Genomic DNA, 144,179 nt, shown 5'->3' with positions numbered 1-144,179 from the left:
TATTTTCAAAGTATGCTGAAACAGAGCACTTTGCTCGAGCGCAACATTGGTCGCTCGAGCGAATCACTTGGTTTGCAAAAGTACTGGATGGTCCAAATCTAGGCTCGATGTTTGCTCAAGCCAAGGTGTAAGGTAAAGGCAGTCACTCCAGCGGTGACTTGGTCACTTGAGCCAACTTCAATTGTATAGAGAAATGTTGGATGCATGAAATGTGCACTCCAGCAATGGATTGTTCGCTCGAGCGGTGAGGCAAAATTCTGGAGATTCCATAACAAAGTTGAGCTTCAAAGCTTGTAATTTCAAATCAATTTCTTGCATGTCTTGACAAAACTTTGGAAACACTTACAAAATCTTCCAAGAACATGAATACAAAGCCAATTTGCAAAAATTAAAGCTCAATATCCCAAGAATTCAAACTCAAATGTTCATGCATGTATCAACTGTTTCCATACTATTTTCCAAAGCTTCAAAAACATGCAATTCATTTTCAAAACTTTGTAATTCATGGAATTAAGCATGAATTATGCTCCAAAAATGGTGAAACTCAACAAAACTATGCATGCATGTATGAATTAACTCTAAAATCAACAATCTTAGCTCAATTCTTGTACTTAATCTTATAATCTTTAAGTAATCACTAAATACATAACTCAAATTCATGAATTAGGGTATAAAAGCTTACCTAAGGTTTGCAATTGAGCTCAATTTAGCAAATTCTTGAGTTGTGATTCACAATCCTTCAAACTCCTTACTTAATCTTCAAGTTTTTAGCTTCCCCTCTATAGCGATCTCGGGTTTTCCCTCCTTTGTTTATTGTATTCCAAACTCGGTTCCATGGATGATGGTTGTTGTCGATATTGTATTTCCGCCCTTTAGCTCTTTGAGTTTGAGTTTAGAAATGTCTTGGGCGTGTGCTGAACAGGTTGGTTGAGCTTTGGTTCCTATTCTTGTTGCCCAGATTTTTGGTGATCCACTCGAGTGGGCCTTTTTGCGCTCGAGCGGAGTTTGCACACTTTCAGCATTTTGTGCTTCTACAGATATACTACAGAGGTATTTTCCACGTTCGAGCGGCGTTCCTTACGCTCGAGCAGGTCGCGTTCGAGCGGGTAGCTTGTGCTCGAGCGGGTGTTCGAAGTCTGTAAAAATACTGGAGGAGTGTAATCTACGCTCAAACTGGTCCCTTTGGGCTCGAGCGGGTGGAGTTTTGTGTTGTGTCTCGGAGCTTGAGCGGGTATATTTGCGCTCGAGCGGGCCTAGTTCTTGTGTTTGACGCTCGAGCGCCCTATTCTCTGCTCGAGCGGGTCATACGTATATCAGGTCTGGACTGTGTTATTTTAAATCACTTTTTCAACTCTCTCTCTCTCTCTCTCTAACTTTCTAAAAACCTAATTTGAGAGCTTCTCTCACTACATTTCACCTTCTCTCTAAGAAATCATTTGGTTTGAGTGATCTTCTACCATAGTTCCTTTGCATAAAGTGTAGAGTTTGTCTTGGGCTACATTTCAATCTGAAAATCTTTGGTTTTGGAGCATTTCAAGTCTCATCATCTTCTCCATTTCGTCTCATCTCTTGAGGTAGGGATAACTACTCATATTTATGGTCTTTGACATAAACTTGTAGTCATTTTGATGTAATGTTAAAGTTGGATAATTTTGGGGGTTAGGGTTTCAAAATATATAAAGAGGGGTTTTGTTCTTTTGACTCATACATGTGTATTTTGGGTCTTAAAATGAGGCTATTGATGTTTAATGAAAATATTTGAGTCTTTGGGTCAATGTCGAGAAAAGGGGGAGGAAAGCCCTAATTTGTTGTTATGAATTAATTTGTACAATTAATTTGGAAAGTTATGAAAATATGAAATTGAGTTGGAAATAATGAAATTGAGGAGTTATGAGAATGAATGGTGGAGTTAGATAAGTTAATCACTCACCTTTGGAAATATTGATAATTTATCTGTTGATGCATTTATTATCTGTTTAGAAATAATTGCTTTGGGCTATCGGTGGAGGATAGTCTTGATTGTTGTAGACACTGTATATTGATTGGGGAAAACTGAAACTAATCACGTTGAATATGCCATAGAATATGACGGTTGGAATAATACATCGAATATACATTGTATTGTGTGGGAGGAGATAGGGGATGTACTCCACGGTTTGGGAGGAGATAGGGGATGGACTCCTAAACCAGATATTATTTGAGAGGAGATAGGGGATGGACTCCATTGATACAGCAAATATGCGTATCTATTGAAGTATGGAAGTGTTTTAATATGAGTTGTTATCTCATTTGACATGAATGTATTGTTGATATGAGTTGTTATCTCATTTGAAATGGAAGTATTGTTGATATGAGTTGTAATCTCATTAAATTGTTTGGCCAGGTTCTGAGCCATGTTTATGAATTGAAAATTGGTTAAGCAAAGGAAAGTAAAATGAACATGGACATATTTGTCATGGAATTGGATTGTGTTGTAAATTGGTTGATCACTGTTAACATTTATCGAATGCTCATGTTTTAGTTATTGCTCATATTATGTTTAGCATATCTCTACTAGGCGTTGGCTCACCCTATATGGGACATCATTTTCAGGTGCAGGTGATATGCCGCCTCCAAGGTCTTAGCTTGGGAGGTTATAGAAGCTGAAGGCTTATCTTTTTTGTGATTATCTTTCGCATTACATGTATATCAAGCCAATGGCTTATTTTGTGTAAAGAGTTCGTACTCTACTTTTGTTGAACCCAAGTGTTGACTTGGAAAGTTGTAAGCCTATGGAGCACTTACTTTTGTTGTCAACATGTAACATCTCTTGTAAGAATACTTTGATGAATGGGAATGTACTTTATTCTCCGAAGTTTATGGGTGTTATGTATGATTTATGTATTATTTTGAGGGCGTTACACCCTCTGTCCAGAATGGTCTCTCTCTCTCTCTTTGACTTGTAAATATCAAAATTTTGAGTTCAAGAAATGGACGAATCTCATCACTTAACATATATATGTATATATACATGGTTAACGTAATACACTAATTAGGGATTAAGTTAGTTAATTAGAGTTTAAGGTTTAATTAAATATAACCTAACTTAATTGATTTTATTCTAATTAATTTAGACTGGATTAAATTTTAATCAAACTTCTCATTAGGTTCTAAAAAATATGTTGATCACAATAAATTAACCAATTTCGATTTTTGGCGCCATTAAGGCCTTCGATTTTCAGATCAAAGCAGAAATCATAGCAGATTTTCCTACGAACAATAGATATAAAGTCAAAAACCACATTATTCGCATAATTAATATTCAAATTCACACCTAGCACATAAGAACATGCATAATTAAAGAATTAAAAACATAATACAAGACGAGGTGTCATAGATTTCCTTGAAATATTGCAAAAGACGCCATAGGCATTGATACATTCATTAATCCTAGATTATGAATCTATAGCATGAGACATATATGCATAGAAATAAAGAAATAAAGAGAAATTTATGCCCTAATGGCTACATATTTCCAAGACAATGCTTGGTTAAAACAAAAGTGGGTCAAGCCAATACAATTAAAGCCTTAGGCTTGTACAAAAGTTATTTACAAAACAAAAATAACAAGCCTTCAGCTCCACGATCCTCCCAAGCTAATTTCTTGGCAGAGACATATCATTAGTACCTGAAAATTGATTTCCACATTGGGTGAGCTAGAGCCCAATAGAGATTAATTTAACATTTTGTATGATACTTAACAAAATCATATGGTGAATGCATATGAATGCAATTTACCAAAACAATAAACGTTTTCTCTTTTAAATAATGCAATGCCATTTTTATATTTCAATTGATAAACCATAACTTCCAAAATAGAAAACAGAGCAGTGGATATACACACTAGGAATCTCTAGGTACATGTCTTCCAGTAGGCTATACAAGTACTACCAAAGCCATTTTACCAGTACCAATCGGAAGTATCAGCACCTAACCACACAGGTTTCTGGATTTTCACTAAGGACACACAAGCCAACATAAATAGTAACCACAGCCATACCCCCTAACCAGATTTACCACGATATTCACGCATTTTGCTCAAAACGATACATTTTCAATCTATAAGTGTGAAACAAATGTTCAAATGAGAGATGCATGAGTGAATGGTTTTAGTTTACCTAGTTCTTATACAATTGCTACAACACCCAATGCTATCCTCCACCAATAGCCAAAATAGATATCTCCATGCAGAAGATAAACTCAAGAGATAGATAATAATATAAAATTTCAATACTTGGAGTAATAATACATGTTCAACTCCACTTTCCAATTCAACACATATTTCCACAATACCATTTTCAAATCTCAACAATTCCCTTATCTTTTGTTCATATCATGAATACTTAATGATTTCCAAAATATCTCCAAACAGATACTCTTTTCAACATTTCACATTTTAAAAGCAATTTCTCCCAACCTCAAAGTAAAAAGAGATGGGAATGATGAACCCAAGATCAACGGAGGTGGATCTCAAATTTTTCCAAATCAAAATGACAGCCTCCTCGCGTTGTACCTTTTATCCCAAAGCACCACAGTAGCGAGATTCACAGATTTGGGTAGATCGGAGACTTAAAGGTAGAAAATATATATATATATATATATATAGAGAGAGAGAGAGAGAGAGAGAGAGAGAGAGAGAAAATGGGTCTAGACAACTTTTAGAGAAAGAGAGATGAACTAAAAAGTGAGAAAAAAGATATTTTTCCCGCAGCTTTATACAAACAGATCACTCGAGCGACCAAAACATCGCTCGAGTGTCAGACACAAAATATCACTCGAGACTAACACATGGCTCGAGCGAAGAAACCAAACTCCTAGAACATCAACCCTGCAGAACAGATTGCTCAAGCGACCAAAACACCGCTTGAGCGAAAAATAGAAACTTTCAGTATTTCAGACTGCAAACTGACCACTCGAGCGACCAAAACATGCTCGAGAGAAGAATTACCTGCTCCCAGAAATTTATCCTACAACATAGATTCTAGAAGAAATGAAAGACCACTCAAGTGAAGAAAAGGCCGCTTAAGCGAACCTAAGAACAAATAGACAAAATTTTCCCAAAATTACCAAGTGCCAACCTATTACAAACGTAACCAACAATCTAACTATCAACTCCCAATCAACAACAAGGACTAGAATAGATATAAACAACATCAATATATACAAAACTCAAAACCATAGAGTATAAATGGGTCAGGTCCTAACCCTAGCCGCTATAGAAATCAATTGATTTTGAAGATTTGCACAACATGGATGACATTGAGATTGATGATTTCAAACAATGCAACAACGAAAAGGTCAGTTTAATACTTAATTTTTTGGTTTTTTATTTATCTCATTTGTATAATCGTTGTGAAGATGACTTTGTTCGTCACGTGTTCGAATAACCACAATTGAACTTTTACACAATGTTCGATTATTTTTATTTGAACAAAACAAATTTTTTAAAATTATTAAGGTTGACCAATTTATAAATGTTCATACCTAAAAAATTGAATATTTTAATTCCTTAAGAACTTCATTTCTCAAATTTAATTCAATTCAATAACGTAAATTTTTTGAGTATATTTTCATTTCCTTTTCTTTTCTTTTTTTTATAACAAAAAGTGGATGTATTCAACATTTACAAAATAAATAAATAAATAAGATATAAAATTTAATATATGTTCAATATAATAAGTCTAAACGAGTTAAAATTGTTCAACATATTAAGTATGAACATATTTATTTTGTTCAATATAAATATTTTGGACATATTCAATTTGTTTAATCTTATTTTTTGGTATGATGATATTATGTTCAGAGAATCAAAGTTGAGCCAAGCTCGAAATAGAAATTGCTATGGAAATTAAATCGGTAACCAAATCAAAATAAGATAGGAAAAACATATCAAGGTGTAAATCAACGGTGAGAATGACAAATCTTCAACACCAAAAATGCACTAGCAAAACACCGGTGAAGATGGATATCTAAAATGATGACAATGCACCGGCAAGCCAACGGCGAAACGGTGGTGACTATGGAGATCTAAAACGATGAGAATGCATCGGCTGAACCAAACCCTCCCTCGGCGATGGAGATCTTCAACATCGATGATGGAGATATTCGGGTGTAGGTTGTAGTGTGCATTCAAATAGACAAGTGGTGTGTTATCTTAGGGCTAGTATTGCAAAGTTAAGATACGAACTAAGATATTTTTAAACCTTTAAAAATTATTATATGTATTCTAAGGTGGTGTTTGATAAAGTTGAAAACTGAAACCTGAAGATTGAAAATTAAATATTGAAAACTGAATGCTGAATTTTTTAAGTTGAAAAGTTGTTTGATAAAAATTAAGTGCTGAATTAAAAATAAGTTGTTTGATATGTGTGAGATAAAATTTAAAATTTATTATTTTTAAATTGTATGTTTGAATTTTTATATTGTGACGATGGTAGTGGTGGTGATGGTGGTGGAGCGGCATAATGGTGGTGGTGTTACTGGTGGCGGTGGCGTAGTGGTGGGGTAGCGATGATAGTAGTAGTAAAATGATAGTAATGTTCATGATAATAATGACAATGGTGATGAAGGTGATGGTAGTAGTGGTGGTGGTGGTAGTGGTGGCGACATCATGATGGTGGCGGTGGCATGGTGATAGTGGTAGCAGTGACATAGTGATAGCGGTAATGATGGCGATGGTAGTAGTGGTGGAGACATGATGGTGGTGGTTGTGGTGGTGGTAGTGGTGGTTGTGGTGGTGGTAGTGGTGGCAGTGGCGGTGGCAATGACGGTGGCAGTGGTGGTGGCATGGTGGTAGTGGTGGTGGTGGCATGACCTTGTCCTCCTCTCACGTGAGACGCATTAGGATTGTTTGCATCAGTTAAAAACATTTGGGTGCGCCCGATGTTCACACCACTCTTTTCTCCTTCTGTGTGTAACGCGTTAGGATCTCAATTGAGACCTCAGGTGTGCCCGATGGTTACGTCGTTCTTCGCCTTTCCCGCGCGTCACGTAGTTAAGCCTTAATTTTCTCACATCATTTCTGCATGAAATGTAGTTTGGGCTCGTGTTTCTCACGCGTGGTGTGTAGTTTTGTTTTCATGTTTGCAATTGTTGTGCCTTGTTTCAGTTTGTTTAGCTGTGACATTTTTCTTTGCATAGCATTTGCATTTAAATGTTTCATTGCACAGCCTCATTGCATGATCATAAGTTATATTCTTGTATCTTACATATCATTTGCATTTTGCCCCAGAACCACGCTGGTTTAATTCCTTGCAAAGGGATATGTAGGCAACCTACGGGCGTAACTATTTTGTTTTCTATCTTGATTGTTTGTCCAAGTCTCACGGCCTTGTCAAAATGGGTCATCTCGGGGCTTTGACATTCACTCACGTCATTTCACGACTTCGAGTTCGGTCAAAGAGGAACAATTGTAGACGCCTCATTTTTTATGGCCCTTCAAGATTTGGATGTTCTTGCAAGTACATCCGATGATGAGTCTATTTGCTTCCCAAGTGCTCGAAGTCCTCAAGGGAATGCCACAGCTTTGAGCCTTTCAGACCATGCATCTATTTTGTCTCATTTTTGGACCATGCCTTGGTCTTTCCATCCTGCAATCTCTGGTGACCTGCAGGCCATCCTTGGAGGCTGTTGGCCATCACTTAATGTCTGTCAGCCATTGATGTGCCTTGTTGGACATCAATGATGCCTTGATGGCCGGCCGGCCACCAGTGTTTTCTACAGATATTTTATGCTAGCTGTGCCAGCTGTTTGCACAGATGCTTGCATCTCTCCACACGTGGAGGGTTGGATCTCCTTTTATAGAATTCATGTTTTCTATATAGAGGGACCCCTCTCTGTCTCTCTTTCTCTCTCTCTTTACATTTCTCTCTCTCTTGAAATTTTGTGCTTCGTTGCTTAGATACACTATACTTTTGCATATCAACCCTTAACCAAAGTGGTTTGTCTTGGAGCTGAGGCTGCTTGAAGCTATCTTGGAGCTTCTTAAGTGGGTTTTGGCTTGGTTTGTTGTCTAGAATTACTCTTCGCTTCAAGAGGTATAGCACTTGTCTTGTATACTTTGTTTTGCATACTCATTTTGCTATATTTTTCCACTGTTTTTGGGCTGCTGTTGAACTATAAAAAAACGAATTTTGGTGGACTAAAAGTGATGGTTTGAGACCATTTTAAGTTAGGGGGTGCTTTACCCTTCTTTCTTTCTCGTTTGAAAGGCTTTTGTCCTTTTGTTTTCCACTTTCAAACCAACGTTTTTGGGCTTTTAACCATTGAATTTCAGAGTATTTTTAGTGGCAAAAAACATGTTTTGAAGTCCAAAATTAGAGGGTTTAGCCTTCCTTCCTTGTGTCTTGTTTGCTAGCCTAGTTAGTTCTATATGTTAGCATGATTTTCTAGCTTTTTGTAGCTATATTCGAGCATGTTTTTGCCTTTGTTTTAAACTGCTTTAGCTCTATTTTGGGCTGTTTGGGTCAGTTAAATCTTGTTTTGCATGGTTGTAGTGTAAATGTGATAACCCTGTCTTGTGTTAAGTTAATTAATCGTGATTATGTAATTAATTTGAATTTGGGTGCTAATTGCATGATTAAATGTGATTTTGACCTTATATCTATTCACTGTAGGAAAATCTATTCAACTTACTGTTGTAAACTGAAAATTGAAGGCCTTATCAGCCACAGAAACCGAAATTAACTACGCCATTGTGACTAGCGTAATTTTTAGAGCCTATGGTAAAATTTAATTAGAAATTGATTCGGATCAAAATAATTAGATTCAGAATGATTAAATTAGAGCTTCATTATTTAGCCTTAATCAATTTGATTAGCCAAGCCTATAAAAGGTCTATGTACACTCAATTCTTTCTCTTGAACTCATCTTGGTTGAAATCACATTCTAGAGAGAGAAGGCCGGTTTAGAGAGAGAGAGAGAAGCCATCCTTGTAGATTTTTGCAAGGGAATTCAAGATTTGAAAGGCTAGGCCCAAGAACTAGCTAGAATTGAAGATTTGAGCCTCTAGGTGAGTACCTAGGCATGAATTCATGAGTTTGAGTTGTAATTATGTGAACTTAAACATAAATTGTGATCAAGAACGTGAATTGAGTTGAATTTGATGATTTTGAAGTCATTTTAAACATGCATGTAAAAGATTGCCATGAATTTGTGTATTTGAGCATGAAACATATGATCCATGCTGAATTTTAATTAAGATTTATGCTTTTGATCATCTTTTGCATCATTTAAGTTGAGAATGGAAATTATATTCCACATGCAAGCACAATTCATGAAGGTACAAGCTTTAGTTGCATGAATTTGAAGTATTGAAGATGAGTTTGGTATGAATTGTATATGCATGTAATTGATTCATGGGAATTGAGCTTCATAATGTTGTAAATTTAGTATTTGTATCATGTTAGAAGATGTACGAGTGAATTATGGGTCATAATATGCAAGTTACTTCAACTTGAATGCAAATTTGAAGCTCAAACAGCTTGTTGGGAATTCCAGAATTCGTCGAGTCCACTCAAGCGGGAAATATGCCGCTCGAGCGTAAAATGTTAGCTCCCAAAAGTTTTGCAGACATTGATGTCTGTGGTGGTGGTAGTGGTGGTAGCGGTGGTGATAGTGAGTTTATAATAGTGCATATCGATATTTATATTTAATATTTATAAATCCAATCAAAATTAAATAAATTTTATATAACTTAAAATTTTCTTAAGTTTTAGTTTACATTTTAAGATGAACTTAAATTTTTAAGTGATATCAATTACGATTATCAAACGGCCTTAATTAATTATCACTTAATTAATTTAATTTTAAGTGCTAAATTATAATATCAAACACTCCCTAAATAATGGTATAGAAATAGTGGTGTGTAAATAGAATTACCCAATACTAATAACAACTAAAACATGTCGAAAAGACAAGGGACTCAACCCAAGGGTCTCTCAGAGAGTCAACTGGCTGAAGAAACCAAAAGTCATCTATCTATACTATTGTTAAGTAAAGGCCTAAAATGGTTTAGTGAAACCTTATTCTCCTCATGTCACGTGGCAACTTTATATATGCTAAAATATATATATATATATATATATTATACACAGCGTAAGCAAGTTTTGAGCCCAAAACCTTAAGTTTCATTAAGAACATACTTATCACTTAAGCAACATACATATTATGATATTAAATTTTTTATTATTTATTTTTATTATTAGTTATCTGAATTACACACGCATTGCGTGTGCTACCTACTAGTATGTATATATCTAAATGGTACAATTCGTTTCCAGTTAGAATCATGACTATAAAATCACGAATCGAACTGTAAAATATGTTTTACTTATTTTAAGAATTATGATCAAACCATGCATTAAGAAAATCAAACAAAATAGTATGGTTTGATTTGAATCAAATTAGTTTGCAATCTATTCAATTTTTTTCTAAACCCTAAATTTTTTATATGTATGAATAAACTTGTTCATTCCCACAGTGTGCAAATCGACAGATTTACACTTGAAACAAATTACAACTAAACACTATCTTTTTTTAGTATTTGTTTTTAAAATAATTTTTTTTAAAATACTAGAGATTGAAATGAAAATATCAAATATTCTTCGACTACACATTATTTTAAATGAATTATTAAATATTTTATATAATATGATTTTTTTTCCCAATATTAATAGTTTAATTAGTTAAATAATAATGAAATGGTTACCTCTATTAACTTAAACCAAAACATCCAATCTTCCTGAGTCTCAAAATACAATTTCGTAGAGCAATTGTGTAAAATTTTGTGTTTGGTCCGTGTGTAGTTGGACTTTCTCTCGTTTGGAACTAACACCATTGTATCTTTCTTAGCAAGCAGCACTTGTGTTAAATGCTTCTCGTCGATTTCGATACACCTTGGACTTGAAAAATGAAGAGGAGAAGCAGCAAATTAGGAAGAGGATTAGAGTACATGCTCAAGTTAGACGAGTAATGTTAAATTGAAATTTTTTTCCAAGTCACATTGATGCACTCTCTGATTATCTATTGATCTATTAGGCAGCCCGCCTTTTCAAAGAAGCTGGAGAAAAATGTTGGAAAAAAAATGGTTTTATGGTGAATTTAATGAGAAATTAAAGTAGGTCCCAACCGTTGGTTAAGGTGGGATTAAATGAGTTTAGATTCTTTGGAACAAGATTTTTACACCACAAAAAGAATGACCAAAAATCATTAAGAATTGAATGAGAAATTGTCTCATAAAGTTGGCATCATGAATAAGGTATTGGGAATTATGTATAACTACCAATCTCACATTGATTGTAGAGGAAAATTTTGATGGGTATTTAAACCTCAAGATTTTGATAAGGGCATGAGTCCTTTGGGGCATCCAAAGTTTCTGAAGGAAGAGAGTTACGGATGCTTCAAGGATGGGCTTGGGCCAAAACTATGGTCCAAGTTGGTTATGGAAAAATTGCCGCCCGCTTTCCAAGACTAGTCCGAGTCCGGGTTCGGGTTTGTGGAGCTTGGGCTTAAGGCTTGCTGGAATGGGTTTGGGCTGGGCCGGGTTGGTGGTTCACCAACCTAATCTTTTTGGGCCAGGTCTGCTGCAGATACACACACATGTGTATATAGAGTATATAATTTATATACTGATTGACCCATCAGTTTTGGGGCATTACTCTAGTAGTTTTGCAGGAGTAATGGCCTTCATTTGGTGCCAGCCTTGATGGCTGGAGGCTTCTCCTCTCTTCCACATTGTATATAAAAGGAGGCTCATCTTCCTTGGTTTGACACAGAATTTTTGCTCTAGAATATGCAGTCAGTTTGCTCCTATAAGTTTCTTCTTGTGTGAGAGAGTGTTGCCATTGTCGATTTGCCAAAGCTAATAGACGTTGTATCTTGGGAGACAGAAGACAACGTACCTCTAACACCCATGGTGAGGCGGCTAATCTATTTTAAGATTGTTGTACAAATAATGTAATTAACTAAAATAAATAGATTCATGATTAATCAAATTAACATTACAGAATAAGAAAAAATACACAATACAATAAAATGGTAAAGAATGCAAACCGGAGACTATGGTATCACATGGGCTTCTTCCAAAAAGGAGGGAATACCTCTACTATGAAAGCAAACGTGGTTGACCATGGCCTGTCCTCGGGGGTCAAGAAGAAGCCACTGATAGACAAAAGCTCAAAGCTGAGGGCAAGAGGTGACGTCTCCAAAAGGCCAGTTTACAAGTCGTAAGAACCTACTTTAGGTTTAATGGAAAGTGCTTTAACTGTGGAAGCGATGGACATCGGGCGGTTGACTGCCGTAAGAAGAAGTACCCTCCATAGAACAAGAGTCATGCCCATATGGCTAAAATGGAGGATCTGTCCCAAGATGTGGACGACATGCATCTATCAATTGTCGTGTTAGAGGTGAACATGGTGGGGTCTAACCCGAAGGAATGGTGGGTGGACACTGGGGCCACTTGCCACATCTGTGAGAAGAAGAAGATGTTCACAACTGTTGAACCGATTTCAAATAGTGAGAAGTTGTTTATGGGGAATTCTGCGACCTTAACTGTTGAGAGAAAGGGCAAGGTGGTCCTGAAGATGACTTCAGGGAAATAGCTGACTCTGAACGATGTCCTATATGTGCCAGACATTCGTAAGAACCTTATCTCAGGGTTGCTCTTAAGCAAACATGGCTTCCGCATGGTATTTGAGTACGATAAGGTCATGTTGACCAAAAGCGAGGTCTATATGGGGAAGGGATATATGTCGGGTGGTATGTTTAAGCTAAATGCAATGACTACTATCCCAAAACTTAATGAGAAAGCTTATTCTTCTATTTATATGCTTGAGTCCCCTAATTTATGGCATGGTAGACTAGATCATGTAAATTTTGACTCTTTGTGTAGATTAATCAAGTTAGATCACATTCCATTTTTTAAGATTAATCCAAATCGCAAGTGTGAAACTTGTGTAGAAACAAAATTGACAAGAATTTCTTTTCATTCTGTTGAAAGAAGTACCGAGCCTTTGGATTTAGTGCACAGTGATGTGTGTGACTTGAAAGTCATAAATCATGTGGTGGCAACAAATACTTTATCACTTTTGTTGACGATTACACTACATACTGTTATGTGTATTTGCTTAAAAGCAAAGACGAGGCGATTGATTAAATTTATTCTTTTTAAGAATGAATGAGAATCAATTAAGCCAAAAGATCAAGGGTTTAAGAAGTGATCGTGGTGGTGAGTATGAATCCTCGTTTACTAAGATTTGTGCTCGATTTGAGATTATTCACCAAACCACAATGCCTTTTCCCCTCAATCAAATGGTGTTTGTCACGACCCAAACCCGCCCCTATAGGTTTAGCGTCGTAACTGGCCAGTAATCCAAGATTACCTTCGGCCTCAAAAATAAAATTTCAAAATATTTATAATCATATCAGGGCCTAAAGCGGAAGCAAAATAAAAATACCAATGTCCATTGAGCTTGTGTGTACATGATGAATAAAATAATTAAAACATTGAAACACAATAATAATTTATATACAAATCTTATATATCTCACACACATATACATTTAAGACTTAGCAAGATTCAAACCTCTAACAAAGTTAACGGCTAATTTTCTTGGCTCTACTCGAGTCTAACTCGCTCCATTTCAGAAGCTCTTCGAAAGGCTGACACGGGTAGACTCCGAGGCTTCCTCTATCCTTGTTGCTTAGTTGGCTCACCTACATATACATATAAATAGTGAGCTAAAGCCCAGCAAGTAATAACAAAATAAAGAGGTTAAATGAATGAAGTTCAATGATAATACAAAAACATGTTTTACAATTTTGACACGATTCTTAAATCATTTTCGAAGGGAGGCATTTGCCATAATATATCAAATTTATAACGAAACATTTTCCATACCAAATCCCTTACCAAAACATATATTTCATTTTCCGAAACAATATATTTCAATAGGCAAAACAATTTGATTAGCCATCACATCAATCCCTTGCAATAATAAAAACCATTACACAAAAGCATTTTCATTAATTCATTAACTTCATCATTAAGATCTTTCAATGTCAAATTATGTGGTACATCCATGAAGTAATAACGAACCGTAGGTTAATCAATCCAAAAGTCATGGTATTGTTACCCCCAGGCAAGGGCCTAGCCATGGTATTGTTACCCCCAGGCAAAGGCCTCTAGCCATGGTACTATTACCCCAGGCAAGGGCCTATAGCAATGGTATTGTTACCCCCAGGCTAGGGCCTATAGCCATGGTACTATTACCCCCAGGCAAGGGCCTATAGCCATGGTATTGTTACTCCCATGCAAGGGCCTATATTCAATGGATGCCACAATATTGTTTCAAAACAGAACTTCATTCATTAAAGGTCATAACATTTCAACAAGCCATGCTATCAATCATCAAATCATTTTAAGAATTCATTCAATCAATCACATATCCATTTTGATAGCAATAACATTTTCGAAAGTAAAGATAATTTGAACATATCTTTATAAGGTTATTACTCACAGTGGGTTAAGTTGATATAAGGCCTCGGACGTCCACCTATACAAATCACACAACAAAGATACAGTAGAAGCACTATTCAATATTCAGTTCATATTATAGCATGATTTACAATATCCATAATAAAGGTTTAACTGCTAATTTCTACATAATTTTCAAACATTTCCAAAATTCAATTAAACTTGTATATATATAGTTCAACCCCTCAATTTCATGATTCTACTTTTAATTTGGGCAAAATCATTAATTATTATCATGAATCAACTTAGGGTTTTCAAGAAAGAATTAAGGTTTTCCAGAAAAATTAAAACTTCTCACACCACTACTTTTAATTCCAAATTCTCCCTTGATTATACACCTAAGGTTCATAATCCACAAGCTTAATCAAACAATTGAACCCCAATATTTCAAACCCTGAACCCCCAAATTCCATGATATAACTCTATATGCTCAAAAATGTGGATTTTGCGTTTATATAATCAAAATACCACAAATCTATCTATTAATGCAAGTATTGAAGAAGAACTAGGACCCTTACCTTGAGAATCAATCAAAAAAGCAAAGCTCCAAGAAGAATCCTTCGCAAATCCAAAATCCAATCGGTTGAAATGTTGAACTTCAAGCCTCTTCACTTTCTTGTAAGGGATCTTGCCCAAATCTTAGAAGAATGGAGAGTATTTGGGGTCAAAAACCTAGGGTGAGAGGAAGGAGGAAGGAAATGGAAAATGCAAAGAATGATCTAAAAATGTGCCTTTAAACTTGCTGAACTCGCACATTCTGCTCGAGCATCACTTTTTCCGCTCGAGTGTACCTGTTTACAGCACAGATTCCAAAACTTCAAATGGGTATAACTCTCTCATTCGGACTTCGTTCTACATCGTTCTTATGTCCAAATTGAAGCCCCAGAAACAAGCTTTCCAATGGTTCTAGCTTTACATCCAAATTCAAAGTGTAGAAAAAGAAAAGAGCAAAAAAGTGACGGCTGTTCGTAGGAAAAATTATCCGAATTAAATTCTTGGTTCACTCTTACTTGACTATTATGTTACCACTTCAATCAATACCCCAAAATAAAATAGGAAGGTTCCAAATACACTAAAAAAATTCCAGGGCAATCTCACTTTCCACGCTTGAGCGGGCAGACCAACAAAGCCATCCGCTCGAGCGACCACTCCTACGCTCAAGCAGGAATTTGCAACTCTTAGAATTTCAGACAGACTGCAAAAATGCTGGGAGCCTCTCAAGTCTGCTCGAGCGGGTCAACTCCCCCGCTCGAGCGGAGGTAAAAAAATTTGTATCGTTACAGTGTTGTTGAGCAGAAGAATAGAATATTAAAAGAAATGATGAATGCAATGTTAATAAGTTTTGGGTTGCCACAGAACTTGTGGGGGGAAGCAGTTCTATGTTACAAATTACATTCTAAATAGAATACCTCGGAAGAGAGTAGACAAGACTCCATATGAATTATGGAAAGGCCGCAAGGCTTCTTACAATTTCCTACGAATGTGGGGGTATCTTGCAAAAGTAACGGTACCTACACAAAAGCGGGTTAGGATAGGTTTGAAAAACATGGATTATATATTCATTGGTTATGTATAGAATAGTAGTGCATATAGGTTTCTTGTACACAAGTCTGATATTTCATATATATCCACAAGAATACCATAATGGAGTCAAGGAATACGTCCTTCTTTGAAAACGTATTTCCTTGCCGAAACCGAGGAGAGGATCAAAGTTCTGAGAAGGAACTTGAAGATGATCAAGTAGATGATCAAGATGAGGAAGTAGATGAGCCAAGAAGGAGTAAGAGGGCTAGGATTGCCAAGTCCTTTGGCCTAGACTTCTTGACTTTATATGTTAGAGAGAGAACCTCGAACTTTTCATGAAGCTGTGACTTCACCTGAAAGTCCCTCATGGAAAGAAGCAATTAAGAGTGAAATTGACTCTATCTTACAAAACCATACTTGGGAGTTTATTGATCTTCCCGCAGGCAGTAAGGCCTTGGGGAGTAAGTGGATCTTTAGAAGGAAGATGAAAGAAGATGGGTTAATTGAATAGTATAAAGCTAGGCTCGTTATCAAAAAATATAGGTAGCGAGAAGGCCTGGATCACTTTGATACGTATTCACCTGTGACAAGGATTACATCCATTTGCATGGTGATTGTGATAGTCACTTTATGTAGTCTGGAGATACATCAAATGGATGTAAAGACATCTTTCTTAAATGGAGATTTAGATGAAGAAATCTATATGGAGCAACTCGAGGTGTGATGACCGGGTACGTCATCTTACCTTCTTTTGTGCGTGTGGGTCCAACACTTTTGAAATCTATCTCTCGATTTTCGTCTATTTTAATTTCAATTTTGAGTCCCACTTGTTTCGGGAGGCTTGAAGTTGAATTCAGGGGTTTTACACTTAAGCTGGAATTTTTCTAGGCTGAGGGCTAAGCCGCACATGCAGCGCCTTGGGCCGCATGTGCAGGATAAGGGCCGCACATGTGGGAGATAAGGTTGCACGTGCGGGAATTTGGGAGTTTTCTGGGCTGCACATTACATTATATGCAGGTGCAGCTGGAGTTGCGGGGAAGGACCGTTGCACGTGCGGGGGTGATTGCCGCATGTACGGGAGGACGCTCTGCACGTGCGGGCATAGGTGCTGCACGTGCGGGACTTTGTTGAGTTCGAAAATTTTTTTTTCTTCTCTTTTGGGGCTGTGTAGATTTCACTTTTTACACCTCTCTCTCTCTCTCTAAAAGTAACATTTTCTCTCCCTTCTTTCTAAAAAAATCCACTAAACACATTAAACACTTGATCTCTTGCAATCTATTGGGGTTTTGATCAATCATCCTTCTCAAACTTTGGAGAGCTAAACGAGGGCTTCACTTTGTGCGGTGGAGATAGAGTTTCTACATCGTGGATTTTGGGGGTTTCTTCTCTCATTTTCTCCAACACTTGAGGTAAGGACTTCTTTGAGTTATATATACATGTTTATGCAAGGTTGATATTGATTTTGGAGTTTTCTTAAAGATATTATAAAAAGTTTTGGTTTTTGGCTCAAGAAATTAGTGGCTTACAAAAGAAATTCATCTTTTGTTTCTTTGAAAGATTTTCTTGAATAGTTGAAGCACATTGGCATAAAAATGATGTTTTTGGTGAGATTTTACCAAGAAATAAAGAAATGCATTGTTTGGGTGAAAAACCTAGAAATTTGGGGGGGTTTGGTGGATGTTGAGAAATTATGACTTTACTTGTATTAAATGAATGTTCAAATGGAAATTTCATGACATTGGATACAAAATGTCAAACTTCTTAGCATATGCGAAGTTAGTAAATTTTCTTGGAATCTATTTTTTATGTAGATATGTATATAAATCTTGAAATGACAATATGTTGAGACTATATAAGATATGGAAATGTTGCAACACTTAGATAGATGTAAAAGTTCATGTGTTATATATGTTAAATGTATTGGGAAAAGGAAGTAGAAATGGTGATCGCAAACGGAAAATTTGTGGGGAAATTCTGTAAATGGTAGGATGATACATCGCATGGGTAATCACCACATGGCATGGATAATTATTGCATTGCATGAATAACTGTGGCATTAACATTTCAATATATTGCTTGTTATAAGTATTGAATTGGGATTTGAAACTTGCATTGAGAAAGAATTATTGAGAAATGAGAACTATTGAAATGTTTTGGGGTAAATATGTTGGTAAGTCCGGATAGGAGGTGTAGATGGAATTGATTAAGTTGGACTAAGTGTCCGGGGTGAAAAACCGAAAACACGTGTGGAGGAGGTACCACTTCCCTTCCGATTAACAACCGGTAAAGTAGGGTTTTGGTAGTGTTAGTTATGCCTAATTGCAGACACTAACTTAGAGATTACCTGAGTCATATTTACCACCCCAATGAATTAAATTGTAAATTTCTGAATTGTAGAGAATTTCAAGTTATCATTTTGCATGGTGGTTTTCAAAGAAGATGTAAACGAAATCTTTTTCAAGGCATAGCATAGCATGTGCATTTCATATTGGGAAATCTCGCATAAATGTATATACTTTGTTAAGATTTCTCTACTGGGCTTTGTGCTCACCGCTATGGGATTTTGGTGCAGGAAAAGATGTAGTGAACTCGCCAAACTAGAGCGGAGAAGTTTGTATTGAGTGCACACGGCTCTTTTTGTTGTGATTACATTTTTACTAGCCAAGGGCTCTAACTGTTTGGGTCCGAGAGGCGATTTTTGTGTAACTCGATTTAAGCCTTGGAAATTATAAGCTCTTTAGGGCATTTTATTTACTTTTGAATTTGATGTTCTACATGCTGTAGGTTCATGTATTTGATATCGTTGAATGTATAATTGCATGTGGAGCTGTTTTGTACTAACCTTAATGATTCAATGAATGTAAGGGTTACAAATTCCAGCTTTCCTATAATGGATGCTAGTCGTTATACTTATGTAATGTTGTAAATTTTTGAGGCGTTACACGAGGGGTTTTCAATTCCAGGGCAAAATAAGAAAGTCTGTAAGCTTGTCAAATCATTATATGGTTTGAAGTAAGTTCCTAAGCAATGGCATGAGAAGTTTGACAGAAGCTATGTTGTCAAATGGGTTTAGAATTAATGAGTGTGACAAGTGCGTATATATTAAAGACACTGGCAAAGATTATGTCTTTTTGTGTCTATACGTAGATGACATACTCATTGTTAGTAGTCATGATGAAATGATTAGAACTACCAAGAGATTGTTAAACTCTAAGTTTGACATGAAAGATATGGGCCTTGTCGATGTCATTTTAGATATTAAGATTATCAGAACATCTAGTAGTATTGCACTTTCTCAGTCTCACTATGTTGAGAAGATACTTAAGAAATTTGGTAAATCAGATACAAGTGTGTCTAGGACACAGGTAGACGTGAGTCGACATTTGACCAAGAATAATGGTGAGAGTGTCTATCAGCTAGAATATGGTCAAGTCATTAAAAGTTTGATGTATGTAATGAGTTGTACAAGGCTAGATATAGCCTAGTCTATTAGCAGGCTTAGTAGATATACAAGTAATCCGAATGCAACTCATTAGAGGTGTGACAACCCTACTCTGTGTTATACTAATTAATCTTAATTATGCTTATAATTCTATGCTTGATATGATTTTGAGTGTTAATTATATGATTATATGTGTTTTTGAATTTTTATCTGTTCACCGTAGGAAAATCTTTTTGATTTTCTGTTATAAAATTTAAATTGAAGGCCCTAGAGGCGACAGAAACCAAAATTGATTATACCATTGTGATTAGCATAATTTTTAGAGGCTATGGTGAAATTTGATTACAATATGATTCAGATTCAAATAATTAGATTAAACTAATTAAATTAAGCCTAATCAATTAGCACTAAACCTTAATTAGCAATTTTGATTAGGCCAACATATAAATATGTTCTAATGTGCTTAAGCTCATGAAAGGAGCTCAAAAATTCTGAAATATACGCTCTAAGGAAAGTAAACTCTACACTTAGAGAGAGAGGGAAGAGAATTGTGAAGGAATTGAAGGAAATTAGAAGGATTGAACTAGAATACACTTGAATTAAAGCCTTAGGTATGGTTTTTAACCTTTATCCTTGTAAATGAAACATGTAGAAGTTGAATTCATCAAGTTCTTGAGCTCATTTGCATATGATTGTACAATGGAAGCATTAATTGGAAGAATTGAGTTGAATTATGTGCATGCATGCAAGAATCACCAATTGAGTTTGAATTTCATGGAATTTTCCATATGCATGAAGTTATATTTGACATTTTTGAAAATGTTTCATGGTTTTGCCACTTTTCATCTCATGCATGAGGGTTTTGAAAAGATTTGGAAAGAAAAGAGTGCAATTCATATCATGCATGGTTTTAACCTCATGATTTGAGCTTGGTTTTGGAATTTGGTCCATGATTTCTAGTAATTGATTTCAAATTAGAAGCGTTCCCATGTCATATAATGTTTTTCCACGTTTTTGTACCAAAAATACGAATTTTGAGCCTTTGGAATGAAGTTTTGAACTTCAAACACAGTTCTGGAAATTCCAGAATTCGACATGTTCACTTGAGCGAGGAAAGTGTTGCTCGAGCGTAAAAATCAAGCTCCTAGAAGTTTTGTAGAGAATTGCACGGTAGCTCGAGCGGCAAACCTTACGCTCGAGCAAACCTTGTTTTTGCATGGCTCGTCGCTCGAGCGATAGAAATCTTGCTTGAGCTTAAAATTCATGCAACCAGTACTTTTACAGAGTTTTACAGATCACTCAATCAACCAAAGTGGCGCTTGAGCGAGGTGCCCAGTTTCAGAAAATTTTACAAAATTGCATTATGTTCCAATTTCCGTTCTCTTACATTTCTTAGTATTCTTAGGCACACATTGAGCATCCTAAATGAATTAAAGGACACGAAAGAGGCCTAAAAATGTTAAGCAAACTAAAGAACGGATTGAACTGTATTATGACCCAATGTGTTATGAATTATGTAAGGTCAAGTGCAAGGACGAATCAAGCATCGGAACACTGTGAGTAATATCTTAGTAAAGATAATTTGTGTATATATTATTTTCTAAATGTTACTTGTGTGGTAAGTTTTTGAACTTCTGATTTGATAATGTGAATGAGTATTCTATCCGCTTAGTTCGCAATGAAATATGTGAAGTATTGATACATGATTATGAAATGGGCCCAAGGCCGTTCGGTTTACCTGAAGAGGATATAAAATGGGCCTAAGGCCGTTTTGTATAATTGTGAAATGGGCCAAGGGTCGAATAAAGAAATGATTGGACCTAAGGTCATTTTGAACGTAAAGGCGAATATGGACATGATTGTAAATTATGAGTGTGCACAAATGTGAATATGGATTGGATGGACCTAAGGTCATTTTGTACATAAATTAGATCCAAAGTTGTCTTATATATGATGGACCTAAGGTCGTTTCGCATATACTGGACCGAAGGTCGTTTTGCCTATGAATTGGACCCAAGGTCGTTCTACATATAAGCGACCAAAGGTTGTTTTGCAAATGCGAGTTAGACCCAAGGTCATTTGGTATATGGATACGATATATGATGTGTTGGACCTAAGGTCGTTTTGCATTGACATCAATCAACAAGTTTAGTTTATAACTTATGATTTAACGAATCTCATTCATGAACTCCTTTATTTTGGTATTATTCACTGGGCGTTAGCTTACCCCTTATTTATATGTATGTAGGTGAGCAACGAGATGTCCAACCCCAGCCCCAGTGAGCTGTGAGAAACCAAGATTTGAGGAGCCAACCAAGGTCGCCTCACGCAAGAGGCCTTGTTTTTATTTTGTTTTTCCTTTTGTTCTTTTGCGGTCTTATGTGGCTGAGTTGTGTATAACCTTAGTTTTTGTTAACACAGACTTTTGAATGATCCTGGACTTATGTTGTTCATAACATGAATGTGTGAGTTATTACACTTATGAGAAACTTTTTGGTTAAGCCACGTATGCACAGTTCATTGGACAAACTTTGTAAATTTTTGCTTCCGCTATTTGGCCCCTGTAATTAAATCTGTTTTGATTTCTGACTGAGGCCATAGGTAATCTCATGATTACTGGCTGGTTGTGACCCTAATCCATAGGGGCGGGTTCGGGCCATGACAGGAGGAGCATTATGTGGGTGTTAGGTTATATACGCTACACTCGGGATTGTGGGCTGCATTATAGCAGTACCAAGAGGTACTAGAAGGGTATAGTGACGCCAATTGGATATCTGATATAAAGGACTCCAAATCCACTAGTGGTTATATGTTTACCATCAGAAGGGCAGTTGTGTCTTGGAAATCTTCCAAGCAAACGTATATATTGAGATCAACAATGGAATCTGAGTTTATTGCTTTGGATAAAGTAATTGAAGAAGCTGAATGGTGTAGACCGCCTCGGAACAGCGCTCTCCGCGTGCAAGGGTGTGAATCGTTTTGTTCTTAGCTACTACAGTTCGGACTCGTGTCACGGTTCTGAATCTAATCTCGCAAAATGAAATGCAAGACTGATAAATCACCAAAGAGTCCAAATCCGGCAAGTCGTTTTGAAAAATTATTTTTTAATAAAGAAGTTCCAAACATGGACTGCTTTGCCAGATATAGAGTCGCCACCTAAATGTTTTGTTTTTGGGAAATTTAGGAAACCCTGACTCGTTCCTAAGGCCACGTGTCCGTCATCACCAAAGTTGCCTCAGCTTGGGAACTTGGGTACGAGAGGGGAAGGTCATGCAATGAGCACCCCTACTCGCCCGATCAAAGATCGGCCTTTACTAACATGATATGTTGCGTTCTTATTCTGGTTATTAATCTAACCTTACTACGTGATACGAACAACATACAAGTATAGACTAAATCGCCTAAGTTGGAACAAAACATTTCATGTTCGTTTGTTTGAAAATGGTTTAGAATTGCTACTCGCAAGTAGGCTAAGTCGCGGATTTGCCACACTCAAGTGGGCTTTAGAAAACATGGTTTTGCCACTCTCAAGTGGGCTTAAAACTAGCATTTGATGAATTGTTCGAATTCAAGCAATCCAACCTTCATCCACAGGCATTCATACAGTTATATCAATTAAGCAGTTAGCCTCATGGCAAGCATGCTATACATGGCAACATATACATCTCATGTAATATGCTAAAGCGTAAACACTCACAGTGTACTCCGAGCCAAAACAGAGAACTAGTTAGAAATCATGCATGATCCTAGTTCATGTTAAGATGGCTAATGCAACACATGCAAAAATGCAACTAAGATAGGCTCGGCTACTCTAAGATGACATATGAATGCAACTTGATAACATGTATTCAAATTGGAATTGAAATACAATGCAGTTTGTATGATGCACTGAGCCCGGTGCATGCAAAACAGATGAATGATGCACACATGCAAGCATAAAGGTATGCTAATTGAAATAGGCCCTAAAACTAACCACTGAAAGCAGATAAGTAAAACGGAGAAAGAAATTGGGGTTGGAAGACATGCATCACACACACGCACGCTTATTACAACAGTTGTGCCCTCTCGACAGAGGGTCCGAATAATAAGCTAACTAGCTAATCTAAGCTAGTTAAACTAATTATTACATCACAAAACTAATTAACTAACGAGTTAACTAATTATTGCAAAACAAGCTAATTAACTAACAAGCTAACTAACTAGTTATTACAAAACAAATTGAATAGTTAAGCGCATTAACTACTTAAGTACAAAAACAAATAGCATTAGCTAGCTGAGTAAAAAAGCTAAGTAAAGCAAATAGAAGGGGCCTCAGAGCGAGAAGCGCATGCATGCTCGGTCGCCTCGTTTGGAAATCCACTACGAAGCCCCAATTTGCCTCTATTTTCAATTGTTCTCAGAACACTGCACAATGCTCCAGATAGTTTCTACTCCACCATGGGAACCTGTAGGAAGGCTGCCGACCACTTGTTGGTGGTGCCAACCACTTGCCGACCACTTACCATTGCTGCAGACTAGAAAAAGTGGTCGGCCAGCCACTTTTATTGGTCTGCCGACCACTTTCTGCCGCACTTCTCTAGTTTGCTACAACAGAGAATAAGAAGGGGCATGGTAATGTATTTACAAGATATGTGTGCACAACCACCCCCTATCATTTCATAAGCTCAAGGGAGTGTAGTTCTCGACCCTCGGGCCACCAATCACGCATCTCGATACATGATGGCCAAAGAGGCAAGATTGCACATTTTAATGTAAATGAATGCACAAATAACACATAAAGCCTTAACCTCTATCATGCACGATCAAGAGGGTCGGCGACCGAGAAATGAGGCATGTTTCATTAACACAATGTAATGCATGCATACACAATGCAATGCAACATTATCAACCTATCAATCCTAATGGCATGCATACACAATGCAATGCAACATGATCAACCTATCAATGCTAATGGCATGCATACACAATGCAATGCAACATAAGCAACCTATGAATGCTAATGGCATGCATACACAATGTAAGGCAACATAAGCATGCAAAAAAACATGCTCAATGGACTTAAACCGAATATGGACAGACCTCAATCATGCCCAAAACAGTGGCCATACACTAAAACTAAGGCACCAAAAGGCAAGACATGCATGCACATGCATTGGCTCATCAAGTAAGCCTAAGAACACAACTCTCAAGCATGATGAAGAAGTGATAAACATGGAAGTGTGACAACACTATATGCTCTCAAATTAGGTATGAAATGATGCCAAATCACTCAAACAATACAAGCATAGCATGCTAGGATCCTTAAAGCATTAAAGCTAGCAAAGAGGACTACTCTAGAGACATGCAATACATGACACAAATGCATGAACCAACCATGGACAGAGCTCAAATAGGTCAAGACAATGACCAAAACATGCTAAGATGAGGGCTCAAAGGCCTAGGCATGCATGCATACAAGCTAACCCACAAACAAGGCAACAATGCACAACCCTTAGAGGCGCTCAAAGGGTGAAAGAAGTGGGAATATGGCAATGCCATATGCTCTGAAATAACATGTTAGATGATGCCAAATCATGCACATGACACAAAATGAAGTATGCTATGAGGTTCAAAACTCAAGGCTAGCAAGGCCAATTGCACTACAACTATGCAATACATGAAGCATATGGCAAATACAACCCAAAATAGTCCTACAGCATATCAAAATGATACTAAAAAATAAGTTAGCATGGTGAGCATGAAACATGAAATATGCAAGGCCAAAAGGGAGGATTACACTACACCTACTAAAACTAAGCATAAGATGGCTTTGCCAACAAAAATTAGAGTTATATCATGGCAAAATAACCCCAAAAACACACTGAAATGATAGCTCGCAAATTTAGGCATGAAGGCATACGCAACGACTCATGTTTAAGGCATAAAGCACAAACTCTTCAAAGCATTGAAAGAGTGAAAGATGTGAGTGTATGGCCACACTAAATGTACTGAAATAACATTTCAAACGATGCCAAATCATGAAAATAGTCCAAGCAATGCGTGCTAATGGACTCAATACACAAAGCTAATGAGCAAGATTGAACCATGGCTATACAAAGCAATGCATGCATGACCAAAACAACACAAATCAGACCTTAAGCATGGTAAAACATGGCCAAAAGTTTCTTAGAGTTGAGCCAAAAGCATGCTAGAATGATGATCAAAAGCATGATACACATTAGGCTAGGAAATGAAAATGTACTACAAGTGCAAGGAGCATGCATGGGACTATCAAACCAAGCCAAAATAGTGGTATGCCATGTCAAAATAACCCCAAAAACAAGTCAAGAATAAGCCAATACAAGCTTAACAAACATGCTCAAACATGAGGCATACAAAGCAAGTAAACAAGAAACAAGGAGAGGGGATGACCCTCTCCTATTTAAGACCTCAAAACACAAGTTTTACCATTGAAAATCCACTGGATTTCAGTGGTCAAAAGGCCAAGAGAAAGTGATCTCAAGGGCCTAAAGTGATGGTGTAAAACAAAGCCAAACAAGGCACAAGAGGGGGTAGACCACCCCTAACACAAAAGAGACCTTAAACAAACATTACAAGTATGCAAAATCAAAACTTTTTGTAGTAGAAAGTTAGGCCTAAAACAACATGCAAGTAGGGCCAAAAGCTTAATAAAAAACAAGGGATTAAGAGGTTAGAAGCTCACCCTTGTAGAACCACTTTAGAGCAACAGCTCCAGTAGCTTTTTTTGATCAAAACCAGTCCAAAAATACAAAAACCAACTTCAAAGTGCCTTAGCTCCAAGAGTATGGTGTTTCACTATGTGTTTGTGTGCAAAAGTGTGGAAAAACTACACTTTCAAACACAAAAATGAGACAAAGAGAGCGATATAGAGATAGATGCATATCTATAGCTCAGGCCAGATTTTCTAAACTTGGAGAATAGAGAGAGGGCCTCTCTCTTATAGAAAATCAAGCAAGAAGCTTGTTGAACACACTTAAGGCTCTAAGCCATGTATGGAGGATAATTTTCGTGCCGTCTAGCTGTTACAGCTGGCACCAAAAGATCTCCAAAAAGGTGCTGAAAAGCTGGGCCGACCACCACAAGTGGTCTGCCAGGAAAGAAAGTGGTTGGCAGGTGGGAGGAGGTGGTCTGCACAATGAAAGCAAGCCAATGGTGTGGTGGCCGACCACTTTTGGTGGTCCAAAGACCAAACTAGTTGGCCAACCATAAAACTGGCTGGCAGGCAAGAAAAGTGGTCTCCAAGGGGAAGAACTGGTTTCTAACCCTCATTCCACCCTCCAAGCAAGGAAAACAAGGTTTGTGCCAAAAACAAACCAAAAAGAAAGCAAGACAAGAGTCTGGGAGGCAAGGCGTGCAGCCGGAAACCTCGAAAACTAGTCTACGGGCACCAAAAGCGATCAACGAGGGAGAAGTAGTCTACGACTACAAAAAGTGGTCTACAAGACCACAGTGTCCCTCTAGGCAAGATTAACAAGGCATGGTTCAAAAACCAAGCCAAACGGAGAACGTTAAGCAGTCCTGAGACAAGGCGCGCGGCCGAAGGCTCCGAAAATCGAAAACTAGTCTCCAAGAAGAAAAAGTGGTCTACGACCACGAAAAGTGGTCTACAAGACCTCTCCCTTCCTCCAGGGAAGGGAAGCAAGGCTTAGTCCACAAACCGAGCCAAAGCACAAAGAGTTTAGAGGCTCGGAGGCAAGGCACAACATGCACAATCACCGAGCGCTCAATCGATGACGTCTGAGTCTTAAGGTCGGTCAAAAATGGGGTGTCTACAAATGGTTTCGCTAGTTCATTAAGGATATTCCATGTTGGCCTGTGCCAGCTATCTATATTCATTTTGATAGCCAATCGGCGATTGGATGAGCACCGAGTAATATGTATAACGGAAAGTCTAGACATATCCGTTGTAGACATAATTCCATATGACAATTACTCTCCAATGGAATTGTCTCTTTAGACTATGTAAAGTCTAAGGACAACATTGCAAAACTGCTAACCAAAGGGTTAACTCAAGAGTTAGCAGAAACGTCGTCAACAGGAATGGGGTTAAGACCTTTAGTAATGTTTACCGGAACGAAAAACCTAACCTAGTTGACTGGAGATCCTAAGATCCAGGTTCAAAAGGACAACTTAATTTCGTGTAACGAGGTGAGTCATTAAAGAGGTAAATCTTCTTGGCCATTTCTTTGTACAGTGATACCCTGCAGGGGTGGAAGGTTAAGCTAATGCTTTTAATGACCTAAGTGATATGAATAATCAACCGCGGTATAATGAGATACCTTATATAGGTCAGCAATGTGAGTGCGAAGTTGGGCCACTTCTTTAAGAATTGATAGGCCAAATTCTTTAAAAAACACTCATTGAACCAAGCTAGTGTTCCAGGGCCACATTGGACACACCAGTGAGAACAAGAACAATGGTTGGACTAACTCTTGTGCAAGGTCTATTGTCTTGGTTTACACAATCGGCAGAACAGTTCAAGACATCACATTCACTGGTTAGCCAGTAAATCCGATAGGCTTTCACTATGAAAGGTTCAAGGCTAACATCTACATTTTCTGATGCAGCGTTAGTCTGTTTGCACTCTTTCCAAGTCTTTGTTGTAAATGTTGTCCATTTTCTTTATTCGGTCAATTTTTATTCATGTGGGGGATTGTTGGAAAAAAATGGTTTTATGGTGATTTTAATGAGAAATTAAAGTATGTCCTAACTATTGGTTAAGGTAGGATTAAATGGATTTAGATTCTTTGGAATAAAATCTTTACACCACAAAAAGAATGACAAAAAACCATTAAGAATTAAATGAAAAATTGTCTCATAAAGTTGGCCTCATAAATGAGGTATTGGGAATTATGTATAACTACTAATCCCACATTGATTGTGGAGGAAAACTTTGATGGGTATTTAAACCTCAAGATTTTGATAAGGGCATAAGTCCTTTGGGGCATCCAAATTTTCCAAAGGAAGGGAGTTATGGATGCTTCAAGGATGAGCCTGGGCCAAAACTATAGTCCAAGTTAGTTATGGAAAATTTGCCACAATTGTGCGCTTGCGCTGCTCGCTCGCCAGGACTGGGCTAGGTCCGAGTCCGGGTCCGTGGTTTGTGGACCATGGATCTTAGGCTTGGGCTTGAGTTTGAGGCTTGCTGGAATGGGTTAGGTTTGGGCTGGGCCGGATTAGTGGTCCACCAACCTAATCTTTTTGAGCCAGGTTTGCTGCAGATACACACAAATGTGTATATAGAGTATATAACTTATACACTAATTGACCCATCAGTTTTGGTGCATTACTTCAACAGTTTTGCAGGAGTAATGGCCTGTATTTGGTGCCAGCCTTGACGGCTGGAGGCTCCTCCTCTCTCCCCCATTATATATAAAATGAGGCTCATCTTCCTTGGTTTGACACAAAATTTTTGCTGTAGAAGATACAGTCAGTTTGCTCCTATAATTTTCTTCTCGTGTGAGAGAGTGCTGCCATTGTCGGTTCGCCAAAGCCAACAGAAGGTACTTCTGTGTTAGCCAGTCTAAACCGTTGTATTTTGGGAGACAGAAGCCGACGTGCCGTCAGCACCCACGGTGAGGCGGCTAATTTGTTTTAAGATTATTGCACAAATGATGTAATTAACTAAAATATATAGATTCATGATTAATCAAATTAACATTACAGAATAAGAAAACATATTGAATATTACAATTATATTGCATAAAAATACACAATACAATAAAATGATAAAGAAGTCAATTTATTTCAGGTAATCATGAATCTATTTATTTTAGTTAATTGCATCATTTGTACAACAATAAACAAGAAGGTAATTTTATTTCTATATTTCATCATATTAAATTTACACTTTAATTGAAATAGAGTAATGTTAGAGACTCAAAAATTCTTCTAAAATTTTTATCAAATATTTCACATGGTATAAATATGGACCTATAATGTAAACTATGAGCCATAAAGCCATTTAATAAAATTTTTAATAGAATTTTTAAAATATCTACCGTTTTTCATTAAAATAATAATAAAAAAAGGAAAATTTCCTTATGTTCAATTTAAGACCCAAGGGTCTCTTAGCGGGTCGACTGGCTGAAGAAACCAAAAGTCATTTGTTATAAAATAACCTCTCCGATTCTCTCTCTCTCTCTCTCTCTCTCTCTCTCTATATATATATATGTATATATGTAGGTGGATTGATTTGCAGTAATGGAGTTACAGATGTATAATGCCGATAAGAACCTTCCGGCCATAGGAGAAGAGTCTCAAGGTGAACTCAAACCTTTAATGCGTGATAGTTTATACTTGTAAACCATGCTTTAAGCGAATTGTTTCTGAAAATTATCTAGTTCTTCTCATAATACCTTTGAATTGAATGTGTGAAATTCGAAACTAAGACAAAAAGTGAGTTGGGTATTACTCTATTACTCGTTTGATAACAAAATGAAACAACGGTTATTGATGGGAAGATAAAAATGTTGATTTGTTCGCTCGTAAAAAGCTTCATACCCAACCTTTCAAATTGTTCGATTTTGGCTTATTTGAATTTGGGGACCTTAACCTTGTTTGCTGACCTCATGGGATTAATTTCCAAGTTGGAGTTCAGAAATTATAATTTGTTTCTACTATGTAGGTTCAAGTTTATTTGTACTTCCATTTCAATTGCACTGTAGCCCCTTTTTTTTTTTTTTTGAGCCTAATAGTTCTGAGCAGTGAGCACATTGTTGCTCAAGCTTGGCTTTATGATACAAGTAAATATGTGCATGTCATTCGATTTGTATTATTTAGTTGATGTGTTAGTGGGTGGCAGAGTTGGTTGACTATAAATGGGAATGTGGGTGTCCAATAACCAACCTTCGATCATTTTGGAATAGATATTTTCAGAGATTCTCTCTAGATCTCAATTGAGACTTTCTCTCTCTATGATTTCTCCTCTCTTTGATTTTGATTCCATCATTTTTGTATCAGAGCTAGGGACTGATTCCTAACCTTTTCTGGATTTGGGTGTGATTCATCAATAGTAGAAAAAATTTCGTTTCAATTTACAATTGATTTCGAACTGATATGTGGCCAACCGTAATTGTTGCCTCCACTGTGTGACATAGCTTGACTTCAAGTTGTGATAGCTTTCGAAGAATGAGATTCAAGTTGCAGGAGTGTCAACTAGGTTGTTCGAATCTGGATGGCGTGGGGTTACACTAAGTGGGGATGGGGCGGGTGTCGGGGAGGGGTATAGGGGTGATGTTCATAAATGGGGGTGGGTAAGGGTCCCTTGACCTATCCCTGCCTTGTTGCCGTCATTAGTCAACGTCTTTGTGTTATATCGTGTACATGTGCTATGTATGTGCCTTTGCTACATAGCATATGGGTAATGAAGTTGATGATAGTGCTTGATTGTTGTGGATGGTGAAGAGATGGTGTGGTTGAGGGAGGCACTTTAGGAAGATGGTAGACATTGACATGGTTGGCGATCACCGGAGGCGGAGGACATGCAACCCTTGGAGAGAGAGAAGGTGGTAGCGGAGAGCTTGATGCTTTGCTTGAGAGATAGGAGAGGTTGAGACGCTAATTGCATGCATGGAGGAGGCTCCCTAATATAAGGTGGCCAAACCTTGGTTGCCAACATAGCTTAGGACAGATGGCTCCACACCTTAATTCAACAATATGGATGTTGTTACACGGTCTTGGGTAGAGCTCAACCTCAAAAGCTAGCCCAAGAGGTGAGGGTGCCCTCACGTTTATATGCTTAACATTGCTTTAGTACTTGGGCGATATGGGACTTCAACATGCTAACTCGGCAACACTTGCGTTGTGTAGGCCAAGGACACACATCCTACCCATCTTTGAATTCTCAGGCTTTGATACCATGCTACACGGTCTTGGGGTAGAACTCAACCCCAAAATCTAACTCAAGAGGTGAGGGTGCCCTCATGTGTATATGCTTAGCATTATTTTAATACCTGGGTGATGTTGGACTTCATTTCACACCCTTCCTCATGCCTAGTTTGCTCACTCGACAACACCTGTGAGGGTGCTCTGATACCATGTTGCATAGTCTTGTTTAGTTTTTAACCTCAAAAACTAGCTCAAGAGGTGAGGTTGCCCTCATGTTTATATGCTTAACATTACTTTAGTACTTGGGTAATGTGGAACTTTGCTTCACAGATGTATCTTGGTTACCTTTTCATTTGAGGCCAAACCTTGAGGAATGTATGATGGAGTTGACAATAGGTAAGTATGATATATCTTTCAAGATGTCATAGAAGCTTAGTGTTAGGTATGATGAAGGTTTTAAATAACTGTGGCGGATACTGTGACGGTAATTGTAGTGTTAATGCAGTTGCGCAATGTAACGGCTGTAGCGTAACAGTGGCGGCAACCAGAATCGTGAATTTTTTTTTATTTCTTCGCGCAACTTTAGAAAAACATACCGATATGCATGTTTTTATTTCAAAATCACATTTAGTGAAGTTCAAAATAATTTTGGTATGTTTTTCTTAGTTTTTAAACATGATCCAATATATGTACTAATTTTTATATTAGTTTTAAGTCATTGTGGAGATTTTTCCTATTGTTGGATGATTTAATTTTCTTTGCTATACTAATTATGTACTTGTGGATAACTTCCAACTTGTTAAGGAAAAAAACAAAATATGTTTAAAATTAAAAATAATAGTCTCATAAACATAAGTTCAAAATACAAAATATGAATATAATAAAGTAAAAGTACATAACATGAAATCTAAATTTTGTTCAATAAACTTAACGTAAGAGGAAATAGATCTAAGTTAATATCTAAAGAATTAAGTGAAAAAGTAATGAAAGCTTGTCAATAATAAAAATAAAAAAAAAAAATATAAAGTAATGAAAGTTTGAAAAGAGAAAGAGAGAAGTAAGCTCATTTAATTAATCTTGATAGCAACTCGAGTCTTGTAGAACTTGAAGATTGGACATTCAAAACATGTAGAGTTGAGATTTTTACTTAAGTTTTGTGCATTTTTGTGTGATTTTAACAACTAGAAAATAAAAAAGAGAAAATAACCTTACATAAAAAATAAGTGTAGTGGTGGTAACAACCGTAACAGTGCTGTAGCGGCAATGTAACGGCCATTATGGCCTTTATGTAACGGTGGTAGACATTACAGTTGTAAATTTTTGTCACACCGCTATAGCGGTCGTAACGGGTGGTGGTAACTACTACAACCTTGAGGCCGCTTTTTAAAACCATGGGTATAATTCAACCTTCGAGGTGTCACATGCCTTTGTAAATGCCTAGTGTCTTTGTAAGATTGGCCTAGACATGTTCTACCTTCAGGAAAGAGTTGGTGAGGCACTAAGACGAACCCTTAGACTCTAGCCTCTAGGCCACAAGTCCTCTATTGATCTCTAGCAAGATGCCTAGTCCTTGCTCCCAACCTATGTAGCCAAGGATGGAGCCATGGTATTTTTCCAAAGGAGGCAAAATCTGAACCATACGCGAAATGTTTTCCTATTTGATAGTAAATAAATTTTTTTTTAAAGGGCTAATGTTTTTTCTTATTTAAACCCTAAATCTATGCATATTATTGTCCTCAATGACAGTTATGGAATTTTTCATAACTATCTCAATTACTGCTTGAAAAGTAAAAATAAAAGATAAATTTACATTACTAGCAAGATTTTAATTTGTAAACAAATTTTCTTAAAAAGGGTGTTTGTTTGGTGGGATAGAGCCATGAGATTGGACTCCATGTCCATTAGAATAACTAGTCCAACATTTAGTTAGAAAAGTGAAAGTCAGACTAATAATCTGGTCAGACTAACAGGTTGTGTGGGACAGAAATGAGTGGATTGAGCCAACCTCTAGATTAGCTAGTTTAATGACGAAATTGAACCCCCAAGTACATAACATTTCTTTCTTTCATTTTTTTTAAGAGTGCTACTATCAGCCCCCACTTAATACTTTGGACCCCCCATTTGTTGGAATCCCCACCTACAAAATTCAAAACCCTAACAATTTCTAAGAACCTTCCGAATAATAAAAACCAAAATTATCCTTTTAAAAATATCACACCCACCAAAATACACACCCCTTAGCACACCACCTAAAAACTCCCATCTCCCAAAACCCTTATCAGTTGAACTCACCAATCTTCCTCTCACTGTCGAGAGCTGAGCCATTGATCTTTGTCGTAGCCAGTCCTTCACTGTCGACCTCTCTCTGCCGTCGATCTCTCCACCGCCATGTTTGGACCTATGTTGCCGAAGAAATTACCTATGTTCGGACTTGTGTTGTTGAGCATTATAAAAACGTAAAGTTATCAGTCTATGAACAAGTTTGACCCATCAAAGTTTAACAAACAAAGATAAGTATGCATAAACCAGTTTGATTAACAAATAAAACTAAAGTTTATCGCATAACCAAAACGTGAGTATGGATTAAGGTTACATTCAAAGTGCCGAACATATGAATAATGTTCGGTTAGACGTTGCTAAACTAATGCCTTTAATTTGGCCACGTGTTACTATTTTTTTGGCATTTGTTTGGGAGTTCAGTTTTGAAAAAAAGTAGGACCGCTTTCACCAAATTTTTGTTTTTTTTGAAAAAACTTATCATTACAAGGTCAACTTCCTCCGAGATGCGAACATCATCCAAGCTGTGAACCTCCTCTGAGCTTACATTGTGATGCTCTATTCGTCTCATGGTATTGGGGCTGCCGGAAAAACTCTCTCATTGCCATTACTGGAGAAGTGTATACTGTTGAATAGTTGTTGCCGTTGCCGTTGCCGCCAGAGGGTTTTGAAGGTTTTGAGGGTTTTGAAGTGTGTGGGTGGTGATTAAGGTGGATCCTCTCATAAACCCTGTGTTATGATTTAGTGGGTGGATAGATTTAATTATGAGATGGGGTGTCCCAAAATAATTCATGTCCTTTTTAGTAATTTTATTTGAGGTTATTATTGTAATAAAAGAAAAGAAAGACATGGGGGGTCCAAAGTATTAATTGGTGTGGTAATAACAACACTCTTTTTTAAGACATGTTAACCAAAACAAACCAAACCAAACCAAACCAAGCCTTAAGTCCTATCAAATGGGGTCGGCTATATGAATCCTTCTTCTTTACCCAACTCTATCAAAGGCCATTTGGTTAGTCAATTTAACGAGATTCATATCTCTATTTATTACACTAACTCACGCCAATCTAGGTCTACTCCTTCCCCTAACACTTCTATCTAATCGTCACTGTATCACATCTCTTCACTCTTTTTAAACATGCTGGATTTATTTATTTATTTTTTTAAACGTGTAAATTAATCTCGTTATAAATGATAGTCTTGTTTGTTTGTTTGTTTTTATTTATTTATTTGTTTGTTTGTTTGTTTTTTTTTTTTTGCCTTTTTTGTATTAGCAAAATCATAAATGAAAATATACTTCTAAACTCGTATTTAAATAAAATTAAAAAGTGGTTTTAGTAAAATAAAATCAAATATACTTCAAATTTAGCATTGCCATTGCTTAGTAAACAAAAGGACAAAATGGTCTTTTGAGAAGTTATCTTTCTTCATAATTTCCTAACCAAACATGAGATTCACTAGGATAGCTATTTCCAAACATCTAATCCCATGACCAAACAAATATGAGATACATATCATTTCCAATGAAATAGTCTAGGGACTATTTATTCCAGGACTAATAGTTCATTGCATTGCAATCCCTTTTTATTTAGTCCATTCAAACAAACATGGATTAGAGGAGCTACATAGGAGAGAGTTATGTAGAGAGGAATGGGATTGATATTTTTATTTTTTGGGATAAATGGGAGAGATTCTTATATTACTTCTTAAAAAGAGTGGGGGGACATAACATAGTGGAGGCAAAATCCAAATGTGAGTGAGGCCAAATTGTCTTGCATAGGCTATTTTTCAAAGTCAATACAAGTGATTATAGTAAATTTTTTTCCAAATCTTAGTGGGGGCATTTTCCTTCACGAGTCCTAACATCCCTCTCCCGTGGTAGGTAGCAATGATGAGACACTTCAGACTGGGGATTAAGAAAGCTTGGTTTGCTACACATTAGTTTGTCATGATCTTGGTGGCGAGGGTAATCTCAAGAGGAGAGTGCCTGGTTGTCCTCTTCTTGTTTTCTTCCTTTTTTATTAATAAAATTTCCTTGGCTGCTGATAAAAAAAGAAAAAGAAAAAAAAAGAGGAAGATATTTGAGCAGCCTTGATTAATGCCTAAGCCTGGCTAGCATGTCTTGAGTCTTGACTCTCTAGGGGAGGAATTGGGGATATGTGATTGACCTACGTGTCACCTCACGAGGCAAAAATATGACGCTCGAGCCTTATGGAGAAGTGAGTTTGGATTTGCTAAAGTTGAATATTTGAACTTCATACGTAAAGTTGGCGCATTGTGGGACTAATCTGTACCCATGTCAATGATCTAAACTGTTCATTTCATATGACAAGCTGAGAAGAACATGTATCCAAAAAATTAGATTGATCAGACATAAGTAATCACATGATCAAATCACATATACATTATAGCACATGGACAGTCTATTCTTTAAAACATGTAGGCCGTATAGATAAAAATGGTCTAATAGTATGACAATTGATGTTAGATCAATTTGATATTTTGCATGGATAATTTTCTTAGTTATTGTATAAGATGAATGGCTTAGATCACTGAAGTGAATCCAAGTTAGTCCAATAATTGATCAACTTCACCGTGAAGTTGAGATATTCAACTTCAGCAAATTCGGACTCGTGGAGAAGCCAGCCACATGATGACGTTGCAAAGTGTCACAAGCCGGCTCTTTTTAGAGGCACAACGGAACATATTTGCCTGTGAGGCACTTGAATTGGACCAAATGTCTAGCCTTGCTAAACTCTCCTTGACCATCGAGTGTTGAATCTTAATCCGTCTTATCAAATGCAAGCCCAATGCTATGTCTAGCAAAAATAACTCCCACAAAGAAGCTCCGGCTTCCATGCCACGAGTGGACTAGATGTCCGCAAGTGCATTACGCGCTGCTGATGTTGCTCCATGGCACCAAACTTGCCCTTGAGCAAGGCGCTTGCCCAACTGAGGTCCAACTCAATCAAGGCGTCCCATGTTAGTGTGACTCACAACTAACCCAACACAAAGTTGCCTAATTGTGCACTGATCTAGAACACTCAATCTGGTTGACAAGCTTTCCCTCTCTTGAATAGGGTCTCTTGTTGCGCCCATCTCAGACAACCACAGGTGACTATGGTCACATGCGTGGCCACAACTCAAATCCTCATGCACGCATTGATATGCTAAACCATCCACGAAGGGTCATTGTGCACCCAAGGCGTTGCACTAGCGTGTAGCATGAGCATGACAATGTGTGTTAGTAGTGCTCAATTAGCATTTTGTCTTCCCACAAGCTCCGCGCAATGCTTCTTGCATGATGGCAATGCTTCATGACATTCAATTGTTCCCACTAGTAGCGGTGTTGTCACTAAACTGCTAGCTAGGCTACACGACCCTCGCATTCACGGCTGAACCCAAGCCTATGTTCACAAGTTGGCACATGAGGCTTTAATGATGGCATGCCTCGATAGCCTAATCTGTTATATCGAAGATGACACCACAATATGCTACAACAAGCGGCATAGCAAGTGCGTGCTTGAACCTCCCGCTAGGAAGTAGCGTGCAATGTTGGCACTCATGCCTCTCAATGACACTGTCCATGGGGTTCCCAAAACACACATGAAGACCAAAGACAACTCTCAATAGAGTGTCAAAGGCCTGCCCTTTGGTTGCTCATTTGTAACCCCATCATAGGTTGGGGAGATAGGTTGAAGCACTCCATGCCCCCTTTTAATAGCATCTTAAGCCCTTTTCTGGCTGGCACAAAGAAACATCCCACATGTTTGAGGAGTCATAATGAAATAATCCAATAATTCTAAATATTACCCAAATATTAGAATTTACGGAAATGCCAACGCATGCTTGAAACCCTCTAGTGTGCAAGCATGGGCAGGCGTGCGCACATCGGCATTGGGTATGCGTTGGACTACTTGGGGCCAACACGCCATGTTGGGGCGCCACGCCACATGCAAGAGTTGCGAGCTGAAGTCAAACTGTTAGCTCATGACACAAAGCCATGTGGCGGAATTGGACCCATGTACCTACAATAGCAGAGTTGATGGTAACTGATGGTGGTATTAGCAACCTTTTTGGATTTTATTTAGTTGGAAGAGATAGTGGTGTTGATCAAAGTCGGGTCCAAGTAATCTTAGGTGGTTGAGGCGATGATTTTCACTATTGACAACAATTCACTGATGCTTTCTCCTTCTTTCCTTTTCTTCTTACTCTTGTATTTGTCTTAATAATTTGGTTCTGTTGATTTAGCATGTAAAGAGGGACTGAGCAAGGGTTGGGAAGTTTTTGTTGATGAGAAAGAGGCATAGAAATCATATGGATGATCTATTGGTGATCGGGCATATGCATTGGTGAAGATTCTGATAGGGTACTAATGTTATTTGCATAAGTAGGTTTAAGAGCTAAATTGTCCAAGGCTTTTCCTGGAGAGCCATGGTGCTACCCTCTTTTTTATTTCTTAAAATTTTCTTCTTATATTTTATTTGAAAACGGTTAGATGTGATTTTGGTTGTCTTTGGGAGAAGCAACTGAACTCTTAACTTCTGCACTCTTGGGTTTTATTATTTCACTAAGTATGCTAAATCTGCTTATTAATGGAACTTATTTCTTTTTAGTTGTTTGTCTTAACTCTTTACAAAGTGAGGTTAGCAACTTCCTTTCAAATTAACTAGGATATAATCTGTTGGCACTTTCCGACAGTTGGTTTTGATGAACAACTTCAGGAATTGATTCGTAGAGGCCTAGACTTTGATACTTGGACTTCAATTATTTCAAAGATTGAGAAAACATATCCAGTAAGTTTTCAATTCCATATGTATGTCTTAGAATTTTCATGTTTAAATCTCAAACATATGATTGCATTTTGCTGTTAATGGCACATAGTTATTGGCATTCTAGACATTATTGGGCTCCAGCTTAGATATTTCTCCTACTTTTCTTTTTCTTTCTTCCTTTCATGTGTTATTAATAATCAGTTAATGTGGGAGTGTCTACTTCTGCTCTGCATTAGCAAAGGGAAAGAGTTCAGCCAAATGGGAATTGACAAGGATCAAGAGAAGGTGCAAGTAACTCACTTAAAATAAAAATGAGAAAGGTGCAAGTTGAATAATTTGAGCATGTCACCCAATAGAAATGTAGCTTCTACTGTGGTTGAACCATTGGCTGTGGTACAACCTGCTATAACTTGACTAGTTGAGCTAGCAAGCATTTTCAAGAGGAGAGCTGCTCTACACAAACAAATTAGGTGATCCGTTGTAGATAATATGATGACGAACATGGAAAGAAGAAAAAGGAAAATCTAAAGTTCACAAGGATTGCACCTCGGACTTTATGTAATCATCTTTTGGGTTAGTTTGAGTTTTGTTTTATATATTTAGACATTAGAATGCTTCTGGACAAATTTAATGGCTTTTTATTCAGTTTTAGTTAGGGTATTTTGATAATTATTGGATATGAGCTGTAGGGGTAGCCCATGAGTGTTCTTATGGATTAAATTATGTTATTGGGTCTTCCATGGAGTTCAATTGTGTTATTAGTTCTAAAATTTTCTAGTTGGTCAAAGTTTCTTAACTTTCTAATCGTGAAATTGGGGTCCTTCTTGTAAAAGTCTAGTAACTTATAAATTTAGTTGTAAATCTTATTTTCAATAGGAGTTGAGTTATGAGAATTTAAGATTGTGTTTTGAGTAAATTTGTTAAATCATTACAAGGGTGAAACACCTTTTCACCTTTCCTCATATTTTTCTTCTTCTTTGCCCACGTACTCAAGTTACTACTCTCAGGTTATAATAAGCCAACATTAGGAACTCAAATAGCACATCATTGACATGAATATGGTGAGTGACACGACAAATTTCGAAAATTGTTGGACACAACATGCTTGGGACACATTAAATAATTATATTTTTATATATTTGTTACATATCAAATATATGAATAGTTTTTTTAAAGGTAATGAAAACAAAAAATATCAAGATTGCATTTTAAAAAATGCAAAACAATTGTAGAACATTGAGATACACAACACATGATATATTCATCTTATAAATGCTGCAAAACGTATTTAGACTACACAAGTTGCATTCCGAAAAAATGCAAAACATTGTTACTATGAAGAGATTCATCATATATGTTGTGTTCAGAGTGTTCAAGAAGTGTCGCTGAAGTGTGTGTAAAATGTCTGATGCTATGAATTTTACTTTTTAATTAAGACAAGTCAAAGAAGTGGTGGACCCTTAGAGCGTCCAAAGAGCGTCGTGTCCGATATGACAAATGTCCGTGCTTCGGAGTTAGGAGCTAGTATGGATTTTTTGTTCCTAATTGGTCATCTAAATCTCTATAAGGTTTTGTCTTCTTAGGCAAATAAACAAGTGCTTTCTCAGCATGCATATTTTTAGGTCATAAGCTTTTACAATTTTTGTCGTAACTAGATTGCTGAATAGTTGTAAACTAAAATTCTGTTGGAGAGTATAATAATCATGAGCTATTTAGACCTATAGTTAACTGGATCTTATGTTACGCTTGAAAAATTATTAGATGAAATTTATCTCTTCTTTTTTGGGGTAAACTTTAGAATGCTTCTTATCTTTTTCTGAAATTTTTCTATAATGACGAAAATGATGTTTGGGAGTGAAAGCAGGTGTATTTTTAAATATAGGAAGCACGGATATGGATACGAGATATGGATATGATACAATACGGATACGATACAATATAGATATGGAATAAGACAAAACCCCCTAAAAAAGATATGAGTACGGTTAGGATGTGCTTGTAAATTTTTTTTTTTTTTTAGAATTATTAGTAGTGAGTTAGAACATAAGCTCAAGAGAAATCACACTATAATGATACAAAATACTAATCTTTAAGCATTAAGTATTAATTTAAGCCAATAGCTAGTTTACTTTAAAATTTTTAATTTTTCAATATCAAGTTTAATATGTTTATATTACAAATTTACAATAATATAACAATCCACAACTTATCCCTATGCTTTTTCCTTTTGCACTAGTAAAAAATGTCGTATGTTTTGCTTGCTTATTTATTTATTATTTATATTTAATTTTACTATTGTTATATTCTCTTGGTAATTTGTACTTTCTATGTAGTTATAAGGGTGCATGATGCAATAAGGACACGTCAATTTGACAAACTTTATTACTTTAACTCACTATGTTCTTATTATCAAAGAACTGTGCAAAATATTGTAAAAATATTCTTACATTTATCCTTGCAATTATATTATATTATAATACTAAGAAATGCTACAATTCTTATTTTTTAAAAGAAGTAATATGTGACTTGGAGTATCTAATACTTCAAAAATTAATTAAGAAGTATTCGATAATTTCAATATTATTCGATACGTATCTGTGAGTATCCAAAGAGTATTGGTATCCAATATAGATACGATATGAATACGTCTCTCTTTTAAAAGTATCCATGCATAGCTGTATTAAGAAACGCGTTTGTCACCATCAAGTTTAACACAAGAGTCCATGGGAGAATCCAAAGAGTATCGGTATCCGATATAGATACGATATAGATACGTCTCTTTATTAGGAAACATGTCCTCGGTGTCACCATCAAGTTTAACACAGGAGTCCATGGGAGTATCACTCGGGTGAGTACCTAAGAGGCTAGCCTTAGAGAGAAGATCAAGCACATACTTACGTTGCGAGAGAAACAAATCCCGAGAAGACTGAGCAATCTCAATTCTAAGAAAATAGCGAAGATGAATCAAGTCCTTAGTGTGAAAGTGCTAACCTAAATATTGTTTTAAGTTAGCAATACCGGTGGTGTCAATGCCAGAAATGATGATGTCATCTATATAGACAATGAGAACAACAATATTTCCAGTAGATGAGTGGCGAACAAAAATAGAATGATCAGAAGGAGAATGGCAGAATCCATATGCAAGCACAACTGCATTGAAGCGATTAAACCAACCATGAGGAGAATGCTTGAGATTAGGCCTGTAAATGGATCGGATTTGGATTGGATCTGTCAAAATTTGAATCCGATCTGATTAAGACAAACCCGAATCCGATCCGAATCTGTTTAGCCCATATTTGATAATAGATCACCCGAATCTGAATTCGATAATTTCGGATATTTGATCCGATAATCCGATCTTATCCGATTAATTTATATATTTATTGAGCTACAATTTTAGATAATTTGATTTTTTTTTTATTTTTTTTTCATTTTGTGTTTTCTTTATTCAAATTGAGAATAATTGGATCAGATTATTGGATTATCTTATCGGACCGGATTGGATTTTTCATACTCGATCTGTTTAATAAACGAATTAAGCGCATTCGGATTATTGGATTGCCGGATCGGATTTTTTGTAAATGAATTCAGATTTTCGGATCGGATTCAGGTTAGATTAGGATCAAATCCGATCCATTGACAACCCTACTTGAGACCATACAAGGCCTTCCGCAACCGATAAACCAAATTCACAGTATCGAGAATAGCATAGCCAGGCGGCTGATCCATATAGACCTCCTCTTAGAGATCGCTATGAAGAAGCCATTCTTTATATCATGCTGATATAAAGGCCAAGACTAACTGACGACAACAGAGAGTAGAATTTGACCAAAGTTAAGGTGAGCCATAGGGGAGAAGGTTTCTAAATAATTAACTCTATAGGTTTATGTGTAGCCTTTGGCCACCACGCGGGCTTTAAGCCTCTTAACAGAACCATCAGGAAGATACTTGACAGTATAAATCCAACGACAACTGACAATAGGTTTTGTAGAAGGCAAAGGAGTAAGTTCCCAAGTCTGATTCTGATGAAGAGCACTCATTTCCTCATCCATAGCATGCTTCCAACCTAACATGGACATAACCTGCTCGTAAGATGGAATGGAAAGACAAGTTACAAGCAAATGAGTGAAGGCTAGTGGAAAGACGATCATACGAAACAAAACGGGCAATGGGATGTTGTGTGCAAGTGCATTTACCTCGACGCCAAGCAATAGGGGAGATCATCGGATGTCACTATGGTAGGAGGTGCAGGAGCCTCTGACAAAGATGGTGAACTATTCGGGCCATAAGAAATAATGTGACGAGCCTGAGATCATTGATTAACATGGAGAGAAGATGGAGGCAAATGAGAGGGATCTACATTGGTGTTGGGTGAGACAGAGGACGAGAGGACACAAGGCACGAGAAGAGGTGTGGGAAAGAATGGCTCCCCTTCACGACAAGATATAAGATTAGCGGACAACTGTTGCCCAGATAGAGAAAAATAAGGGGTGGACTCAAAAAAGGTAACATCAACATTGACAAAGAACTAACTCATGGTGATAACATCGATAACAATTTTGAGTACGGGAATTACCTAAAAACACACACTTGCAAGCGCGAGGAGATAGCTTATCTAGGTCCAGATCAAGGACATAGACAAAGGCCACACAACCGAAAATACGAGAAGAAAGAGGAAACGGGGAACAATCGAGGTATAACTGAGATGAAGAAAATTGGTTCTGTAACACAACTGAAGGCATGTAGTTAAAATAAGACGGTGGATAGTGAGCACAAAATCACCCCAAAAACTATTTAGGAACGTGCATGTTAAACAACAATGTGCGAGCAACATTTAACAAATGGCGGTGTTTCTTCTCAAGAATACTATTTTGGGGTGAGGTACGAGCACAACTAGTTTGATGAACAATACTATGACCATCACAAAAAATATTCACAGTAGGCTGCACATATTCTGAACTATTATGAGACAAAATATTTAAATACGTTTCTCAAACTGAGTAAAGATTTCATTATAAAACTTATAAATGACTTGGGGTAATTTAGATATTTGCTGTAGTAAAAATAACCAAGTCATCCGAGAGTAATCCACAAAAAAAAAAAAAAAAAAAAAGTCATCAACAGTGGGAGTTTGAGAGGGACCCATATGTCTATGTGGACTACATCAAAAGACGCGGACACATGACTAACACTATGATTAGGAAAGGAACTATGGTGATGCTTTCCAAACTGACAAGCATCACACTCAAGTTGAGACAAGCAAAAATGCCATTGCAGAGGAGATATGGTAGCACTCAAAACAACAGAAGTAGGACGAGGAGGGCTATTAGTGTTTGAAAATATAAGCCATCTTTCTCATTCCTTGAACTAATCATCCCTATGAGGCATGGACACGGACATGCAGACATGCAAATTTTCAAAAAACGGAGGACACGATACGCTGGAGACACGCTTAATATATATAATTTTATTTACTTTAATATCAAATATCATTTACAAATTAATTTTTTTACAAATAAAAATAATTTATTCTATGTATGTTCAGGTTGAGCAAATAAGAATACCCAAAAAATAGAAAAAAAAGGAAAGGGGAAAAAAAGGTTTTTGTTAAAATATATATATATATATATATAAAGGGGACATACACGTTAGAAGAGAGGGAGATGAAAAAAAAAAAAAACACGAATAGAACTGAGGAGAGAGAGTTGAACACGTAGAGAAGAAGAGAGTTGAACACAAGCGAGAGACAGAGTCGATGAGTTGAACACATAGCAAGAGCTAGATAGAGAGAGAGAGAGACAAACACATAGACACACAGAGAGACGAGCAAAAGAAGAAGAAAAACAAAGAAAGAAGAAGAAAAACGAAGAGAAAAGAAGAAGAATGAAGAACAAATTTGAAGAAACAAACAGATTTGAAGAACCTACCTCGATCTAGGGCTTCAACAGGTTTTTCTTTACCCTTTCTCTCTCTCTGTATTCAACGGGTTAGGGTTTCTCTCTCTGTCTCTAACGTGTCCACGTGTCCAAGAGTATCCCTCAAGCGTGTCCGGTTGGAAAAATTAAAAAAAAAAGGGAGGGGGGGGGGGACACGTTAGGTAGTGTCTGACACGTGTCCATTGCGTGTCCGTGTCCAACACGTGTTGGACACCTATACGCTGCCTCCAGAGAGATGTCCGTGTTTCATAGAATCATCCTCTTGGCCTGGAGGTCTTACAAAACACAGTGGGAGAAAAAATTATGGAAAAGTGAAGAACTTTAGTCAATCGACTAACAGAAAGTAAATCAAATTGAAAAGTAGGAACATAGAGACTAGAGGGTAAGGACAGAGATGTAGTGGGCTAGAGAATATCCTTGCCACTAATAGGTTGAGATGATCCATCCGCTAGTGTAATATTAAGCGTAACAGGGCAAAGAGTATTAAAAAGAGATGAATTACTAGAGAGAGTATATGAGCCAAGGTTGGGGAGATTGATGTCACGACCCCATCCCGCCCCAAACAAGATAGTGTAGTGATCAGCTAGTAGTCGTGGACTACCAAAGGCCTAACTTTTAAAACAAGTTAGACTCTTATGATAATTGGGGCAAATTTCCAAATTTTGAGTGCGGAAGCCATTATTTGCTTATATTGATTTGAAACATGCATTCAGAGCAATGCATAGCTATATGAAATGAAAGCATACATTCTCCTTGGATTGTTATCTACATTGTTACATCACTTAAACAATAAAATAAAATACAACATTTATGACATAACCTTACAAAACCAGAACAAGCACACAAGCCCGACTTCTAATTGGAAGCATATACATAGCAATGAACATTCCAAGGCTTTCGAATCAAGAGTCCACAACAGGTGGTAAGAAGAGCTCAGTTATCTGGAGGTTATTGGCATGATTTCCTAATAACAAAACAAGATCCAAGGTGTCATCTCAGTACATGATACAAGAGTATAGAACGTGCATTCATGGCAAAACATTAATATAACTTTCATAAACATGGCATAGGTTTTGCATTTCAAATCATGGTTTAACAAACATAACTTTACTATAACTCACAAATGGCTCTTGAACCAAGGGTGTTTTCTTCCTCCAAATGATTGACCTGCATAGAACATAAACAAGACATTGAACACAATTCAATTTACAAACTCCTACTTCAATTCTAGTGTCTAAACTTACCTTAATATTTCTTAATCAATTTCTTAGATTGTTCAAGGTCTTTCTAAGCTTATTCCAAGTCTAAATCAAGTGTCAAACAAGTGTCAAATGCATGCCTAGAAGCATCCTAGGTGATTAAGGCTTGATGAATATTGAAGTGTGCCAAAGACGTACGTTGAAGGGCTTCAAGTATTCCACAACAATGTCATATGTTTTGTATTAGAAAATATTATGCTTAGATGTTTCAAGTAAAAGGAAATACGAAGAAATGAAAGAAAACTAAGTTAGGAAAGGAGTTAGAATGCAATGGTTAAAAAGAAAGTGAGTAGCCTTCACTATTTTAAACATATCTCTTTGTATACATCGAATTTGATGTGAGACTACCACCATTAGAAACTAGACTTTCGGGGCTTGAATTTAGACTCAAGAATCGCTTAAAACCGAGTTTGGATGAGAGGGATATGTCCATTTGAAGTTGGGCTGAAATAGGGGTGCCGCACGTGCGCCAGCCTTGGCCGCACTTGCGGTGGCTTGGCTGCTTGAGTGGTGTCCTAGGCCGCTCGAGCGGTGGCTCAGGGAGAGGCAGATTGGTTTCTGCTCGCTCGTGCGCCCAATGGTGGCTGCTTGAGCGCCGAACGAGCAAAATGCTGGGTTGGTGCGTGTTCTTGGTGTTCTAACTCATTTTTCTTCATTCTAAAGCCTCAAAACTTGATGTTTGATGTACCAAAACATAAATAGATGATGTATGATCCATGAAAACTCATTTGAATGCATGAATTCAAGATTCATCCAACCAAAAACATGTTTTAATTCAAGACCTTCTCAACTTAGTTTCTTTTCAAACCTTTCTTCATTTCCTTCATTTCAATCCTTCAAAGCATGATGTTTAAGACTTCAACACATGAATTGATGATGTGTATTTCATAGATAAACATTTATATGCAATGAATCCTAAACTTAATCAAATCAAAACATGATTTTTCTTTGCAAATCTTCAAGACTATTTTCTTTTTCCTTAACTCACTACAAAACTCCAACTTTAATCCTTCAAAATCTATTCTAAGTGATTTTCTAGCTAGCTTATAACAATAACAAAAGATAGAGGGTAGGATTTCTTACCTAGAAATGGTTTTTCCTTGATTTTCCAAGCTTAAATCTTGAAGCTCCATGATTTCTCTTCCTTTCTCCTTATTTTCTCTTCTCTAGCTCCTCTCTCTCTCTCTCTCTCTCTCTCTCAAGAACACAAGAATGATCCTACAACTTCTCATTTCTTTTCTATTCTTCTCTTTTGTTGATGAGAATTGATTAGCTTAAGTATTTCGCTAATTGTCCCATTAGCTTAATTAACCAACTTTAGTTCTAATTAACCATACTTAGTCCTAATTAATCATGCTTAGTTCCTAATCTTAATTAGCCTAATTATTCTCACTTAGGCCTTAATCAATCTTACTTAACTTTTGCTAATCTCTCTTAATTTTTAATCAAGTACTCATTAAACTCTACTTGTTAGACTAAGATGATTAAGCTCCTCACTTAGGGTTTCCTGAACCATTTAAGTAGTCAATATTCATTTCAAAATCAATTCCCTAACTCCATGTCATTTATCAACTTTCACACTAAGGTTCTATTTCTAAGCTGTCTTAAGTTTTTCATCAATCATAAGTGTCCTTAAGTTCCTTTTTCTTAGGCACTCTTCTTCAAGGCTTTCTCACTACTCGTTTCTATGCTTTATTTTAAGTATTCTATATAATGATATTGCTAATTTGACTTAAAGACATTCAAGGGTAGATAATAATATGATTGCGATACGTGGCATTATTTTGGGTGTTACAATTGAGCCATACATGCAATATTACCTGAACTAGCCAATGTAGTAAAGGATGGATGGAGGGCAGTACGAAGAGACTGGACTAGCTCAATAAGCTCACTAATCTGAGTGGTGAGTGCATCATGAGAATTAGCTGAGGAAGCAACTGTGCCAGAGGGAAAAGATGTAGACTAAGATGATGGAACATCTATAACTTGATTCATATGATCAGGTTTACCATACTTCTGCCAACACCAAGGCTCAGAATGGCCTAAGGAACCACAATGAGTACACTCTAATCACCACGGGACGCAGAACCATTTTGACACCCACTACCACCACGAGAACCATGAGAAGAACGACCACGATGTGAACAATGGAAACTAGTATATGAGCCACGATAACTAGATTGGCCATGAAAACTCCCACAGGTAGGCCCACGGTCGCCACTGCTAGAGATCAATGCAGAAGAGGACAAGGTCTGAGAGGTAGAACCAGATGAGGGTTGACCTTGTCCCAAAGAAGAACTCAACCGTGAATAGGCATTAGCAACGGAAGGTAATGTTTCACTAGCAAGGATTTGATCTTTGAAACCCCTTAAGTTAGAATCTAAGCCCACGAGTGATGTAATTAGAATTAGTATGGTAGTTATGTTTTAGTACTATAAGAGTTAGTTAGGGTTAGTTGGGCCTTTTATCCTATAAATAGGTGGTTAGGTCCCTCTAGTATTCAGTTTTATGATATTTTGATATGGAATATTTCAGAGCTTGAGAGCTCTTGTACCTATTTTGGGATTTTCTCTATAATGAAATCCATTTCTTGATTTGCCTCCATCAACGAGTAAAGAGGCCATCATAAACTCCTTCCAATGGCGCTTTTGTTGTGCCACATCAGTAGTAAAAGATCTGTGCTGCAATAATTAATCCCACTAGTTCTTATGGTCATTATAATATGGTAGAGAACGACCAAATTGTTGAGCAGCAGAAATTTGCTCATACAACTCATAGACCCAGGAGACATTACTCTGACTAAAAAGTGACTCTGCAAGGGAGTCTCAAATTTCCTTGGAGGTGTCACAAAATTCCACAATAATAGCAACATTGGGTTCCATGCTATGCCAGATCCATCCCATAAGACAAGAATCCTCACTACACCAGTGATCATAGGCTTTATTATTAGTAGCAGGAGGAAGTTCAATAAGAAAGCCGAATTTTATCTTACTACGCAATTTTTTTTTTGTTACATGAGCTCAAGCCAAATAATTCAAACCATTCAGTTTCATGGTAGTAATAGACTTGGGCAACACATCATCCTTAACCACATGAGGTTTTGTTTCAGCCATGGCAAACACACAAAGCAACAAAGGAGAACTAAATAACACAGTAGCAAAAGAACACTAGAAAACACCATAAACAACAGTTTGGGATGAAAACGCACCAAAAATCCAAACAAAAAGACCAAATCCAAATCTCAAAACAAACCTCAAGGCCTCCTAGAGATGAGCTTACCTGGTAGAATGCGCAGGAGGAGAGCAAAAACACCATTGGAGATTTTTCAACCAAAAAATTTGAAAATACAAAACTCACAGCAAATGGTTCCAAAAAATTCCACAAAAATACCAATGACTTCAGGAGGAAGAATCGATCCTTGAGAGCCCAACTTGTCCGTACGGATGATGACATCATGCTGATGTCAGCATGTTGCTGTCATCTCACAATGATCTCTAGATTCCGATGAGCACTTGAGAAGGTAGGAACGATGCTCCGGTACCAAGTTAGAATGCAAAATAGGTGAAAATTAGGGTTAGGGTTAGAGAGAGAGAGAGAGAGAGAGAGAGAGAGAGAGAGAGAAGAGAAGATGTTTTGACTAATTGGTTTAGGGTGCTAAATCAACCTTACACCAGCAGCATATATTTATACGAAGACATTACAATATGACCATAGTACCCTTAACTAATAAAATAATAACATAATAACACCTGACTATTCTTATAGGTGTCAAAGTGCTCTGTGGTATTACAGCAGTAATATATTTTGAATACTTTGTTTTATTAATATTATAATGAATGTTCAATGGGCATAGATTTTATTAAGGCTAAGATTAACTGTTAGCAAATGTTAGGATGTTATCTTTCTAGAAGTAGGATGATGAAAACATTTTGGGTTGGGGTGAGTTTACAATGAAGTTGGATATGAGGCAGGGATTGATTAATCAACGAAGTCTAATGCCTGACCCCTCCCTAACGATCAATGATATATAGAGTCGCACATATGAGGTTGGATAGGCAGCAAACTTTGATTAGCTAACAAAGCTTCTTCCTCCATAGTTGCCAATGGAGTTTTTAGGAATCTTGATTTAATATTTAAAAATGAGTTGTCAATGTTGGTGCAGACATTGCATAGTATGGGGTTCAAATGAATAATCATTATTAAGGATTTAAAAAGTACTACCCTCTTCATTCTCAAACACTGGAATGATGATTATATGACAGTAATGATGGTTATGATAGTAAGTTCTTTACAGTCCTGTCTTGTGCATAGAGCATCTGATAACAGAAGTGTTTTGGCCAGTATGTAGACTCTGGAAAAAATTCTTTTGTGTAGTGCATTTGCTTAAATTTACTATGAAGTAAATCTTTTATTGCTGTTAGGATGCTGACATAAAACAACTCTTCTTTGTAATCCTCGTAGGATAATATAGAAAAGATCTGTTCAGTGTATGACTCCTTTTTGTCGGAATATCCTTTGTGCCATGGATACTGGAGGAAGTATGCTGCTCATAAGGCACACTTATGCACGGTTGACAAGGTTGGTGAAATCTTTGAACGAGCTGTGCAATCTGCAACATACTGTGTCGGTATTTGGGTTGAATATTGTAGCTTCAGTATGTCGGCATATGAGGATCCATCTGATGTCCGTAGGTAACTTCTATGCTTTGAAATCTTCATGTAGTTTTTGTTGGAATAATTTTCTGTGTATGTTGTGTAATTATGTGATTAAATTATGAACCAGAAATCACAACAGCAAGCAATTGCAGAAAAAACAAACTTACGGAATTGCAGAAACAAATTTTAGAAACAGAATAGGACTAGATCAAGTCAAGTGTTGGACAATTTCTTCTTGAGACAGATTTGTCCCTTGCACTGGTGCTTACAAATCAACGGACATCTATCTCCCAAGATGAAATGATCTTTACGCAAACTGAAGCAGCAATTCAATCAGTTTGCCCAGTGACCAGAAACTATGTTATGTGTCACGACCTAAACTCACCCCTAGAGGTTTAGGCCATGACCGGCCAGTAATGCTAGATTACCTGGCCTCAAAGATGAGACAAAAAATTAATAATAGTAAACGGGACATTGCGAAAGCAATAAATAGAACATAACTATGTCCATCGAGTGGTGCATACATGCTAATTACACAAGTATTTAAAACTTACAACTCATACATCCATTCTTATTTACATTCGTAGATACAACACATCTGGTTGAACTTCTTACGCATAATATTCATTCAAAACAAATCCCCAAAGAACAAAAACAAAATAACATAAACTAAGGGTTCACACGGCTTGGCTCCACTCGAGTCCAAGTATGCCCCATCACGGAGGCACCCAAAAAGTGGCTTTATAGAGGGTGGACTCCTGAGGCTTCTCTAAACTTGATGCTCCATTTGCTCACCTACATATATATAAGGGAAGGGGGTGAGCTAAAACCCAGTGAGTAATATCAGTATGAAGAGGTTAAATGAATGATGTCTAGTATAATACAAATCATATTTTATGAGTTTCGAAACAAAGCATAATTAAGTATTTGTCATATCAAAGTTCATAAATCAGAACTCATATGTGGTACATTCAATAGTGTAAAGCAAAGGGCTTGAAGGCATATATCGAAGGGACCATTAAGGTCAACAAAAGGGACCACATGGGTCCAAACAAAGGGACCATCTAGGTCAAGCAAAGGGACCACTCGGGTCAACATCAGAGATCTCTATGCTCATTTAACAAAGGGGCTTGGTATTGTTTCTTCCAGGCAAGGGCCTTGTCAAACAAAGGGCCATGATATTATTTCTCCCAGGCGAGGGCTTCACTAAGGATGCCACGATTACTTTTCAAAAGATACAATAATTCATTCTTATCAAACTAGCATTTCAAAATAACATTCTTGTAGTAATTCAAAAATACATTTCAACATATCTTTACAGTAGGCTGGCACAAGTGTTGGACCTCGGATAACCACCTACACAAAACACATAACAAAGATACACATTGAAGCGCTCGTTTGTAACAAATAGCGTGTCTTAATTCAACTCTATTACGTGTGTTTCTAGCTTATTCCATGGCCAAAAATGTCTAAATGATGTTTAAGAATGCCTAAAAGGGCATGAGGATGCAAATATGCACATGTGAGTGTTTGCCAAATTTTGCTGAAAACAGGGTGTTCGCTCGAGTGGACCTTTGGTCGCTCGAGCGGTGTGGCCTAATTGTAAAAGTGCTAGATGGTGTCAAAGTAGGCTCGAGCCATCACTTGGTCGCTCGAGCCAAGTGCAATTGTTTGCAAAAATACTAGGAGCATACAAAGTGTGGTCAAGCCATGGATCCGTCGCTTGAGCGGATTGGGCAAATTCTGGGTTTTCTAGATTGCTCTTTGAAGTTCAAAAATGTATCTTTCATGTTCGAAGCTTGCATGACATGGTAGAAATGTGTAGAAACTCTTTATAAAACATGAATTCATGGAAATTTTGAAAACATATCCTCAAATACTCTTTCAATTCTCCAAAACAAAGCTCAAAATTTAATGTTCTTGCCATGCATGTAATGTTTTACGCTTCTTTCCTTTCAAACAATGATTAAATGAGATGAGAAGTGTAGAAACATGAAGAATCCCTCAAGTCAATGTGTAAAAATTCCATGCATGTATGAATTTGTAGAAAATCAAACTCAAGGATGAAGAATTATGCATGCATGTGCACAATTAACTCATTTCTTCCATGATCAAGTTGATTCTAGCTTTCTTTTCTCAATTTCATGCAAATAATCTTACACCCTCCATGAACTTAACTTCTGCATTAATTATTTACAAGAATTATGGGTGATAATCTTACCTAAACCTTGAATTGAGATGTTGCTAGCTTAATTTCTTCAAATCCTCTTCAATCTCTCTACAATCCTTCCTCTCTCTCTCTCTCTCTCTCTAGAAGTTGGTCTCTCTCTCTCTCTCTCTATATATATGTATATATATATATTCTCAGCCACAATTTTGTTGAAGGAAAATGAGCTCAAATGTTTGAGGCACATATATGTATATGGAAGGATTGGATTAGGCTAATTAATTTAGCTTAGGTTTAGTTAATCCTAATCAAGTCTAATTAATTTATTCTAATTATTTTGGTCTGAATGAAATTTTAATTAAATTTTCCATATGATCCTAAACATTCCCATTAGTCTATTGAACTAATCAATTTTGGTTTCTGAATTTGTTTAGGCTTTCAATTTCGAATTCTAAGTCGGTATTCTAACAGATATTTTAGAAGCAAATAGATAGGTACAAATTAAACATATAATCATACAATTATGCTCACTAAAATAATATATAAAAATAATATGTATGTTGGGGTCGTCACAGTATTGTCTCTCTGACACTCAGTATGCAGAGAAGAAATAGAAAAAAATGGATGCTAGAGGGAATGACGAGGAACAACCTTTTTATAGGCACCATAGAGGCTATTCGGAGAGGTTACAACTCTTTTGAACTGGCAAAGGATTGCGATTGCTTGAAGGAAAAAACCCTTTGTTCGGAGGGCCCTGTTCTGTTCCGAACGGTCACCTCTGTTTAGATTCAAACTATAGAGGACGAGTTTTATGTGATAAACTTTTTTTATTTCTTATTTATATAAATTATGGTGGGTTAGTTAGATGAAAGAGGTGGGTTGTAAATTTTAAATTGCCTTCAAACCAACCCGCCTTAAAAAATCATTCAACCTGCCCAACCATCCCAAACTGCACAGAGTGAAGCAGATTGGGGCAGTTTGGGCGGTATTTTGCGCAGCCCTAGTTGGAAACATGTGCTTCGTTTTTACAAACAAAAAGGTCTGCATTCGAATGAATGCTCACGGTGTTCAAGCAATGGATACTTTGGAACCATTATGAAAGATACTGACATTCTCGTTCGAGTGGTTGCTTTGTGCATTTGAACACGCAAGTTTTTTAAGCTATACTAAGAAGTACAAACACTTCTAAGAAGGTGGTGTATCCATGTCATGTCTATATCGAACAGCTATGCTCGTTGGACACCTCTCGACAAGTGTCCAACTCGTCAAACGTGTGCTATTTTTTTAAATTTTTTTTAGATCTGGAAACTCTTCGGACACTTGTGTCCTTTTCTTGAACACATTGTCCACCGATTAGACACATAAAACTAATTATAGGTTTGAACTAAATAACTTAGGATACAATAATGAATGAAAAAATAATGTAAATGTATAAATGAATTGTTATATTACATTTTTTTTAATTATGTTTGAATGATATATATATATATATATATATGACATATATAAGATTATATATTTTGTGCGTCTTTCCCACGTGTCATGTCCTGCATTTTTTGAAAATTGGCCTGTCGGTGTGTCTGTGCCTGTGCTTCTTAGAAGCTATACATACAAAACTCAACCATCTGGAAATATAAGGCCCAATAACCAAGCCTTTGAGATCTAATAGTCAAGTTGAATAGCTAAGCTAGCATATACTACAAAAGTAAACTTATGTTCAAGTTCTCAATAAAAACAAAGACAAAAGACTAACCAAAGATAAAACCTTCTAAATGATGATAATGCATGCAATGCATGAGTTTTATGATCAAAACTTGAAGTCGAAGTCTTCTTTGTAAATGCTTCACTATAGAACATGCTCAAGACTCAACTAAGGTCTAGTTTGGCAATTGCTTTTTCAATAGCATTTTTGTTTGTTAGGATAAAATTATTGCTAAAAAGTTCATGGTTTTGGTAAATGCTAAAAAAATTGAGAGGATAAGAGAATACAAGACTAGAAGAAAGAGGGGACTGAGAGGTAGAGGGACAAAAGAAAGACTGAAGTTGAGGTAAAGATGGAGGAGTACAAGGAGAAGGAGAAGATGCAGAGAAAGGGAAGACATGTTCACATCTACACCCAAACACTAACAGAATGAAAATTAGGGGAGTAATTGAACAATTTTTCAAAGGGAGTATGAAGCTCAAGTTTAGAACTAGGAGTGCGATTTATGAGATAGACAGCAGTGGCCGGGGCATCAAGCCATTAGCTGAGAGGTAGGGAAGATTGATGAAGAAAAGTGATAGTTGTTTCGACAAGATGCCTATGTTTCCTCTCTGCTATACCATTTTGTGGGGGATTGTAGGGACAAGTCATTTGATGAAGAATACTGACACGACCCCATCTCGCCCCAAACATGATAGCATTATGACCGGCCAGTAGTACTCAACTACCAAAGGCCTAGCAAGACAAGACAAGACAAGAAAAGACAAGACAAGACAAGACTGGACTAATAACATTGGGGTTTATACGGAAACATGTGTCCATTAATTACCAAGAGTCCATTCAAATCATGTGCATAAATCGTATGAAAACATAACAACAATACTTCTCATATTATCATCTTAATATTTGTAAGTCCAAACAGCAAAAAGAAAGCACATCATTCACAACATAACCTTACAAAACCCAAAACGCATGTACAAAGTTGTCTTCTTAAGGGTACATCTCTCAAGGAACAAAAACAAAAGAAAAAGACTTCTAAACTGACTTCTCTTTAGAACCATGTTCTTCTTCATCACCTATATACATATAGGGGAAAGGGGTGAGCCATTGCCCAGTGAATAGTAATAAAGTAAAGCGGTAAATGAATGAACATCGATGAGCTGTAATAAAACTAAGCACCAGATCATAGTTTGAACATAACCTTGTTTGGTTCTAATTTTTTGAATTTAATTTTTTGAAAATTGAATTTTTTTTTTTTCGTGAACTTTTTTAATTTCTTAAATAATTTTTTTACTTTAGATGCATCTGACCTAGATGCACATAAAAAGTAAAATATTTGTAAAAAAAAGTATTTAAAAAAGCAATAAATACACAAGAATTCGAAAATGTATTTAATTTTCGTAATTTTTTTTTTTGTATTTTTGGTATTTAGTGAATTTTTTAAAGATTTTTTTTCACAAATATTATACTTTTTAATTTTATTTATATTAAATGTATCTAAAAAGTAATAAATTTGCTTAAAATATTTAAAAAATTGACTAAAAAAAAAAAACCAAAAAACAAAAAACTTATTTTTCAGAAAATTAGAACCAAATCATGATAGCACAAAACTTAACTAGTAAGCATATACGTAGCGATGAACATTCCAAGGATTCTTGAATATCAAGGTGTTATTGGCATAAGTCCTCCAATAACTAGGACATAACAAGGTGTCATCGGCATGAGTCCCCCAATGATTAGGACATAAGAAGGTGTCATTGGCATGAGTCCTCCAATAACTAGGACATATTCCAAGGGTGTCATCTTCATACATGATACAAGAGTATAGGATGTTCAGTCATAATAAATCATTAGCATAGCTTTCATAGACATAACATAGGTTTTGCATTTCGAATCATAGTTTAACAAACATAACTCTACAACATTACTACTCACAAATGGCTCCTTGAACAAAGGGGGTGAACTCTTCCAAAGTCTGACCTACACAGGACATGAACAAGACATTGAAATACTAGTTAACTTGCAAGCTTCTTAAACTAATTTAAGCATATGACTTAGTTTTAGTTTTTCTTCTCTAATCAAACATTCTTTAAATCGGTTTCTAGCTGTATTTAATTTTTGTTTAGGTTCAAAACACGTACAAGGAAGTCCGGTAAGTCAAAAGGAATGGAAAGAATGCAAATCGGACAAGTGCCTTGTTTGGTCGCTCGTGCGCCAAAATTGGGCCGCACGAGCGGAGGTCTAGCAATATGCATCAGAGGCTTGGCCGCAGTGCGGTGGGTTGGCCGCTGGTGCGGTGGCCTAGGCCGCACGAGCGGTGGTTCATGTTAGGGCAGATTTGGCTTTGGCTGCTCGTGCGGTTGATGGTGGCCGATTGAGTGCCCGTTGAGCAAAATTCTGGGCTGGATGTGTTCTTCGAGTTCTTGAGGTTCCTAACTTCATTTTCTTCACCAAAAACCTCAAAACTTGATATCTAAGGTGCTAAAGCATGTATAAATGATGTAGTCCATGGAAAAACATTTTTATGCATTGAATTTTCATGAATCAAAACATGATTTACTTTCAAAATTCTTCATATTTGTTCTCTTTTCAAACCTTTTCTCATCTCTTCATTTTCAATGCTTCAAATCTTAACATCTAATGTTCCAAAATATAAAATAATGATAAATGATCAATGAAAACTCATTTCTATGCAATAATTTCAAAGTTAGACCAACTAAAAACAAGATTTAATTTAAGAACTCACCAACTTAGTTCTTGATGATTTTAGAGAGTAACCAGCTTAGGGTATGATTAGGATATCATCCCCTATTTATATTAATGAAGATTAAAGTTTGTAAAAATTACAAGGGAGCCCTGAGGCATAGAATAATTACAAACTAATAACCCAGATAATAATATAATATGCTAACACTCCCCCTCAAGCTGGTGCGAAGATATCTCTCATGCCCAGCTTGCCTAATATGTTATGAAATGGTTTATTCCCAACCCCTTTGGTGAGAATGTCAGCAAGTTGTTCACCAGACTGGACAAAAGGAGTACAAATGGTACCACTAGTGAGTTTCTCCTTAATGAAATGGCGATCAATCTCAACGTGTTTTGTCCTATCATGTTGAACCGGATTGTGAGCGATGTTGATAGCAGCCTTATTATCACAGTATAACCACATGGAGTCCGTCTGATCAATACCTAGATCAATCAACAATAACTTGATCCATAAAAGCTCACACACCCCTTGTGCCATAGCTCTAAACTCAGCTTTTGCACTTGACCTGGCAACCACATTCTGTTTCTTACTCCTCTAAGTAACTAGGTTGCCTCCAACAAAGGTGCAATACCCTGAAGTCGATCTCCTATCAGTTACTGATCCAACCCAGTCAGCATCTGTATAGGCTTCCACACGAAGATTATCATACTTTGAAAAATAAAGATCTTTACCAGGAGCAGATTTCAAGTACCTCAAGATTCTCATGACAGCCTTGAAGTGAATTTGATGAGGAGCATGCATAAACTGACTAACTATACTCACAGCAATAGCAATATCAGGACGGGAGTGAGATAGGTAAATGAGCTTACCCACTAATTGCTGATAGCTCCCCCTATCAACAGCTTCTCCTCCTTCATCATCTCCCAATTTTTGATTGGGTCCCAGTGGAGTGTCACATACCTTGCAGCCAAGCATCCCAGTTTCCTTCAACAAGTCAAGCACGTATTTTCTCTGTGAGATAAATATCCCATCCTTGGAGCGAGCAACTTCAATTCCTAGAAAATACTTCAAGCTTTCCAAGTCTTTGATTTCAAAGTCACTAGCTAAATATTTCTTCAACAGAGGTATTTCTCCACTATCATAGCCCGTAAGAACTATGCCATCTACATAAACAATAAGTGTTGTAGTCTTACCACGTGAGGAATGTTTCACAAACAAGGTGTGATTTGCCTGACTCTGTTTGAAGCCATATTTAAGCATAACCTGAGTGAATCTCTCAAACCAAGCCCTTGGAGACTGTTTGAGACCATATAATGACTTCCGAAGCTTGCATACTTTGCCTTCTGTCTGATGACCCTCAAAATCAGGAGGAATGTTCATATATACCTCTTCTTCGAGGTCACCATGGAGAAAGGTATTCTTGACATCAAATTGATAAAACGGCCAATCTAGATTAGCTGTTAGAGAGAGTACTCTGACTGAATTCATGTTAGCTACGGGTGCGAAGGTCTCCTGATAATCAATGCCATATGTCTGAGTGAACCCTTTTGCCACAAGTCTTGCCTTGTAACGCTCAATAGAACCATCTGCTTTGTGTTTCACAGTATACACCCATTTACATCCCATAGGTCGTTTGCTCGTAGGTAACTCAGTCAATTCCCAAGTGCAATTCTTCCTAAGTGCTTTCATTTCCTCAATCATGGCTAGTTTCCACTCAGAGGTAGCAAGAGCATCCTGAAAATGGTTAGGAATGCTAACAGAGGAAATATTTGACACAAACGCTCTATATGAGGATGACAAATGAGAGTAGGACACAAAATGTGAGATAGGATGTTGAGTACAAGATCTCACACACTTCCTCTTGGCAATAGGAACATCAAGATCAATGGACTGAAGAGATTCAAAGTTACCTAGACTCTCATCAGAAGCTAGAGATGGCAGTGGAGGAGCAGAAGTGGTTCCTTGCATCCAATTAACTTTCTGTCTGTCTATGTCCTGGACATAAACTTGCCCTTCTCTATCCTTGGTGACATTGGGTTCTATAGTCCCAATAGAAGAGGGTGGTGCAAGAACAACTGGTTCCACCATAAGAATCACAAGACTCACTTCACACCAAGGCTCCCCTGGAAATGAGGACTGTGACACCGGAGAGGACAAGAAATAGGATTGGGACTCAAAGAAAGTAATATCTATGGACACAAACCACTTACGAGAAGAAGGGTGGTAACACTTATACCCCTTTTGAGTAGGAGAGTAACCAAGGAAAACACATTTGAGGGAGCGAGGGTCCAACTTACCACGAGTAGGAGAGATTATGAACAAAACAGACACAACCAAATATTTTGGGAGGAATAGAAAACAAGGACTGGGAACCTAGGAGGACGTGAAGAGGAGCTTGTTTTTGCAAGACCTGTGTAGGAGGATGATTAATAAGATGTGTAGCGGTGAGAACAACGTCGCCCTAATACGGCCGAGGCACACTCATAGAAAAACACATGCACCGAGCCATGTCAAGAAGATGGCGAATCTTGCGTTCTGCCACCCCATTTTGTTGAGGGGTATTGGTGCAAGAGGTCTGATGGATAATGCCATGAGTAGAAAAATGTTGTCCTAACCTAGAATCTATGTATTCCCCTCCATTATCAGAACGAAATAGTTTGTTAGTGGCCCTAAACTGAGTACAAATCATCTTATGAAAATTGCGAAACACAGAGAAAACCTTACTCTTATCTTTCATGAGATACACCCAAGTAATACGAGAAAAATCATCAATAAATGTAACAAACCATCGGTGACCTTTCACAGGCATAACACGAGAGGGACCCCAAACATCAGAATGTATTAATGAAAAAGGAACTAAACTTTTATTAAAATTGGGAGCAAAAGAAGCTCTGTGTTGTTTTCCAAGTTGACAAGACTCACAAAGAAATTCAGACACATGATGATTTGCGAAACCAGATGGAAATAAATGCTTAAGTAAATAAAAAGAAGGATGTCCAAGACGCCGATGCCACAACCATAAATTAGCGGGGGTAGTAGAACGCGTGGTAGAAGAATAAGCAAGCTTGTCCGGTTGATCTAGGAAGTAGAGATCATTTTTTGCACTACCACTGCCAATCGTCCTCCTCGTGACAAGGTCCTGAAAAAGACAATGATCAGGAAAAAACGTCACACTACAATTCAAATCCTGGGTAAGACGACTCAAGGATAACAGATTAACAGAAAACTTGGGAACATGGAGAACAGAGGATAGAGGTATGCTAGGAGTGACTTGGACTAAACCTTTCCTAGAAATGGAAGAAACAATACCATCTGCAATCCTAACTTTGTCCTGACCTGAAGAGGGCTTACAGGCAGAGAAAAGATCAGAGGAGCCAGACATATGATTTGAGGTACCAGAATCAAAAATCCAAGGCAAAGACTTATGAGATAGGAAAACACAAGGAGAAGAGGCTAAGTTACCTGAGCGGGCAAATGACGAGGAAGATATACTGAGAGTAGTAGAAGACCGGCGGTGTAGCAATTGAAGCAGAACATCCTCAAGCTTATTAGTAGTCGTGCCAGAGAGAGCATTAGAAGCTTGGCCAACGGAAGCAGAATTAGAATCAAGTGTATCAACGGCACTAGACTGATGAGCTCAGGAATAGGAGCCACGTCCTCTAGACTAGCCTGACCGACCTCCTCTAGAACCAGACCGATCACCTCAACCCCCGGATGGAGTCCCATGAAGCTTCCAACACGTCTCACGAGTATGCCGCGGCTTCTTACAATAATCACAGAATACAGACTCCTTAGCGGCAGACGGAGGGATGGGAGTTAGGCTGAGGCCATCTCGAGGGGTAGACAGTAATGCTGAGCGGTCAGTAGAGACAGGGGACATCATAGCAGACCGGCGACTCTTCTCATTCTGTACGTAGGCAAATGCCTCCTGAAGTGAAAGAAGAGTGTCCATACCTAGAACTCGACTCCTAACCGGATCATGCTCCATGTTTAGGCTTGCTAGAAATTTAAAGACCCGTTCTTGTGCGATGAACTTCTTGTACCCAACAAAATCAGTGGTGCAAATAGGCTTATAGTCCTGCAGGTGATCAAGACGTTTCCAGCCGTTGGTGAGGAAGGTGAAGTATTGAAGAACAGTTTGCTCCCCTTGAATAGAGCTCTCAATAGAGCGGCGCAACTCAAATGCCTGTGAGAAATTTCCTTTGCGGGAATAGGTGGCAGCCACAGCATCCCAAACATCTTGGGCAGTCTCCATAGACGAGTAGCCCTCACTAATTTCTGGAACCATCGAATGAATAAGCCAACCCATAATCAAAGAGTTAGTAATCTCCCATTGGTCATAACCCGGGTTAGTGGTGCTAGGTGTCTGTATCCTGCCATCAACATACCCCATCTTCTCTCTGCTCTTCAAAAAAATAGTCAAACTCTAAGACCATGCTAGATAGTTCTGACTATTAAATAGAGAGGTGGTGATTTTCAGACTAGGGTTAGTGTTGTCAGGCATGGTAGTAGGTCCGATGGGACTCTCACTTCTAGTTGTTTGTGTTTGAGGGGTAGTGGACACACTGGTGGAATCTGCCATGGATACTATACTACCGAACCCGTAACAAAACTAGTGGCAATCACAAACCCGGAAGGTGGTGGTGGAAGAACAGACACAATGACCACTATAAATGCATAACAAAATTAAGAATTTTTTTGTTTGTTTGTTTATTTGTGTTTTGTGCTGTGTTTAAGATCAAAGGGAGGCACTACACGACATATGAGATGTAAACCCAAACAGAGGTAATACCAGACATTAACGAAGTGATGAGCGACGACTGAAGATCAATGACGTTTAAAGCATACCAGAGATGAGCGACGACTGAAGCTGTTCAAGAGACGACGGCATGGGGAAAGTCGACTGAGGCAGAGGGGCTACCAAGAGTAGTCGACACCAGTGGATGACCAACCCAGGTAAGTTTCGAACCCTAGAGTGATCTTTGTTGCTGAGTTCGACCAACAAGGGTGAGCCGAAACCCTAGACAGGCATCAACCCACCCGAAACTACGTGGGTCCTTCTCAGCTTGAGCCGAAGCCCCTCAGGGTGGAGTCGGCTTGAGGCGACAGAGAGAGAGAGGAACTGGCTCCGGTGGTGGCTGGTGGCTCTGGTTTGTGATAGGTCTAGGTGTTAGGGTTTTGCTCTGATACCATGATGATTTTAGAGAGTAACCAGCTTAGGGTATGATTAGGATATCATCCCCTATTTATATTAATGAAGATTAAAGTTTGTAAAAATTACAAGGGAGCCCTGAGGCATAGAATAATTACAAACTAATAACTCAGATAATAATATAATATGTTAACAGTTCTTTCAAACTTTCTTCATTTTTCTTCATTTCAATCTTCTCAAATCTTAGCCTAGATGATTTTTTAGCTAGATTAAAGCAACAATACAAGATAGAGGGTTGAATTTCTTACCTATTGATGATTTTCTCTTGATTTTCCAAGCTTAGGATTTGTTGATCTTTTGATTTCTCCTCTTTCTCATCTTTTGCTCCTTCAAAAACACCAAACTTCTCCAACTATCAAGAACTCTCTCAAAACCTCTCCAAGCTTCTCTTTTGTTTGTAGGATTTGATTAATTAATTTAAGTGTTTCATTAATTGACCCATTAACTTAATTAACCAAGGTTAGTTTTAATTAATCAAACTTAATCCCATGGTTGTCAAATCGTGAATCGAATTGGGAATCGGTTTCTCAAAAAAAATGAATCCTAAATCGAATCAAATCATGAATAGTAAGATTCACTTTATTTTATATTTTTTTAATAAAATGTTTACATATATATATATATATATATTATATAAAATCATATATATAGTTCTTAAAGATGAAAAAATGGCAATCCATATATATAATAAATAATATTAAAGTGGAAGTGTACAATTACAAAATATATATTAAATATAATGTATAATATATATAATATAATATAATATAATTAGAGAAGGACATGTGCAGTCCTTTCAGCAGAATTTAATGCATAAAAACAGACCCACGAACAAAAAGGCACAAAAGTCTTGCAAAGAAAAAGTTGCCCAACAGCCATAGGAAAAGTGAAGAACATAAAAGAAAATATGAGACCATGAAAACGACAATGAGTAGAAAATCATCCATCAAATAAACATTGCATATCTTCAGATTTTGGGTAGAAAAGAGACTTCTGTTCCTCGATTTCTTCATTAATTGACTTTGAATCCTCTATTCGTTAAGCCCTAACTTCATCCTGGTATGTATCGACGATTTCTTCTACCATTTTGTCTTCTTCTTCGTTTTGTCATCCTGGTATGTATTGACGATTTCTTCTTCTTTGTTTTTTATTTTTTCTTCGGGGTTAAAGACACCAAACAATCTCGATTTATAGTGCTGTAAGCCAAATAAAAAAGAGCGAACTGAATGGTCAAGATTCGCAAATATCGACGATTCATTCCGATTCTTACAATTCCATATTTGAATTGCACGATTCTAGTAGATTTCTGATTCCTACTTGCGATTCATATTGCCATATGCAAAACTCGTATTGAATCGTATGACTTGTATTGCGAATCGTACGATTCAGACAACCATGCTTAATCCTTAATCTTCATTAGTCTAATTAATCCTACTTAAGCTTTAGTTAATCCTTCTTAACTTTTGTTAATCCCTTAATTTTTAATTAAGTACCCATTAAACCCTACTCGTTAGACTAAGATCATTAAGCTCCTCACTTAAGGTTTACTGAATCATCTAAGTATTCAACATTCAAGTTCAAGATAAGTTTCCTAACTCAAGGCTCAAAACAAATAATTTTCCTACACTTAATTTTCAAACTAACTTCTTCTTCTACTCTAGTCCTTAGCATGTCCTAATTCACAGAAAGCATAACACACAAGGCATGAATGCAAGAATAATATGATATGTGTCGTACATGAATGATTGGTTGTCACAAATACTGAGAAGAAAGATAATCATGAAATCTGTGATTGTCAAACTCACCACCACCATAAGTTCTGAAAATCTTAAGAGTGGTGTCAAATTTAGTCTCTGCATATGACTTAAAGAGCAAAAGCTTTGAAAAAACCTCAGTTTCAGTAACAAGAGGAAATATCCAAGTGAATCCTTTCAACATCCACCTGTTGCAGATAATGTGGTGCTTTTGTAATTTAAGTATTTTCTATTTATCTCAGTTACTAATACTTTTCCAAATTTAACCTGCAGATTATTTAAAAGAGCAATGTCCTTTGTTGGAAAGGACTACTTATGTTATCCCCTCTGGGATAAGTACATTGAATTTGAGTCCTCTCAGCAGCAGTGGATATTCCTTGCCAAGATTTATGTTCAGACTTTGAAGTTTCCTACAAAAAGATTATGTCGCTATTATGATAAGTATACCTCTCTCTGCTTCGAATATTTCACTGTAAATATACTCTTTTAATGTGGATTATAATAGACTTTCTTACTGATTAATGTTTCTTTGCACTGTTGTCTGCTTTTCTATTTTTTTTGTTTTGTTTTTTAATTATCATATTTTATGTGGTTGGTAGGAAATAAATTTTCTTAAAGCTTTTATATGGTTAGAAAATGAAGTGAAGGAAAAAAAATATGAAGTGAACTTGCTACCATTTGGTGATATGGCGGTTTTAGGACTCTTTCTTGAACTTGGTAACTTGTGGACATAGATACTTGAACAGATAGCTGAAGCTTGCTCAATTAATACTTGTGTAGAAGATATTGCTGTTAGGGGCAGTAGTTGATGCTTAACCAGCAACAACATGTAAGAGCATAATCATAATCATTTTTCAAAGTTGCACAGGGAGTACTTGAATCATATATTTGCATCATCTGCCATGTTTCTTCTGTAATTGCAATGAAAAAAACTTTTCCACCTAAAAACCTAGCCTTGCTGTGCAAATAATTTAGACAAGCAGAGATGCCCATTTATCTGTCCTGTCACGACCCAAACCCGCCCCTAAAAGTTTGGTTTATGACCGGCCTGTACATAGGCCTCAAAACAGAATTTTAAAATAATATTTAACCAAATACGGTGCCTTAAGCGGAAGCAATATTAATAAAAGACAACATCCATTGAGCTAGTGTATACATGATGGCTTAATTAAATTTAAGCATTTAAATACACTCCCATATATACATGTACGATCACAGAATTTATATAGATCTCACACACACTTACATAAGACTTAATAATTTATATGACTCCCAACACAAATTAAGGCCTCCACACGGAGGCATACCCCAGGTGACTTGGCAGACAGGTGAGCCTCAGAACAACTCTGGTGTCAATCTCCGATGGCTCACCTACAGAAATATACATAAAACGGAATGAGCAAGGCTCAGTGAATAATAGCAATGTAAGGAGGTTAATTGAATAAGCAAAACCTTGGATAAAATAAATAGACAGATACCAAACTATACACAGGTCTTATCCATAACTATATTTCAATATAGTCTCAGGCTCACATGTAATACAGACTGGCTTCAAGCCCATATGTAATACAGACCGGCCTCAGGCCCATGCAGAATACAAAACGGCCTTAGGCCCAACATATTATGTAGAGCGGCCTCAAGCCAACAGATTATACAGAGCGGCCTCAGACCTAACAGATTATACAGAGCGGCCTCAGGCCTAACAGATTATACAGAGCGGCCTCAGGCCCAATAGATTATACAGAATGGCCTCAGGCCCAACAGATTATACAGAATGGCCTCAAGTCCAGTATTAGCAAAACAGAATAATCTCAGATTCATAAGAATACCATTACTCAATAGTGCACGTTTATTATAAGTCGACATAGTTGTCTTGCGAATAACAGAACATTAATAATAACTATTAACAGAAGGCAAATGTATCACTACATTAATAGGGACAAAACAATTCACATCATAACGGCCTCGGGCCCACGTCTATTACTAGGGACAGAACGACCTTAGGTCCATATCAATGCCATTATTCAATCATATCCATTAATTTAATCAAAGCACAATATCAATGGAATAGGCCATTCACAAATAACAATACATAAATCATAATCACTGGAAGTAAGTGAAACATATCGTTACACTACTATTACTCACAGTGATCGGCTCCCGGTAGTAATGGGACGATGTCCTCGTCTCGACCTACAAACATAGTGCACAACACATAATATGAGATTATAATCGATCCTTTATTTATTCTCTTTGATCATGTAATCAATTAGCCATGGTGGTACCAAGCTCATTATTCCTTAATAAGTTATAATCCATGTCTCAAAAAATAGGAGGAATCGATGGAAAATGGTTTAAGCGAAGAGACGGCACAAACTGGTAAACAGAAAGTGAACAGTTGTTACTAATTTGGGCATAACTATTTCTGTATTTAGAATTTGGGTGTGAGACTACCGCCATTGGAAACTAGACTTCCGGGGCTTGATTTTAGGCTTAAGAATCACTCGAAACGGAGTCCGAATGCAAAAGATATGTTTGTCCAAAGTTAGCTGGACAGAGCTGTCCCCGCACGTGCGGGAATGGGGCCGCACGTGCGGGACTACGTGCCTTTTTAGCAGAATCAAATTTGGTTTTGGGACTGGACTGCCACATGTGCGGGAAGACCCGCCGCCCGTGCGGCTCTGGGCAATTTGCAGTCCGAAAATGGCTGCATAATTTGGAACCTCTCATTTTCAAAATCAAACCCCAATTTCATGTAAATCAAAGCCTAAAACTCTTTAATACATGATAAATTTCACATTATTAGCTTCCATCAAAGATCATAACCTCAAAATACTACTCAAATTCCCAAGCATAAGAACAAGATTAAGATTTAAAAAAACACAAGAGCATAAAGTAGCCATGGTTTGGGGTTCAAAGCTCACTTGTATGGTGGAATCCTCTTTAGCCTCTGTAAGAACCATAAAATTCCTACAAGAAACTAAGTTGTAACATAATTCATGTCATATTCAAAGATTCAACATTTTCTTACTTGAAGAAACAAGACCCAACACACAATCATAGATAACCCAAGAAACTCACTCTTTAGTTTATGATCTTCAAGGATTGGGAGGGAGAATTTACCTTAAGCCTTTACCATCACTTATTCTTGTATAAGCATGATGAATTCAAGCCAAATCATTGATTTCTTCATCATTCTCAAGTTTTCTCTTCTTCTCTTGCTTCTCTCTTGCTCTCTCTCCAAATTTTTCTTTCCTTAGATATTTTCTTGGCTCAAAGGTTGAGTTGAACAACTCATATAGCATATATATATATATAAGCTTTCCACAAATAGGAAGGGCCAAACACGCCCTTACGAATCGTACAAAATCAAATTTCAATTAAACTTCCCAGGTGACTCTAAAAATTACGCTGATCATAAATATGTCCTCTGTTCTGGTTTCTGAAGTCTTTAAGGTCTTCAATTTGTAGTACAAAGTTAACCACCCAAACATGCACTAACGAATCAGACGAATTAAATCTCCAATTAATTTTCCCAAATAGCTCTAAAAATTCCCATTAACATATCCATGCACTCAATTCCGATTTCTGAACCCATAAAGGTTGGCAATTCAACTTTAAAGTCGTAACTCAACAGATAATGCTTCAATTCAAACAGATATCATTAAATTAAAATGCATTAACCCACAAGGGCATAAAAGTAATTTCGGATACGGATTTTGGGGTCGTTACATGTCCGTCGTTGTCATTAGATACTATTCTTTTTCTCAACGTTCTTAGAACCCAAATTTGGCCACTTTTATTATTGAATTGAATATAAAATTCATCATTCAGTAAAGAATAATGCTTTTCAGTCGAATTAAAGAACAGTCATGTCATCATCTGTATGATGACTACAGATGTTGATGGTTGGCAACTACATGGTCTGATTTGTCTTGTTCTCTTGGTAATTCTGGTGATTTTTTTGAAGCAATTTGATGTGCTTTTTTATATTTCAAATGATTTTAAACTTTCATGATGCTGATTGGGTTGGTAGGCTCAACCTCTTATATATTGTACATGTATTGGAGGCAACCTTGCTAGTTGTTATATTAAAAAACAAAATGTTGTTATTTGTTTGAGTGCTGATGAAGTTGAGTATTGCACTATGGCTCGTAGTATCTCTGAAATTAGGGTGTAAGCGTTTTGGTTCGATCTGGTCAGGTTTTGGAGAGATTGCCCCTACACTGACCACGTCGGTTTTGTGTTGCTATGGAACCTAAACTGACAGAAAGTCCTTCTTAACTTTAGCACATCGTTGACCATTGGGTGGTTGATGTGGTTGATTTGAGATATATATAGTAAATCCCCAATAGCAGATCCATAATCTTGTACAGTTTGAGAGAGAAACCCCATTCTAATAATAAATCCTCAATTGAAGCCATCAATTAAATGGCAAAAAAATAAACCTTGAATTAAATTTTGAACCCTAATTCTAAAATAATTTCACAAATTAAACCATCAATTTTGTAAAAGCACACCTTATGTTTGTCAAATATCCCTTGCTTTTCAATTTTATTTTATTTTTTCTCAAAACCATCGTGAAGTACGGGGATGATCATTTGCAAATGAGGCAAATAGGGAGAGACTGATGGAGATGGGCCTACTGAGAAGAGGCAACAAACATTGGTAGAAAAAGAGGTAGATGAAGAGAGATTGACTGAGTCTGCTGCCACGGAGAAGAGGAGGCCATCATTGGCAAAGAAATAATTAGACGAAGAGAGATTGAGGGAGATGGCGGGCTAAAGGTAACCCATATTTCTAGATGAGTTGTTTTCTAGTAAATGGAACCCCCCCCCCCCCCCCCCCCAAAAAAAAAAAAAAAAAAAAAAAAACAAACAAACAAACAAACAAAAAAGAATAGCTTATTACGACAAAATACTCTTCCAATGACCAGCACGTGTATAAGACGCATTATATTAAAGTTTCTGACGTCAAAGTACCTTGGTAAGTTCATTGTACATTGGTCTTTCATTCAATCAAACTAGACCGAACCAAATACCGATTTTTCATGTATTTCAAAACCAAGCAGACAGTTATTAGTAAAGAAACTAAGCAAAACCAGTCAGTTTGATCGACTTTGAGTGGTGCAATTGGTTTAGGAAGTTTTTCTTTTCCCCCGACTTTGAAAAGTTATGGGTTATTCTTTTGGATTTTGGCATTGATATCCCTACTCCTATGCAAATGTTTTGTCACAATCAAGTCGCTATCTTGATTACTTACAATCTTTGTTTTTCATGAGCGAATAAAACATATAGAGGTTGTCTGTCACTTTTTGTTTTCATATTTGTTGCTATAGAAACAAATTGTCACTACTTATGTTCCTTTGGATGGTCATTTGGGTAATATTTTCATGAAGAACTAAGTAGTTTTTTTTTTTTTTTTTCCCCCCTGAGGTTGTCTTTCAAGCTGACCATGTTTCATCTCTATGCTTCAGCTTGAGGGAGTGTTAGAATGTTATCTTCTTCTTGTTTCTTTCTTTCTTTCTTTTTCTTTTTATTTTTAGTCTTATGTTATGACACTTGAAATATAACATTGGATTTAATATAAAACACAAGTGACGTTGAGGACTGATTAGGTTCCCGAAACATATTTTTTTGTTCTTTCTGTAACGCCCCAAATTTCTAGCCCAAATTATAATACAACAATCATGGCTCTTTCAAGGAAAACCGAATATAAATCTCTAAACTTACATTAAATGATACAATAGTTCTTCATGCAACAATACATTAATCCAACAAGTAAATGAACAAATAAATACCCCCAAGGGTTTACAAGTTTCCAAGGCTTGAGCCTGGTTACACAAAACGGTTATTCAAACCCACACACATACAGAGTCATAGCAAAATGAGAGTCTCGTACTCTTAACACACATTTCTCGCCTTTAGTTAGGCGGCATCACCATATCTTTTCTTGCACAAAAATCCATTAGGGTGAGCATAAAGCCCAGTAGGAAATCCTTAATAAAGTACATACATTTTATACAAGTCTCAAGAGATGAAATGCACATGCCATGCTATGCTCTTTTGAAAGAAAATCATATCTTCATCTTTGAAAACCCTCATAATCAATGATGTCATGCAATTTCAATTCTTCAAAACTTAACAATTTCATTTCAAGAGCAGTAAATACGACTTTGGTAATCTCTAGGTCGGTGTCTGCAAGTAGACTATACAAGTACTACTAATTTGTCATTTTTACCGGTATTAACCGGAAGGCTCGACACCTATCCGTGCGGGTTTTTGGTCTTTCACCCCGGACTCTTAGGCCAACTTATTCAATATCATTTACATCACCTATCAAGACTTACCAACGTACTTACTCCAAAACTATTCCATGAAAACTTGTTTCTCAACGTTCTTTTCTCAATGCAAGTTTTCAAATCAACTTTCAAAGTTTAATGTAATCAAATGAATTGATATGCCAATAACACAAGATGAATATAAATACTTTTATTACAATTCATCATCCAAGGAATAACAAAATTCTCTCTTTTCAAGTATCCTCAACAATTGGTCATTTCAAGACTATTTCAACGTTTTGAACAATAATTTTCAAAATGAACAATAATTCTCATATTCTTTGAAATTCATCATTTATATAAATATAAATAAGAAAATTTTCAAACATCTATTTATTTTGACACACAAAATAAATATAATAATGTCATTCATGGATTTTCAGTCTCTTAAAAAAAATTCCCAAATTCTAGGTTTTTTCACCAAAATTATACAACTCAAATCTTTTGAAAGAAAATTTTTCAAAATCATCTTTTCTTCGATCAACGAAGATCAAAACCCATGAGAGCATTTTAAAAGAGCAAGAGACAAATCCACTTTCAAAATCGCTCAACTTCTTGAATCAACAATCAATTTTCAAAGCTATCGAAAGATGATTTCGAAAATCATATAGATCTTGCAAAAACATATATATAACTCTAAGAAAATCCCTGCCTCAAGTTTTGAAGAAGAAATGAGATGAAATCCCCAAAATCAACGGTGTCGAAACTCGAGAAGTTAACCAACTTTGATGAAGAAACTATGGCAGAATTCTAATGGATCTTGAGAAATTAAGGTTTTGATCCAATTTGGCGTAGGGAAATGTAGAGAGAAGGGAGAGGAAAGGGTTTTTAGAGAGAGAGACCCCTAATAAGAGTGAGATACACTCAGCCTAAAGAGAAGAAAAGACTAAAATTTCAGACTCACCTACCTCCACACGTGCGGCGCTTCTCCCACACTTGCACTCCCGCACTTGCATTTATTGCAGTAGCCAAACAAGCCCTCTCATGTTTTCCGCATGTGCGGCTCAAGCAACTTCGAATGCATTTTGTATTTTTTTTTCAGGGACGCTGCCTCTCGACCCCGCCAAGGGGCGCTGCCCCCTGGACCCCCGTGAGCTGATCAGGCAGCTCGATCCCCGATCTGCCCAGTCGAAGTGGCAAACATATGAAAGAAGGATCGAAACTGGGATCGCTACACTTTCTGTCTTTCTTTCTCGTTCTTCTCTTCTCATCTAAACCTGAATTCCATATTTTATAACTTAAATGTATTATTAATGTAGGTGAAGAATAACTGCTTAAAAGCTTTTTTCTTTCTTTTCATCTGCGTTCAATTATTGTGTGCTTGTGCACTAAGGATTTGATAGGCATTGTTATTTTGATTCTACTGCACGCTATTGTATGCAAATGTCCATATAGTAACGTTCAATTTTTTGTTGTATTCAGTACTACATTTTTATCTACTCTCTTCTGTCAATTTTCATATGTTTATTGGACCGTGTCACGACTGTGAATAATATGCACTTTTCATTTCCATTTATATTTTAGTTTTAAGAAGTTTGTGGCCATTCTGGAAGAAGAGATGAAACAGCATAACAACTGCATTGATATGGAATCAGAAGCTGCTCCTGATGATGCAGTCTCGATGCTTGAAGATGAAGTCTCTTGTGTCATTAACAACCTGCTAGATCCTCTCACTGGCTTCTTTAGGTATAAAGCTCTGCAGAAATATATATCTATTGGGGAACAGTTCTACCAGGAAGCTTGTGAGGTGGAAAGGAAAATACATTGCTTTGAAACTAATATCCAGAGGCCTTATTTTCATGTAATGGCACTTGATGAAAATCAACTAGAAAATTGGCATTGCTACCTGGACTTTGTTGAGATGCAAGAGGATTTTGATTGGGTATGCTATTTTATTGTTCTGGTGCTTATGTAGGCTTATTTCTATTCCTTTTCCATTTCTGAAACTCTTTCACTTGTAGGCTGTGAAGCTTTATGAGAGATGCTTAATTCCCTGTGCTGTGTACCCTGAATTCTGGATGCGTTATGTTGAATTCATGGAAACCAAGGGAGGGCGAGAGTTAGCAAATTTTGCACTAGACCGAGCAACAAAAATATTTCTGAAGGTATGCTTTCGTTCGAAACCTTCCATCCCTGCAAAAAAGGATAAAATGATGTGGTGGTAACTTGTATCTTTTCAGGCCTGCTGATTTTCTGGCCTTTGTTTTCTTTCCTAGTTTTGTTAGAATTCTGTTGGTGTTCATTCTGGCCAATAGATTGGAGCACGATCCAAATTCAATGTGAACCTGATGTCTTGCTGGATCGGTGAGAATATTCAATGTGGTTTCCTGTTAACGGTTCAAATTTAGTTAGACTGATGACTGAAATTGAATTTGGATTTAGGTTGATCAGATCTGTTATAAATGAAGCTTGTATGCATATGCATGTCATTGTTTGCTATTTTGTGTTGTATAGTGGTTGTATTGTAGATTTTAGAGAAGAGAAAGAGATAGGGAATGAGTGAGACCTCATTCCCTTTTATATTAAGAATAAAACATAATTACAGGAGTGCCATAAGGCATGAGTTATGGGCCAGCTCATTACAGCCCAGTACATCAAACCATAATAACATATGTGAATATAATTTCCTATTCTAACACTCCCCCTTAAGTTGTGGTGAAGATATTTCTCATGCCCAACTTGTTGAGAATGTTATGAAATGGTTTGCTTCCTATTCCTTTGGTGAGAATATCTACTAGTTGGTCTCCAGTCTTCACAAATGGAGTACATATGATGCCATGATTGAGTTTTTCCTTGATGAAATGCCTATCAATCTCCACATGCTTGGTTCTATCATGTTGAACTGGATTATGAGTTATGCTGATTACTGCCTTGTTGTCATAGTACAACCTCATGGAATCGGTCTGATGGATCCCCAAATCTCCCAACAATAGTCTAATCCATAGCAACTCATATACACCCTGAGCCATAGCTTGGAATTCTGCCTCAGCACTAGATCTAACAACCACATTCTATTTCTTACTTCGCCATGTGACTAGGTTGCCACCAACAAATGTGCAATATCCAGAGGTTGACCGTCTATCAGTGACTGATCTAGCCCAATCCGCATCAGTAAAGGCCTCCACACCGAGATGTCCATGTTTTGAGAAGTAGAGACCCTTTCCAGGAGAAGACTTGAGGTACCTCAGGATTCTCATAATTGCTTCTAGGTGGGAAGTTCTAGGAGCACGCATAAACTAGCTAACCATGCCTATTGCAATGATGATGTCTAGACGTGAGTGGGATAAGTATATGAGCTTACCCATTGGTCTCTGGTATCTCCCTCTGTCCACTGGCTCACCCTCTTGATCCTCACTTAGTTTCTGGCTCGATTCTAGAGGTGTATCACATGGTCTACCTCTAAGCATCGCAGTTTCCTTTAGCAAGTCAAGTACATACTTTCTCTGACATATGAAGATACTATCCTTGGACTGAGCTACTTCAATACCCAAGAAATACTTCAAATTACCCAAGTCTTTGATTTTAAACTCCGTGGTTAAGTATTCCTTCAATCAAGGGATCTCCTCACCGTCATCCCCTGTCAGAACAATATCATCAACATAAACAATAAGAGCTGTGATCTTACAATGTGAGGAGTGTTGCGCAAACAAGGTGTGGTCAGCTTGACTTTGCTTGAACCCATATTTCAACATAGCTTGAGCAAACCTTTCAAACCAAGTCCTAGGAGACTGCTTTAGCCTATAAAGCGACTTTCGGAGCTTGCATATTTTACCTTTGGACTTCGCATTTGCAAAACCAGGGAGAATATCCATATAGACCTTCTCTGCTAGGTCTCCATGAAGGAAGGCATTCTTCACATCAAATTGATGAAGCGGCCAATCCAAATTTACAGCATGAGAGAGTAAGATTCTCACGGAGTTCATCTTAGCAACCGGTGCAAATGTCTCCTAGTAATCTACCCCATAAGTCTGAGTAAAGCACTTAGCAACTAGTCTTGCTTTGTACCCGCTCCATGGAACATCTGCTTTGTGTTTTACCGTGTACATACACTTACATCCAACTGGATTTTTGTCTCTAGGTAACTCCACTAACTTCCAAGTGCCACTCTTGCTGAGAGCTCTCATCTCTTCCATCATGGCATGTTTCCATTTAGGAATAGAGAGAGCATCCTGAAAATTGGTAGGTAGACTCACAGAAGACACTTTAGACAGAAAGACTTTATATGAGGAAGACAAATTAGAATAAGAGACATGGTTAGTAATAGGATGCTGAGTACATGACCTAACCCCCTTCCTATTAGCAATGAGAACATCAAGATCGGAAAACTCAGGAATAGGAGCACTAGAATCAGAATTACTTGGACTCTTAGGAGAGGGAGGTGACTCTGGACACTCATCCGGAGAAGAAGTTGATAGTAGAGGAGGGAAAGTAGTCTCTTGCATCCAGGGAACTTGATGTCTGTTCTTGTCCCTGATATAAACTTTGCTTGCTTCTTTTTCCTCAACAACTGCTGGCTCATCATCCTCTATCGTTGCAACCACTGGCGGAAGTGGAACAGGAATCTCTTGACACCAAGGCTCTCCCTTAAGGGATGACTATGATACCGGGGAGGTCGGAAAGTAAGGCTGAGACTCAAAGAAAGTGGCATCCATGGAGACAAACCATTTGCTAGTGGGAGGATGACAACACTCGTAACCCTTTTGGGTGGCAGAATAACTCAAAAAAACACACTTAAGAGACTTAAGATCCAATTTACCACGAGTAGGGGAATGATTATGGACAAAGCAAACGTAGCCAAAGGTCTTAGGAGGAATGGAGAACCTAGAAGAGGAGGACCCTGACAAGACTTGAAGAGGTGTGTGGTCTTGAAGGACTTGGGTAGGAAGCCGATTAATTAAATACGGGGCAATGAGAATTGCTTCCCCCCAGTAGGAGTGTGGAACCCACATCTCAAATGATAGATAACGGGCCACATCAAGGAGATGGCGATTTTTGCATTCGGTAACACCATTTTGTTAAGGGGTATTAGTGCAGGAAGTTTGGTGGATAATGCCATGAGTGGTGAAATAACTGGCAAGACCAGAGTCAATATATTTGCCTCCATTATTAGAACTTTGAATTTGGACAACCGCCCCAAACTGAGTACAAACCATTTTATGGAAAACACCTCACTCTTATCTCTCATCAGATATACTCAAGTGGCCCTGGAGCAGTCATCAATGAAAGTAACAAACCATTTTTGATCTTTTACAGACACAAAACGGGATGGACCCCATACATCAGAATTAATCAAAGAAAATTGAACTGAACTTTATTAATAGATGGAGCAAAAGAGGCTCGGTGTTGTTTTCCAAGTTGACATGACTTACATTGAAAATGAGACACATTATTTTTCTCAAAAACAGAAGGAAATAAATGCTTAAGTAATAAAAAGGAGAGATGGCCTAAGTGATGGTGCCACAGCCAAATGTCGTCCTTGGTGGATGGTGACTGGATAGATGAATGAGCTAGCTTGTCTATTTGATCCAGAATGTAGAGACCATGTTCCTCTTTACCACTGCCAATCCTCTTCCTTGTGATAATGGTTTGGAAAAAACAATGATTAGGAAAAAATGTTACGCTACAATTTAAATCACGAGTAATCCGACTCAAAGATAAAAGATTAACACTAAAATTGAGAACATGAACTACAGAGGACAAAAGAAGAGAAGAGGTGGCATGAATTAAACCTTTCCCTGACACAGATGAAATAGTACCATTAGCAATACGCACTTTTTCCTGACTTGAGGAGGGGTTATACTCGGAGGACAAATTAGAGGAGTCAGACATATGGTCGGAAGCACTAGAATCAATAATCCAGGGTACAGTCGTATGAGATAACAATAACAATGCACATGGGGAGGCAGTCAAGTTACCTAACTTGGCAAAGGAAGAAGAGAGTGCATTTGTAGCAGAAGTGGAGGCTCAACGGTCTAGCAGGTGACGAAGAGCAATCTCAAAATCCGAGGTAGATAACTCCGAAACATCAGTAGCAAGAGAGACAACCGGAGATAAAGATGGTGGCTCAACATTGTTGGAAAGATGTACCCGAGCATTGGCCCCGCGCCTCTAGACTCACTAGACCTACCCCCTCAAGTACCATGACGGTCGCCTTGGCCACCAAAGGGAGTCCCATGCAGCTTCCAACAAATCTCTCGTGTGTGTCATGGTCTACGACAATAATCACATAAAAGATTATCCTTCTCAGAGGAAGGACGAGAACCACAAGTATCGTGAGGAGGTGCAGACACCAAGGCTGAGCGGTCAATAGTAGCAGAAGGAAAGCATCGCAGAGCGGCGACTCTTCTCATTATGCACAAAAGCAAAGATTTCCTGGAGAGAAGGAAGCACATCTATGCCAAGTACTTTGCTCCGAACTGGATCATACTCCACCTTTAGGCCTTAAAAGAACTTGAAGACCCGCTCTTGCGCCACAAACTTTCGGTGACCAACAGAATCAGTGGGACAGACAGGTTTGTAATCCTGAAGGTGATCAAGGCACTTCCACCCATTGCTAAGGAAGGTAAAATACTGGAGGATAGTCATCTCACCTTGTACTGACCTTTCAATGGAGTGACGTAACTTGAAAGCCTATGAGAAGTTGCCCTTCCTGGAGTAAGTATTGGCGACAGCCTCCTAAATATCCTGGGCAGTGTTCATAGACAAGTAGCCCTTTCCAATCTCAGGTACTATAGAATGTATCAACCACCTCATGATTAGGGAGTTGGTGATCTCCCAATGGTCATAACTAGGATCCGTGGTACTGGGTGCCTGTATCCGTCCATCAACATACTCCATCTTCCCTTTGCTCTTCAAGAAAATAGTCAGACTTTGCGACCAGGCTAGATAATTCTGACCATTAAATAGAGAGGTGGTGATCTTAAGGCCAGGGTTGAGATTATCAATCATAGTAGGAGGTATCATGGAACTCTTGCTCTTAGGTGGCTGAGAAGTAGTGGACTCACTAAGGGAATCTTCTGTGGATACTCTACTAGTTAACTCTCAAACACAATACCAATCACAAACTAGGAAGATAATAGTAGAAGGAAAGACCCAACTACCACGATGAAAGCATAAGAATTAAGAACTCATAATTTTTGTTTTTGTTTTGTTTCTTTTGTTTTTTTGTTTTTTTTTTTTATATTTAACTGTGTTTAAGTTGGAAACATTACAAGAAACAAAGAGAAAAGCAGACTATGAAGATCGATCGGTGTTACAGACTATGGAGAAAAGCAGACTATGGAGATCGATTGGTGTTACAGACTATGGAGAAAAGTAGACTGTGTTTAAGTTGGTCTGTCTTCTGTGTTTTTTTGGGTTATAGTCCTACTCAGGAAGGTTATTGGTGTTACAAACCTGTTTCTCGTCGTCTTTATGTCTCTCGTCATGTTTCTTTTCTCAAACGTCTACCTTACTTTTATCTTCCTCTTCTCACCGCCCCAGTTTTCAAAGAGGATTTGGTTCATATTGATCTGTTTCCTTCTGAGGTCCCGTTTGATGAGTACATCTCCATAGTTCCTCCTGAGCTTGGTCCATCGTCTCCTCCTACTTCACCTCTAGCTGCTTCTCCTTCGGTTTCTTCTCCTCCTCCGTTGTTAGTTTATTCTTGTTGCAAGGCTCCTCCTTCACCGGTTGTCTCTGCCCCTGTTGCTGATCTTTCTGCTTCTGACGACTCTAATCCTGCTACACACCGATATCCTGCTCGAGCGCGTCATCCTTCAAACAGGTTGGGTTGGTCTAATACATGTTTTTTTTGCTTTCTATCGTACTTTTTTGTCTGCTATTCACTCTTTTTCAGAACCTCAGTCTTACAAAGAGGCCTGTCGGGATCCTCATTGTGTTCAAGTTATGGAGGATGAGTTGTATGCTTTATAGAAAACTAGTACTGGGGAGTTTCCTTTGCCTGCTGATAAGAATCTGGTTAGTTGTAAATGAGTCTACAAAGTCTAGACTCATTTGGATGGTTCTCTTCAGCGCTACAAATCTCATCTGGTTACCAAAGGTTTCTCACAGGAGTATGGTATTGATTATGAGGAGACCTTTGCTCTTGTTGCCAAGATGATTACTGTCCCTACTTTGATCTCTGTCGCTGCTGTTCATTCTTGGCCTCTTTATCATATGGATGTTAAGAATGCTTTTTTTAATGGCCATCTCATTGAGAAGGTTTACATGCATCCTCCCCCTGGCTTTCACCATTCCTCTGAACAGGTTTGTCGCATTCGGCGTGCTCTGTATGGTTTGAAGCAGTCTCCTCGTGCTTGGTATAATCGCTTTCAGACTGTTGTTACTGAGCTTGGGTCTCGTCCTTGTGCCTAGAACTCTGCTTTATTTCTTCTCCACACCTTTGCTGGATTTGTTGCGTTATTACTGTATGTGGATGATATGATCATCACTGGTTCTGACTCTTCTGCTATATCTGAGGTCAAGTAACATCTTTTCCACACCTTTGAAATGAAGGATTTGGGCCCATTGTGGTATTTTCTTGGTATTGAGGTAGTTTCTTCTCCCAAGAGCTACTTTCTCTCTCAGGCCAAGTATGCTAATGAGGTTATTCATCGTGTTGGTCTTATTGACACTAAGATTTCTGATACCCCCATTGAGCTTAATGTAAAGCTCAACACTACCGATGGTGTTCTTCTGGATGATCCTACTCTATATCGAGAGCTCGTAGGTTGCTTAGTTTATCTGACGGTTACTCGTCCTGATCTTGTCTATGCTATTCATGTGGTTAGCCAGTTTGTCTCTGCTCCTCGCTCCACACATTGGGCTGCCTTGGTTCAAATTCTTCGCTATCTCCGAGATACTATCTTTTAGGGTTTACTATTGTTCTCTACTTCCTTTTTAGATTTGATGGCCTATGTTGATTCTGATTGAGCTGGTGATATTACTGATCGCAAGTCCACGTTTGGTTTCTGTATGTTTCTTGGTGATTCCTTGATCTCTTGGAAAAGTAAGAAACAAACTGTTGTTGCTCGTTCTACTGCTGAAGCTAAGTATCATGCTATGGCTCATGCTACTGTTGAAGTTGTCTGGCTTCGTTGTCTTCTCTTTGACTTAGGCGTCCCTCAGTCTTCTCCGACCTCCCTCTATTGTGACAACCGCAGTGCTATTCAGATTGCACATAACACTGTCTTCCATGAGCAGATCAAGCACATTGAGATTGATTGTCACTTTGTTCGTCAGCATCTGCAGTCTGGCTTTATCTCGCTTTCTTTCGTCTCTTTGGCTTTGTAGCTTGCTGACTTCTTTACCAAGACTCACTCCACTGCTCAGTTTCAATTTCTTCTTGGCAAACTCTCAGTGTTTTCTGCCCAAACACCTTGAGTTTGAGTGGGGGTGTGAGAATAATATTAGTTTAGGTTTATTCTGTGAATATTGTTTCCTATTTAGGATTAGGTCTAAAATTGCTATATATATATATTAGATGTACACATTGTATTGAAACACAATTGAATATACAGAAAAGCTTTCAGAAATCTTACACCTAGGGGCAACACAAGGTTGACAAGCTGCATCCAGCGCCTCCCCCCCCCCCCCCCCCCCAAAAAAAAAAATGAGAGAGAGAGAGAAATGGGAAACAAAGAGAAATGAAAGCGATAACAATTACATGCCAAAGAATGCCCTGTTGTTTGTAGATCATGTCATTTGTGTAAGTGTCTTCACAAGTTCATGCCAAGCATATGACTAATCCTTTTCCTTTTGAATACATAACACATGGAAAGAAGGGGTCACTCTTCAAATTTCAAGCTTGCACTTCCTAACCAACTGTGTTTTAATCTTCTACAAGATTGTTCTTAGCTTCATCCAACGAATTAAAAATTAGAAGAAAAAAAAATGACAACTCCTCATCCCTTTATGATGTAGATCAGGTGAATAAGATTAAGGGCAAATTAAAGAAACTCATGGGGCCTAATTGTGATCTCTTGGAACATTTTTTGTTATAAGCAAAGGTAATTTTCTATTTAAAAAGCACTGACAAAAGGGGGTGTAACTGTGTACACAGGTCGTATACAACAAACAAACACAAAAACACAAGAATGAACCTCCTATATATCTGCAGGGACGGACAAATTTCCCCAAAAAGACAAAGAACTTACAAAAGAAAAAGGTCTCCTTAAGTGAAAAATACGTGAAGTACTATACCCTTCATCCTAACAGTCAAACTTTCAACACCTTTAAAAGCTCACAAACTCTTCTTTCTCCACAAGCACTACATCAAAGTTGGATGCATGAATGTTGGCGGGTTGCCAAAATTTGCATGCTCTTGGACATTGTCAGGGTTAGACTTAACTAATGCCACGTCCTCTGAGTTCTACTTGAAAGTCTTGAATTAAGTTGAATAATTGTTTATGTAATCTTTACAGAAAATATCATGTTATAAGTGTTAGATAGCTTGATATACACTTAACAATACATAACTCACTGACTGCAGAATGTTATTTTTGTGGATGATGTGGAATTTGAAATATCTAGCCTGAAGTAATATAATTCAGATTTGCTGAATAACTGCAAAATCTTCATTTGTCTGTGGTTTTCTGTAAACAAGATCATGTCACTTTGAAACTTCGTTGATTTCTTTATTTCTGAATTGATTTTGTAAATGATTGGACATGATTTTGGCCTCCTTTGCATTTGTTGCAGAATGTGCCAGCGATTCATCTTTTCAATGCCCGGTTTAAGGAGCAAATAGGAGACAGAGATGGTGCGCACGGTGCATTTCTTTGGTCTGATAATAAATTCAGTTCCTACTTCATTGAAAAAGTAGTAAAAGAAGCTAATATGGAAAAACGATTGGTATATTATCAACTCTATATATTTTTTTTGTAGATCTGGAGTAAGGAGTTTTAGTTAAAATTGTCCAAAATTGTCAGGGAAATTTTGCAGCAGCTTCCAATGTATATGAGAAAGCACTTGAAATGGCAGCAGAAAAACAGAAGTTGCAAAGTGTTCCAATTCTATATATTCATTTTGCTCGTCTTAAATATATGGTAATAAAGTCATTCATAAGCATTTCTTTAGCATAGGAAATTGTAAATTGGCTATTCATTACTGATTTTGGCTTGTAGTTTTCTCTCCATTATAAATTTATTTATCAATTGGATCTACTTTACTTTCCAAAACTGTTTGCTGATGATGAAATGATGCATGCTTCACTCTATTTTCTGGTGATAGTGCTTTCTAGGTTTCCTCTATTGTACTTACTTGCGCAGTTGCATTAACATGATTGCTTCTTTTAGAACCATGTCTCTCTGTTCAGAAGTTGCTATCTTCTTGTATCATTATTGTGCGCACATGCAAAAATGGGTTTGCAACCTAGTTTATGTCTGTAGTGTACAGTAGCCTAGTAGTTATGAAGCACGTATACTCCTAGAAGGGAGACGTATCCGTATCATATATGTATCGGATACTGATACTCTTTGGATAGTCGTGGATACGTATCAGATACTTAATTTTGAAGTATCGAAGACTTCAAGTCATGTATCATAAATTTTAAGAAATTCGAATTGTAGCATTTCTTGCTTAGCAATTTGTGAGGATAAATAGAATAATATTTTCTTAATATTTTGCTTTCTTCTTTGATAAGAACATAACACCCTAATTTTTTAGAATTTGTTGAATTGACATATTGTCACAGTTTGACTCTTTCGAGTATGCATACCATTCACTCGACCTGACATTTGTAGGTGCTTTGTCAAACAAGAACTACTCCATGAAAGAAGTCCTGCATTTCAAGTGCCGCCCTGTTGGCATTCTTGCCTCAAGTTGCGCATCCTTACTGCCAACCGACTACTTCACTACACTAAGCTCACCCTTGAGCAAGGCACTCGCCCCGCCGAAGGGACCAATGTCGTCAAGGCGTTCCTTGCCACACGATTGCACACAACAGAAGTGTTGCCCACAATTCAGCCACCATGAGGGTTTTCCCAACTATGCGCTAGCTTAGGCCCCCAACCTAGCTGACAAGCTTCCACGCATGTATAGGGTCTTTTGTTGTGCACCGACAACTTTTTCCTCATGCACACTTTGACATCCTAAACCATCCACCAAGGGTCATTGCGCGCCCAAGGTGTTGCGCTTGCGTGTTGCATGTGTAAGGCAGTGTTGGTCCATAGCTCACTAATAGCATTGTGCCTCGTTACAAGCTTAGCACAAGGTGCCTCGCATGATGGTTGAGCTTCATTCATTGCAAATGTTCCCACAAGTAGTGGCGTTGCCACTGCACCACATACTTTTAGGCCACAGGACCCCCATGTGCATAGTTGAACCCAAACACATGTCCGTGAGTTAGCACACGATGCTTTGTTTGCGCCTCGATAGCCCATTCGGTCTAGGACGACACCGCATGAGTTAGGATGCGTTACATAGTGGGTGTGTGTCTTAAACATCACACCTAGGAGCCACGTGCAGTTTCAACACTCACGCCCCGCATGACACAGTCCAAGGGGCTCCCAAACCCACATTGAGACCTAAGACACCCCTCTGACTGCCAAAGGCCCACCCCTAGGTTGCCTCAGGTTGCTTATTTGGAGTCCACTCTTGGATGGGGAGACAATTTGTAGCACACCATGCCCTTCATTATAGCATTTGAAACCCTTTGCTAATCGTAAGAAACATCCACTATGTTTGAGGAATCAAAATGATTTTTCATTAATTTCACAAGTTATGAAAAATCCCAATCTTCAATTATGGGAAACTACAAAACTCTATTAGTTCCCAGTAAAAATCTCATGTCAAAATTTCGTCATTTGATCCTCGAAATGTTCTGCCCCAGCAGGTTTAGCCAAAATGTCCCATCGGGATGCTTGATGTGTATCACGTGCAAGCTTGGGCAGGTGCGTGCTCGGCACTGGGCGTGTTACTTGACATGCACGCGTTGGACAACTTGGGCCTCCAGGCCATGTTATGTTGTCAACCCATTGAGTTGGGATCTCAATGCCACACGCATGGGCACTCCTACAAGCCTTGACGGAACACTCCAAATGCCACCACATGTTCAAAGCATCACAGAGTTGGCACAAAAGGTCAACTTGTGACACATATCCTTGATGCATCATGTAGAAAGTAAGGATAACTTTAAATATCATTAATTAATTAAGCAAGTGAACTTGCATACAATATTTTGGCATTTAACACCAATGTAAAGTGGGGAAAAAAGGGACAAATTGTGATAGTTTTAGCGAAGTAACATACTAATAGAGGCTTTGGATGGAGAAGTAGTGTGAGAGGTTTGGGGTGGTCGGTTTGTGGAGTGGACATATTTGCCGGCTGTGGGCATGTCAGGAGGGGTTCTTCTTTGTTGGGATACCAGAGTGGTGGTGAAGGAGGATGTGGAGTTGGGAGGATTTTCAGTATCTTGTCTTTTACATTGTGTGGTAGACAATTTCCGTTGGGTGTTTTTTGGGGTGTATGGGCCCGTTTGAAGCTCGGAGAGGAGTGCTTTTTTGGGTGAATTGATGGATGTTGCGCATCGATGGTCCAAGCCGTGGTCTGTGGGGGTGATTTTAATATGGTTCGATGGCCGTTAGAGCGAACAGGGAGTAGTAGGGCAAAGGGGTCAATGCGGGGGTTCTGTACATTTATTGATGAGATGTGTTTAGTTGATTTGCCTATTTAAGGGGGGGGGGGGGTTTCACTTGGTCTAATGGCCATCACATGTCCCAGATTGATAGATTCTTGGTTACTAGTGGTTGGGAGGAGCACTTTTCGGAGGTTGTGCAATGCCGATTACCCCGTCCAGTGTCTGATCACTGGCCTATTATGCTTGATAGTGGTGGGTTTTGTAGTGGGCCGACGCCTTTTCGCTTTGAAAATATATGGTTGCAGTCGGAGGGGTTTGTAGAGACGGTTCAGAGATGGTGGAGTAGTTATTTGGTTCGTGGCTCTCCTAGTTGCATGTTGGCTCAGAAATTAAAACTTCTTAAAGGGGATTTGAAAGCGTGAAATAAGGAGACTTTTGGTCGGGTGGAGGTTCAGAAAGCAGAAGTGGTGGCTATACTGCAGTCCTTAGATGTGCAGGAAGTTTCTAATGGGCTTCTAGAGGTGGATGTGGCTAGAAGGGAGGTGCCACGGCAGGACTATGTTTGTTTGGCTCGGATGAAGAAATATGTTTTAGACAAAAATCTCGTTGTTTGTGGTTGAAAAAGGGGGACCGAAATACCAACTTTTTTCACAGGATGGCAAACGGTCATGGGAGGGCCAATCAGATTGTGCGAATGCAGGTGGATGGGAGAGATTTGACTACGGACGACGAGATTCGAGGAAGCATTGTGGGTTTTCATCAGCTCTTGTTTCGGGGCCAAGATGGGGCATGGAGGCCGGGGTTGGGTGGGGTTTTGTTTGATGTTCTCTCTACAGGGGATAAGGAGGGTTTGGAGCGGGCCTTTTCAGAGGAGGAGGTGTTTGCGGCTTTGAAGATGATGAGTGGTGATAAGGCCCTCGGTCCAGATGGTTTCACGTTGGCGTTCTTCTAGCACTGTTGGGGTGTGGTCAAGGGGGATGTCATGGCAGTGTTTGAGGCTTTTTTCACGACTGGGCAATTTGCGCAAAGTTTCAATGCGACTATCCTAGATTTAATTCCGAAGAAAGGGGGGGCAGAGGATGGGAGGGATTTCAGGCCTATTAGTTTGCTTGGGAGTGTGTATAAGCTGGTGGCAAAAGTGTTAGCAAATCGACTTCGGGGTGTCTTGCAGGGTGTGGTGTCTGAGTCCCAGAATGCTTTTGTTAGGGGGCGGCAGATTCTGGATGCTGTTTTGGTGGCTAATGAGTGTGTTGATTCTCGTATTCGGGAAGGGCGACCTGGTTTTTTATGTAAGCTGGATATTGAGAAGGTTACGATAATGTAAATTGGGATTTCCTGCTTTATATTATGGCTCGGATGGGTTTTGGGACAACATGGTGTCAGTGGATGAAGTTCTGTGTCTCCACGGTGCGGATGTCTGTTTTGGTGAATGGTTCACCGGCAAGTTTCTTTCAGACTTTTTGGGGTCTTTGGCAGGGGGATCCATTACCCCCCTTGCTGTTTATTCTAGTTATGGAGGCTTTTAGTCGACTGGTGTCTAGGGCTGTGCATGAAGGTTTGTTGATAGGACTTAGAAAATATGAGGAAGAAGAACTCCGAAAATATGAGGAAGAAGGAATATATTTCTGTTATATTCAAAACTTCTTTTCTTACAAGACCAAATGACACTCCTTATATAGGAGATATTACAAACATCATTATAACCCATTATATGCCACTTACATATTATATACATCCACTATCTACCACCATCATATTATATACATGCCACTATCTACCACCAACACCACTATCATATTCTATACATGTCACTATCTACCACCAACACCACTATCATATTCTATACATGCCACTATCTACCACCAACACCACTATCATATTATATACATGCCACTATCTTATTATATACATTAACACAAATTTCCAGCACTCCCCCTCAAGCTGGTTTGAAGATATCTTCCATAGCCAGCTTGCTAGTCAGCTTATCAAATTGCTTCTTGTGTAGTCCCTTCGTTAGCACATCAGCTAATTGTTCACCTGTTGGAAGGTAGGTCATACAGATTATGCCAGCATTGATTTTCTCCTTGATGAAATGTTTATCCACTTCTATATGTTTTGTGCGATCATGTAGAACTGGATTATGAGCTATAGATATAGCTGCTTTGTTGTCACAATAGACCTTCATAGGTGTCGGGTGAGAAAGCTTTAATTCTTCAAGAATTCTTTTAATCCACATTACTTCACAGATTCCATGGGCAACAGCTCTGAACTCTGCTTCTGCACTACTTCTAGCTACCACATTCTGTTTTTTACTCCGCCATGTAACTAGGTTCCCACCTACGAAGGAGCAGTATCCGGATGTTGATCTCCTGTCTGTAACACTTCCTGCCCAGTCTGCATCTGTGTATACTTCAACTTGAAGATGTCCATGTTTCTTGAACAGTAAGCCTCTCCCTGGAGTTCCTTTCAAATATCTTAAGATCTTATAAACGGCCTCAAAGTGCTCTGCCCCTGGTGAGTGCATGAACTGACTTACCATGCTGACTGCAAAGGCAATATCAGGCCGCGTATGAGACAAGTAAATCAATTTCCCTACAAGTCGCTGATATTGTTCCCTCTCTTTGACTTCTTCAGCCTTAGCAGCTTGTAACTTCAAGTTAGGCTCGATCGGAGTCTCCACCATCTTACAACCAAGCACACCTGTTTCTCCAAGGAGATTAAGAACATATTTTCTCTGATTAACGAATATACCTTCCTTGGATCTTGCAAATTCCATTCCGAGGAAATACTTGAGGGCTCCCAGATCCTTAATGTGAAATTCTTTTGCGAGTTTCTCTTTGAGGGTTGCTAACTCTGCTTCATCATTACCAGTTAAAATGATGTCATCAACATATACAATCAAAATTGCAATTTTACTGTTTTTTGAATGTTTATAAAATATTATGTGATCTGCTTGACTCTGCGAGAAGCCATAACTGATAACTGCCTTCCCAAAGCGTTCAAACCACACTCTTGGTGATTGTTTGAGTCCGTATAATGACTTGTTCAATCTGCATACTCTGTCGCTTCCAAGTCTCTGCTCAAATCCCGGCGGTAGGCTCATGAACACCTCCTCTTCAAGATCACCATTGAGAAATGCATTTTTAATGTCAAGTTGATGTAGAGGCCAATCTGAATTTACTGCAAGAGATAACAGTACTCTGATGGAATTTATTTTAGCAACAGGAGCAAACGTCTCCTGATAGTCGATCCCATAAGTTTGAGTGAAGCCTTTAGCCACCAGTCTCGCCTTGTATCTCTCAACGCTTCCATCTACGTTACATTTTATCGTAAACACCCATTTACACCCAACTGTTTTCTTGTCTTTGGGTAGATCAACTATCTTCCAAGTATCGCTTCTCCTTAAAGCATTCATCTCCTCCATGACTGCTAATTTCCAATTCGGATCATCCAATGCTTCCTGTATATTCCTTGGAACAAACAAGTGTGAAATCCTAGATGTGAAAGCTCTATGGTTTTTAGACAGTCTTTGATAGGAGAGGTAATTTGCAATAGGATGTTTAATGCAATTTCGGACACCTTTCCTAATTGCTATAGGAACATCAAGGTCGGAAATAGAAGGAATAGGATTACCTAAAATTTCGATGCCAGAACTCGGGTGGACATTCGGGTCATTAGGATGGACATTCGGGTCATTATTCCTCAGATGAAATCGCTTCCTAGTATAAACCTGAAGCTCAGGATTTAGATCATTTTGTAGTACTTCTCCCCCTAAACAATAATCTTCTTGACTAGGCACCAGAGAACTTGGTTCTCCTAAGTGATCATTATCAGACAGATGTGGTTTTTGTGTAGGATAAATGACATTGGGGAGTGGGATAGAAATATCCCAAAAACGGTCTTCTACTCCACTTGTCTCCCCCTGAAGAGAAGTGTTGGGGAAATAGGATTTTGTTTCCACAAATGACACATCCATACTCACATGAAATTTTTTGGTTTGAGGATCGAAACACTTATACCCCTTTTTGTTTGAGGAATAACCCAAAAAAACACATTTTATAGCACGGGGGTCAAGTTTTGAACGAAATTGACTGGGAACATGAACATAGGCAGTACATCCAAAAACTTTGGCGGGTAAATCAGAAAACAACCTCGTGTCAGGAAAAAAAGTTTTGAGACAATCAAAAGGTGTTTTGTATGTTAACACCTTTGTAGGCATCCTGTTTATCAAATAAGAGGCTGTTAAAATTGCTTCACCCCATAAATATTTAGGAACATGCATGTAAAACATTATAGCACGTGCTACTACTTCAAGTAGATGTTTATTTTTTCGTTCTGCAATGCCATTTTGTTGAGGGGTATCCCGACATGTAGATTGATGAAAAATCCCCTTTTTTTCCAAAAACTCACCCAACTGCTCATTGAAATATTCTGTTCCATTATCATAATGTAAAATACCAATTTTGGTTTGAAATTGGTTTTCAATCATATTGTAAAAATTTGTGAATAAATTTTTCACGTCAGATTTTTTATTCATCAAATAAATCCAACATAAGCGGGTATGGTCATCAATAAATGTAACAAACCATCTTTTACCAGAAAGAGTAGTGATTTTAGAAGGGCCCCAAACATCACTATGAATCAAATAAAAAGGTTTGGAAGCCTGGTAAGGTTTTCGCAAATAAGTAGAGCGATGAAATTTTACAAAAATGCAACTTTCACAATGAAAAGAAGAACAATCAATCCCTTTAAATAATTCTGGAAATAAATGTTTCAGATAAAGAAAACTAGGATGTCCTAGCCTATAGTGCCATAGCATTATTTTTTCTTGAACAGAGATTGAACTAGTACTATTAAAGCTCTGAGCTTTTTTATTACTAACAGGTACTTCATCAAAGTAGTAAAAAGACCTTCAAGCATCCTAGCACGCCCAATCATCATCCCCGAGTTCTGGTCTTGAAATTCACAATGGGATTCAAAAAATGTAACACGACAATTAGAATCCTTAGATAGTTTACTGACAGACAAAAGGTTACAGGCTAAGTTGGGGACGTGAAGAACAGCATTGAGATTAATTTTCTCAGTTAGTTTAATAAATCCTTTTCCTGCAATAGGTGAAAAACTACCATCGGCTATTCTGATTTTGTCATGACCAGAACAAGGGAAATAGGTACTAAATAAATGGGAAAAACTAGTCATGTGATCGGAGGCACCGGAATCTATGATCCACGGAGAGAAGTTTAGGCAAGAGAAGGCTTTAGGATTTCTACCTGTTTGTGCCAACAAAACACTAGGAGCACCGGATGAGGAGTTGGATTTTATCAGCTTTAAGAGTTGATCAATCTGCTCTTTGTTGAAGGGACCTGAATTGGCTTCATTAGCGGTAGGAAAGCCACGATTCTTCTCTCCTTGTTTGCTGCTTTTCCAGTTGACAGGCTTGCCATGGATCTTCCAACACGTTTCGCGTGTATGGCGAGGCTTGTTGCAAAAATCACACCAGACCCGTGGCTTATCATCAAACTTGCGCTGGTAATTTGCAGCCTTGTTGGCCACAGCATCGCTAATTAAAGCAGAAATTTCAATTGATTCACCAGTACCTTTTTTCTTAAGCATGACGCTCCTTCGGCTCTCTTCCCTTCTGACTTCGGCAAATACTTCGCCAATGGATGGGAGAGGAGGTCTGCCAATAATTCTTCCTCGCACTTCATCGAACTCAATGTTGAGGCCGGCGAGAAACTTGTAAATACGGCTGTCTTCCACAGTTTTCTTGTGGTGGTTGCAGTCGTCAACCGATTTCCATTCGTATGTGTTGAAGATGTCAAGATCCTGCCACAACTTTTTCAACGAATTGAAATATTTGGTGACGGAATCATCTCCTTGACGAATCTCTCCCAACTTCAAAGTTAATTCGAAAACTTGAGATTGATTTCCTAGGTCAGAATACATTTGACTAACATTATCCCACAATTCTTGTGCAGTAGTATAGCACATGTAATTAGAGCTTATATCCTCCTCCATGGAATTGACCAACCATGTCATAACCATGGAGTTTTCAGCGTCCCAACTGTCGAACAGCGGATCATTAACAGCAGGAGCCTTCTTATCACCAGTGATGTAACCGATCTTTCCTTGCCCACGGATATACATCCGGACAGATTGTGACTAGCGAAGAAAATTATCACCATTTAGGCGGATGGTGGTGATTTGGACAGAGTGAGAGTTGGATGTTTTCACCGGAATGGCAGCGGCAGGGGTTGAAGTGGTTTCGGACGTGACTTCCGACATGGCTATGATGGTTTTAGGGCTGCTGTGTTTTTTGTTGCTCTGATACCAACTTAGAAAATATGAGGAAGAAGAACTCCGAAAATATGAGGAAGAAGGAATATATTTCTGTTATATTCAAAACTTCTTTTCTTACAAGACCAAATGACACTCCTTATATAGGAGATATTACAAACATCATTATAACCCATTATATGCCATTTACATATTATATATTACCACTATCTACCACTATCATATTCTATACATGCCACTATCTACCACCAACACCACTATCATATTCTATACATGCCACTATCTACCACCAACACCACTATCATATTCTATACATGCCATTATCTTATTATATACATTAACACAAATTTCCAGCAATAGGTTTTACGGTGGGATCACCTGTAGGGTCAACGATTGGGGTGTCTCACTTGTAGTATGCGGATGATGCCTTGGTGTTCTGTGATGCGGATGTGGCGCAATTGGGATTCTTACGATGTGTCCTGATCTGTTTTGAGGCAGTTTCAGGTTTAAGGACTAATTTGAGTAAGTCGGAGTTGATTCCGGTGGGGGAGGTTGGGCGGTTGCCAGTTTTAGCGGTGGTATTAGGTTGCAAAGTGGCTACGTTACCGGTAACTTACTTGGGCCTGCCGCTGGGTGCTAGTTTCAAGGCAAAGGGGGTGTGGGATGGCGTGTTGGATCGGGTTCAACATTGTTTGGTAGGATGGAAGCGGCAATCTTTGTCGAAGGACGGAAGGTTGACGCTTATCAAAAGTGTGTTGAGTAGTATTCCGACTTACTTTATGTCTTTGCATGTTATTCCTATTACTGTGGCTGAGTGACTGGAGAAACTTCAGAGGGATTTTTTGTGAGGGGGTGGTGGAGAGGATTTCAGATATCACTTGGTGGATTGGGGGCGGATTTGTCAGCCAAAGGAGGTGGGTGGTTTGGGGTTGCGTCGTTTGGTGCAGTTTAATAGGGCTTTGTTAGGGAAGTGGTTGTGGCGGTTTGCTAGGGAGCGGCATTTTTATGGCGAAGGGTGGTGGCTTCTAAGTTTGGTGTTGGTGGGAGGGATTGGCGGTCGGAGGAAGTGATAGGATCACATGGGCGGGGCTTGTGGAAAGGAATTTGCTTGGGAAAGGGGGAGTTTTGGGAGGGGGTGACTTTTCGTGTGGGTATTGGGGAGAAGGTTCGATTCTGGCAGGATAAATGGTGTGGAGCCATGGCTTTGGCGGTGCGTTTCCCTTTAATTTTTAGCATTGCCAGGGATCAGGGAGGCCATGGTTGCTTCTTATTTGGGGGCAAGGGAGGTGGTGGTGGTTTGGGACATCCAGCTTTGGCGTGAGGTTCAGGATTGGGAAGTGAATCAGTTGGGGGAGTTATTTGCCTTTCTGTATGGGTTGGGCCTTTTATGTAGGGAGGACGATGTGTTGGTTTGGAATGTGGTGGGTGCTAAAGGTCAATTCTCTGTTCGGTCTTTTTATCAGTGTTTGGTGGGGGAGGTGGGAGGCGTGTTTCCTTGGCGGAGTATTTGGGTGCCTCGAGTTCCTTCTAAGTGGTTTTCTTTTTATGGATGGCTGTTTTGGGCCGCAATCTTACTATTGATAATCTGGTTTGTCGAGGGCATGTGTTAGTGAATCGATGCTGTATGTGTTGTGTAGATGCGGAGACCGTTGACCACTTATTTCTCCATTGTTCTCTTGCTTCTCGACTTTGGGGGCTGGCTTGTTCTCTTTTTGGGTTTACATGGGTGCAGCCAAAGGGGGTTGTGGACATGTTGTGGAGTTGGAGGGGGGCCCGAGTTGGGAGGCATCGGCGATGGGTGTGGTCATTGGTGCCTTTTTGTTTAATGTGGTTGGTTTGGCTGGAAAGAAATAGGAGAATCCTCCAAGGACTTGAGCGTTCGGTGTCGTGGTTGGAGGATCGGTTCTTAGTTACTTTGTATAGTTCGTTGGAATGTAAAGTGGATTTGGATATATTTTCTTTCTTAGATTTTTTGGATGATGTAATTGGTTAGACGAGTTTTGTTTTCTTCCTTCTGTTGTCTTGGTTTTGTTGCATCTTCTTGATGCTTTCTTAATAAAATTATTATTTATCAAAAAAAATAAAATAATACTAATAGAATTAATTAAATGAAGATTACAAGAGAAATATATATATATGTCAAAAAAAAAAACCCTAAGCTAACCCTAGATTCCAACACGGATTAAACTACCCTTAATGATAAAATAGATGTGCTTAACAGCCGCTGTCAGACTCAGGATGTAACAGTAGGAAGCATTGAAAGTTTCTCAAGCAGAAAGTGGAAGCGCAAAATAGGATGGGACTTCATAAAGAAATCAACAAGCTGCATAGTGGACGAAACAAAGGGTAACAACAAAGTGCAGAGCTGTAGCTGATGGTGCATTTGCTCATGGAAAAAAAAAATTATGAGCAATCCGAATAGCAATCTTATTATCGCAATACATAAAAGTACGAGTAAAAATGGAAATTTTAAAATCTGTAAGCAATCAACACAACTAAACAATTTCAACAGTAATGGTAACCATAGCTCGATCCCATCTGTTTCTTTTTCGTTCTCTTGGTTAGATCTTATTTCTCTTGATCCCTTTCCTGATGATATTCCACCTGATTCGTATGTTCATGACCTTTCTCTTTTACAGAGTTCCCCTCTTCCTCCTCTCCCTCTCGGTTGTCTTCTGATGTATCTCCTCTTATAGTTCATACTTGTACTCGTAGGAAAATGTGATTTATTTGCAGATACAACTTCCTACGATCCAGTTGTGTCCCCGTTGCCTGTTGCTGACGAGGCTCCTGCTGTTTTGCACTATGCTCAACGATTCCGTATATAACCTGATCATTTTGGTTTTTCTAACTCTAGTTAATCTTCTGAATTTTGCTCCTATTAACTTCTATCCACTCTATCTGATCCCACTTCTTATAAGAAGGCTCTTTCTGATCCTCTTTGGCAACAAGCTATGGAGTAGGGGCTTTTTGCTTTGCATAGGATTGGTACTTGAACTCTTGTTCCTCTTCCTTCTGGTGAGCATGTTGTGGGTTGCCGATGGGTTTATAAGATTAAAATTAAAGCTGATGGCTCCGTTGAGATTTATAGAGCTCGGTTAGCTGCTAAAGGGTTTTCTCAGGAATTTGGTATTGACTACGAGAAGACTTATGCTCCCATTGCCAAGATGGCCACTGTCCGTACTTCAATTTCTCTTGCAGTTGTTCATCATTGGCATATCTCTGAAATGGATATTTGTCTAAAGAGATTTTTATGGCCCGTCCCCTTGGACTTCATCATAACCCTGGTGATTTTTGTAAACTTCACAAAGCTTTGTATGGCCTTAAACAAACTCCTCGTGCTTGGTTTGCCAAGTTTTCTATTGTTGTTTGTGCTTTGGGTTTTCACCCTAGTGATCATGATTTGGCTCTTTTCCTTTGTTTTACTTCAACTAGTCAGATTATTCTCTTGATATATGTTGATGGCATGATCATTACTGGTGATGATCTTGATGGCATTTCTATTCTCACGAGTCACTTATGTCACCATTTTGAAATGAAAGTTCTTAGCTCTTACGCTGTTTATTGGGGATTGAAGTGGTTTACTCTCCTAAAGGGTATCTTCTCTCTTAGTCCAAATGTCTCCGAGGTCATTCAGAAAGCTATTTTGACAGATACACGCACTGTTGACACCTTGCTTGAACTTAAAGTTCATTACACTTCTACTTATGGTGTTTTATTTGATCCTACTTTGTATCGAGTTCTTGTAGGTAGTCTTGTTTACCTTAGTGTTACTCGTCCAGTTTGTCTCATCTTTGACTACTGTTCATTGGGTTGTTGTCCTCCGCACTATGGCTCTTTACATCAGAGTTTGTACTCTTCTACATCTTCTTTAGAACTATGTATCTTTTATGATGCTGACTAAGCTAGGCTGGTGATGCCATGGATCACTACAGCTACTACTGCTGCTAAGATTATCTGGTTATATTGGTTGCTTGTGGGTTTTGGCATTTCTTTGTTTGCTCCTACTTTCATGTATTGTGACAATAAGAGTGTCATTCAGATTGCCCATAACTGTGTCTTTCATGAGCGCATAAAGCATATTGAGATTAACTATCACTCTGGGCATCATCATCTTTAGCTTCACACCTTATCTTTACCAATTGTATTGTCCACTATGCAGTTGGTTGACTTATTCACAAGTCTCATCCTACTTTCTGCTTCTGTTTTCTACTTGACAAACTCCCGATCTCTGTTATCAGAATCTTACGATTCTTGATTTGATTCACGATTCAATTCGCAATTTTTGCAAAATGAATACGAATCTATGGGTGAATCTATTTTGAAGTGAATCTTTAGTGAATCGCACGATTCACGATTTAATTCACTTTTTACAATTCATGCAATTCTTGAAACTATCATGACTGACATATTTCAATTATTTTTTTTACTATTTATTTGGGATTATATAATACAATTTCTAATAGTGTTTAGTACAAAAATAACCAACATATATACATGATTTTTTTGTTATTTTGGAGATCTGGGAGTTTTCAATAGGATTAAATCAGATTGAGTCAGACCCAATATGTTTTTAACCCTTTCTTCTCATTTTTTTTGTCCTCAAAAGAAATCATAGCGTATCTTCTAAAGATGTTTAAGGTTAAAGTAACTTGCAATATGAATTATCTATTGCTATTTTATTGAAATAAATATACTTCAATATTACATGGTTAGGTAATGTTGAAGTAGAATATGTTATGAAATATCAATATCGGTGTTAAGTTATTGTTACTTGGAAATTGAGAATTTGTCTTTGTTTACTTTCTTTATTAAGAATGGTTGATAAGCAATATCTAAAAAAAGGAAAATGTATGATGGTGATCTTATATGGGAACCTGTGTTAACTTCTTACCTATTAGATCACATGATCATCATTCAAAACATTATTTTCATTGATTTAAGTTTAAATATTTTATATTTATAAGATATATTTAACATCTAAGTGTGTAGGTATATTTTTCTAAGTAATTTAGAAGAAGTGACCGAATCTTTACGATTCACGATTCGATTCGATTCGCGATTCAGTGACAACTATGCTCCCGATACTTTCTATTGTCACATCCTAAGTTTGTGGGAGGGTGTTAAGAATATATTATTTTATATTCATTAAGGGTAGTTTTGTCCTTATTCTTGTGTAGGGTTTCTTTAGCGCTTATCTATATAGATATGTCTCCATTGTAATCTCTTTGATTACTTATAATAATGGAATTTTTAGTGTCAATAATGTGAGAATTAGTCAACTTGGCCCTCTAAAGAACATCAACTGCATACTTGGACTGGTATAGAAGATACCCTTTACGCGAGCCAAGATCTTTCATCTCAAAGTGATTGTGTAGTTGAGTCTTGAGAACAAAAAATACCATCAATATCATCACCAATGATGATCATGTCATCAAGATATAACAAAAGAAATGATTTGCCTTGCAGAAGAGGAACGAAGAAAAAGAGCTGGATTATGATCACTGGTATGAGAACCTAAGGCACAAGCCACTGTAGAAAATTTCTCAAACGAAGCACGAGGAGCCTATTTGAGAACACATAATGCTTTGCGAAGTTTGCAAACTTCTCCATAATGATGTAGAAGCCCAGGAAGATGAACCATAAAAATGTCCTCAACCAAATCACCATTTAGAAAGGTGCTCTTGACATCCATTTGAGAGAGATGCTAGTGATACACAATTGCTACAACAATCAAAGTATGAACAATTGTCACCTTAGCAACAAGAGCAAAGTCTCCTCATAATCAATGTCATATTCTTTAGCAAATCCTTTAGCCACCAATCTAGCTTTATATCTTTCCATAGAGTCATCCACTTTGGTTTTAATCTTATAAACCCATCGAAAACCAACATGTTTACCAGAGGGTAAGGAGACAAGATCCTAAGTACTAGTCTTATGTATATAAAGCTCCTAATTCATGTTGCCAAAGAGGATCAGAAATAGCCTCCTTATAGGAGGTTGGCTCTAAAAGAGAACGAATAAAAGATAAAACAAAATTCAGAGAAATAACAGAAATTGTAGAAACCAAAACAATCAGAACACTTACGAGACCATTGAGAATATTGAGAACTAGTAGGAGCCTAATAATCAGTAGGGAATGGAGACAGAGCCGAAGGAGGTTGGGGAGCTGTACCTGCATCGCGCATTTTCCTACAAGCATAAGGATGGCCAATAGAAGGGGCATCAGCAGAGGACCAAGAATGAGATGAAGAATAAGAGGGAATATCATGGGAGTGTGAATAACAAAAATGATGAGGATTATGGATTTGATGAAAGAATCATAGTGGAGATTGTTTGGTTTACCGGGGGGAGGGGGAGAGGGAGAGGGACAGAGATAAGCTCTATGAAGCACCGACACTTCAAAACAAGTGTTGTATCTGTGTCGGACACACGGACACTTCGGGAACACATGGACACGGCGGGGACACGTATAGGACACACTACATGGCGTGTTCCCTTATTTAATTAATTTATTTTCAGAAAACACGTTAGGGGCACTTCGGGGACACGAAAAACATGCCAAGTTGTCTTTTCCTCCATTTTATTATAGTGCTTTTGATGAATGTTGAATATTTATTATTATTTTTAAAAAAAAATTTAAATACTTAATAGATCATCTATAAAATATATATATATAAAAAAAAAAAACTGTAAGTGTTAATTTACAAGTATTTAATATATATAATAGAGAATTAGCGTTAGTTTTTGTTAATATGGATTGTTTGTGGATATAATATTGATATAGATAGAAAATAAAAATATGTGAAAACATATTTTATTGCCGTGACTCCGTCGTGTCCGTGTTCCATTTTCTTGAAATCACCGTGTCATGTGTCTGCATCCGTATCCGTGTCCGTGCTTCTTAGGATAGGCTGGTACAATTTCTTATATCATGAGATCAATATTCTCTTCTATATTTTCTTGCCACTTTACAAGTTGTTAATGATTCTTCTTACTATGTCTTTTTGTTGGTTTGTAGATGACAGGCAGTGTAGATGCAGCCAGAGATGTAATAATAGACGGCATACAACATGTGCCTCATTGCAAATTACTTCTAGAGGTATCTTTGTCTTGTTCCATGTAAAACTATATAATTGGTCCTAAAAAAATGCCAATATACTTGCAATAAGAATTTCGTTTTCAATATTTTTCACCCATGTATAAATATTTTTTACCCATGTATCATACTTTGTTGTGATTGATGCTTTTTTCCTCCTCTTCTTATGTTGTCCCGGCCCCTGCTCTCCAAAACACACACACACACACACACACACACAGAGTTAGGGATTTATGAACCTAAGAACTACAACAACACACCTCTTACCAGCTCATCCACGCCTACAAGGAAATGACTTTTGGTTGTTTCTTGTACAGGGGCTGATAAATTTGTTGATGATGCATGGAGGACTAGGGCAAGTGAATGTAGTGGACAATATCATAGTTGATGCTATCTCTCCAGGGTCAGATGCATCTCGAAGTTTGGGCAATAAAGAACGGGAGGATATATCAGTTTTATATTTACAGGTCAATATTTCTATTTGAAATTGTATACTATAATCTCCCATCTTTTCGCTAATATGTTAATTGGAAGTCATCATAAACTTATCTTTCATCGGTGTTTCTTTTTGTATGTGGGTGCCTTCCTTGTTATCTTTGTATCAATCTTCTCTTGTTATCTACTTGGGAACAATCACATTGAGGGGAACGTTAGGGGATGGAAAAGATAAAAAAATTGACACGGGTAGTAAGGAAGGACATGTTAACTTATTGTAACTAAAGTTATGGCCTTTGATCTAAAAATGGTGCAAAATGATTCATTTAGCCTAGCCCAAGTAGATGGGACAAGGCTTAGTTGAGATCAGTTATTTGATAGTGTTAGGTGATATTGTTTGAACTGTATAATGTACCTACGGAGCCCCCAAGTTACCACTAGGATATCTTGTTAAATTTTAGTTTTGTTGAAATAGTATTTATTTCATTATTTATTACATTTATTAACTTCATTTATAATGAAAATTAATTGTATTCAATAAATTAATACTTCAATGTCATTTGTCTCACATATGGCAAGATATAGTATAAATGTAAATATTTATACATTTCTTTTTACTTTTTAAAGAATGAAACATTTAGAAGAACTTTCGAATGAAAATTACCAAATGCCTTTCCAAAAAGTGAAGAAAGTAATAAAATTTCATGTTAGCATGAAGATACATTCATATCTTTTTATTCCAAATAAGGGGAGGACAAAAAAAAAAAAAGGCCAAAGGAATCTTGCTACTCTGATTGCTAAATATCAAACTACGGTAGTTTTGTTCTCAACATGACACATAAATTGGGTCCTTTGATGATAATCTTATCTTTTTGCTACTTGGTGGCACTTTATAGGGATTTTCATGTTAGAATAGTATATTATTAGTATACTATTAGTTGGGTTTGTAATTATTATATGCCTTAGGGCTCCCTTATAATTATTAATCTTTATTAATATAAAAGGGGATGATACCATAATCATACCCTAATCTTGGTATTTTCTAAATTTATCATGGTATTAGAGCCTAACCCTAAAACCAAAACCCTTCTACCCATACAGTACCCACCGGAGCCACCAACTACCGCCGGAGACATCCAACTTCATCAGACAACCTGAGGGGTTTCTGCTCAAGTCGACTTAACCCTGAGGGGTTTCGGCTCACCTAGGGTTCAGAAATCACCTGGTGCGATGAACGTGGACCACTGAATCACCTTCTGATCATCTTTGTTGGCTTCGTCGACCACTGGATGACCCAGCCGACAGCTCCTAAGCCTTCATTGGCTTCAAACGACTACCTCGCCTCTCCCTCTGCTTGACTCCTGTGCTGACTGCCTCTAGTTCTTTGTCGTCTTCCTCTGTCTGTCTCTCTTTCTTGAGCTCTTCTTTTTTTTGTTTTTCTTTTTTTTACTTTTTAAAAAAAAAAAGCAGAAAAAATATGAGTTGTTAATTCTTTATACTGTCCTAGTGGTCATTGTGTTTGTTTTTTCCCTTCTATCACCACCTTCCGGGTTTGTGATTGACACTAGTTTTGTTGAAAGTTCGGTAGTACAGTATCTATGGCAGATTCCACCAGTGTGTGTCCACTATCTCTCAGATACTTACGAGTGAGAGTTCCCCTATACCTACTACTATGACTGATAACCCCAACCCGAGTCTTAAAATTACCACTTCTCTATTTAATTGTCAGAACTATCTCACGTGGTCGCAGAGTTTGACTATGTTTTTGAAGAGTAGAGGGAAGATGGGGTATGTGGATGGCAGGATACCGGCACCCAATACGACTGACCTGGGTTATGACCAATGGGAGATTACCAACTATTTGATTATGGGTTGACTTATTCATTCGATGGTACCAGACATTGGCGAGGGCTACTTGTCTATGGAGACTGCCTAGGATGTTTGGGATGCTGCGGCTACCACGTATTCCCTCAAAGGGAATTTCTCACAGGCATTTGAGTTACGCCGCTCTATTGAGAGCTCTGTTCAGGGGGGAGCAGACGGTTCTTTAGTACTTCACCTTTCTCGCCAATGGCTAAAAATGTCTTGATCACCTGCAGGATTATAAGACTGTTTGCACTGCTGATTCAGTCGGGTTCAGGAAGTTCATTGCATAGGAAAGGGTCTTCAAGTTTCTGGCAGGTCTCAATGGGGAGTACGATCTGGTTCGGAGTCGGGTTTTGAGTATAGACACTCTTCCTTCACTTTCGGAGGCATTTGCCTATGTACAGAATGAGGAGAGTCGTCGGTCTGCTATGATGTCCCTACTGACTACTCAGCATTACTGTCTACCCCTAGAGATCGCCTTAGCCTGACTCCCATCCCTCCGTCTGTTGCTAAGGAGTCTGTATTCTGTGATTACTATAAAAAGCCACGGCATACTTGTGAGACGTGTTGGAAGCTTCATGGGACTCCATCCGGGGGTCGATGTGATCGGTCTGGTTCTAGAGGAGGTCGGTCAGGCCAATTTGGAGGACGTGACTCCCATCTACGGGCTCATCAGTCTAGTGCCGTTGATACACTTGATTCTACTTCCGCTTCCGTTGGCTAGGCTTTTGATGGTCTCTCTGGCATGCCTACTCATGAGCTTGAGGATGTTCTCCATCACCTCCTACTGCCTTTTAGTACATCTTCCTCGTCGTTTGCCGGCTCAAGTAACTTAGCCTCTTCTTCTCTTGTTTTCCTGTCTCATAAGTCTTTGCCCTGGATTATTGATTCTGGTGTCTTAGATTATATGTCTGGATCCGCTGACCTTTTCTCTGCCTATAAGCCCTCTTCAGGTCAGGACAAAGTTAGGATTTGTTTAGTCCATGTCATTTTTGGGAAATGTTTAGTCCATGTCACTTTTACCATACCTCTATCTTTTGTTCTCCATGTTTCTAATTTTTCTGTTAACTTGTTATCCTTGAGTCGTCTTACAAAGGATTTGAATTGTAGTTTGACTTTTTTTTTTTCCTGATTATTGTCTTTTTCAGGACCTTGTCACGAGGAGGACGATTGGCAATGGTAGTGCAGAAAATGGTCTCTACTTCCTGGATCAACCGGACAAGCTTAGCTCATTTATGGTTGTGGCATCGGCGTGTTGGGCATCCTTCTTTTTATTTACTTAAGCATTTATTTTCATCTGGTTTTGCAAACAATAATGTGTTGAGTTTCTTTATGAGTCTTGTCAACTTGGAAAACAACACAGAGCTTCTTTTGCTCCCAGTTTTAATAAGAGTTTAGTTCTTTTTTCCTTAATACATTCTAATGTCTGGGGTCCATCTTGTGTTATGTCTATGAAAGGTCATCGAGTTTTGTTACATTTATTGATGATTTTTCTCGTACTACTTGGGTGTATCTCATGAAAGACGAGTGAGGTTTTCTCTGTGTTCCGCAATTTTCATAAGATGATTTGTACTCAGTTTGGGGCCACCGTCAAAATCTTCCATTTTGATAATTGGGGGAAGGGAAGGGGGGGAGGGGGGAATACATCGATTCTGGGTTAGGATAATAATTTTCTGCCCATGGCATCATCCATCATACCTCTTACACCAATACCCCTCAACAAAATGGGATGGTAGAACGCAAAAATCGTCATCTTATTTTCATAAGATGATTTGTACTCAGTTTGAGGTCACTGTCAAAATTTTCCGTTTTGATAATTGGGGCCGGGGGGGGGGGGAATACATCGATTCTGGGTTAGGATAATATTTTTCTACCCATGGCATTATCCATCAGGCCCTCTTGCACCAATACCTCTCAACAAAATAGGGTGGTGGAATGCAAAAATCGTCATCTTCTTGACATGGCTTGGTGCATGTGTTTTTCTGAGTGTGCCTCGGTCCTACTAGGGCGACATTATTCTCACCGCTGCACATCTTATTAATCGTCTTTCTGCCCAGCTCTTACAAAAATAAGCTTCCCTTCAAGTCCTCTTAGGTTTCGAGTCCTTATTTTCTATTCCTCTAAAAATATTTGGATGTGTCTGTTTTGTCCACAATCACTCTCCTACTTGTGGTAAGTTGGACCCTTGCTCCCTCAAATGTGTTTTCTTTGGGTACTCTCCTACTCAAAAGGGATATAAGTGTCATCACCCTTCTTCACCCTAAGTGGTTTGTGTCCATAGATGTCACATTTTTTGAGTCTCGGTCCTATTTCTTGTCATCTCCGGTATCACAGTCCTTCCTTCAGGAGGAGCTTTGGTGTGAAGTGATTCTTGTGAATGAAGCGATTCTTGTGATTCCTCTAGTGGAACCAATTGTTCTTGCACCACTACCTCTTACTGGGACTACAATGTCACCAAGGATAGGGAAGGGCAAAGGCAAAGGCAAGTTTATGTCGGGGACAAAAATAGACAGAAAATTGACTGGATACAAGAGACCACTTCTGCCAACCCACTGCCATCTCCTGCTTTTGATGAGAGTCCAGGTAACTTTGAATCTCTTGAGTCCACTGATCTTGATACTCCTATTGATCTTGATGTTCCTATTGCCAAAAGAAAGGGTGTGAGATCTTGTACTCAACATCCTATCTCAAATTTTGTGTCTTACTCTCATTTGTCATCCTCATATAGAGCTTTTGTGTCAAATATTTCCTCTGTTAGCATTCCTAACCATTTTCAGGATGCTCTTGCTACCTTTGAGTGGAAACTTACCGTGATTGAGGAAATGAAAGCACTTAGAAAGATTGAAACTTGGGAATTGATTGAGTTACCTAAGGGCAAACGACCTGAGGGATACAAATGGGTGTATGTAGTGAAAAACAAAGTGGATGGGTCTATTGAGCGTACAAGGCTAGACTTGTGGCAAAAGGGTTCACTCAGACATATGGCGTCGACTATCAGGAGACCTTTGTACCCGTTGCTAAGATGAATTCAGTTAGAGTACTTCTCTCTCTAGAAGTTAATCTAGATTGGCCACTTTATTAGTTTGATGTAAAAAATGCCTTTCTCCATGGTGACCTCGAAGAAGAGGTATATATGGACATTCCTCCTGGTTTTGAGGATTATCAGACAGAGGGTAAAGTATGTCGGCTTAAGAAGTCATTATATAGTCTCAAACAGTCTCCGAGGGCTTAGTTTGAGAGGTTCACTCAAGCTATTCTTAAATATGGCTTCAAACAGAGTCAGGCAGATCACACCTTATTTGTGAAACATTCCTCACGTGGTAAGACTACAGCGCTCATTGTTTATGTGGATGATATAGTTCTTACAGGCGATGATAATGAGGAAATACCTCTGTTGAAGAAATATTTAACGAGTGAGTTTGAAATAAAAAACTTGGGGAGCTTGAAGTATTTTTTGGGAATTGAAGTTGCTCGATCTAAGGATGGGATATTTATCTCACAGCGGAAGTATGTGAGATAAGGGGTCTTATACACGACCCCCTTATAAACCATTTTCTCAAAATCTCTTTAAATCCACCAAAATTGAACTCAAAAGTTCATGCATGCAAGATTTTCCAAACTCCTTTCTCAAAAATCATGAATTCAACAAATTTGAGCTCAAAAGCTCCATGCATGTACAAAACTCTTATCCATAACTCTCAAAGCATGAATTTGAAAGCCGAAACATGATGAATCGAAGATGCATGTACAAATTAACTCACAATTTCAACATGGATGATCAAAACCAAACTCAAAAGTGGTAAAACTCAACGTATTCATGCATGCATGTAATGCTTCATCATCCTCTTGACCTTATTTAACAAAATACATGCCAAAGATCATATATACACATGAACTCAACTCATCTTCAAGAATTGAGGATTAAATTCTCACATAGAGCCTTCAAATACACTTGTTCTAGCACAATTTTGACCAACACTAGCTAATTCTCCAAGTTCTTCAAATTCTACACTCTCTTTATATGAGAGTTCACTCTCTGTCTAACATTTATCTTAGTTTTTTGCACTCAGGAATGAAGATGGATGAGCTCAAGAATGAGCTTATATCACATTTATATAGCTAGGATGGCTTAATACATTAATTAGAACATTAGACTATTTAAACACAACTTATTTAATCAAACTGAATCAATTTTTAATCAAACTTAGCAAATGGTTCTAAAAATTCCAGTTAGTCTATATTCATATAGCGAATTTCGGTTTCTGAAATCATTTAATTCATCAATTTCAAATTCTAAATAGAAATCATAACAGATAGTTTTCAAATCGGACAGGTATACACAAATTAATCACATGGCACATATCACAATTAAAACTTAACACATAATTAAATAAATGTAATCATGAGTTGTCACAATTAGGTTTTCAAGGAAATCTTTATTCTCTTTTCTTTCTTTTGTAGACTTCTTAGAAGAGATGAAAAAGTAATAGTCGGTTGGCAAGGTTGCTTTTTGTGCACTAGTATAATTATCATGTTCTTGAGTTGCACGCCCTTGCTGCCTTTTAGTGATTTCTTTACTCAAGAAACATTTATTAATTTATGCATTTATGCGTATCTATACAGGTGTATATACACATTGAATGTGTGTATATTTATGCATACACAGAGGATATGTTTGTATGCACATATGTGTGCCATACTCATACTGTATCACTCAACTACTTTTCAACTATACAATGGGATGTATCATCATTTGTTTGAGCCTTATTTGTTAACCTTCCAACAAAACTATTTATACATTTGGTGTATCTGAAATTTTGAATTAGTAGCTCTTTTTTTGGGCAAATTTCACCAATGGTACCTGTAGTTTCTTCTGAGTTTTATTTTGGTCCCTCTCATTTCAATTGCAACACATTTGCTCTTGAATTTTTAACTTTGTGTCAAATGAGTCAAATTGAAAACTGCCATCCAAATTTTGATGGAAAATGATGACACGTGACCAATTTTCACGGGTAATGTAGTCATTCATCCTTTCTTCTTCTAATTCAGTCCACTGACTCGAGTTTTCTCAATCTCAGTCAACTCACTACATACCACTTAACCCATCCTCCAGTCCACACCCACCACCCTATCAGCAGCATCCCACTTTCTTCCACCACCAACGATTGTAGTTAGTTAAGGGAACTCACAAAATAAATACAAATGACCAATTGATTATCAAATTCATCAATTATGTGTAAAGTACATGAACAATTGCAGTCTTCTCTGTGCAGTGTGTGACAAACAGAGAAGAAAGGAGGGGGTGACAAATTTAATTGATAGAGGAACTGGTGGTTGGCGGCAAATGGGGAGGAAGAGATGATAGTGGTGGCGATGTCGATTGTCGTCACAAGACCTGGTAGTGATTGTCATTGCCAGAATTGGTAGTGGTGCCGCTGCTTCAATTTTTCATCACTTGGCTGTGGTGCCAGAATTGTGGTGGTGGTTGAAGCTTTTTCTCTCATCTTCCCTTTTCTCTCTCTTCTCCCTCATATCTTCTTTTCCTTCTTCATTTTATTTCCTTTCTCTGCTATGATATATATATATATATCACATAACATAACAACATATATCAATGCATTAAGGAATGAAATATCCATTCTGGCCTTTCATATTGGTGACATGTATAACATGTGAGTTGTTTTTGATAGAAAATGTAACGGCCATTTCGAATTGGATTCATTTGAAATAAAATTAAAAATTCAAGGGCAAATGTGTTGCAATTGAAATAAGAGGGACCAAAATGAAACTCAGAAGAAACTACAGGGATCATTGGTGAAATTTACCCCCCTTCTGTTGTGTGTGTGTGTGTGTGTAGTTTTTGGAACTTAAAAGTGTGTAGCTTCTTTTTGCCTTTTGGTTAGCGTATGCATATGGGTGGGTGGCATCCCTTCTAATGCCTTTTTTAACAAACTTATTTTATTGAACAAGAAAACTTTTTGTTCATTAGGCGTAAGAATTGTTCTTGGATATACAAGGCTTTTTTGTAACATTTTGGCTATGGTCCTTCTTGGCAAATGGTTATGGAGATTTTCACTTGAGAGTGATTCACTATGGCATTCGATTATTAGAAGCAAGTATGGGACTCAAGACAATGGTAGGTATTCACGGGTGGTTTTGAGGGGTAATTGTCGTGCTCCTTGGAAATCAATTTCTCATATCTATACATGTTGGTCTCGTCATCTTTTTGTAAGGGTGGGCAATGGGGAACTTGTTCATTTTTGGGAGGATGTTTGGATGGGTCAATCTTCTTTTGCTTTTGATTTTCCACGTCTCTATAGAGTGGCTTGATCTCATAATTCTTCTATTGCTTCCATGGCCTGTTCACTTTTGGCTTCCATTTCTTGGAATTTTGTTTTTTCTAGGAATTTTAATGATAGGGAGGCTTCACAGTTACCATCTTTCTTGTCTAGAATCGACAATTTTTCTTTGGCTCCTCTTTTGGAGGACTAGAGGGTTTGGGCTCTTCATTCATCTGGGATATTTTCTTGTAAGTCTTTTTTTGATAAAATCATCGTTACTCCTCATGTTCCTCAGTTTCCTTTTTGCAAAAGAATTTGGAATACTTGTGTTCCTCTAAAGATGAAGGTATTCATGTGGGCCTTGGTTCATGGAGGTATTTTGACAAATGATACATTGCAGAAACAGAGAGCTAATCGCTTTCTAAATCCTTAGTGGTGCATTCGGTGTTGTAAGAATGGAGAATTCGTGGATCATTTATTTCTACATTGCCCAATTGATTTAAATTTATGGCACAAATTGTTTTTATTAGGGAATGTTATGTGGGTAGCCCCAAAAGGGAGTGCGCGTATGCTCCAAGTTGACTTCCGCGCTTTCGAAGGATCGAAGAGAGCCACAATGCTATGGTCTTGTGCGGTCTTTGCAACTTTTTGGGTTCTATGGATGGAAAGAAATGCCAGGGTGTCTGAAGATAAGTTCCGGGAGGTGGACTGTTTGTGGGATAGTGTTTGCCACTTAACTTCTTTTTGGGTTTCGGGGAATCCTCTATTTAAAGGGTTTCCATTTTTTTTGTTAGCTAGAGATTTGTTGACGGTGAGTGATATGTAGGCTTTTGCTTAAGAGTATCTTGTTAGGGTTTTGCTTTGTGTTTTCTCCTTTTCTTTTGTTAGAGGATGCCTCATCCTCGCTTACTTTTTTGATTCATCAATAAAGTCCTTTGTTGTTGATCAAAAAAAAAAAAAAAAAAAAAAAAAAAGAACTTAAGTAAAATATATTCTTCCGTCAACCCGTTCGATCTTCAGACTGATAGAACTGACTGAACTAGACACTTTTTCTGATTTGATGATCACTCTGATTCTCACAACATGCTGTACAACATTATTAGTCCAATCACCCTCACACTCTCTTTTCCTATGGTTCAACCAATACCCCGCATGCCTTCACTTTTATGTGATGAGATAGAAAGTGCATCTACACATTTTCGTACATTAGAACAAAGATTCTTCTTATAAATATCCTTTCTTTGTGCCTGAGATTCTTGTTAGTTTATGTTGTTTATTCTTTTTTCATTATTTTGTATTCGGGGAAATTATAAATTCTCTATATATATGTCTCTGACAATGATTAATCTATGATGTCTTCAGTTTGTTGACCAATGTGGAACTGTCCATGATATAAGAAAGGCATGGAATCGCCACATTAAATTGTTTCCACATTTGGTAAGGACTTCCTCATTAGATAAACTCCCCACTTCAGGTAATCAACTGTTGGATATGTTTATGGAAGCAAAACAAAGGAGCCCTTTTCCATTGTCTGATCAGCCATCTGGAGGCCATAATTCTGACAATCATACCGAGCTCCAAATGCAAGAGCTCACAGATCATTTTCAACCAGAAGACAAAGACAACAGTGCCCAGGAGAGATTGCAACAGTTATCTCCCAAAATTGCAGAGCAGTCCGTGGAAGATGATGCATCTGGAGTAAATAAATTAACCCATGATTCAGTACATCAGTCTGGAGATGATACATCTGGACATATGGAATCAACTCCTTATTTAGTACATCAGTCTAGAGAAGATGCATATGGACCAGTGGAGTCAACTCATAATTTAGGACACAAATCTGGAGAAGATGCAAATAGACCGATGGAATCAACTCATGGTTTAGCACACCAACCTGGAGAAGATGCATCAGGACCAATTGTGCCAACACAAGAATGTTCTGATTCCATCAATGTTCAGCAACAAGAAGAACAAAAACAAAGCCATGAGCCTGAACAGCATCTGAAGCTGCTTTCTTTAGACAGTCTTTCCTTGAATTCTCAGGAGAAGGAATATGGGGATTCAACACTCATATCTTCGTACAAGCATCAAGCTCTTATATCCAATAGAATATCAGTGAATCGTCGGAATGCTAATGGGAGCCCTTCTGTAGTCAGCCGAGGAAGCAATCGATCCGCTGATTCTGCTCAAATCCAAAAGGAATCAGTAAATCCCTCATCTTTGGCTAGTCGTCAGAATCTTTTACCAGAACAAGCACAGACACAGCCTCATGTGCCTACAGATGATGCTGTAAACTGGCATCAAAGCAACAGCAACACAGTTCAAGCTTCTGGAGATGCAAGATCTGGGTTTCATGGGGATTCACAAGAGCAACAGAATCAACAATGGCAAGTTCCTCCACAGCAACAAATCCAATCACAAGTTCAGCAAGCCATCCAATCACAAAATCAGCAGGGATTTGTATCGGTACACCAATCACAACCATCTTCTTCCCTAGCTGCTTCTCGGCATCAAGTGCAGGTGCCTCAGTTCTCTATGCAAAGTGGTGGGCAGTTTGGGCATGCACCTTATAATGAAGCAGCATACAATCAGATAATGGAAAACTATTTCCGACAGCAGCAGCTGATTGTTCAACAACACTACGAGCAGCAACAACAATTTATGCAGCAGTTGCAACAGCAAGTTCAGCAGCAACCCCATCAACAGCAACAGCAGGAAGCTTACGTACAGAAGCAACAACAGCTGGCACAGCTGTACTATCAACAGTGTCCTCAGCTGCATGAACAACAAGCTCAGTTGATGCAGCAGCAGCTTCTGCATGCTCAGCAGCAGCAAGATCAACTATATCATCAGTATATGCAGCTGCAGCAACAGCACCCAATGCAACAGCAACAAGGATATCAGCAACTGCAACAGCACCACCAACTGCAACAGCAACAAGGACAGCCGTCCCAGCAACAGATTACTTCAACACAGATTCCGACATGGAACAGGAGCTACTATCAAGAGGTGTGCTTCTCAATGACAGCTATCAAACTGATCAGATTTTTGTTTTGAATGTGTAAATATGCGTTTCTTGCTTGTCAAGGAGGGAAAGTTGGCAATGGTGAGCAGTGACTTTTTATAGTAATGGAAAATTGGTATTATAAAGTTAGAACTTCTATTTTTTTAGTTCCTTACCTCTGGTGTGAGATCAATCCTTAGTTAATTATGTTTTAGGGTAAATTACGCTGACGTCCCTTTAGGCTTGAAGAAAATACAGTCAACCCTGCACTTTTGACATAATTTTATCAACCTCTCTTAATGTTTTAATTCACATAACCCATATTTCATCATGAGTAATTCATTAGTTGTATGGATGGGAAAATGGTGTCATCTATTTTATACTAAAATGTATGTTTGACCCTTGTTTATTCATGTGTCTCTACACCTTTGCATTAGTTTTGGTCACTTTAAACTTACTAAAAAGGAGGTCAATGTAATTATGTCAAACTTGTGGGACTTATTATATATTTTTTTCTAAACCTCATGGGTGTCTGTAATTTACCCTATGTTTTACTGGTAACCTTTAAGCAAACCTCAATCTCTTAAAAAGGTTCATCCCTCTTTTTTTTTTTTTTTTTTTTAATATTTTATTTTATTTTTTGATGTAGGGCCAACAGGTTATACCATTGCATGGTGCAAGTTCATCTGGAACCACTGAATCTCCACATCCCCAACAACAATCTCAAGGCATAACACCAGCACATCGTGCAGATGGATCTGGAACTTCTGTATCTCCACATCGCCAGCAGCAATCTCCCCATGGAGCTACACCACCACATAGTGCAGGTGCATCTGCACCTACCACGTCTCCCTGTAACCATCAGTAATCACCTGTAAATGATTTTTCTTTTATTCCTTTTAAGTCCAGTGGAGGATTTCCCTTGCTAGAGAGAAAACTTGGATTGTGTTTAATTGAACACAAGGGGAACTGAAAAATTTTGAACGATGACAAGAGTCTCATTTGGGAAGCCTACTGTAAATCTTACATGTCAGAACAGTTTGTCTCAAGGGTGGTTATTTTGCATAGGCCATGTTTGTTGGTGTGGTTGACAACTAAGAGTGCTGATTTCAGGGCATTGGATTTTTTATGAACAAGGAACTTTCTAGCAAACTTTGAATGATTCTTTGCTCAGATATGGTCCGGTTGTGTGGCATTGCATTTTGTAGGGACACTCGGTTTGGTGTATGGGGTTTTTGTTAGTCACTTTGTTCTAGGCTGGCTTGGTAGGTTCAGGTGTTTGTTTCAGTCTGCTCTTTATCTCTATTTTGATATGTCTAGTTCTTAGTGTCTCCCAATTTTATTTATTTTAGGAATAACAATGATTTGAATTCAAAGGGACCTTGAACTCTGTTTATTTGTTCGAATGACCATTAGATATGAAGTTTTAGAGCTTGTAAATGTTGATTGTCGCCCTAACTTACTAATAGTAATAAAGGAGTTGATCCTGCATTCCATCTAGCAATCAATGTTTGAGGACATAGATAAAGGAAAGTATGTATATTGTACGGGACACAGAGTAACTGTGAAATGTTATAAATTAAGATAGCATTCATTACAATGGGTAGTGAGAACCTTTGATGTAATATAGGGCATAGCAAAATTTTATTTCAATTTTCGTCACTAGAAACCCTCACTCTAGTACAACTTTTATGGTAAGAAATCATGCTGAAATTAAAAGAGGAAATGCCTGAATGGTAGTCAACTATAAACGGTTAACTGAAAACTTAGAATTTGATGGATATTTTATTCCAAGAAAAGATGTTTTGATTAAATTAACCAAATGATCAAAAATCTTTAGCAAATTTGATTGTAAGAGGGTGAGCAGCGGATATACCGATCCGCCAAAACCGACCAAACCGAACCGATCCGTCGCATTTTGGGTGGATGCGTGATGACGAGCGGACGGTTACAGATTGATTTTCTCCAATCCGCCAATCTGGCGGACGAATGGTGGATTTGAGATTCCTTTGGCCGCAACCGAACCGTCAAACCGCGAGCACCCCTAGTAATTTATAAGACTTTGTATTTTCAGTTTGTTTAAATATTCAGTTTGTGTTTTCAATTAAAAAAGAGTTTAAATATTCTGTTGAAAAAAAGTTTTCTACTTGAATATCTTTTTTGAATTGAAAAAAATAAACGTATTATTTATTTATATTTTTTGGTTTTTAAATCTATCTCTAAAAATAATAAATAGAAAATATGATATCTATTGGTTGATTTTTGTTTTCAAAAATAGATATAGATGTAATAATACAGAGACATATAATTTCTACTACTGCTCTGTTCATGGTTTTGGTGGTTTGAATTATTTTTATATTTTAAGAACCATAAATTGTAATACTTTATGTAGATGAGACATGCTGTGATTGTAGTATGTGGATGAGACTTGCAGTGATTGTGATATTCTAAAGTTTTAAACTTTTTTGCTTTGGATGAGGCATGCCGTGATTGTAATATTTTTTTAAGTCATTGACTATAATATATATATATATATATATTTTTTTTTAAGGAAGTGCACAAGTTGAATTATGTTGAAAATTTATAAAATTTCAAACCGCCAAACCGATTCGTATCCATCCGCCAAACCGCCAATCTGCTCAATTCACATCTGCCAGATTGGCAGACAGATGCGGATTGATTTCTCCAATTTGCCAACCTGGCGGACGAATGGCGGATTAGAGGTTCCGTGGCCGCAACTGACCCGCGCCCACCACTAGTAAGAGTGGATTTTGACAAATTTAATTGACTGAAGAGTCAAAAAAATTAACAGTTTTCAATACATCCAAAGGACATTACCACTAAAATGTTATACCTTTTGGTTTAAATATAGCACAACAGGTATTTCAACGGTGGATGGATACAATATTTAAAATTCTTAAGGATTGTTGTGTAGTTTATATTGATGATATATTTATCTTTTCTAAAACTAGGAAAGAGCGTAAGAAACATTTAAAATTATTTTGTGAAAAATTCAAAAAACATGAAATTATGTTATCACCAAAAAAGATTGAACTAGAAAAAGAATCAATTAAATTTTTAGGAATAATTTTAGACTAGAAAGGTTTAAAATTACAGGAACATATTTTGTCTAAAATATGAGATTTTCTTGATATTCTTGAAAATATAACACAATTATAGAGTTTAATGGGTATTTTAAATTATGGATGAAATTTTATCAAAAACATTTCAAAAATAGAAATTCCTTGGTTAACCAAATTAAGGAAAAATGTTATTTTGGAATGGACAGTAAAGAATGTTGCTTTAATTAAACAAATTAAAGAAAATGATAAAACTTTACCAGATGTTTATCTTCCTAAAAAGGTGATAAGTTAATTTCAGAAACAGATGTCTTGGAAGCATATTGGGGATGCGTTTTTAAAACAATACCAAGTAAATTATGGCATGATAAAGAGATACATTTATCAGAAAATGGGATTAGACCAAGAAAAAATCTAATACCTTTGCCACCATTGACGAAACAGAGAGTGAGAGTGAGAGTGAGAGTGAGAGTGAGAGTGAGTGAGATTGACACAGAGAGAGAGAGAGAGAGAGAGAGAGAGAAAGGCAAATCAAATGAAAGGATAACTTACGCATCTTAGTGTTTTCATCGTCCATCTTCATTTGGGCCGTCTTCTCCAAGCAAGAACTCCCTATGGGAAAAAAAAAAAAGAGAAACTATATATAAAATAACAAAGTATGTAAAAGAAATTATTAATAATGAACACTGAAGTTAGAGTTTGATAACTCTGAGAGCAGTCATGAGAGAAGCCATTCTTGCCACCATTGACGAAACGAAGAGTGAGAGTGAGAGTGAGAGAGAGAGAGAGAGAGAGAGAGAGAGAGAGAGAGACAGAAAGACAAATCAAAGGAAATGATAACTTATGCATCTTAGGGTTTTCATCGTCTATCTCCATTTGGGACATCTTCTCCAAACAAGAACTCCCTATACAAAACAAAAATGTGAAGAAGAAAATGAGAAAATATATATAAAATAGCAAAATATGTAAAAGAAATTATTAACAATGAACACCGACGTTTGACTTTGATAACTCTGAGAGCAGCCATGAGGGAAGCCTTTCTTGCCGCCATTGACGAAACAGAGAGTGAGAGTGAGGGTGAGTAAGAGTGACACAGAGAGAAAGAAAAAGACAAATCAAAGGAAAAGTTAACTTACGCATCTTAGGATTTTCATCGTCCATCTTCATCTGGGCCGTCTCCTTCAAGCAAGAACTCCCTATACAAAACAAAAATGTGAAGAAAAAAAATGAGAATATATATAAAATAACAAAGTATGTAAAAGAAATTATTAACAAGGAACACCGACGTTTGAGTTCGATAACTCTGAGAGTAGCCATGAGAGAAGCCTTTCTTGTTGTCACTGACGAAACGGAGAGTGAGAGTGAGAGTGTGAGTGAGAGTGAGAGTGACAGTGAGAGAGAGAGAGAGAGAGAGAGAGAGAGAGACATAAAGACAAATCAAATGAAAGGGTAACTTACGCATCTTAGGCTTTTCATCATCCATCTTCATCAAGGCCGTCTTCTCCGAGCAAGAACTCTCTATACAAAAAAAAAAAAAAAACAAATGTGAAGAAAAAAAATGAGAAAAAATATATACAATAACAAAGTATGTAAAAGAAATTATTAACAATGAACACCGACGTTTGAGTTTGATAACTCTGAGAGCAGCTATGAGAGAATCTTTTCTTGCCACCATTAACGAAACAAAGAGTGAGAGTGAGAGTGAAAGTGAGAGTGAGAGTGATAGTGTGAGTGAGAGTGACAGAGGGAGAGAGAGACAGAAAGACAAATCGAATGAAAGGATAATTTGCGCATCTTAGGGTTTTCATCGTCCATCTTCATCTGGGCCGACTTCTCTAAGTAAGAACTCCCTATACAAAACAAAAATGTGAAGAAGAAAAAAAAGAGAGAAAATATATGTAAAATAACGAAGTATGGAAAAGAAATTATCAACAATGAACATCGACGTTTGAGTTTGATAACTCTGAGAGCAGCCATGAGGGAAGCCTTTCTTGCCACCATCGACGAAACGGAGAGTGAGAGTGAGAGTGACAGAGAGAGAGAAGAGACATATCAAATGAAAGGTTAACTTACGCATCTTAGTGTCTTCATCATCTAACTTCATTTGCGACGTCTTCTCCGAGCAAGAACTCCCTACAAAACAAAAATGTAAAGAAAAAAAATGAGAAAATGTATATAAAATAACGAGGTATGTAAAAGAAATTATTAATAATGAACACAGACATTTGAATTTGATAACTCTGAAAGCAGCCATACGAAAAGCCTTTCTTGCCGCCATTGAAGAAACGGAGAGTGAGAGGGACACAGAGAGAGAGAGACAGATAGACAAATCAAATGAAAGGATAACTTATGCATCTTAGGGATTTTCATCGTCCATCTTCATCTGGGCCGCCTTCTCCAAGCACGAACTCCGTATACAAAACAAAAATGTGAAGAAAAAAAATGAGAAAATATATATCAAATAACAAAGTATGTAAAAGAAATTATTAACAATGAACACTGACGTTTGAGTTTGATAACTATGAGAGCAACCATGAGAGAAGCCTTGCTTGCCGCCATTGACGAAACGGAGAGTGAGAGTGAGAGTGAGAGTGAGAGGGATAGAGAGCGAGAGAGATAGAAAGACAAATCAAACGAAAGGATAACTTACGCATCATAGGGTTTTCATCATCCATCTTTATCTGGGCCGTCTTCTTCGAGCAAGAACTCCCTATACAAAATAAAAATTTTAAGAAAAAAATGAAAAAATATATATAAAATAACAAAGTATGTAAAAGAAATTATTAATAATGAACATCGACGTTTGAGTTTGATAACTCTGATAGCAGCCATGAGGGAAACCTTTCTTGTCACCATTGACGAAACAGAGAGTGGGGGTGAGGGTGAGAGTGAGAGTGACAGAGAGAGAGAGAGAGAGAAAGAGAGACAGAAAGACAAATCAAATGAAAAGATCACTTACGCATCTTAGGGTTTTCATCGTCCATGTTCATCTGGGTCGTCTTCTCCGAGCAAGAACTCCCTATACAAAACAAAAATGCGAAGAAAAAAAATTAGAAAATATATATAAAATAACAAATTATGTAAAACAAATTATTAACATTGAACACCGACGTTTGAGTTTGATAACTCTGAGAGCAGCCATGTGAGAAGCCTTTCTTGCCGCTATTGATGAAACGGAGAGTGCGAGTGGGAGTGAGAGAGAGAGAGAGAGAGAGAGAGGAAGACAAATCAAATGAAAGGATAACTTACGCATCTTAGGGTTTTCATCGTCCATCTTCATCTGGGCCGTCTTCTCCAAGCAAGAACTCCCTAAGCAAGACAAAAATGTGAAGGAAAAAAATGAGAAAAAATATATAAAATAAAAAAATATGTAAAAGAAATTATTAACAATGAACACCGAAGTTTGAATTTGATAACTCTGAGAGCTTCCATGAGAGAAGCCTTTCTTGCCGCCATTGACGAAATGGAGAGTAAGAGTGAGTGAAAATGACAGAGAAAGAGAAGGGACAAATCAAATGAAAGGATAACTTACGCATCTTAGTGTTTTCATCATCTATCTCCATCTGCGACATCTTATCCGAGCAAGAACTCCCTAAACAAAACAAAAATGTGCAGAATAAAATGAGAAAATATATATAAAATAACAAAGTATGCAAAAGAAATTATTAACAATGAACACCGACGTTTGAGTTCGATAACTCTGAGAGCAGCCATGCGAAAAGCCTTTCTTGCCGCCATTGACGAAACTGAGAGTGAGAGTGACAGAGTGAGAGAGAGAGAGAGAGACAGAATGACAAATCAAATGAAAGGATAACTTACGCATCTTAGGTTTTTCATTGTCCATCTTCATTTAGGCCGTCTTCTCCGAGAAAGAACTCCGTATACAAAACAAAAATGTGATGAAAAAAAATAAGAAAAAATATATAAAATAACAAAGTATGTAAAAGAAATTATTAACAATGAGCACCGACGTTTGAGTTTGATAACTCTTAGAGCAACCACGAGAGAAGCCTTTCTTGCTGCCATTGACGAAACGGAGAGTGAGAGTGAGAGTGAAAAAGAGAGAGAGAGAGAGAGAGAGATAGAAAGACAAATCAAATGAAATTATAACTTTCGCATCTTAGGGTTTTCATCGTCAATCTTCATCTGGGTCGTCTTCTCCAAGCAAGAACTCCTTATACAAAATAAAAATGTGAAGAAAAAAATGAGAAAATATATGTAAAATAACAAAGTATGCAAAATAAATTATTAACAATGAATACCGACGTTTGAGTTTGATAACTCAGAGAGCCGCCACGAGAGAAGCCTTTCTTGCCGCCATTGACGAAACGGAGAGTGAGAGTGAGAGAGAGACAGAAAGACAAATAATATGAAAGGATAAATTACGCATCTTAGGGTTTTCACCGTCCATCTTTATCTGGACCGTCTCCTTCGAGCAAGAACTCCCTATACAAAACAAAAATGTGAAGAAAAAAAAATGAGAAAATATAAATAAAACAACAAAGTATGTAAAAGAAATTATTAACAATGAACACCGACATTTGAGTTTGATAACTCTGAGAGCATCCATGAGAAAAGCCTTTCTTGCCACCATTGACGGAACGGAGAGTGCAAGTGAGAGTGAGAGTGAGTGAGAGTGACAGAGAGAGAGAGAGACAGAAAGACAAATCAAATGAAAGGTTAACTTACGCATCTTAGGGTTTTCATCGTCCATCTTCTTCTGGGCTGTTTTCTCCGAGTAAGAACTCCCTATACAAAACAAAAATGGGAAGGAAAAAAATGAGAAAATATATATAAAATAACAAAGTATGTAAAAGAAATTATTAACAATGAACACCGACGTTTGAGTTTGATAACTCTGAGAGCAGCCATGAAAAAAGCCTTTCTTGCCGACATTGACAAAACGGAGAGTGCGAGTGAGAGAGAGAGAGAGAGAGAGACAAAAGACAAATCAAATGAAAGGATAACTTACGCATCTTTGGGTTTTCATCATCCATCTTCATATGGGTCGTCTTCTCCGAGCAAGAACTCCCTAAGCAAAACAAAAATGTAAAGAAAAAAAATGAGAAAATATACAAAAAATAACAAAGTATGTAATAGATATTATTAACAACGAACACCGACGTTTGAGTTTGATAACTCGGTGAGCAGACCTGAGAGAAGCCTTTCTTGCCGCCATTGACGAAACAGAGAGTGAGAGTGAGTGAGAGTGACATAGAGAGAGAGAGAGAGAGAGAGAGAGAGAGAGAGAGAGAAAGACAAATCAAATGAAAGGATAACTTGCGCATCTTTGGGTTTTCATTGTCCATCTTCATCTAGGCCGTCTTCTCTAAGCAAGAAATCCCTATACAAAACAAAAATGTGAAGAAAAAAAATGACAAAATATATATAAAATAAAAAAGTATGTAAAAGAAATTATTAATAATGAACACCGACGTTTGAGTGTGATAACTCTAAGAGCAGCCATGAGAGAAGCCTTTTTGCCGCCATTGACGAAACGGAAACTGAGAGTGAGAGTGAGCGAGAGTGGCAGAGAGAGAGAGAGACACAAATCAAATGAAAGGATAACTTACACATCTTAGGGTTTTCATCGTCCATCTTCATCTGGGACGTCTTCTCCGAGCAAGAAATCTCTCTACAAAACAAAAATGTAATGAAAGAAAATGAGAAAATATATATAAAATAAAATAGAATGTAAAAGAAATTATTAACAATGAACACCGATGTTTAAGTTTGATAACTCTGAGAGTAGACTAGAGAGAAGCCTTTATTGTCGCCATTGCCGAAACGGAAAGTGAGAGTGAGAGTGAGTGAGAGTGACAGAGAGAGAGAGAGACAGAGACAGAAAGACAAATCAAATGAAAGGATAAATTATGCATCATAGTGTTTTCATCGTCAATCTTCATTTGTGCCGTCTTCTCCGAGCAAAAACTCCCTCTACAAAACAAAAATGTGAAAAAAAAAATGAGAAAATATATATAAAATAACAAAGTATGTAAAAGAAATTATTAACAATGAACACCGACGTTTGAGTTTGATAACTCTGAGAGCAGCCATGAGAGAAGCCATTCTTGCCACCATTGTCGAAACGTACAGTGAGAGTGAGAGTGACAAAGAGACAGAGAGACAGAAAGACAAATCAATAGAAAGAATAATTTACACATCTTAGTATTTTCATCGTCCATCTTCATCTAAGCCGTCTTCTCCGAGCAAGAATTTCCTATACAAAACAAAAATGTGAAGAAAAAAAATGAAAAAATACATATAAAATACAAAGTATGTAAAAGAAATTATTAACAATGAATACCGACGTTTGAGTTTGATAACTTTGAGAGCAGCCATGAGAGAAGCCTTTCTCGCCGCTATTGACGAAACAAAGAGTGCGAGTGAGCGTGAGAGTGAGAGTGAGTGTGAGTGAGAGTGACATAGAGAGAGAGAGAGAGAGAGAGAGAGAGAGAGAGATAGACAGAAAGACAAATCAAATGAAAGAATAACTTACGCATCTTAGGGTTTTCATTGTCCATCTTCATCTGAGCCATCTTCTCCGAGCAAGAACTCCCCATACAAAACAAAAATGTGAATGAAAAAACTGAGAAAATATATATAAAATAGCGAAGCATGTAAAAGAAATTATTAACAATGAACACCAACGTTTGAATTTGATAACTCTGAGAGCAGCCATGAGAGAAGCCTTTCTTGCCACCATTGACAAAACGGAGAGTGAGAGTGATAGAGAGAGCGAGAGACAGAAAGACAAATCAAAGGAAAGGATAACTTACGCATCTTTGGGTTTTCATCGTCCATCTTCATCTGGGTCGTCTTCGCCGAGGAAGAACTCCCTATACAAAACAAAAATGTGAAGAAAAAAATGAGAAAATATATATAAAAGAACAAAGTATCTAAAGCATATTATTAATAACGAACACCGACGTTTTAGTTTGATAACTCAGAGAGCAGCCATGAGGGAAGCTTTTCTTGCCGTCATTGATGAAACAGAGACTGAGAGTGAGAGTGAGTGAGAGTGACAAAGAGAGATATAGACAGAAAGACAAATCAAAGGAAAGGATAACTTATGCATCTTAGGGTTTTCATTGTCCATTTTCATCTGGGCCATCTTCTCCGAGCAAGAACTCCCTATAGAAAACAAAAATGTGAAGGAAAAAATGGAGAAAATATAAACAAAAATAACAAAGTATGTAAAAGAAATTAACAACAATGAACACCGACGTTTGAGTTTGATAACCCTGAGAGCAGCCATGAGAGAAGCCTTTCTCGCCGCCATTGACGAAACAGAGAGTGAGAGTGAGAGTGAGAGTGAGAGAGAAGAGAGAGAGAGAGAGAGAGAGAGAGAGAGAGAGAGAGAGAGATAGACAGACAGACAGACAGACAGACAAAGACAAATCAAATGAAAGGATAACTTACGCATCTTAGGGTTTTCATCGTCCATCTTCATCTGTGTCATCTTCTACGAGCAAGAACTCCCTCTAGAAAACAAAAATGTGAAGAAAAAAAATGAGAAAATATATATAAAATAACAAAGCATGTAAAAGAAATTATTAACAATGAACACCGATGTTTGAGTTTGATAACTCTGAGAGCAGCCATGAGAGAAGCCTTTCTTGCCGCCATTAATGAAACGGAGAGTGAGAGTGAGTGAGAGAGAGAGAGAGAGAGAGAGAGAGAGGCAGAAAGACAAATCAAATGGAAGGATAACTTACGCATCTTAGGGTTTTCATCGTCCATCTACATCTGGGCCGTCTTCTCCGAGCAAGAACTCCCTATAATGTAAAAATATGTGCAGAAAAAAAATGAGAAAATGTATATAAAATAAGAAAGTATGTAGAAGAAATTATTAACAATGAACACCGACGTTTGAGTTTGATAACTCTGAGAGCAGCCATAAGAGAAGCCTTTCTTGCCGTCATTGACGAAACAGAGAGTGAGAGTGAGAGTGAGTGTGAGTGACAGAGAGAGAGAGAGACAGAAAGTCAAATCAAATGAAAGGATAACTTATGCATCTTATTGCTTTCGTCGTCCATTTTCATCTGGGCTGTCTTCTCCGAGCAAGAACTCCCTATACAAAACAAAAATGTGAAGAAAAAAAATGAGAAAATATATATAAAATAACAAAGTATGTACAAGAAATTATTAACAATGAACACCGACATTTGAGTTTGATAACTCTGAGAGCAGCCATTTGAAAATCCTTTCTTGCCGCCATTGACGAAACGGATAGTGTGAGTGAGAGTGAGAGTGACACAGAGAGAGAGAGAGAGAGAGAGAGAGAGAGAGAGAGACAGATAGACTAATAAAATGAAACGATAACATACGCATCTTAGGGTTTTCATCGTCCATCTTCATCTGGGCCGTCATCTCCGAGGAGGAAATCCCTATACAAAACAAAACTGTGAAGAAAAAAAATGACAAAATATATAAAAAATAACAAAGCATGTCAAAGAAATTATTAATAATGAACACCGACATTTGAGTTTCATAACTTTGAAAGGGACCATGAGAGAAGCCTTTCTTGACGCTATTGACGAAACGGAAAGTGAGAGTGAGAGTGAGAGTGAGTGAGAGTGACAGAGTGAGAGAGAGAGAGAGAGAAAGACAAATCAAATGAAAGGATAAATTACACATCTTAGTGTTTTCATCGTCCATCTTCATTTGGGTCGTCTTCTCCAAGCAAAAACTCCCTATACAAAAATAAACTTTGAAGAAAAAAAATGAGAAAATATATAGAAAATAAAGAAGAACGTAAAACAAATTATTAACAATGAACACTGACGTTAGAGTTTGATAGCTCTGAGAGCAGCCATGAGAGAAGCCTTTCCTCCCGCCATTGATGAAACGGAGAGTGAGGGTGAGAGTGAGAGTGAGAGAGAGTGAGAGTGACAGAGAGAGAGAGATAGAAAGACAAATCAAAGGAAAGGACAACTTATGCATCTTAGGGTTTTCATCGTCCATCTTCATCTGCGCTGTCTTCTCCGAGCAAGAACTCCCTATACAAAACAAAAATGTGAAGAAAAAAATGAGAAAACATATATAAAATAACAAAGTATGTAAAATAAATTATTAACAATGAACACCGACGCTTTAGTTTGATAATTCTAAGAGCAGCCATGAGAGAAGCCTTTCTTGCCGCCATTGACGAAACGGAGAGTAAAAGTGAGAGTGAGTGAGAGTGACAGAGAGAGGGAGAGAGACAGAAAGACAAATCAAATGAAAGGATAACTTACGCATATTAGGGATTTCATCGACCATCTTCATCTAGGCCGTCTTCTCCAAGCAAAAACTCCCTCTGAAATACAAAAATATGAAGAAAAAAATGAAAAAATATATATAAAATGGCAAAGTATGTAAAAGAAATTATTAACAATGAACACCGACGTTTGAGTTTGATAACTCTGAGAGTAGCCAAGAGAGAAGCCTTTCTTGCCGCCATTAACAAAACGGAGAGCGCGAGGGAGAGTGAGAGAGGGAGAGACAGAAAGACAAATCAAATGAAAGGATAACTTACGCATCTTATGGTTTTCGTCGTCCATCTTCATCTCGGCCGTCTTCTCCGATCAAGAACTCCGTATACAAAACAAAAATGTAAAGAAAAAAAAATGAGAATATATATATAAAATAACAAAGTATGTAAAAGAAATTATTAATAATGAACATCGACGTTTGAGTTTGATAACTTTGAGAGCAGCCATGAGAGAACCTTTTCTTGCGGGCATTGACGAAATAGAGAGTGAGAGTGAGAGTGAGAGTGAGTGAGAGTGACAGAGGGAGACAGAGATAGAAAGACAAATCAAATAAAAGGATAACTTATGCATCTTAGGGTTTTCATCGTCCATCTTCATCTGGGCCAGCTTCTTCGAGCAAAACTCTCTATACAATACAAAAATGTGAAGAAAAAAAATGAAAAAATATATATAAAATAACAAAGTATGTTAACAATGAACACCGACGTTTGAATTTGATAACTTTTAGAGTAGCCATGAGAGGATCCTTTCATTTCGCCATTGACAAAACAGACAGCGCGAGTGAGAGTGAGTGTGAGTGAGAGTGACAGAGAGAGAGAGAGAGAGAGAGAGAGTGAAAGAAAAATCAAATGATAGGATAAATTACGCATCTTAGGGTTTTCATCATCCATCTTCATCTGGGTTGTCTTCTCCAAGCAAGAACTTCCTATACAAAACAAAAATGTGAAGTAAAATATGAGAAAATATAAATAAAATAACAAAGTATGTAAAAGAAATCATTAACAATGAACACCGACGTTTGAGTTTGATAACTCTGAGAGCAGCCATGAAAGAAGTTTTTCTTGTCGCCATTGACGAAACAGAGAGTGAGAGTGAGAGTGAGTGAGAGTGACAGAGGGAAAGAGAGACAAAAAGATAAATCGCATGAAAGGATAACTTACGCATCTTAGGGTTTTCATCGTCCATCTTCATCTGGGCCGTCTACTCCGAACAAGAACACCCAATACAAAACAAAAATGTGAAGAACAAAAATGAGAAAATATATATAAAGTAACAAAGTATGTAAAAGAAATTATAACAATGAACACCGATGTTTGAGCTAGACAACTCTGAGAGTAGCCATGAGAGAAGCCTTTCTTGCTGCCATTGATGAAACGGAGAGTGACAGTGAGACCGACAGAGAGAGAGAGAGAGAGAGAGAGAGACTGAAAGACAAATCAAATGAAATGATAACTTACGCATCTTAGGGTTTTCATCGCCCATCTTCATCTGCGCCGTCTTTTCCCAACAAAAACTCCCTATACAAAACAAAAATTTGAAGAAAAAAATGAGAAAATATATATCTAATAACAAAGTATGTAAAAGAAATTATTAACAAGGAACACCGACGTTTGAGTTTGATAACTCTAAGAGCAGCTATGGGAGAAGCCTTTCTTGCCGCCATTGACGAAACGGAGAGTGCGAGAGAGAGTGAGAGTGAGAGTGAGTGAGAGTGACAGAGATAGAAAGACAAATCAAATGAAAGGGTAACTTACGCATCTTGGGGTTTTCGTTGTCCATCTTCATCTGGGCCGTCTTCTCCGAGCACGAACCCTCTATACAAAACAAATATGTGAAGAAAAAAAAAAAGAGAAAATATATATAAAAGAACAAAGTATGTAAAAGAAATTATTAACAATGAACACCGACATTTGAGTTTTATAACTTTGAAAATAGCCAGGAGAGAAACGTTTCTTGCCGCCATTGACGAAACAGAGAGCGATAGTGAGAGTAACAGAGACAGAGAGACAGAAAGACAAATCAAATGAATGGGCAACTTACGGATCTTCGGGTTTTCATCGTCCATCATCATTTGGGCCCTCTTCTCCGAGTAAGAACTCCTTATACAAAATAAAAATGTGAAGAAAAAAAATGAAAAAGTATGTTTAAAATAACAAAGTATCTAAAAGAAATTATTAACAATGAACCCCGACGTTTTAGTTTTGACAACTTTGAGAGCAGCCATGAGAAAAGCCTTTCTTGTCACCATTGATGAAATGGAGAGTGCGAATGAGAGTGAGGGTGAGTGAGAGTGACATAGAGAGAGAGAGAGAGTGACAGAAAGACAAATCAAATGAAAGGATAACTTTCGCATCTTAGGGCTTTCATCGTCCATCTTCATCTGGGCCGTCTTCTCCGAGCAAGAACTCCCTATACAAAACAAAAATGCGAAGAAAAAAAATAAGAAAACATATATAAAATAACAAAGTATGTGAAAAAAATTGTTGACAATGAACACCGACGTTTGAGTTTGATAACTCTGAGAGCAGCCATGAGAGAAGTGTTTCTTGCCGCCATTGACGAAACGAAGAGGGAGAGTGAGAGTGAGAGTGAGTGAGAGTGATAGAGAGAGAGATAGACAGAAAGACAAATAAAATGAAAGGATAACTTACGCATCTTGGGTTTTCATCGTCCATCAACATCTGGGCCGTCTTCTCCGAGCAAGAACTCCCTATACAAAACATAAATTTGAAGAAAAAAAAAGGAAAAATATATATAAAATAACAAAGTATGTAAAAGAAATTATTAACAACGAACACAGACGTTTTAGTTTGATAACTTTGAGAGCAGCCATGAGAGAAGCCTTTCTTGCCGCCATAGACGAAACCGAGAGTGAGAGTGACAGAGAGAGAGTAAGAGGCAGAAAAGCAAATCAAACAAAAGGATAACTTACGCATCTTAGTATTTTTATCGTCTATCTTCATCTACGTCGTCTTCTCTGAGCAAGAACTCCTTATACAAACAAAAATGTAAGAAAAAAAATGAGAAAATATATAAAAAATAAAAAAGTATGTAAAAGAAATTATTAACAAAGAACACCGACGTTTGAGTTCGATAACTCTGAGAGCAGCCATGAGAAAAGCCTTTCTAGCTGCCATTGACGAAACGGAGAGTGAGAGTGATAGAGAAAGAGAGAGACAGAAAGACAAATCAAATGAAAGGATAACTTACGCATCTTGGGTTTTCATTGTCCATCTTTATCCGGGCCGTCTTCTCCGAGGAAGAACTCCCTATACAAAACAAAAATTTGAAGAAAAAAAATGAGAAAATATATATAAAATAACAAAGTATGTAAATGAAATTATTAACAATGAACACCGACCTTTGAGTTTGATAACTCCGAGAGCAACCTTGAGAGAGGCCTTTCTTGCCGCCATTGACGAAATGGAGAGTGAGAGTTAGAGTGAGTGAGAGTGACAGAGAGTGAGAGAGACAGAAAGACAAATCAAATGAATGGATAACTTACGCATCTTAGGGTTTTCATTGTCCATCATCACCTGGGCCGTCTTCTTCGAGCAATAACTCCCTATAAAAAATTAAAATGTGAAGAAAAAAATGAGAATATATATATATATATATATAATAACAAAGTATGTAAAAGAAATTATTAACAATGAACTCCGACGTTTGAGTTTTATAACTCTGAGAGCAGCTATCAGAGAAACCTTTCTTGCCACCATTGATGAAACGGAGAGTGAGAGTGACAGAGAGATGGAGAGACAGAAAGACAAATCAAATGAAAGGATAACTTACGCATCTTAGGGTTTCCATCATTCATCTTCTTCTGGGCTGTCTTCTCCGAGAAAGAAATCTGTATACAAATCCAAAATTTGAAGAAAAAAAAAATATATATATATATATATATATATATAAAATAACAAAGTATGTAAAAGAAATTATTAACAATGAACACTGACGTTTGAGTTTGATAACTCTGAGAGCAACCATGAGTGAAGCCTTTCTTGCCGCCAATGATGAAACGGAGAGTGAGTGTGAGAGTGAGTGAGGGTGACACACAGAGAGAGAGAGAGAGAGAGAGAGAGAGAGAGACAGAAAGACAAATCAAATGAAAGGATAACTTACGCATCTTAGGGTTTTAATCGTCCATCTTCATCTGGGCGGTTTTCTTCGAGCAAAAACTCCCTATACAAAACAAAAATGTGAAGAAAAAAATTGAGAAAATATATATAAAATAACAAAGTATGTAAAAGAAATTATTAACAATGAACAACGATGTTTGAGTTTGATAACTCTGAGAGCAGCCACGAGAGAAGCCTTTCTTGCCGCCATTGATGAAACGAAGAATGAGAGTGACAAAGAGAGAGACAGACCGAAAGACAAATCAAATGAAAGGATAACTTACGCATCTTAGGGTTTTCATCGTCCATCTTTATCTGGGCTGTCTTCTCCGAGCAAGAACTCCCTATACAAAACAAAAATGTGAAGACAAAAATGAGAAAATATATATAAAATAACAAAGTATGTAAAAGAAATTATTAACGATGAATACCGACGTTTCAGTTTGATAACTATGAGAGCAGCCATGAGAGAGGCCTTTCTTGCCACCATTGACGAAACAGAGAGTGAGAGTGAGCGAGTGTGATAGAAAGAGAGGGAGAGAGATAGAAAGACAAATCAAACGAAAGGATAACTTATGCATCTTAGGGTTTTCATCATCCATCTTCATCTGGGCCGTCTTCTCCGAGCATGAAATCCCTATACAAAACAAAAATGTGAAAAAAAAAAGAAAATATATATAAAATAACAAAGTATGTGAAAAAATGATTAACAATGAACACCGATGTTTGAGTTTGATAACTCTGAGAGCAGCCTCGAGAGAAGCCTTTATTGCCACCATTGACGAAACGGAAAGTGAAAGTGAGAGTGACTGAGAGTGACATAGAGAGAGAGAGACAGAAAGACAAATCAAATGAAAGGATAAATTATGCACCTTAGTGTTTTCATCGTCCATCTTCTTCTGAATCGTCTTCTCTTAGCATGAACTCCCAATAGAAAACAAAAATGGGAAGAAAAAAAATGAGAAAATATATATAAAATAATAAAGTATGTAAAAGAAATTATTAACAATGAACACCAACATTTGAGTTTGATAACTCTGAGAGGAGCCATGAAAGAAGCCTTTCTTGCCACCAATGACGAAACGGAGAGTGAGATTGAGAGTGAGAGCTAGAGAGAGTGAGAGTGAGAGTGAGAGTGAGACTGAGAGTGACAAAGAGAGAGAGAGAGAAAGAGAGAGAGAGAGAGAGAGAGAGTCAGAAAGACAAATCAAAGGAAAGGATAACTTATGTATCTTAGGGTTTTCATCGTACATCTTTATCTGGGCCGTCTTCTCCGCGCAAGAACTCCCTATACAAAACAAAAATGTGCAGAAAAAAATGAGAAAATATATACAAAATAACAAAGTATGTAAAAGAAATTATTAACAATGAACCCCAACGTTTGTGTCTGATAACTCTGAGAGCAGCCATGAGGGAAGCCTTTCTTGCCACCATTGATGAAACGGAGACTGAGAGTGGGAGTGAGTAAGAGCGACAGAGAGAGAGAGAGAGAGAGAGAGAGAGACAGAAAGACAAATCAAATGAAAGGATAACTTACGCTTCTTAGGGTTTTCATTGTCCATCTTTATCTAGGCCGTCTTCTCCGAGCAAGAACTCGCTATACAAAACAAAAATGTGAAGAAAAAAATTTAGAAAAAATATAGAAAATAACAAAGTATGTAAAAGAAATTATTAACAATGAACGACGACGTTTGAGCTTGATAACTCTGAGAACAGCCGTGAGAAAAACCTTTCTTGCTGCCATTGAGGAAACGGAGAGTGAGAGAGAGAGAGGGAGAGAGCCCCAAAGACAACTCAAATGAAAGGATAACTTACGCATCTTGGGGTTTCATCGTCCATCTTCATCTTTTGGGCCGTCTTCTCCGAGCAAGAACTCCCTATACAAAACAAAAATGTGTAAAAAAAAATGATAAAATGTATATAAAATAACAAAGTATGTAAAAGAAATTATTAACAATGAACACCAACGTTTGAGTTTGATAACTCTGAGAGCAGCCTTGAGGGAAGCCTTTCTTGCCACCATTGATGAAACGGAGAGTGAGAGTGGGAGTGAGTGAGAGTGACACAGAGAGAGAGAGAGAGAGAGACAGAAAGACAAATCAAATAAAAGGATAACTTACGCATCTTAGGGTTTTCCTCGTCCATCTTCATCTGGGCCGTCTTCTCCGAGCAAGAACTCGCTATACAAAACAAAAATGTGAAGGAAAAAATTGAAAAAATATATATAAAATAACAATGTATGTAAAAGAAATTATTAACAATGAACAGCGACGTTTTAGTTTGATAACTCTGAGAGCAGCCATGAGAAAAGCCTTTCTTTCCGCCATTGATGAAACGGCGAGAGAGAGAGAGAGAGAGAGAGAGAGAGAGAGAAAGACCGAAATATAAATCAAATGAAAGGATAACTTATGTATTTTTGGGTTTTCATCGTCCATCTTCATCTGGGCCGTCTTCTCCGAGCAAGAACTCCCTATATAAAATAAAAATGTGGAGAATAAAATGAGAAAATATATATAAAATAACAAAGTATGTAAAAAAATTATTAACAATGAACACCATTGTTTGAGTTTGATAACTTTGAGACCAGCCGTGAGGGAAGTCTTTCTTGCCACCAATGATGAAACGGAGAGTGAAAGTGGGAGTGAGTGAGAGTGACAGAGAGAGAGAGAGAGAGAGAGAGAGAGAGACGGAAAGATAAATCAAATGAAAGGATAACTTACGCATCTAAGGGTTTTTATCGTCCATCATCATCTGGGCCATCTTCCTCGAGCAAGAACTCGCTATACAAAACAAAAATGTGAACAAAAAAATTGGGAAAATATATAAAAAATAACAAAATATGTAAAAGAAATTATTAACAATGAACAACGACGTTTGAGTTTGATAACTCTGAGAACAACCATGAGAAAAGCCTTTCTTGCCGCCATTGACGAAACGGACGGTGAGAGTGAGAGTGAGAGTAAGAGTGAGAGAGAGAGAGAGAGAGAGAGAGAGAGAGAGACCGAAAGACAAATCAAAGGAAAGGATAACTTACGTATCTTAGGGTTTTGATCGTCCAACATTATCTGGGCTGTCTTCTCCGAGCAAGAACTCCCTATACAAAGCAAAAATGTGTAGAAAAAGATGAGAAAATATATATAAAATAACAAAGTATGTAAAAGAAATTATTAACAATGAACACGAACGTTTGAGTTTGATAACTCTGATAGCAGCCATGAGGGAAGCCTTTCTTGCCACCGTTGATGAAACAGAGAGTGAGAGTGGGAGTTAGTGAGAGTGATAGAGAGAGAGAAAGAGAGAGAGAGACAGAAAGGCAAATCAAATGAAAAGATAACTTACGCATCTTAGGGTTTGCATTGTCCATCTTCATTTGGGCCGTCTTCTCCGAGCAAGAACTCGCTACACAAAACAAAAATGTGACGAAAAAAATTGGGAAAATATATATAAAATAACAAAGTATGTAAAAGAAATTATTAACAATGAACAACGACGTTTGAGTTTGATAACTCTGAGAACAGCGATGAGAAAAGCCTTTCTTGCCACCATTGACGAAACGGAGAGTGAGAGTGAGAATGAGAGAGAGTGAGAGAGATTGAAAGACAAATTAAATGAAAGGATAACTTATGCATCTTAGGGTTTTCATCGTCCATCTTCACCTGGGCCGTCTTCTCCGAGCAAGAACTCCATATACAAAACAAAAATGTGTAGAAAAAAATGATAAAATATATATAAAATAACAAAGTACGTAAAAGAAATTATTAAAAATGAACACCATTGTTTGAGTTTGATAACTCTGAGAGCAGCCATGAGGGAAGCTTTTCTTGCCACCATTGATGAAATAGAGAGTCAGAGTGGGAGTGAGTGAGAGCGACATAGAGAGAGAGGGAGAGAGAGAGAGAGAGAGAGAGACCGAAAGACAAATCAAATGAAAGGATAACTTATGCATCTTAGGGTTTTCATAGTGCTTCTTCATCTGGGCCGTCTTCTCCGAGCAAGAACTCGCTATACAAAACAAAAATGTGAAGAAAAAAATTGAGAAAATATATATAAAATAACAAAGTATGTAAAAGAAATTACTAAATATGAACAACAACGTTTGAGTTTGATAACTCTGAGAACAGCCATGAGAAAAGCCTTTCTTGCCACCATTGACAAAACGGAGAGTGAGAGAGAGAGAGAGAGAGAGACCGAAAGACCAATCAAAGGAAAGGATAACTTACGTATTTTAGGGTTTCATCGTCCATCTTTATCTAAGTCGTCTTCTCTGAGCAAGAACTCCCTATACAAAACAAAAATGTGCAGAAAAAAAATGAGAAAATACATATAAAATAACAAAGTATGTAAAAAAAATTATTAACAATGAACACCAACGTTTGAGTTTGATAACTCTGAGAGCAGCCATGAGGGAAGCTTTTCTTGCCACCATTGATGAAACAGAGAGTGAGAGTGAGAGTGAGTGAGAGTGACAGAGACAAAAAGAAAAATCAAATTGAAGGATAACTTAGGCATCTTAGGGTTTTCATTGTCCACCATCATCTGGGCCGTCTTCTCCGAGCAAGAACTGGCTATACAAAACAAAAATGTGAAGAAAAAAATTGAGAATATATATATATATATATAATAACAAAGTATGTAAAAGAAATTATTAACAATGAACAACGACGTTTGAGCTTGATAACTCTGAGAACAGCCATGAGAAAAGCCTTTCTTGCCGCCATTGACGAAACGGGGAGTGAGAGTGTGTGTGTGTGTGAGAGAGAGAGAGAGAGAGAGAGAGAGAGAGAGACCGAAAGAAAAATCAAACGAATGGATAACTTACGCATCTTATGGTTTTCTTCGTCCATCTTCATCTGGGCCTTATTCTTCGAGGAAGAACTCCCTATATAAAGCAAAAATGTGAAGAAAAAAAATGAGAATATATATAAAATAACAAAGTGTGTAAAAGAAATTATTAACAATGAACACCGATGTTTGAGTTTGATACTCTGAGAGCGGAGAAGCCTTTATTGACGCCATTGGCAAAACGGAAAGTGAGAGTGAGAGTGACTGAGAGTGATAGTGCAATAACCCGACCCTCGTACATGTTTCTGATATATTGTCAGTCCTTATTTTGCGCTTTTTACTGTTTACTGTGAAATCTCATGAGAAATTACGGTTAAGTAAATGAAATCCATGCTTAAGGATGTCTATTTGTTTAACAAGAAAAGTATCTGTTATATCTAAAACGTTTGAATTAGAAATTGGAAGCCTTAGGGGCTTAATTATCTGAAATTGACTTTATATATGCGATCAGCATAATTTTTATGTAATATTAAGCATGTTTACGAAATTTCAATTTCGGAATGATTAAACGATTGGATTTTGTCTTATGTGCCTTATATATGTTTTCTTTATGTATGTCTATATATGTCTCTAAGTGTATTATTGAGTTAAGACTCAAGAACCTTTCCATCCAAAATCTCCTGGGAGAGGAAAATAGAGGGTGTGAAGAAAAAGAAGGGGGGGGGAAAGAAATTCATCAAAGAAGATTGTCAAATTAAAGAAAGTTGTGGAATTTAATTCAAGGTAAGCTCCATCCAACCTATTTAACCTTCACTTGGACTTAAGGAAGGGTGATTTCTTGTTTTGACAACTTAGGGTTTGTATTATGTATGATTTATGGTTGATTAAAGAAGGTTTCTTATCAATTGGTTGTTTTGCCACCTAATTTAGGTGTTATGCGAAAGTCACACTTCAATCTTTGGTTTATGCCAACCCCATGAAAGTATATATGTGCAAGATGTTATGTTTTAGAGTGATTAAGCTTCTAATCATGTTTATTTTGTGGTATTCAAATGATAATTCATGTTATAGTGAAGTTGGGTCAATATATTGCATTAATTTCATCTTGATTTGCATGTATAATGAAGTGGTGTTGCTAAATTTTGAGTTGAAATCGAACTGCCCCAAAACAGGGACACGGACGCTCGAGCGGAAAAGAAGAAAAAATTATTTGTTTTGTTTTGCGTGCTCGATCCTCTATTATTTTTAGATTATTTTTTTGATGCTCTTAAAATGACTGTAAATTCATTGGGAGCGTAATGACTCAGAAACTAATTTAACAAGGAAAAAGAAAGAACTAATGTACAAGTTTTGAATGTGTGCAGGACACACTCCGGGAGGAAGTAGCACGTCATCACAACACTGTGAGTAGTAGTACTATTATACGCTTTACATATAGCTAATGCTTGTCATTGGCACTTGTTCATGTACGATATGCAACTATGTTCATATTTTAACGTATGTACCTAAAGAAATGGGAAAGATGAAATACTTTCATTTTATAAGACTATGGGCCCATAACCATGCAGTATAAGTTATTATGATATGAAACAAAGTGCTACACGGAACTATGTGCTACGATGTGAGTCACCTCTAGAACCCGTGTGAGTCACCTCTTGAGTTCATACAAGGATATACAAGGGCTTAATGCCAAATTATCCAAGGGCTCTATGCCACTTTATTCAAGGGCCTCATGCCATCATGTTTAAGGGCCTCGCGCCACCATGTTTAAGGGCTTTGTGCCACCATGTTTAAGGGCTTTATGCCACCATGATTAAGGGGTTATGCCACACCATTCAAGGGCTTTAAGCCAAAACGTTGTATTCAAGCCAATATGTTCCAAGATAGGGCTTGAGACCATTATGAAGTAATACAGACTCAGACTAACTATGTGGACTTTGCATTTGTATGCTTAAGTACATGTGTTGAAGCTTTGGATGTACATGTGTTGAGGCTTTGGATATCAGGTTGGAGCTGTAATTTAAATTTTAGAATTTCAGAATTTGCATGGTAAGCTCGAGCGGGGGAAGACCCGCTCAAGCATGAAAATCGACCTCCTAGTATTTTTTGTTAAATTGTATAGTCCGCTCGAGCGGCCAAAGTGGCGCTCGAGCGGAGACCCATTTTCAGAACAATTTAGAAAGCTACATTTAGTTCATATTCCTCTCCTCATCTCTTTCCAAAGCATTTTAGACATGACGTATGACTCATTAAAGGTTGACAAGCTACGAATCTATATGTGTTTACATATTATGTTTCAAGTTAAGCATCGCTTTATTAAAGTATTACTATTCACTGAGCTTGGCTCACCCTCTGTTATGTCTGTTTCTGTAGGTAACCAACCAGGAGGTCAGTCCTAACCCAGGACGTCCATTTCCTTTTGTCAACCTTTATGAGTCCAGGCAGTAGGCGAGATTACTTATTTTTGTGAAGCTTTGCTAAGATGTTGACTTGTATTTTGATTACTCATGTAAGGTTGAATGTACATAACTTTAATGTTTTTGTATATGGCCGATCATAGGGCTGTGACTGTATATATATATATATATATATGACTGATGCTCGAGGTATAATTTTGACTTGTATTGTATATGATGCATTTGATCCTGGCATATTAGAGGTAGCTCAATGGAGTTTCTTATATTATGTTAAATCTTAGTGCTTCCGTTAAGGCCCCGTTTGCTATGTATATTCAATTATTTACCCGTTTCTGAATGAGTCATGCCCAAACTTTTAGGGGTGAGTTTGGGGCGTGACAAGCGGTATCAGAGCATGAGATGCTATCCCACACACGGATCCATTGAGCTCTAGGGTGTCTAGAAAAGATTTAGGCAGCATGCATGACATCCTGTAAGTATAGGAGACGATTGATGGCAACGTCAAGTGTACTCTGATAATGTTAACACTATTGAATTATGTCTATTGTATAAAATTGATTGTTATGTAGGTGATGGTGAGAACAAGGGCAGAAGATCCGGAAGATGCTACTTTTGCACGATTGGATAGGATGGAAAGAATGATTATGGAAATGGCGGAGACCCTACGGCAACAACAACAACAACCGCCACCGCCACTGGTACCTCCACCGGCAGTACAAGATTGTCATGCTGAAGACCGGACCATCACCCTGACCAAGGAGTTTAAAAAGATGAAACCGCCGTCCTTCAAAGGTGGAATAGAACTAATGAAAGCTGAAGCATGGGTGTTGGGAATAGAGAAGTTATTTGAAGTCTTTCCTTGTACCGAAGCTCAGAAGGTGCAATTGGCTGCCTTTACTTTTGAGGATGAGGCACGGAGATGGTGGATGCTCACGAGAACTATACATCAAGGATTGACATGGGATAGGTTCTTGGAGATATTTTATGATAAATATTTCCCACAAAGTATGCGAGATAAAAAGGTGACTGAATTCGAAACTCTTAGGCAAAGGAACAAGACTGTTGCTGAGTATGAAGCCCAATTTGCCGAGTTGGCTCGGTTCGCACCTCACATGGTGGACACGGACTATAAGAAGGCGCAAAAATTTGAAGGGGGATTACGGGGTGCTATTCTGGATCGAGTTAATATGTTGAAGCTACCTACCTATGTAGAGGTGTTGGAGAGGGCCGTTATAGCAGAAGGGAATATTGCTGCCCAAAACCGAATTACTGAATGGAAGGGGAAAAGGCAAAACAGTCAATGGTCGAAGGGGGTAACGGCTCCACCAAATAAGAAACAAAATTCAGGGACTTCTAATGTATCTACCCCTAGGCAAGATTCAATTCCCGTATGTGTGGAGTGTGGAAAGAAACACCGTGGGATATGCTATCGGAAGTCTGGAGCCTGCTTCCAGTGTGGAAAAACGGGTCATATTATAAGGGATTGCCTTCAGAGGAAGCAACAAATCAGTTCAGCGGGGTCTGCACCAACTACCAACACCAAAGCACCGGTCAAAGCTACTAATAATAAAGACACCACGAGACAAGGTGGGGTGTTTGCATTAGTTCCGGGAGATGTGCAAAAGGCGGCAACAGTGGTGTCAGGTACATTTATGGTTCACGGTCATTCTGCTTGTGTATTGTTTGATTCTGGCTCTACCCATTTTTTTGTGTCAAAATTATTTGCTCCTAATTTAGATAAAACAGAGGAAGTACTATCTTATATGCTGTGTGTGTCTTCACCTTTGGGGGATTCTATGATTTGTACCTCGATATATGTTGCTTGTGAACTTCACCTTGGGGATATTCGGGTACACGCTAACTTGTTACCTCTCGATATGATGTATTTTGATATTGTACTGGGAATGGACTGGCTGAGTGGTGCAACTATAAACTGTTTGACGAAGCAAGTTAGTTTCCACCCTCCGGGTCAAGCAGAATTTACATTTCAGGGATAGGAGGTGACTTCTCCACCATATTTGATTTCTGCAACAAAGGCTTGTAGGTTAATTCAGAAAGGGTGTCAAGGGTATTTGTGTAGTGTTGTGGAAGAGCAAGTGGTGAATGGAGGTACTGACACAATTCCAGTTGTTCGTGAATTTCCGGACATATTTCCAGAAGAGTTGCCAGGGCAATTGATAGACCGGGAAATTGAGTTTACAATCGAAGTGGCACCGTGAACCCAACCCATCTCGAAGACTCTATATAGAATGTCACCAGTTGAGATGAAGGAATTGAAAATTCAATTGCAAGATTTACTGGACAAGGGATTCATCCGTCCGAGTGTGTCTCTGTGGGGGGCACTAGTTCTCTTTGTGAAGAAGAAAGATGGAACACTCCGGCTTTGTGTCGATTACAGGGAACTTAATAAGGTAACAATAAAAAATAAGTACCCATTACCAAGGATCGATGACTTATTTGATCAGCTTCAGGGAGCACAAGTCTTTTCTAAAATCGATCTACAGTCTGGATACCATCAATTAAAAGTCAAGGCTAGTGATGTTGAGAAGACTGCTTTTCGAACCCGGTACGGGCATTATGAATTTTTGGTTATGCCCTTCAGAGTTACTAACGCCCCAGCAGCCTTTATGGATTTGATGAACCGTGTCTTCAAGCCCTATTGGATGAATTTGTGGTGGTCTTTATTGATGATATTCTAATCTATTCAGAGAATGCAGAAGCTCATGAGAATCATCTTCGCCTGATCCTCTCCGGGAAGAGAAATTGTACGCAAAGCTGAAGAAATGTGAATTTTGGCTACTAGAGGTGGCATTTCTGGGGCATGTTATCACCAAAGAAGGGATTTCTGTTGATCCACACAAGATTGTGGCAATCGTGAATTGGCCAACTCCCACTAATGTGACTGAAGTGCGTAGTTTTATGGGGTTAGCCGGCTATTACAGACGGTTTGTACAAGATTTTTCTAAAATTGCTATGCCGCTTACACAATTGACTCGAAAGGGAGTTGCATTTAAATGGTCAGAAGAACGAGAATCTGCTTTTCAAGAATTGAAGACAAGGTTGACTACAACACCCGTGTTGGCTTTACCATTCGGGACTGAAGGGTTTTGTAATCTACAGTGATGCTTCGCATAAAGGGCTTGGTTGTGTACTTATGCAACGTGGACGGGTTATCGCTTATGCCTCTCGACAATTAAAACCTCATGAGAAGAATTATCCCACATATGATCTGGAGCTAGCAGCAGTAGTCTTTGCTTTGAAGATCTGGAGACACTATTTGTATGGCACTACTTGCGAAGTGTACACCGACCATAAGAGTCTCAAGTACCTTTTTACTCAAAAAGAGTTGAATATGCGGCAGCGACGGTGGTTGGAACTTATTAAAGATTATGATTTGCAGATCCATTACCAGCCTGGCAAAGCTAACACAGTTGCGGATGCGCTTAGTCAGAAAAGTATGGGAACTTTAGCACCTTTGATTATAGGGCAAAAGGAATTGGCAACTGAATTGATTAAAATGGAAGTGGACCTTGTGTTACATGGGCAGGAAGTTTTAATGGCAGCAGTGATGGCCCAACCAACCCTACTTGAGGAAATCAAATTGCATCAGATGGAAGATGAAACTCTAAGAAAGATATGTGATGAGTTAGGAACTAAGGTGAAACCGGAGTTCAGTTTAGTAGATGCGGTGCTCAAATTTCAAAATCGGGTATGTGTTCCCAATGTGTTGAACCTTAAACAAAAATTGATAGAAGAAGCCCATACTTCAAGATTTTCAATGCATCCAGGGAGTACCAAAATGTACCGAGATCTGAGGCAAAACTTTTGGTGGCCAAGTATGAAGAAGGAGATCGCGGAGTTCGTCTCTAAATGTTTGCACTGCCAGCAAGTAAAAACGGAGCATCAAAGACTAGCCGGGTTGTTACAACCCTTTCCCATCTTGGAATGGAAATGGGAGCATTTGACCATGGATTTTGTTGTGGGGTTACCACAGACTCCTCGGGGCATGAATTCAATATGGGTCATTGTGGACCGATTAACTAAGTCCGCTCACTTCCTACCAGTGAAGACTCAGTATAATGCAGATAAACTGGCGGTACTTTATGTGAATGAGATTTTGAGACTTCATGGTGTTCCGGTTTCAATTGTATCGGATAGAGATCCGAAGTTTATTTCTAGATTCTAGCAAAGTTTACAAAAAGCAATGGGTACAGAATTAAAGTTCAGCACAGCTTTCCACCCTCAGACCGACGGTCAATCCGAGAGAACAATACAGACTCTTGAGGATATGCTCCGAATGTGTGTGCTAGATTTTCAAGAAAGTTGGGAAACCCATCTCCCGTTGGTAGAATTTGCGTACAATAATAGCTACCATTCGAGTATAAACATGGCACCCTATGAAGCGTTGTATGGAAGACCATGTCGTTCTCCCGTATGTTGGGCTGAAGTTGGAGATAAATCCTTGCTAGGGCCTGAAATTGTTCAATTGACAACTGAAAAGGTTAAAATCATTCGGGAAAGACTGAAGACTGCTCAAAGTAGGCAAAAGAGCTATGCGGATAACCGACGAAGGAATTTGGAATTTGAAGTTGATAGTCATGTTTTTGTAAAAGTCACCCCGATGAAAGGACATCCGAGATTCGGGAAAAGGGGTAAGTTAACACCCCGATATGTAGGTCCATTCCAAATTTTGGAGAAAGTGGGTCCAGTAGCTTACCGGGTTGCTCTTCCATCAAATATGAGTCAAGTACATAATGTGTTTCATATCTCTATGCTTCGAGGATACCTCCCGGACCCGTCTCATGTTATTGACTACCACCAAATTGAATTGGATGAGAAGTTGATGTATAAAGAGAAACCATTCCGAATTTTGGACCGACAAGTGAAACAATTGCGAAACCGAGAAATTCAAATGGTAAAAGTTGAGTGGCAAGAACATTACGAAACCGACGCAACTTGAGAAAAAGAAGAGGAAATGCAACACCAATACCCTCACCTATTTCAATCCTAAGGCAAAACAAGTTTGGAGGACCAAACTTACTTAAGGGGGGGAGTCTGTAATAACCCGACCCTCGTACATGTTTCTGATATATTGTCAGTCCTTATTTTGCACTTTTAACTGTTTACTGTGAAATCTCATGAGAAATTACGGTTAAGTAAATAAAATCCATGCTTAAGGATGTCTATCTGTTTAACAAGAAAAGTATATGTTATATCTAAAACGTTTGAATTAGAAATTGGAAGCCTTAGGGGCTTAATTATCTGAAATTGACTTTATATATGTGATCAGCATAATTTTTATGTAATATTAAGCATGTTTACGAAATTTCAATTTTGGAATGATTAAACGATTGGATTTTGTCTTATATGCCTTATATATGTTTTCTTTATGTATGTCTATATATGTCTCTAAGTGTATTATTGAGTTAAGACTCAAGAACCTTTCCATCCAAAATCTCCTGGGAGAGGAAAATAGAGGGTGTGAAGAAAAAGAATTGGGGGAAAAGAAATTCATCAAAGAAGATTGTCAAATTAAAGAAAGTTGTGGAATTTAATTCAAGGTAAGCTCCATCCAACCTATTTAACCTTCACTTGGACTTAAGGAAGGGTGATTTCTTGTTTTGACAACTTAGGGTTTGTATTATGTATGATTTATGGTTGATTAAAGAAGGTTTCTTATCAATTGGTTGTTTTGCCACCTAATTTAGATGTTATGTGAAAGTCACACTTCAATCTTTGGTTTATGCCAACCCTATGAAAGTATATATGTGCAAGATGTTATGTTTTAGAGTGATTAAGCTTCTAATCATGTTTATTTTGTGGTATTCAAATGATAATTCATGCTATAGTGAAGTTTGGTCAATATATTGCATTAATTTCATCTTGATTTGCATGTATAATGAAGTGGTGTTGCTAAATTTTGAGTTATCCTTTAAAAACCCCTTTAAATACTTTGATTTCTGGGCTGAGCATAAGGATTTTCTTCCCAAAGTGGCTCAGGACTGGAATCAGTATATTAGAGGTGTCCCTATGTTTAGAATCTGTCAGAAACTCCGCAGCCTTAAACCTATCCTTAAATCCTTAAACAAGAAAGAGTTTAGTGACATTTCAACTAGAGTTTTGGCCTCTAAAGCTGAGCTTGATTCCATTCAATGGAAACTTAACAAAGATCCTTGCAATAGCTCTTTTCAGCTCCTTGAGAGGAATTTGTTTAAAAAATATGTGGATCTTAGTGCTGTTGAGGAGAAATTGGCGCATCAAAAATCTAGAGTCCAATGGCTTGGTCTGGGTGATAAGAATAGCAGGTTTTTCTTTAGGTCTGTGAAGAGTAACATCAATAGAGGGAAAATTCTCAATGTTGAGATGGAGGGTGGGAGGGTTTCAACTAATCCCGAGGAAACCCAAGGTGCTTTTATTGATTATTTTTCTAAACTTTTTGGCACTCCTTCACAGAACAATCATAGAGGCACTACGAGAGTTCATGATCTGATTAAAGCTAGGGTCACTCACGATTAAGCTATTAAGATGGCCAGCCCTGTTTCTGACAAGGAAATCAAGGATGTTTTTTGGTCCTTGAAAACCAATAAGGCCCCTGGCCCTGATGGTTATTCAGCTGGTTTCTTTAAAAGCACTTGGAGTGTTGTTGGTAAAGATATAACCCAGGCCATAAGAGCCTTCTTTGAATCTGGGAAACTTCTGTCTGAAATCAACAACACTACAATTGTGCTCATTCCGAAAGTTCCTAATCCGGTAAAAGTTGGTGACTATAGGCCAATCTCCTGCTGTAATACAATTTACAAATGTATTGCTAAAATAATTGCTAACAGAATCAAAGGGGTTCTTCCTAACCTCATTGATCCTGTTCAATCTGCCTTCGTGTAAGGTAGGAGAATTTCGGATAATATTTTCTTATCTCAGGAAATCATGAGAGGCTATCATAGGAACTCCCCTGTTCCTAAATGTACCATGAAAGTTGATATAATGAAAGCCTATGACACTGTCAAATGGGAGTTTATCATTGACATTCTTACTGCTATGGGCTTTCCCCAAACTATGATCACCTGGATCAAAGCTTGCATAACTAGTCCATCCTTTTCCATATGTATTAATGGTAGCCTTCATGGCTATTTCAAAGGGGCTAGAGGCCTAAGGCAAGGAGATCCTCTGTCTCCTTATCTTTTCGTCTTAGCTATGGAGGTTTTGGCTAGAATTATGGAGGAAAAGTCTAAGAATCCTCTATTCAAATTTCATTGGAGATGTGAGAAAACCAAAATTGTTAACCTTTGCTTTGCTGATGACCTTATGATTTTTAGTAAGGGTGATGCTAATACTATTCGTTTGATTATGGAAGGATTGAATGAGTTTAGTGTTCTTTCTGGCCTCACTCCGAATCCTAGCAAGAGTAATATCTATTTCTCTGGCTGCTCTGAGGAGTTAAGGGCCAGTATCCTTCATATTGCTACTTTCTCTGAGGGTATGCTCCTCGTCAAATACCTTGGAGTGCCTCTCATTACCACTAAGTTGAAAGCCACTGATTGTAAATATTTGGTTGATAGGATCACTATGAGGATTAGTAGCTGGACTAATAAACTTTTATCTTATGCTGGTAGGGCCCAGCTCATCCAAACCATCTTATTCTCTATGCAAGTTTATTGGTCATCTCTATTCATCTTACCTAAGAAAGTTATTAAGGAGATTGAGAGCCTCCTTAGAGCTTTCCTATGGTCTGGTACTGATCTTAGAAAGCATAGTGCGAAGATTGCTTGGGATAAAGTTTGTGTCCCTAAGAAAGAGGGTGGCCTGGGGTTCAAATCTATGGAGGTTTGGAATAAGGCTGCCATTGCTAAACATGTATGGTTTCTGTTCTCTGGAGGGGAAAAGTCTATGTGGTGCCAGTGGGTCAAAACCTATCTCATAAAGGGAAAATGCTTCTGGAAAATTAAAACTCCTAATGACCCTTATTGGGTTTGGAGGAAAATCCTTTCTCTCAGGCCAGCAGTTCACCCTCTTATTAAACATAGGATTGGTGATGGCCAGAACATTTTCTTGTGGTATGACAATTGGCATCACCTTGGCCCTATCTGGGAAAGATATGGTGACAGAATCATGTATGACTCTGGCTTAAATGGGGAGTCCAAAGTCAGTAAAATTATTGTTGGGAGTTCTTGGCATTGGCCTTTTCCCAACTCCTGGGATCTCAGGGAATTAACATCCCAAATTCCCAACAATTGCCTTCCTAACCCCTTGGAGAGGGATACTACTATTTGGTCATTCAACCCTGATGGTGCCTTCACAATTAAGTCTGCTTGGGATCTGTGGAGATACAAGCAGGATTCGGTGCCTTGGTATAAACTTGTCTGGGGCCATGCTACTATCCCCAAAGTTAGCTTCATTGTTTGGTTGGCTATCTATGGCAGGCTGAATACTAGTGATAGACTCCAATTATTTGGAATCCCTTCTAGTCCTACATGCCCATTTTGTCTTGATTTAACTGAAAGCCATCCACACCTCTTCTTCGAGTGCAGTTTCACATCCAGAATTTGGCATGTCATGCAAGGTAAGTGCAATGTGCAATGGCAGCAGGTCTCTTGGCCTGAGACTGTTATTATTGTCGACAGAGAGAGTAAAGGTAAGTCCATGAAATCCATCATCACTAGACTTTCTTTTCTCACAACTGTATATCATATTTGGCTTGAAAGAAACAATAGAGTTTTTAACAAAGAATGTAAACCTGTAGAGGTTATCATCAAATCTATTGTACTTATGGTGAGAAATAGAATGTTATCTGTTAGCAACATTCCTAATGCAACAGGTGATGATTGGTTCCTTGATCAATGGAACCTCCCTAGATCCATTCTGAAGCCCCATCCTTACAATGGTGGGAGGACCACTGAGTGATGTGAGTGCAGTATATTGTGGGTTGAGTAGATGTGAGTCTAACATGGAGTGTTTATCTAATTAGCTGTTAAGTGTGTAGGTGTGCTCACTTGAAGATGAATATTATTTGTGGGTCGAGTGTGGTGAGACATATAGTCACTATTTCCTCGAAATCTGTGGGTTGAGTGAATTTAGAATCTATATGTTTTACAAGCTAACCACTATATATATTGTATCTTTATTGCAGATTAAGGAAGCTTTATCCGAGTGTGGTGAGATTCAATATTGTGGGTTGAGTGAAGTGAGATCAAAATTGAGAGGCTCTACTTTCTGCCTTGGTTACTTAATTCTCATGGTTTCTATCTTCTGCTACTCATTGGCAGGTCATTCTACTATGTTTAACCTGCATACGCAACCTGCAGTGGAAAATCTCGGGGCTTGATAACCAAAAGCTGTCGTGGGAACCTCCAAATCTATGGGTCGTTCTACTATGTTTAACTCGAATACTCAATCTGTGCAATTTCGGGAGTTGTCATCTAAAGTTGCAGTGGAAACTCTCGGGATTAGTCATCTAAAAGCTGTCGTGGGAAACTCCAAATCTATGGGTATGGCTGCTAGATGCGCCTTCCAAAAATTGCTGAATGATCAAAAGCTGTCTTTAATTTACTGTTTGTAGCTATTTAAAACATACTCAGTTTTGGCCTACTCTAGTGGGATGTACTAGAGAATATAGTTGGGTTTACCTTATTTTCTAGGTGTTGGGTACATATAGCAGATAATTTCTCTGCTCATCCTAGGCCTTTGGCTGATATCCTTTCGGACTGTTTTGCTGGTTTACTGTCTTATGTTGGCTGTTTTGAATTTTGGCAGCCTCTATTTTGTTGATGTATGGCTGTTCCATCTTAGATGTATTTGTCTTTCTTTGGTTCCTTCGCTTGTGTTCATCTGCTATTTCTCTTCGAGATAGGTTTTGAACATTGTGTGTATGGTTTCCTTTTGTCTTGTTCTTCGTGGCTTATGCCCTCATTGTATAGCTCTGTAGGTCCTGGGGCATGCCCCTTGTATCTTTGTATATTTTGCTGTTTTATTTTTGTCTTATTCACCAAAAAAAAAAAATTTTGAGTTGAAATCGAACTGCCCCAAAACAGGGACACGGACGCTCGAGCAGAAAAGAAGAAAAAATTATTTGTTCTGTTTTGCGTGCTCGATCCTCTGTTATTTTTAGATTATTTTTTTGATGCTCTTAAAATGACTGTAAATTCATTGGGAGCGTAATGATTCAGAAACTAATTTAACAAGGAAAAAGAAAGAACTAATGTACAAGTTTTGAATGTGTACAGGACACACTCCGGGAGGAAGTAGCACGTCATCACAACACAGTGAGTAGTAGTACTATTATACGCTTTACATATAGCTAATGCTTGTCATTGGCACTTGTTCATGTACGATATGCAACTATGTTCATATTTAAACGTATGTACCTAAAGAAATGGGAAAGATGAAATACTTTCATTTTATAAGACTCTGGGCCCATAACCATACAGTATAAGTTATTATGATATGAAACAAAGTGCTACACGAAACTAAGTGCTACGATGTGAGTCACCTCTAGAACCCGTGTGAGTCACCTCTTGAGTTCATACAAGGATATACAAGGGCTTAATGCCAATATTCAAGGGCTTAATGCCAAATTATCCAAGGGCTCTATGCCACTTTATTCAAGGGCCTTGCGCCATCATGTTTAAGGGCCTCGTGCCACCACGTTTAAGGGCTTTATGCCACCATGTTTAAGGGGTTATGCCACACCATTCAAGGGCTTTAAGCCAAAACGTTATATTCAAGCCAATATGTTCCAAGACAAGGCTTAAGACCATTATGAAGTAATACAGACTCAGACTAACTATGTGGACTTTGCATTTGTATGCTTAAGTACATGTGTTGAAGCTTTGGATGTACATGTGTTGAAGCTTTGGATATCAGGTTGGAGCTATAATTTAAATTTTAGAATTTCAGAATTTGCATGGTCCGCTCGAGCGGGGGAAGACCCGCTCGAGCGTGAAAATCGACCTCCCAGTATTTTTTGTTAAATTGTATAGTCCGCTCGAGCGGCCAAAGTGGCGCTCGAGCGGAGACCCATTTTCAGAACAATTTAGAAAGCTACATTTAGTTCATATTCCTCTCCTCATCTCTTTCCAAAGCATTTTAGACATGACGTATGACTCATTAAAGATTGACAAGCTACGAATCTATATGTGTTTACATATTATGTTTCAAGTAAAGCATCGCTTTATTTAAGTATTACTATTCTCTGAGCTTGGCTCACCCTCTGTTATGTCTGTTTCTGTAGGTAACCAACCAGGAGGTCAGTCCTAACCCAGGATGTCCATTTCCTTTTGTCAACCTTTATGAGTCCAGGCACTAGGCGAGATCACTTATTTTTGTGAAGCTTTGCTAAGATGTTGACTTGTATTTTGATTACTCATTCAAGGTTGAATGTACATAACTTTAATGTTTTTGTATATGCCCGATCATAGGGCTGGGACTATATATATATATATATGACTGATGCTCGAGGTATAATTTTGGCTTGTATTGTATATGATGCATTTGATCCTAGCATATTAGAGGTAGCTCAATGGAGTTTCTTATATTATGTTAAATCTTAGTGCTTCCGTTAAGGCCCCATTTGCTATGTAAATTCGATTATTTATCCGTTTCTAAATGAGTCATGCCCAAACTTTTAGGGGTGAGTTCGGGGCGTGACAGACAGAGAGAGACAGACAGAAAGAAAAACAAATCAAATGAAATGATAAGTTATGGACCTTAGTGTTTTCATCGTCCATCTTCATCTGGGCCGTCTTCTACGAACAAGAACTCCCAATAGAAAACAAAAATGGGAAGACAAAAAATGAGAAAATATATAGAAAATAACAAAG

The 144,179-nt window shown here is 37.9% G+C and overlaps 2 protein-coding genes across 15 annotated transcripts; both read left to right on the top strand.

Moving 5' to 3' along the window:
* The first annotated feature begins 29,639 nt into the window (after nucleotides 1-29,639).
* On the top strand, nucleotides 29,640-110,102 carry PRP39-2 (Tetratricopeptide repeat (TPR)-like superfamily protein). Of its 14 annotated transcripts, none has more exons than XM_082887350.1 (12): nucleotides 29,640-29,823; nucleotides 38,390-38,461; nucleotides 50,097-50,326; nucleotides 64,106-64,273; nucleotides 71,697-72,054; nucleotides 72,134-72,277; nucleotides 80,853-81,005; nucleotides 81,083-81,199; nucleotides 97,049-97,129; nucleotides 97,444-97,593; nucleotides 107,071-108,717; nucleotides 109,362-110,102. In XM_082887350.1, exons 3-12 carry the CDS (start codon nucleotides 50,292-50,294, stop codon nucleotides 109,578-109,580), a joined length of 3,072 nt encoding a protein of 1,023 aa, XP_082743476.1. In that variant the 5' UTR covers nucleotides 29,640-29,823; nucleotides 38,390-38,461; nucleotides 50,097-50,291; the 3' UTR covers nucleotides 109,581-110,102. The 14 variants fall into 14 exon arrangements, with proteins under 14 accessions (XP_082743476.1, XP_082743472.1, XP_082743474.1 ...); XM_082887346.1 differs by having other exon boundaries at nucleotides 38,367-38,461; XM_082887348.1 differs by having other exon boundaries at nucleotides 38,367-38,461; nucleotides 107,071-108,814; nucleotides 109,362-109,864.
* Nucleotides 110,103-123,229: 13,127 nt separating this feature from the next.
* On the top strand, nucleotides 123,230-134,585 carry LOC114302132 (uncharacterized). The gene is made up of 4 exons (XM_082889247.1): nucleotides 123,230-123,329; nucleotides 132,936-132,941; nucleotides 133,204-134,315; nucleotides 134,421-134,585. Exons 1-4 carry the CDS (start codon nucleotides 123,230-123,232, stop codon nucleotides 134,583-134,585), a joined length of 1,383 nt encoding a protein of 460 aa, XP_082745373.1.
* The last annotated feature ends 9,594 nt before the right edge of the window (nucleotides 134,586-144,179 follow it).

The sequence above is a fragment of the Camellia sinensis genome, chromosome 9 (genome assembly GCF_055761805.1).
Source record: "Camellia sinensis isolate YWXY chromosome 9, ASM5576180v1, whole genome shotgun sequence".
Taxonomy (NCBI): Eukaryota; Viridiplantae; Streptophyta; class Magnoliopsida; order Ericales; family Theaceae; genus Camellia; species Camellia sinensis.
Note: the sequence above shows the minus strand (reverse complement) of the source record. Positions and strands in the feature narration are given on the sequence as shown.

What these genes read in the sequence shown, in the direction of transcription:
- PRP39-2 (XM_082887346.1), top strand. Translation starts at nt 29,763, where the DNA reads ATGGAGTTACAGATGTATAATGCCGATAAGAACCTTCCGGCCATAGGA. An exon ending in GATCCATCTGATGTCCGTAG is followed by an intron (nt 50,327 to 64,105) that starts GTAACTTCTATG and finishes TTTAACCTGCAG; the next exon opens with ATTATTTAAAAGAGCAATGT. An exon ending in ATTGCAAATTACTTCTAGAG is followed by an intron (nt 97,130 to 97,443) that starts GTATCTTTGTCT and finishes TTTCTTGTACAG; the next exon opens with GGGCTGATAAATTTGTTGAT.
- LOC114302132 (XM_082889247.1), top strand. Translation starts at nt 123,230, where the DNA reads ATGAACCCCGACGTTTTAGTTTTGACAACTTTGAGAGCAGCCATGAGA. An exon ending in TAAACTGTTTGACGAAGCAA is followed by an intron (nt 134,316 to 134,420) that starts GTTAGTTTCCAC and finishes AGGTTAATTCAG; the next exon opens with AAAGGGTGTCAAGGGTATTT.